Source organism: Uranotaenia lowii, chromosome 2 (genome assembly GCF_029784155.1).
Source record: "Uranotaenia lowii strain MFRU-FL chromosome 2, ASM2978415v1, whole genome shotgun sequence".
Classification (NCBI taxonomy): domain Eukaryota; kingdom Metazoa; phylum Arthropoda; class Insecta; order Diptera; family Culicidae; genus Uranotaenia; species Uranotaenia lowii.
The window spans coordinates 26010812-26118654 of NC_073692.1; the positions used below are offsets into that span (position 1 = coordinate 26010812).

General features: G+C 38.5%; 8 protein-coding genes across 11 annotated transcripts; 4 read left to right on the forward strand and 4 right to left on the reverse strand.

Annotated features, from left to right (window-relative positions):
• The first annotated feature begins 6333 nt into the window (after positions 1–6333).
• On the forward strand, positions 6334–12309 carry LOC129741164 (uncharacterized). Its single transcript, XM_055732871.1, has one exon. It carries the CDS (start codon positions 6334–6336, stop codon positions 12307–12309), a length of 5976 nt encoding a protein of 1991 aa, XP_055588846.1.
• An 8149-nt stretch (positions 12310–20458) lies between these two features.
• On the forward strand, positions 20459–22627 carry LOC129748069 (gastrulation defective protein 1 homolog). The gene is made up of 2 exons (XM_055742539.1): positions 20459–20637; positions 20697–22627. The coding sequence occupies exons 1-2, from the start codon at positions 20544–20546 to the stop codon at positions 22535–22537; spliced, it is 1935 nt and encodes a 644-aa protein (XP_055598514.1). The 5' UTR covers positions 20459–20543; the 3' UTR covers positions 22538–22627.
• On the reverse strand, positions 22618–23373 carry LOC129748070 (NTF2-related export protein). Its single transcript, XM_055742540.1, has 2 exons — positions 23176–23373; positions 22618–23062 (listed from the first exon to the last, which is right to left on the reverse strand). The coding sequence occupies exons 1-2, from the start codon at positions 23194–23196 to the stop codon at positions 22664–22666; spliced, it is 420 nt and encodes a 139-aa protein (XP_055598515.1). The 5' UTR covers positions 23197–23373; the 3' UTR covers positions 22618–22663.
• An 8341-nt stretch (positions 23374–31714) lies between these two features.
• LOC129743560 (THO complex subunit 2) lies at positions 31715–42094 on the forward strand. 3 transcript variants are annotated; one of them, XM_055735596.1, is made up of 14 exons: positions 31715–31846; positions 32182–32655; positions 32723–33104; positions 33436–34317; positions 34373–34644; positions 34712–34829; positions 34890–35234; positions 35294–36458; positions 36518–36892; positions 36966–37145; positions 38700–38737; positions 41019–41162; positions 41225–41353; positions 41412–42094. In XM_055735596.1, exons 1-14 carry the CDS (start codon positions 31794–31796, stop codon positions 41523–41525), a joined length of 4671 nt encoding a protein of 1556 aa, XP_055591571.1. In that variant the 5' UTR covers positions 31715–31793; the 3' UTR covers positions 41526–42094. The 3 variants fall into 3 exon arrangements, 2 of the variants coding, with proteins under 2 accessions (XP_055591571.1, XP_055591572.1); XM_055735597.1 differs by having other exon boundaries at positions 41225–41347; XR_008736615.1 differs by lacking the exons at positions 41225–41353; positions 41412–42094 and having other exon boundaries at positions 38700–40185; positions 41019–41158.
• On the reverse strand, positions 42077–72845 carry LOC129743561 (G-protein coupled receptor 143-like). The gene is made up of 5 exons (XM_055735598.1): positions 71573–72845; positions 56218–56642; positions 55833–56160; positions 42487–42594; positions 42077–42430 (listed from the first exon to the last, which is right to left on the reverse strand). Exons 1-5 carry the CDS (start codon positions 71720–71722, stop codon positions 42260–42262), a joined length of 1182 nt encoding a protein of 393 aa, XP_055591573.1. The 5' UTR covers positions 71723–72845; the 3' UTR covers positions 42077–42259.
• Positions 53659–55588, forward strand: LOC129743562 (uncharacterized). 2 transcript variants are annotated; one of them, XM_055735599.1, is made up of 2 exons: positions 53659–54413; positions 54472–55588. In XM_055735599.1, exons 1-2 carry the CDS (start codon positions 54331–54333, stop codon positions 55382–55384), a joined length of 996 nt encoding a protein of 331 aa, XP_055591574.1. In that variant the 5' UTR covers positions 53659–54330; the 3' UTR covers positions 55385–55588. The 2 variants fall into 2 exon arrangements, with proteins under 2 accessions (XP_055591574.1, XP_055591575.1); XM_055735600.1 differs by having other exon boundaries at positions 54517–55588.
• A 14951-nt stretch (positions 72846–87796) lies between the features above and the next one.
• On the reverse strand, positions 87797–96760 carry LOC129748627 (uncharacterized). The gene is made up of 5 exons (XM_055743289.1): positions 96501–96760; positions 88768–88902; positions 88532–88711; positions 88303–88456; positions 87797–88243 (listed from the first exon to the last, which is right to left on the reverse strand). The coding sequence occupies exons 1-5, from the start codon at positions 96709–96711 to the stop codon at positions 87859–87861; spliced, it is 1065 nt and encodes a 354-aa protein (XP_055599264.1). The 5' UTR covers positions 96712–96760; the 3' UTR covers positions 87797–87858.
• Positions 96761–100866: 4106 nt separating this feature from the next.
• LOC129744795 (ATP-dependent DNA/RNA helicase DHX36) lies at positions 100867–105334 on the reverse strand. The gene is made up of 6 exons (XM_055737500.1): positions 105181–105334; positions 102837–104748; positions 101928–102777; positions 101712–101861; positions 101521–101649; positions 100867–101454 (listed from the first exon to the last, which is right to left on the reverse strand). Exons 1-6 carry the CDS (start codon positions 105238–105240, stop codon positions 101178–101180), a joined length of 3378 nt encoding a protein of 1125 aa, XP_055593475.1. The 5' UTR covers positions 105241–105334; the 3' UTR covers positions 100867–101177.
• Positions 105335–107843: the final 2509 nt, after the last annotated feature.

The following is a 107843-nucleotide window of genomic DNA, read 5'->3' on the forward strand; positions in this document are numbered from 1 at the left end:
TATATGATTTCACCGATTTACACGCGTTTTCCCTTGACCAAATTTTGACCGTATCACCCTTAAATGGTAGCACATTTGATCGAGAAACATAAACTTTTTACAAACTGATTGATGACAGGCAAGTAGGTGCAACAACCCTAGGGGCCATAGTCTACTAGACTGGAGGTTGAGTTGTGCAACACTGGATCTATCAGCACATATCGCAAGCATGGAATACCATGCAGACAGGACGTCAGTGATAGATATCACCTTTGTGGGCCGCTCATTAAAAACTGACACGAATTGGAGAGTGAGTGACAATTATACGCACAGCGATCACCAGGCGATACGTTATAGCGTTGGAGACAGAAATCCGGTAGCAGTATAAGGTAACTGCCAGTCCATGAGCGGAGATGGAAGACAAAGTTTTCGATAAGGAAGTGTGCACCGAAGCTATAAACATGCAAGAAGCATCGCAGGTCCATAATGCTGAGCAGCTTATAAAAACGATGGTAACGGTGTCCGACATGACCATGCCCACAAGGAATACATCGAAGTGGTGGCGTCGACCAGCTTACTGGTGGACCTGCTGAGCTTCGTACTAGCTGCCTAAAAACCAGACGACGAGCTCAACGGGTGAGAAACGAAGCCGACAGAGAAACGAGAGGTGCCGATTACCGAGCAGCCAGGGTGGCATTTAACCGAGCTATTAAAACAAAGAGAACTGTTACAGAGCATTATACCAGAACGTAGATTTTAAGATTTTCAGATTATTTTTTTTGGTTCGATTATAGTCATTTTACAATCATTATGGCATTCGCGACTTTATGAACGTTACAGTTGGCGGATCGTTATTGAAAAACTTATCCGGTACAACTGTGTTCGATGTTTACTCTGCAATGCACAAAAAATACAAAAATCTTCAGGCAGGATTTGAATCCTCAATCTCCGATTCTGTCTTTCGATAATTTCCATGGACACTTATCTATTATAACGCAGAAAAATTTGCTTCAATAGCAGTAGAAGCCGCGTCCTTTCAGCAATAACTATGGTTGTTGGAACCACTTATAAGAAAACGGATTTTTATTTGCTTCTACTATTAATTTTTAAACTTAACTGAATAATAAACTCAATAAGCTTAATCAACTTTTCAATAACTGAGCCCGTTCTTATTTCCTCGAATCTAATTGATGTGTTTCCGCAATATCCAAAAAGGAAACGGGGCAACTAACCGGTCAATTACCAACGTGTATAGTTTCGAACAAACTATTCATATTTTTGGAACAGAAACTGGGTAAACATCGTGCGGGCATTTTTTATTTTTGCACAGGCTGACATCGACCTTGAAACAGTTCCTGTCGATCTGCCTCGAACGGCTTAGTTTCTCGAAAATAAATTATAAATTCCTCAATTGTTACACAAAACGTGATATACTCAAGGCAACATTCGATGCAGAAGATTAGATTTGAAGTGCACCCCGGCTGATTGTTGTGGAAAATTTGCATTTCCATAACATTGCAGCGCGATCCATCCAGAAAGCTGGTGGGGAGGTGACCTTCGGCTGGGTCAGTTTAATGACGACCAAGACGTACGGAACGGTTTTTTGCGTTGCAAACGTGTTGGCGTGATCCGTAATCCGACGGCTTCTGGAGATGACCTTTGAGCACGCATTCCGGGATAAAGCATCCGGAAAGGAGCAAATATACAGTTGAGATATGAATATGAGTCCCGATTAGCGTGCAACTTTGTATGTCACCTAACCAGAAACGCATCAGGACCTGCAGGCTTATTCTTAAGTCCATCAGAATTAACGACACTTGTTGCTCAACTGCAAGCATGGAATGTTACCGTTTTTGCTAATCATGCCACACGTAGAAAGAAACGTCGTCGCACCCCTCAAACTATTAACTTTTACAAACTTAATGCTAAAGGACTTTGTTTTGTTTCAATTATTTGTATCCTGAAAATTTATCACCATGAAATTGATGTGTTCGTGTTTTTAAAAATCGTAATAGATTTCTAAGCTATCTAAATATTATAAAATCATTTTTTCACGGTCGCCATGTATATCACAGAATTAAGGTGCTTTACGATTTCCTGTTAAAAAATCACTAACCCGTCGCCATACCGTTAAGAAACCGGTTAGGAATTTTTCATTTCTGGCCTGGTTTTCAGATCACATCGCTTGAAGATCCTTGAAATTGTTTTTAAAGGGATATTTGATTCGAGAAATCTTGAATAAACCTACTTGGTTTAAAATCCTTGAGAAAAAAAAGAGAACTCTACACGGAAAAAAAATGCATGGGCTTTAAATACAGAGTCATGATAATTTTACTATATCCATCATTAGTATTTTCAACCATGATTTAGTATTTTTTACCGAAAATCTGGGCGATAATACTATGACATAGTATTTTTACTATGCGAACTTTGACAGCTCATAGTAATTTTCTCGTGTCTTAATTACCATGCGCATGATATTTTGATATTACACAATTCGTGTTCTTGAAATTACTATCCCCATGGTAATGTTGAAACACCGTCATTTGTGTGGTCAAAAATACTATGCGCATTATAATTCATAGTAATTTTACTATGTGCTTCGTTCGAGTGTTTATTTTGTACGGGTCAGCCGTTCGCGATTTCGGAACGCGAACAAAAATTATCGGATTTTCGGTTTGTCGGATCGGGAAATGTATTCTCTCAGGTAAGTAAATTGTGTTTTTTTGTTACTTCTAATGAACTGCGTATGAAATATGCTAACAGAACAATTTTCCTATATTGTTGACGAAAGATTTCCCAGATTGTGTCGTCGACCAGCTGGAAAGGGCCTCAACGAGCCTTTGAACCCGCACCCGGAGCGGCACAGCAGATTAGTCTGTCGGCGAATGCGCTCGTGTTCCTCAACCTCCCTGGATTTCGGACATTGGACAACGTCGGAGGACATTGTGCCGATAGCTGCTAACCGGTGAGCTGGCGCACTGTTTGCGGAACGCAATTTCAGTACATCTGCCGGGCCGTTAAATTCAGGCTTTCAGGTGAGTGAAATTGTGTTTTTATTTTCTAATTATTTTACTGCTTGTTGAACAAGCAAACTGAACATTTATTGTACGTTTTCGTATTTCTTATAATTAATTGTTTCCCGTTTTTTTTTCATTTTCATTTCAGACGCTAAGTGTGAAGCAACCCCTGTGCCCCCTTCGTGGGTGGTGCACCATGAATTGAAGTATTAAAAAAATAATTTAAATAAATAAAAATTTTAATTTGTAACAAATGAATTTTATTTCGAGGTCTTTATACAATGCCGCATGGTAATTTTGTGATGTATATCATGATAGGGTACTCATTTTAATGTGTTATTACGATAATGGAAAATTGCAATTTTACAATGCTCGAAGTAAAAGAGCTCATTCTATCATTGACAATTTTACTATGAACGTAGTCAAAATTACTATGCGCAGCCAAAATTAACACAAAGTAAAATTACTATGTGCATGGTAATATCAAGTACAAAACATTATTGACTCAAAAATATGGTTGCGTGTTGTTCATTTAAACCACGGATCTAGTAATTTTACTATGCTTTTTTTTGTGTGTAGTAATTGAGCCTTGAATTTGTCTGTAGGCCCTAAGTCAATATTGACTTATAATATATATTGTATTTTCCCTAAAAAGAACTTTTCTGCCCAATTGTCTTAGTTGTTTCTAAAATTTTTGTCATTTTTGTAATTTTATTTATTTTTTCATTTTTGTTATCGTCATTTTGCAATTCTTGTAATTTTTTGTCATTTTTGTGTGGTCAATTATTTGAATCCCGTTAATTAACCACTCTTACTTTTACTAACACTCTAAGCTTACATTAAGAATTCCGACTATCCGAATCTCTAGCTTTCGGTAACTGAGTTCGTTCTCGAGACAAAAACTTATAAACAACCTAAACTACCGCACACGCAGTAGCAGTATCAATGATAGCCAGACAAGTTTTCCAATAAATTTCCGCAGAACAATAATTCAACTGGAAAATAAATTTCCCGATTTTTCCAATTTCCGGCTGCCTTTCTTTTGTCTTTACCAAGACACATGCAGGCGACATATGTTTTCTATTGCATTAGTTTCGGTTATGTAGCTTGACCTTTGCTTTTGCTTCGTATTTGGTGGGATGATGGTGCGTTTCCGCCCGCTGAAAGCAATCGGTGTGGATGAAGGAGGAAGGTAACACACATTCGTTTCTTAGGACCATACTTCGTCGAGTGTGTTTCCTCGATACGCCGATTTGTGATTTGTAGTGGAGGGAAAATCTTTTTCTATTAGCTGTGTCCAATCGACCATATGCGTCAGGCGGTGTGTTGTTCTTACTCAAGCTCAAGGATATAGCTTCCTAGTTTGGTACACCAATGTGAGTCGGTTTTTGGCCAAATCACGTGCACCTCTCTATCGGGAAAAACTACAAACGGACGCTTTTTATCTGAAACAATGTAGTCCAAATTTCCATTTGCAGCCTGGAAAAACCTTTTACAGATAGTAGGTATGTCGCCCCGGCTTAAGAATGAGCAATTTGTCTGGGTGAAAAGTTCGTGACAGCCAGATAACGGTGGCTGGCATTCGAGAATTTTATTCATCCACTCACTGCTCAAAAAAAGACACCCTAGACTGGACGACTTGCCTCGACTCGACGTCCACTATTAGACCGACGACAGTTTGCTCACTGTCTTATCATCTAATGTGTTTTTGATAGTGGCTGAATTTTCAAGTCCCCTGCTAAACCTTCATTTTGCACTTTGCTTTTGGGGTTAAGACCGCGTGACCGGTCGAAAAGTGATACCTGAGGCAAAAAGGACGAGAAAAATGTTTCAAATTATTTAGTAAGCGTTTACAGCACTAAGCTTTTAGCCATACTGTTTTATGGATAGTGACTAATGACAGCATCAAACGAAGCAAAAAAAACGGTAAGAGCTGGAAAACTTATGTAAAAGGCTAATGAAAAATAACAATTAACGGTGGCACCCTCCGTTTTAGGACTCTGATTGGGAATAATTTCCAGATAAGACTAGTCGGGGATGCTAGAGGCCAAACTTTGCATGTTGCGGCTAACCGTAAACTGTCTGTTAATTATCTCAATTTATCAAGAATAAATTATCCGGAGACTGAAAACTTAAAAAGAACCAACGAATGGTATCCTGGAATAATCGAAACGATTTTTGTTTATCAATTTTTCTAATAATGTATTTAGGGCTACATCTGAGCCTTCATTATCATTCCTTGTTCATATAAGTTGTCGGGAAACATCGCTTCAATCTTAGATCGTTAAATTCTTTTTGATATTGATGCATTCCTATTAGGTTTCTTCACAATTTAGATTGTCTCTGACACTGTTTTTATTTATTAAGGGGTGAATTTAATAACAACCTTCTTTTGACAAACTGACTGAAAAAAACTGACCAGTGTGACTAAAATTAGAAAAAGTACAAAAATGACAAAATAAAATAAAAGACAAAAATGTCTAAATTGGCGAAAATGACAAAAATTTTAAAAAAATTACAAGAATTACTGTTACTCGCACCGAGCCAACATTGAACCCATCGCTCCCCTATCAACTACGAAACGAAGTGAAAACAAGTTCGCCTACAGCAACACCCCTGACAGGTACAGCAACGGAACGTCAGTAATCTCGACACACGACAGCGAAGATTGAGAAACAAGCGTAGCAGAAAACGTGACACAGCATTTCTCGGTTTGGTGATTTATGCTCTTAAGTAGTTTACGAAGTGAACAGGTATAAGATACGATTTATAGCCGATACCTAAACTTATAAGCTTTATTATCTTTAGCCAGTTTACGAAGATTTATAAGCCGATTAATTAGCCAGTTTACGAAGATTTATTAGCCGATAATTAGCCCTTCCGCTATCAGTTTCGTCAGTGCCTTCCGCAGTAAGTGCTTGAATTCATGATAGGTAAGCAGATCTTACATTATCAGAAACTTTTCACTACAAGTAATTCTTAATTATTATAATCTAGTACCCAACATTGTAATTGAGAGGTACGCTTTGAGTAAGCAGACGACTGCTGAAATTCGAAATAACTACACGGTGAGGTTTCATATAATATGTTAAATGCAATAAGAGAACTTAACCTCAAAATGTTACAGGTTGTTACGACACTGAACCAACGGCTTAAGCCAAGTTTATATCGAGTTGCTAGACGGTCAATCACTGACTGTAAGTTCATTTCAACTAAATAACCAGACATAGTCTAACACTGAAATATATTTTCAGGAATTTTATATTCTTTCAAAAGGAATTAATAATAAAATTGACTGATTAAACCGTCGTGCAACATTATATAAAATTCAGTCATGGCAAGCATCGAAGTTGGAAATGACGAACAACTACCGAAAGAGGATACGGTTATGCCCATGAGTATCGCAGCAAATAAAGATGAGGACGTTAATACAAACCCGACATCCGTCCCAAATGAGAAGACGCTCGGAGCTAAACCCAGAAAACCTAGAGCTCCCAAAGTAACAGCAAAGCCGAAATCGAAACGCATTCCACTCCGAACGGCAAGGAAGCGTGCTAATTTTCACTGTGGGAGTTGCAACGAACGGGACAGCAGCAGAATGGTAATGTGTGACCAGTGCGAGGTCTGGTACCACTTCTCCTGCGTAGAGGTTACCTCCGGTGTGGCCAATCAAACCAATTGGGAGTGCCCGCGATGCGAGGCTACAATCAATCGACGAAAATCAATAAGGAATGAGCAAAAGACTCTAGTTCAGCGCCAAGAGCTCAAACTTAATCCAGATCCCGAGGTACAATCAATAAGTAGTAGAAAAAGCTCCCGTAGCGAGTCTATGAAGATTGCCGAGCTCCGTCTGCAGAAGCTTAAAGAACTTGCGGAACTAAAACAGCAATACATTGAGCAAAAATTTACGATTCTGGAGGAGGCAGTTATGGAAGGAAGTGAGGTCGATGTCGATAGTAAAATAGATAAAATGTCGGAAATTGAAGAATGGATAGGTAACATTAACTTGGGCGGAGAAGATTTTGGATTACGTGTCGAAGACGACCGAATTGAAGAAGGAAAACATAAACAAGGCAAACAAATTCCAAGCCGAAACAAAAGGGTTTCCGTACCACGTAATTTCAATCCGGAAAAGCGTTCGACTCCGTTAGCCAGACCTAATATGTTACAACCACTAATACAACCAACCGACTGTGGAGATAACGATATTTGCCTGCTAAATAAAAGTCAATTAGCAGCACGACAAGCGCTAGCGAAGGATTTACCTGAGTTCGACGGGAGCTCCGAGGACTGGCCCCTTTTTATTTCGACCTTTAACTCGTCAACTCAGATGTGCGGGTTCACAAACGAAGAAAATATGCTGAGACTCCGCAAATGTCTCCGAGGCAAGGCATTTGAGGCCGTTAGGAGCCGTTTGCTTCATCCAGATCACGTTACGAGTGTGATGTCAACACTGAAAATGGTCTTTGGACGACCCGAAGCAATTATCAATGCGATGATATCCAAAATAAGAATACATGCTCCGCCGATTCTCGAAAGGATGGAGTCCATCGTAAACTTCGCTCTAACGGTGGAAAATTTGCGTGCTAACATAGAAGCCTGTGGTGTACCGGATTTCGCCTACAATGCTACGCTGCGTTCCGAGTTAGTTAATAAACTCCCGCCTGCCCTGCAGCTTCAATGGGCTAGACATTCTAGAGAAATCATGAGCCCTTCATTGCTACACTTTAGTAGCTGGTTGTACACCGTAGCGGAGGATGCGAGTACAATTATGACGTCCAATCCTACCAGCAAGGCCCGGCGAGATAAAAAGGAAAGCTATCTGCACTATCATGAGGAACAAAGTGATGAAGAACCGTGTCAAAACAAAATCGTGGAGAGTGCAAGCCTAACTCATCAAGAAGTAAAACAAAAATCGTTGGAGCTCTGTCGGATATGCTCCGGGCGCTGCATCGCAGTATCCAAATGTGCAACTTTTTTGGCATTGGACTTCGAAACTAGATGGGAGTTAGTAAAGGAACGCAGACTGTGTCGCAAGTGTCTAAACAGGCATAATGGACCCTGCAGACAACGAAGAAAGTGCGGGACAGGGGGATGCAACTACTTGCATCACCACTTGTTGCATAATCCTAACAATCTTGGGACGAGTCCACCCACAACAGAAACTGAAGAACGAAGTTGTAATACTAATCAATTCGGCAAAAACGAAGTATTGTTCAGAATCATTCCAGTTATTCTCCAAAGTACTACTAAAACGCTGCATACCTTCGCCTTTATTGACGATGGTTCTGAAATTACTTTAATGGAGGATAAAATCGTCAAGGAACTTGAACTGGAAGGACCAGTACAAAGTTTATGCCTGAAATGGACCAGCGGAACAACGCGAACAGAAAACTCGAGGAAGGTGAATCTGACTATTTCTGGAGCCGGCGGACAGATGAAAAAATATTCGATCTCTAACGTTAGAACCGTTAAGTCCCTAGACATCAGACCTCAAACTCTGAATATGTTAGAACTAGGGAATCGCTTCAAGCATCTGCAAGACGTCCCGATAACATCCTACAAAGATGCGTGTCCCAGGATTCTAATAGGTCTAGATAACGCCCAACTAGGGAATCCCTTAAAGAGCAGGGAAGGGAAATTTGAAGAACCGATAGCCGTCAAGACACGTCTAGGGTGGGCGGTCTATGGTAATTGCTCCAATGAATCCAGTACAACTCCGTACATCAACCACCATTCCGTTAACCAATGCTCCTGCGAGAAAAGTTGCGATCAAGACCTTCACGCGGCCATGAAAAATTTCTTCGCCATTGAAAGCTTGGGACTGATTAAATCCACTTCTGCCTTTATGTCAAGAGAGGACCAAAGGGCAATTTCCCTACTCGAAACGCACACCCACACTAAGAATGGTCATTACGAAACTACACTTTTATGGAAGTACGACCACTGCCGTCTGCCCGATAGTAAGCCTATGGCGCTAAGCCGATGGGAATGCTTGGAAAAACGATTAAGGAAAGATGCAACTTTGGCTAAGGTACTGAACGATAAAATCAACGATTATGTTGAGAAAGGTTATGCACGTCGTTTATCCACTGAGGAACTAGCAGAGAGGCATCAGAAAATTTGGTATTTGCCAATTTTTCCAATCACCAACCCAAACAAACCTGGGAAGACGAGATTGGTCTGGGATGCCGCCGCCAAGGCTCACGGAATTTCGCTTAACTCTCTGTTATTAAAAGGACCCGACCAATTAACCTCTCTTTTTGCAGTACTGTTGAAGTTTCGAGAATACAAGGTTGCGGTGTGCGGAGACATCCGCGAAATGTATCACCAGGTCTTGATCCGGAAAGAGGACCAAAACTGCCAACGCTTCTTCTGGGGTAGAGACGAGGATACAAACCTACCATTCACTTACGTCATGCAAGTGATGACATTTGGAGCATGCTCGTCCCCATGTACAGCGCAATTCATAAAAAACCGAAACGCAGAGAAGTACATGCACCAATATCCGGCTGCAGCTAATGTCATAATCACCAATCATTACGTTGACGATATGTTGCTTAGCGTCGAAGGTGAAACGGAGGCAATCGAATTGACCAACCAGGTTAGAATGATTCACCGTAACGCAGGTTTCGAACTGAGGAACTTTAGATCAAACAAGACTTCTGTATCCGCCGCTCTGGAAGGCCGATCTGAATCCGTCGAATCGAGAGAAATCGACATGGATGTGGGGAGAGAAGGAAGCACCGACAAAGTACTTGGAATGTGGTGGGACACGTCTGCCGATTGTTTCACGTTTAAGGTGTCGCCAAGAATGGATCCTGCAATCTTATCCGGCAACCGTATACCAACAAAGCGTGAAGTTTTGCGAACTCTCATGCAAATATTCGACCCCTTGGGGTTGATAGGCCACTTTCTAATGTTCCTCAAATGTTTGCTTCAGGAAATTTGGAGATCGTCGGTTGGATGGGACGATCCCATAGGAGATAGCGAGTTTCAAAAATGGAAACGCTGGCTGGAAATTCTCCCAACCATGACTGAAGTCAAAATCCCTCGTTGCTACCGTTCGTTCGTGCCGATTACCACTCAAACAGACGTACAGCTTCACACTTTCGTTGATGCTAGCGAGAACGGCATGGCTGCTGTTGCTTATTTAAGATTCGAAAACAACGGAGCAGTGGAATGCGCATTGGTGAGCTCTAAAACTCGAGTCTCGCCTCTTAAATTTCTTTCAATACCTCGGTCTGAACTGCAGGCAAGCGTGATAGGAGCTAGACTCTCAAACGCTATTATAGGTTCATCTTCAATCAAAGTGAATAAGCGATATTTCTGGACAGACTCTAAAACAGTACTGTGTTGGCTATCGTCAGACCATCGGAAATATAGCCAATATGTTTCGCATCGAGTTAGCGACATCTTAGAGTCCACCGAGCTGTCTGAATGGTGTTGGATTCCGTCCAAATTAAATGTAGCTGACGATGGCACTAAATGGAAAGTTTACCCGGATTTCAATAGCAGCAGTAGGTGGTTTCGAGGCCCAGAGTTGTTATCACGTCCGACAGCTGAATGGCCCCTGCCGGAAAAAGCTTTCTTATCGACGGATATTGAACTGCGACCTCTTGTCCTCCATCATCACGTTTTATCATCTGCCCTTATTCCCGTGGAAAATTTTTCATCCTGGACTGTACTTCTTCGAAAAACGGCTTACGCTCTTCGATATATTTATAACCTGCAACGAACTGCAAAACAACGACCAATTCTTGTCGGGCCACTTGCTCGCGAAGACTTACTCAAGGGGGAGCAGTATCTATTTCGATTGGCCCAAAGTTCAGCATACTCAGCGGAAGTCGAGCTTCTCATCAATCAAAAATCCCATGGCTGGAAAAGTTGCATTCCACGGAAAAGCCCACTGTTCAAGCTTTGTGCCTTCGTAGACGAAGATAAGGTGTTAAGAATTCGTGGCCGTATATCTTTATGTGAGTTTGCTCAGCCAGACACGAAAAATCCTATTATTCTTCCGCGCAAACATCACATTACTCGGCTAATCGTTTTAAATATTCATTCTGTATATCATCATCAAAACCACGAAACCGCGATAAACGAAATCCGCCAGCGTTATTACATTTCGGGCCTACGATCATTATATAAAAATATTCGAAAAGACTGTCAGGTGTGTAAAAACCAGCGCGCGAAACCACAGGCTCCTTTGATGAGCGAACTACCACTCGGTCGACTATCGGCGTACACGCGCCCTTTTTCCTATATGGGCATCGACTACTTCGGACCTATGCTAGTGGTCAATGGTCGTAAACAAGAGAAAAGGTGGGGCGTGTTAGCCACCTGCCTCACTATAAGGGCTGTACATTTACAAGTGGTACATTCGTTAACGACAAGTTCGTGTATAATGGCCATACGCAACATCATGAGTAGAAGAGGAATTCCTATTTGCATCTATAGTGATCGAGGCACAAACTTCATTGGAGCGGATAGGGAACTTAAATCAGTTCTCAAAGACGTAAATCAGAACAGATTAATGGAAGAATTTACTTCGCCAGATACACAATGGAGCTTTAACCCACCGGCGTCCCCTCACATGGGAGGGGCATGGGAAAGACTCATCCGTTCAGTAAAACAGAACATGGCTAAACTGAACCCTAACCATCGTCCAAACGATGAAATTCTTGAGAATATGTTGGTAGAGATTGAGAATATAGTTAACTCGCGACCACTTACACATGTGCCTATTGAAGACAGCACTTCTTTGGTGTTAACCCCTAATCACTTTCTAGTGGGTTCGTCTAACGGTTTGAAACCATGGGTTCCTTTCGATGATAGTTCCACTGCAGTCCGTAGATCGTGGCAGCTGTCACAGATGATGGCAAACGTATTCTGGAGACATTGGGTCCACGATTACCTTCCAACTTTGACCCGAAGATCAAAATGGTTCGAGGATACCAAGCCTATTGAAGTCGATGATATTGCAATCATCGTAGACCCAAATCTACCGCGCAATTGTTGGCCAAAAGGACGCATTATCGCAACAAACGTTTCACCTGACGGCCGCCGAAGATGGGCAACCATACAAACATCAACTGGGGTTTATAATCGCCCAGTAGCGAAGCTTGCAATCTTGGACATCGGCGTTAGAGAAGCAGCGACACCAGTTGGGAACTCGTGCACTCCGGGGGGGACTGTTACTCGCACCGAGCCAACATTGAACCCATCGCTCCCCTATCAACTACGAAACGAAGTGAAAACAAGTTCGCCTACAGCAACACCCCTGACAGGTACAGCAACGGAACGTCAGTAATCTCGACACACGACAGCGAAGATTGAGAAACAAGCGTAGCAGAAAACGTGACACAGCATTTCTCGGTTTGGTGATTTATGCTCTTAAGTAGTTTACGAAGTGAACAGGTATAAGATACGATTTATAGCCGATACCTAAACTTATAAGCTTTATTATCTTTAGCCAGTTTACGAAGATTTATAAGCCGATTAATTAGCCAGTTTACGAAGATTTATTAGCCGATAATTAGCCCTTCCGCTATCAGTTTCGTCAGTGCCTTCCGCAGTAAGTGCTTGAATTCATGATAGGTAAGCAGATCTTACATTATCAGAAACTTTTCACTACAAGTAATTCTTAATTATTATAATCTAGTACCCAACATTGTAATTGAGAGGTACGCTTTGAGTAAGCAGACGACTGCTGAAATTCGAAATAACTACACGGTGAGGTTTCATATAATATGTTAAATGCAATAAGAGAACTTAACCTCAAAATGTTACAGGTTGTTACGACACTGAACCAACGGCTTAAGCCAAGTTTATATCGAGTTGCTAGACGGTCAATCACTGACTGTAAGTTCATTTCAACTAAATAACCAGACATAGTCTAACACTGAAATATATTTTCAGGAATTTTATATTCTTTCAAAAGGAATTAATAATAAAATTGACTGATTAAACCGTCGTGCAACAATTACCAAAATTACAGAATTTCAAGAATTGAGAACGTCAAAAAAACAAAAAAAAATACAAATATGACCAAAATGACCAAAAACTAACAGAAAAAACTAAAATGACCAAAATAATTATATAATTATAATATAATTATATAAATAAACCTTAGTAAATCATGTAATTTTTTTAATTTTCGATATTATGGTCATATTTTTTGGTTTTTGAAGTTTTTGTCATTCTGGTCATATTTATAGTTTTTGTAATTTTTGTTTTTTTTTTTCATTTTCAAATTTTTCAACAAAGAAAACAAACATAAGAAAAATTACGAAAAGGACAAAAATAACAAAATCAAAAAAAATTGTCATAAGGTTAAAATTACAAAAATTACAAAATTAATACAAATAATATAACAAAATTTTAAAAATGACTGCTATGACAGAAAAAGATGAAAACTACAAAAATTTTGAATAACAAAAAGAAAAAATTCACAAGAAGCATAAAAATGAAAAAAAAATGTTCAAAATGACAAATTAACAAAGAAATCAAAAATTACAAAAAGAACAAAAATGACTAACATAAAAAAAAATCACAAAAAAGGCAAAAACGACAAAAAAAGATTTAAAAAAAATATAAAACTCTCAAAATTGAAGAAGTTAAAAAAAAACAAAAACCCTTTTCAAATATAACCAAAATGCGAAAAACAACAAAAATTATAAATATAACAAAAATGATTAAGTATGAAAAAAATTTTTAATATTTTATATATCAAAAAGAACAAAGAAACGAAACAGTCAACAATGTCAAAAATGAGAAATATGTTAAAAATAACGAAAATCACAAAAAAATGACAAAACGAAAAAAAAACTACCTGGACCTTTTTTTGTATGACAAAAATCACAAGAACGACAAAAATGATAAAAACTACAAAAATGACAAAAAAAATACAAAAATGACACAAATTACAAAAGTGAAATATTTAAAAAAACACAAAAATGACTTAAACAACAAGAATAACAAAAATCACAAAAATAACAAACGTGGAAAAAAAATTACAAAACCCAAAAAAAATACTAAATGGCTTATATGTATTTTTAAATGACGAAAGTGTAAAAATGACAAAATGAAAAAAAAAACAAAAACGACAAAAATGGAAAAAATGACAAAAATTTAAAAAATGACAAAAAATACAAAAATAAAAAAACATAAAAAATGGCTGAAAAATTTATTTTTTTTAACATGTAATGAATGTGTAATATGTTATGATAATAATGACAAAAATAACAAAAAGGACTGAAATAACCATGACAAGGGCAAAAATTACAACAATACCTCAATAACAAAAATTACAAAGTTCGTTAGTTAGTTTATTAATAATGATGAAAAATTACTAAATAGACGAAAATGGCAAAATTGCCAAAATTTTAAAATAAAGTCCAGTTCAAATTTAAAAAAACAAAACGAAGTATTCGATTCAATTCAATAGTAGCCAGATTAAGGACTTTCAGTAGGTAATAAGAATTTCAGAATAAATTTTTTATCAAGTAAACTAGATTTTTTTAACATTGTTTTGTGCAACATTATTTTGAAACCTGTGGGGTATTTAAATAGCTTTTTTGAGATTGGTTTTTAATTTAAAGTCAAAGTTTAATGCCTTATACAGTTTTCAGTTTCTTTTTAATTTCATAATCGACGGTACTGGATACATTTCTCGTAATAGATTCTAAGAATCTTTTAATTTCATAATCGACGGTACTGGATACATTTCTCGTAATAGATTCTAAGAATCCGAAAAAATGATATATATTTTTCAGTTTTATCAAATAAATTTTGTTTTTAAATGAACGTTGGGTCACTTCCAATTTTGGACCGATTCTGAATCAATTTTCGATTTGGGAATAGAAAGCATCATAAAAGTACGCAGCCAAATGGACTCCATATAAGTATTTCTGAAGGGCACAGTTCTGTTTACCAAAATTTTATTGATTAACATGGAGTTTTTCAATCTTTAAATTGGAGAACTGGCAACACTTCTTAGGAAGAACCACGCGGTTTTAATTCTCCGGAAAAAAATATTATTTTACGAGTTTAAAAGCGGATTTAACTAGCTAAGTTTAATATCAACACAAAGGACTTGAATTCGAAGATACGAGAAAAACATTTCATGCAGTGAAAATCATTAAAAGTGGAGAAATTAAGACCTTAAATCCAACAAAGAAGGAACCAGGAGAAAAAGAAAACAAGAAAAATCAGATTTAAACAAAAAGCCAAGAGAAAATTAGTGTTAAGAAAAAGAAGCCAAGAAGAAAGAATAGTGTTAAGAATTAAAATAAGAAGAGAGAAATACAAATTTTATAGTAATAAGTTATAGAGAAAAATACTAAAAAACCTTTTATCATTTTAGTGCTAAATAATACTTTGAACCAAAGATGAGCGCAAATAGAATTACGCGCTCGCAAGGAAGCAAAGCCTCATTTTCACAGGCCACGACGAGCAAACCAAAAAATCCTCCTAAGAAAACCGTGACATCCAATAACCATTCCAAAGCAGAAGGAAGTGGAACAGCTTCATATAGCGCCGAAACGGCTTACCTAGAGCCACTCGACTACGACAAACCGGTGACACCAAAACATGCACTGGACCTAGGAAAATGGTTAGCAGGGAAAGGATTCGAGGCTAAGGAAATATGCAAAATAGGCAAGTTCAGGTTCAAGCTTGATCTAAAAACCGTCGAGTGTTATCAAAACCTGAAACGCTTAGATCTGAGTAGCGTGAATTTAAAGCTTTATGAACCAATAATGAGAAACCAAACGACGCTTTTTGTTCGAAACGTCCCACTGGACTTCGACGTCAAGGAGACAGCACAAATTTGCACCGGCTCTGGGGCCGTTAAAAAAGTTGAGAGGATACAAAGGAGAGACGAAGACGGAAATTTGCAAATCACGAAGAACTTGAAAATAACGATCGAGGGAACGGAGAAGCCGCCCTCAATCAAAATATACGGCTGCAGCTTCAAAGCTGAGCTTTATGTTTTCCCAGTGAAGCAATGCAAGAAATGCTGGCGCTTCGGGCATCTCCAAAAGTTCTGCAAGGGTACTGCAAGATGCAAAAATTGCAGTAAAAAACACAATGGTACAGAATGTCCAGACAATGCAAGGTGTGCCAACTGTCAAGGAGACCACGACGCAGGACATAAAGACTGCCCTGAGAGACGCAAACGACAGGCGGTTTTGCGAGAGATGGCGCGGAAAAACGTCTCGTACAACGAGGCAGAAAGAGGAATCTTTACTCAGGAAAATCCATTCAGTATTCTGGACCAGGACGAAGACTTCCCCGAATTAGAAAGTACAGCAAGTTTGAGGTCAGTTCAGACGAGAACGAATCCCTGGCACAAGAGAAAATCTCACACCAGACTCCCAAAGACGAACCTCACGAGAATCGACGAACACCCTGTGCCATCAGCAGGGGACTTTAAAGCGACAGTGTTCGAACAATTTATGGCACAGCTGAGACAGGACATTTTAAAAGAGTTACGCTCAAAGCTGTGGGTTGAAGCGATTAGGAAGCTACGTGACCGAATAAACGAGCAAATTCAGACGGCTAATGACGAATTACAGTACGACCAGTTGATCATCAATGTAACAACGGAACTATCAAACATTTTAGAGAGATTCTCGAACGAACAAGAGAATTCCCCCAGAATCGAAATTCAACACAATGGCCAATAAAACGCTAAAAATATTACAACATAACATTCAAACATTAAGACCAACTGAAAAACGAGAAGAATTATTTGTTACATTGATGAAAAACAATATTGACATCGCACTATTACAGGAAATAAGGCTAAAAGAGGGGGAGCATTTCAATATTAAAAACTTTCGACACGTCTCCTGGCGCAGACCGGAAGGCCATGGAGGAGTGGCTATCATAATCAAAAACGGATATAATTACCAAAACTTAAAGGTGCCCAACATATTGCCAATTGAAATTATAGGAATCAGAATTACATCAGGGTTCGATCCTCTAAATCTGATATCGTTATACTTCCCCCCTGGAGGTTGCAACATGACAGAAACGAAGGACAAGATTGAGAAATTCTTTGACTTCGTGAACACCTTAGATGGAGAAACCATCATAGGGGCAGATTGGAATGCCCATCACCAAAACTGGAGCCCAGAGTTCGAATCATGCAGTCGAGGTAGAATTTTAAATGGGCTTGCTGAAAGCTCGAATTTTGTGATCCTCAACGATGGCTCTCCAACAATGATTGCGTTACCAGAAAACAGAGAATCAGCTATAGATTTAACTTTAACTACCCCAGGAGTAGCAGCGAAATGTAAATGGACGCCCCAGGACGAAGCCTTAGGGAGCGATCACAGAACAATATTGGTAGAGATTGATAGCAACATCCCCATATACAATCAAACGACCAGAAGGGTAAATAAAGATAAAGTGATTATGCAACTGAACAATATACGGCCACAATTTCTCTACAACCCCGCGGAGATGATTGAGATCTTTGAAGAGGTTACAGATAACGCATCCTTTACTGTACGGAATAAAAAAGCTAATTTCTTGAAGACGTGGTGGACAGATGAATTGGGAGAGCTGTACGATGAAAAAAGAAGTGCGCTAAGGAAGTATAATCGAGAGAAATCCATGACCAATTACATCAAGCTACAAAGGGCGAGAGCAATCTTTAAAAGGCAGATTAGATCGACAAAGAGGCGACATGTGGAGGAGATATCAAGTATGATAGACGAATCAACACCGAGTCGCCAAATTTGGAATATTGTCAAAGGTATAGATACAGCATTGACAGGGAAGACTCGTGGTTCAACAGAACTTAACACGGAGGAAGGAACAGTTTTCATGGAACACTTTTTCGGTGGAAAACTGAATCCTATTATCGAACCAAAATGCCCTACTGAAGATGAGTTGATTGGTTTCGAGAAACCACTAACAGTTGAAGAATTTTATTTTGCACTAAGGAAGAAAAAGGACTATTCAACTCCAGGAAAAAGTAAAATATCATACTACATGCTGCGTAGATTAAACCCCGAAATGCAGATGAAAATATTCGAAATGCTAAGCATCGTCTTCCAAAGTGGAAAAATCCCAGAAAAATGGCAGGATATCTTGATAAAGCCAATTCCAAAAAATAACGAAAGCTCCGGTGCTCCGATCGCAAGAAGGCCCATAGCATTGATGAGTGTGGAACTCAAATTAATAAACGCGGTTCTCAAAAATAGATTAACGGACATTGCAGAGATACGGCAGCTAATTCCACACAGGTCCTTCGGTTTCAGAAAACACGTCTCAGCAATTTCGTGTGTAAACTACGTCGTAAATTACATACACGACGCGTGGGACGAAAAAAAGGAATGCATGGTTGCATTCTTGGATATAAGCAAGGCATACGATTCGGTTCTCTCACAAAAGCTTATTAACACCGTGAGCGAAATGAAGGTTCCACAAAAAATAGTATCTTGGCTGTACAACTATCTCAAAGATCGAAAGGTTTGCCTACAAACTACCGAAAACATGATCGAGAAAGCGATCAGTGATGGACTCCCACAAGGCTGCCCACTCTCACCGATCTTGTTCAACTTGTATACTGCAAGTCTACACGAGCTCTCAAAAGAAGATTGCATATTAGTCCAATTCGCGGATGATTTCGCAGTACTGGCCAAAGATAACAATCCAACAGAAACTGCGGCAACCTTAAACAGATTTCTTACCAGTTTATCGCAAAGACTCATAGAACTTAATCTAAACCCGAATCCTCAAAAATCAGCAGCAATATGGTTCTCCAAAAAAAACGCCGCGAACATAAACATTCTTTTGAATGGGCAACGCATGAATATTGCCAATACTCACCGTTACTTAGGATATACGCTCGACCGCACATTAAGACATAGGAAACACATAGAGGACATAAAGGAAAAAGCAAGCAAAAAGATCGGATTGATAAAACTATTGGCACGCAAGCAAAGCCTAGCACATCCACTGACGGTCCTGAAGATAGGAAATGCACTCGTCAGGAGCAGGCTTGAATACGGAAATCTAATATACGGAAATGCGGCTAGCACGAATCTGAAAAAGTTACAAGTGGTCCAAAACAACTACATAAGGAGTTCCTTTGGTTATCTGAAAAGTACCCCGATTCAAGTTGTCCTGGCAGAGTCAGGGCAAGTACCAATTCACGTAAGAACAGAAATGCTAACTAAAAAGGAACTGATCAGGATAATGTATTACAAAACACCTCTACACGAGTTCCTAACAAACACCCTAGCTAAAAAAATTTCGAATGGATCCTTTTTGACATTTTTGGCACTTAAAAACGAAGATCTTTTATTTCAAATTCATCCGAAGGACAAACAGTTGACCAACCAAATCTGCCCCTTTTATACTGAGCGGTACATAAGGATGGAACTGATTGTAAAATCGCATTTGGGAAAAGAAAAAGCTAAAAAAGAAAATCAAAACCCGGCTGTTTGGAGAGGGGTTTACAAAGAAGTAATGCAACAACAATACAACACTTTTAAGAAGATCTTTACGGATGCATCGAAATCTAACAGGGGCACATCGGTGGCCTACTACAATGCAGATTCCGGAGAAGTACGTGCCGAAAGTATCACCGAAAATTACTCCATCACAAATGCTGAATTGCTGGCAATTCTGCTGGCCATAGAACATGGTAAATTAAAAGAATACAACAAAATGGTTATATTGACCGATTCGAAAAGCGCTTGCGAAAGCTTAAAGAATATAGAAATTCTCCAGCAAAATTTTCTTGTATGGGAAATACTCAAAGAAATTAAATCGTCAAGCAGCGACATCAAAATACAGTGGATACCCAGCCACATGGGGATTCAGGGTAACGAGATCGCTGACAAAGCCGCGGTTGATAAAACTCGAGAAGAAATAAGCCTCCCTATGGGAATAACCCTCGGAGATGCGATGGTTATAAGCAAAGAAGGCTGCTGGAATAACTGGACAGAGGAATACAAGCAACTGTCAGAAACAAAAGGCAGATGGCACTTTACCTTAATGAACATACCTGGAAGGGCAGCATGGTTTAAAGATCTAGTCCTAAAACCCAATCAAATCAAAATTCTTAATCGTATCCGAAGTGGGCATGCTCTCACCAAAGAAAGAAGAGCCAAGTGGGGCCTAGAAAGCAACGACGAATGTGAAACCTGCGGAGAGACAGAAGATCTAAATCACGTATTGTACAATTGCCATAAATACAACACCACTAGAAGCAACTATCTAATAATAGAACACATGAAACCTCTACCGGAAATTTTAAAAGAACTTCACGAAGATAGCCTACTACAAATAGTCCAATTTTTAAAAGAAACCAAAACGCAAGTTTGATTTGGAGAATACGAAGAGCCAGACAACAACATAACTGAAGTTGACAGTTGCATGTCAACACAAATAACAGAACCACAGTGGCGAGATGGGCTCACTGGCCCCAGCCAACAAACAGCAAAGAAAAAAAAAAAAAAAAAATCTTTAAATTAAAAAAAATTTCTCCATGGAAAACCATTGATTTAATCACCAGAAACAAACATGAATAAAGGAAAAATCACCTTCGGCAAGATCCAATTGAAATCTGTTACCAGTGCTGCGCCAGAGCCTACATCTAGCACGGAGAGCACCTCAGGTTAGTTTATCAAAACAAGGCAATCGTTTCAAAGTTACCAACAGTTACCAACGTTTTAGGTTTCGGATCCTTTGGCCGACGAGATGAAGCCGAATCTGGTCCCTCGAAAGTTGGATCGGATGCGGTCGATAAAATAGCAACCGACTTGGAAAACAGCCGGATGCAGGAACTGATGGGTATCAGTGGTTTTGGTCGGAAGGCCAGGCAATTTGATATCGAGGAGATGGTACAAAAGGCACGAAAAAACGCTCCACCCGTTGAGGTGGATGCGAATGTTGTTGAAAAGAAGGATTCTGATAGCGAAGATTCTTTGGAAGATGATACTATTGGACCTCTCCCTTCAATGATGTCCGGTGGCAGTGAGGGAGGAACGGATGGAAGGGCTAAGAAGGATGGCGATGAGGACAGCGACGACGATAGCGATGATGATTTTGACGAGGATCTTCCTATTAATAAAATTCCAAATTCCCATGAGGTGGAGATGCGACATGGGTCCAAGGCAGTCATAGCATTAACGGCTGACCCTTCCGGGACGAGATTGGCTTCCGGTTCGGTGGATTATAATTTGAATTTCTGGGATTTTTCCGGTATGGACAAATCAATGAAAAGTTTCCGTAGCTTGCAACCGTGTGAGAACCACCCGATCAGAGATTTGCACTATTCTGCTACCGGTGATATGATTCTGGTAATTTCTGGCAGCTCGCAGGCGAAGGTTCTCGATCGTGATGGTTTCGAAAAGCTTGAATGCGTCAAGGGAGATCAGTACATTACAGATATGACGAAGACAAAGGGTCATGTGGCAGGTTTGACTGGTGGCTGTTGGAATTTCGTTAAGAAAGATGAATTTCTCACCAGTGCAATGGATTCCACTCTCAGAACTTGGTCGTTTCCGAAATCGAAAGAGCAGAAAAATGTCATCAAGACGCGAGCTCAAGGAGGTTTAAAAACAATTCCCACGACTTGCACCTACAATCGGGATGCTACCTTGATTGCAGCCGGATGTAGTGATGGATCGATACAGACGTGGGACACCAGAAAAATGTTTGTAAATACTACACACTGTGTGCGTGACGCTCATGCAAAGGGAAGTGACATTTCATCAGTTTTGTTTTCCTATGCAGGACAGATTTTAGCAACTCGAGCAACTGATGAAACTTTGAAGCTATGGGACCTCAGAGCGTTTAAGAAACCCCTCCATGTGTTTGATAATCTGTTCTCCCGCTACGATACAACAGATTGCTGTTTCAGTCCTGACGATACGATGGTTCTTACCGGAGAATCCCTCCCTAAGGGGAAAAAGCAAGCTAATTTGTGCTTCTTCGATACGAAAACATTTGAAACTGTAACGGCCATTCCAATAACCGATTCTCATATAATTCGCTGCCACTGGCATCCTAAGTTGAATCAGGTGTTCATCGGGTGTGGCAATGGAATAATCCGTGGCCTGTACGATGAAAAGCGCAGTATGAGAGGAGCCAAACTGTGCGTCGTTCGAACCCATCGCAAAAAGAAAGAAATGGAAGTGGTTGGAGTTACCCAGGTCATTACTCCCCACGCCCTGCCGATGTTCCGGCAAGAGAAATCACGTTCTCATCGCAAAAAGCAGGAGAAAGATCGAATGGATCCGGTCAAGTCACAGCGACCGGATCTTCCAATTACCAGCGGTCAGGGTGGACGTGTGGCAAGTTCCGGTGGGACGCTTTCCTCGTATGTTATACGAAATTTGGGTCTTAGCAAACGTGTTGAAGACGATCAGGACCCTCGTGAAGCTATTCTGAAGTACGCCAAGGAAGCGGCTGAAAATCCTTACTGGATTTCGCCTGCTTACACCAAAACGCAACCCAAGCCGATTTTCAACAGTGAAGATGAACCCGATAGTAAGAAACCGAAAACCGAATAAGTTGTTACATTGACAAAGTAGAAGACATCGCGTTTTTCATTTCAATATTTCGAAGAATGCTATATACAAAAATCGAAATATTAATGTTCATCATTCGTCATTATTTCCTTATTCATACCTTAAAGCCTAGAAGATTCCATCCTGCAGCCGGAAGCAATCGCTAGCGATCTTCCACTTATCCCCCTGGGCAGTGATCATAAACGTCTGCTGGAACGGTTTCGTTGGGTTGTCCTGGAATTTGACTGTCCCAGAAACCTGAATCAGGAACGTCAATTGGGAAGCCACAGCATCATCAATAATTGGTTGAGCATCCAGGGTGTTCATTATATGCTCAGATCGTGGCAACTCCTGGAAGTATTTCTGGATGTTGTCCTTTCCGCTGGCACCGTTTCCGTTCCACACCAGCAGCCCATTATCCATGTATAGCCGGGACATTTGATGTCGCTTTTTGTCCACGCTTTCATAGTATAGTTTGGTGAACTCCTCCGCTGTACGACAGGCGGTGTCGATTTTGGTACGCAGATCCTGAAAGAGAACCGGCGGTTTTTAGTTTTTTAAACCGATTTATCTTGGATCGGCGGTCAACGAAAACAAAACAAATACCTAACCTACAAAATGAAGCGGCTTGTAATACTCACCGAATCAATTGCAGCGGACATTTTTGTAGAGAATCTAATATCTGTATTTTTGCACTGTTTTTGGAATGAAACAATTCTTGAGAAGTTGAACTATATTGTAAAACACTACTTTCTCGCAGAGCGATTTAATTTATAAGCTTGAATTTCGGTCGTGAAATTTTTATGCGATGCGCGAATGGATGCAATCCCTTCAGAAACAAGTTGTTGAGAAATCTGAAACAAATCTAAAACAGTAGAGGCTCTAGGACCCAGCGATGCCACAAAATAATCTGCATTGCACCCCATGAGCTTTACATAAGGTGCGGAGATATTTTGATGCTGTCACAAATACATCAGTATCTTCAGACTGGTGTGCATGCAATGCGGTCTGATTCGCATCAATGACGTCATAACAGTTGTTTGGGTTGCAATTACGGAAGAGTTTTTGATTTAGATAAATTTTTTTAAATGAAAAAATGACCAAGTGCTGAATAAAATCCTGCAAAATTTCGCAGGTCGATGCTAAGAAGCAAAATAGAGCAGTGAGTTTTCATCAGCTACCGAAGGAACCCGCGGTACGCAAAAAATGGCTCGCGTTCTGTGGCCGTAAGGATGGATCCGGCATATACGTGTGCTCCCAGCATTTCGAATTGACGGAGTTGGTCAATGTTTATATGAAAAACGCAAGGAGGGTTCTTATAAAATCTGGTAAGTATTTCTAACTTAGGCCATTATCGCAATATTCTTTATGTTTCGTTTTTTCTCTCAGCTTTGCTATCCGTTCGTTGCCCTCCAACTGAGTCTGCTCGATCCATCAGAGCTAAAGTGAGGAACCGGAAGCAAGTAGTCGAAGAATTTCTACAGAGAAATGCAAACTTGGGGATCAGTTGAAGTCATCGCCCTCGATTACAATATCTTCTAAGATGGTTATTCCACGACGAGGGAACAATCCACGGAAAAACGCGTTCTGTAACAACCGAATCACGCTGAAAAAAGCCATTCAATACTCATTTTGAGATGGGAAATTCACTCAACAAGAATATATGTTTCACCTTTTATACGAGCGTTCACTATTTTCAGTATTATAGTACTTTAATCATGTTAATTTGACAACTTTTCTAGTAAACTGTATTACGCACTGCAGCCCCGATGATGTTATGACGTCATCACTGTAATACACACAATGTTTACGTTTTTTCGATCACCTATACCACGGCAAACCGAGTTCCTTCACACCTCTACATCTAGCTCATGGCATTGCACCTGCAAAAAGTGTAAATCACATTGGGATAAACACCTTTTTAAAAAATAGCCTTTTCAATAATTCGTTTTCAGGGATTTCAGCTAATTCTAATTAAACTTTTTCCAATTTCCATAAGTTTTTATTATTTCCAAAATCACATTCAACGAATTGGATACTTGGGGCTATATAGTTTTGTCATCTCTGATTTTATTTTAAACTCGTATAATTTCACATGACACATTTCATGGAAGGTGAACCAACGCAAATTGTCAAATTTGTTTGAATTGTCAAAATGGTAAAAAGCAAGAATTTTGAAAAATTTATTGTGTAAATTAGTTTGTCAAAATTTGTATGAATTAAAATTAAAATAAAAAAATTTAAATTAAAATTAAAAAACTCAAAAATTTGTAAAATTTTTAAATAAAAATGGTTAAAATTGTAAAAATTGTTAAAATTTTAAAAATTGTTGAAATTTTAAAAAAATGTTGAAATTGTTAAAATTTTTAAATTAATAGTTAAAATTTTGAAAAAAATTGGTAAAACAGTAAAAAAAAATTTAATTGTAAAAATTGTTGAATTTTTAAACTTATGATTTTTTTTATAATTTGCTTAAATCATAAAAATGGTAAAAATTGAAAAAATCGTTGATGAAATTAATAAATTATTAAAATTGTGGTTGGAATTTTTAAAAATGTGAGTTGTTGAAATGTTTAAAACTTATAAATAGTTAAAATTGCTAAAATTGTTGAAATTGTTGAAAAAAAGTTAAAATTGTTTAAATGTAAGAAAAATTTAAATTTTCAAAACATTTAGTTGTAAAACTTATATTGAAATTGTAAAAATTGCTAAAATATTTAAATTGTTAAAATTGTTCAAACTGTTTAAATTGTTGAGATGTAAAATAATGTTAAAAAGTTTTAAAGATTACCAAAATTGTAAAAATGGAGCAATTTGTTAAAATTGTTAAATTGATCGACTTGAATTTCTTTAAAATTGACTGTGCAATGGCACATATGTTTTCGATACCTTTTAATTTTTTTTGCCATTGATTTACGGCGTGTTCGTAAACTGATTTGTTTGGGTCTGGGGGAGGAAGACTGAAATTTGCTGTATCGTTTTCTGTATCGTTTTTTTACTGTTCGGCAAAAAGCCAGCAACTATTGAAAAGATTTGTAATCGTTCAAATTTTAACTTTAGATGATCAGTTTCGTGTAGCGAGTCATGTAACTCAGCTGTTTAGGTGCTAAATTTAGATTTAGCTATTTTTAGAACAACAATTAATCCAACCATTTTTATTTATCAGCTTCTAAACTTTGACGAAATTTGAGCGACTCAATACGCCTGATCATGCAAGAATTTGCCTGAACAAAACAAAGCCTTATTAAATCATTGTTTTATGCAAAACAAGTGCTTTTCAGCATCAAACAAGTTTTATTAAAAATCACTAAATAAGAAAGTAAAATTTTGAACCTTCGCACTGGTCGGTAGATTGATGAGAGAAATTTGACGTTTGAAAGATTTTTTTCTTTTTTTATTCAGTTTTCCTCTCCCAGGTTTGGGTGATGCATCGATTTGTATGGTAGATGTCAAATCACCTCCCAATGCTTTTGCATACAGTTTGTTTACGGCGCGTTCGTAAATTGTTTTTTTTTTGGGTGATACATCAGTCGATTGATTTGTTTGGTAGATGTCAAATCACTTTCCATATGTCGAAGTACAATGATTACGCCCTTCGCATACGTTAGTCCAGCTGGTGGTTTATCCCTCGCTGTAAAGTGACTAGAATACATTAAGAGTGTGTATCTTTTCCAACCGCGTTTTTCACACGACAAGTCGCCATCGTTTTGCGTCTTTATAATAAAGTTCTTTTATATTAAACTAACGCGAGTGTTTTCCCCGTATTAATCCGGAATATCCTTTTCACCAACTTATCCCGCTGATAGTTGATGTGCGTGCGCTCTGCTAGTCGTTCCGCCCATCAGGTTATGGGCCCAGCAGATAGACTCGTGAAAAGTTGTTCGTTTTCGGAAAGTGTCCGGGAGTAACCGATTGAGGTTAAGTTTTCCGCGTGGTTTGCGTGTTCCGCTTTCGGGAGATAGCGAAGAAAAGAACTGTCCGTTTTCGAGTGTTTGGACAAACGGAAAGTGTGTGAAAATGGCAGAGGGGAAGTTTGCCATTCCGAAATTGAATGGGCAAAACTGGCAGACGTGGAAATTGCGTCTGGAGGCATTGTTATGCCGGGAAGATTTGTGGCATACAATCGAAAATCCCCTGCCAGAAGAAAAAGATCGTTCTGCCGATTGGTTGGCTGATGACAGGAGAGCTAAAGCTACGCTCATTCTGTTGCTGGAAGATAGCCAGTTACCGCTAGTTAAGCGAAGTGTTTTTGCGAGTGATGCCTTTAATGCCTTGAAGGATTATCACCAGAAGAGCAGTCGATCGGTGCGCGTTTCTTTATTGAAGAAACTGTGCGCGAAGAATCTTCCGGAACACGGTGAACTTGAGAGGCACCTGAGTGAAGTTGACGAACTTTTCGATCGCCTCGAAGCAGCTGGTACGGAGTTGGGGGCTGACACGAAAGTGTGTTTGTTGTTAAGAAGCCTGCCTCCGTCGTATGATGCCCTCGTTTCGGCCCTGGATAGTCGGTCGGAAGAGGAAGTTACCATGGATGTGGTAAAGTCGAAGCTCATGGATGAGCACAATCGACGGCTCGAGCGTGATGGTGCAAGTGGAAAGCAGGAAAATGCTATGCGCTCTTCTGAGAGCAAGTCAAGTTCGAAAAAGTGTTTCCGATGTGGCAAAAATGGCCATCTGATTCGAAATTGCCGAGTGAAGAAATATGCTACCAAAGAAGAAGAGTTTGATCCGAAGAAAAGTGTAAATGCCAAAGTGGCTAGCAGTGATGAGAGAGCTTCTGCTTTCGTCACGGGTTGTAGTGGATCCTCCTGGATCATTGATAGTGGTGCAACTGCACATATGACCAACGATCGGTCGTTTTTTACGTCATTGGTGGAGAGTGAGGGTGGATTTATTACCCTTGCCGATGGCAACAAGATCAAAATCCAGGGTGAAGGTAGCGGTGTTTTGTATTGTGTTAACGGCAAAGAAAAAGTTATTCGAATCGATGTAAGCGGAGTGAAATTTGTGCCTGGTTTGGCTGCCAATCTTGTTTCGGTTGGACGATTAGCCATGATGAATTTGAAAGTGAATTTTGGCAGTGATGGCTGTAATATTATCGATCGTGATGGAACCGTTCTGGCAACGGGCTGTCGCAATGGTGGATTGTACGAACTGCGACAAGGATATCCATCAATGAGAGCGACGATCGGACAGCATCTGGAGAACTGCCAGCACCAGTGGCACAGGCGTCTAGGCCACCGCGATTGGAAGGCATTGGAGCGTATCGAGAAGGAGAACCTTGCAACTGGGATGAAGGTGAGTTCATGTGGGTTGAAAATTGTTTGCGAATGTTGTTTGGAGGGCAAGTCTGCCCGTGCCCCGTTTCCCCCTGTACTCGATCGGAAGTCATCCAGAGTTCTCGATATTGTGCACACAGATTTGTGCGGCCCAATGAGCGTGGCAACTCCTAGTGGCAATCGGTATATTATGCACATAATCGATGATTACAGTCGCTTTACTGTAACGTACTTGCTCAAGTTGAAATCCGAGGCTGCCGAGTGCCTCAAGGATTATGTGCGGTGGGTCCACAATATTTTCGTACGGAAGCCCGCCGTCGTGCGTTCCGACGGTGGCGGCGAATTTGATAATACCGAGTTGCGAAAATTCTACAAGGAGCAAGGAATTAAGCCACAGTTTACGACGCCTTATTCCCCGCAATCGAACGGTGTAGCGGAACGGAAAAACCGTTCAATTATCGAAATGGCTACGTGTATGTTGCTCGACGCAAGAATGGAGAAGCGGTACTGGGGCGAAGCGACGCTAACGGCAACGTATCTTCAAAACCGTTTGCCATCGAGATCGCTAGAGAAAACCCCATACGAGCTCTGGTGGGAGCGAAAACCGGATTTGGGACACCTGCGGGTGTTTGGCAGTGAAGCCTATGTTCACGTGCCGGCCTCCAAGAGAAGCAAGATGGAGAGCAAGGCCAAGAAGTTGACGCTCGTCGGATACTCGATGGAGCACAAGGCGTACCGGTTTGTGGATCGAGCAACGGGATACATCACGGTTAGCCGAGACGCTCGGTTTATCGAGCTCGAGAATGGATCGTCGTCCGTGGAGGAGGTTCCAGTGGAAGCAGAAAATCGTCGAATTGAAAAAGTGAGTGTACAAAAGAAAGAAGAAGAAGACGATTTAGTGAGTGAAAATGATCCATTGGCTGCTGAAGACAGCGAAAACAATACAAGTGAAGCTGACTATGAATCAGCAAGTGAGAATGAAACAGTGCAACCACGTCGTTCGTTTCGTAGAACTCAGGGTGTAGCTCCAAAACGTCTTGATGATTTTGTTTTGGATTTCGCCGCTGGTGTTGCGGCATGTGCTGTAGAGGAGCCCACTGATGTTCACGAAGCGCGACGGAAGAAGGAATGGTGCGACGCAATGGAGGAGGAGCTCCAATCGCATCAACGGAACGGGACGTGGGACCTGGTTCCACTGCCGGAAGGAAGAAAAGTAATTGGGTCAAAGTGGGTGTATAAAGTTAAAAAGAACGAGCTAGGCCATGTAGTGAAGTGTAAGGCCAGAGTAGTGGCGCAGGGTTTTACCCAGCAGCTCGGAGTTGACTTTGACCAAGTGTTTGCTCCAGTATCTCAGCAGGCAACCTTCCGTGCATTTCTAGCAGTGGCTGCGAAGCAAGGTCTCACCGTTCGACACGTCGACGTCAAGACGGCCTATTTGAATGGGGAGCTAGACGAAGAGCTTTTCATGCGGCAACCTCCTGGCTACGCATCACCGGGAAAGGAGGAGCTGGTGTGCCGCTTGCGGCGCAGTATTTATGGCCTGCGACAGTCGGCGAGGTGTTGGAGTAAGAAGTTGAACGAAGTACTCTCGAAGTTGGGTTTTGCTCGGTGCAACGCAGATCAGTGTTTGTTTGTGAAACAGAATAAGAGTAGCAAAGTGGTACTACTAGTGTACGTCGACGATATGCTTGTAGCATCAGCAAACGATCGTGAAGTGATAAGTGTCTTGGACAAACTCAAGGACGAATTTGAGTTGACATGCTTGGGAAAAGTTAGACATTTTCTAGGCATGGAAGTGCAACAAGAGAAGAAAACTTTCAAAATTCGTTTGCTACCGTATATCGACCAGATGATAGTGAAGTTTGGGATGGAAGAAGCTAAGACTATTAATTCTCCCATGGATCCTGGTTATGTGAAGACTGTAGACACTAGTGAAAAGTTGAGTAATGCCACTTTGTATCGTAGTTTAGTTGGTGGACTGCTTTATCTGGCCGTAGCTGCCAGACCGGATTTGAGCGTTTGCACCGCTATTTTGGGTCGTAAGTTTGCCGAACCTTCGGAACGTGACTGGACCGCAGCCAAGAGGGTGTTGCGTTATGTGAAGATGACCCGAGAGTATTTCTTGCACCTTGGTGGAGAATCCGACCTTGTATTGTCTGGTTATTCGGATTCCGATTGGGGTGATGACATCGAAACGAGGCGTTCGACGTCTGGTTTTGTGTTTAAGTTTGGCGTCGGAGCTATATCTTGGGCTAGTCGACGTCAATCATGTGTTACCCTATCCTCGATGGAGGCTGAGTACGTGGCACTCAGCGAAGCCTGCCAAGAAGCGCTGTGGCTCCGGCAGCTGCTCAAAGATTTGGACGAGATTCAGCAGCAGCCGACCGTTATCGCCGAGGACAACCAAGGATGCATATCCTTCGTGAAGACGGGCCGAACTAGTCGTCGATCGAAACATATCGACACCAGAGAGAGGTTTGTTGAGGAGTTGTGCGTAAACAAACAATTGGACCTGGTGTACTGCCCGACTGATATGATGGTAGCCGATGCACTGACCAAACCCCTTGGTCCGTGCAAGCTTGAGCGATTCCGCGAGATTATGGGAGTCCGTAAGTAGAGGCGAAGAGGCGCGACATTGAGGAGGAGTGTCGAAGTACAATGATTACGCCCTTCGCATACGTTAGTCCAGCTGGTGGTTTATCCCTCGCTGTAAAGTGACTAGAATACATTAAGAGTGTGTATCTTTTCCAACCGCGTTTTTCACACGACAAGTCGCCATCGTTTTGCGTCTTTATAATAAAGTTCTTTTATATTAAACTAACGCGAGTGTTTTCCCCGTATTAATCCGGAATATCCTTTTCACCAACTTATCCCGCTGATAGTTGATGTGCGTGCGCTCTGCTAGTCGTTCCGCCCATCACCATATGCTTTTGCATACGTTTGTTTGGAATTTACGAACGCCAGCATCGTTAAAAAAATCATTTCGATAAAAAAATCAATTTACGAACACGCCGTTAATTTACGAACGCCAACGTCGCCAACATCGATAGAAAAAATCACTTCGAAAGAAAAATCAATTTACGAACACGCCGTTAGAAGCGTAGAATTCAGAGACATAGGCCGATGACATAGTGAGTGCGATGCGATGCGAATTGGCGGAAAATTTACGGACGCAGCCTACGCGAACTCGAGCGGCGGAACAAATTGACATCTGCTTCGCCGCGTTGAGTATGTCAGGTTTAAGCGATTCACATACATTTTCATCAAATGTGGTTCACCGCATTGAATCGCATTCACCGCATCGCATCGCATCGTATTCACTATGTCATCGGCCATACCCCCTTAGGCCGATGACATAGTGAGTGCGATGCGATGCGAATTGGCGGAAAATTTACGGACGCAGCCTACGCGAACTCGAGCGGCGGAACAAATTGACATCTGCTTCGCCGCGTTGAGTATGTCAGGTTTAAGCGATTCACATACATTTTCATCAAATGTGGTTCACCGCATTGAATCGCATTCACCGCATCGCATCGCATCGTATTCACTATGTCATCGGCCATACTCAAGCGCGGCGAAGCAGATGTCAATTTGTTCCGCCGCCTGAGTTCGCGTAGGCTGCGTCCGTAAATTTTCCGCCAATTCGCATCGCATCGCACTCACTATGTCATCGGCCTATCTCACCGGCCTAAGGGGGATAATAAATTCAAAATTGTTTCAACCCCGCCAAAGAACTTAGAACTAATTTGATTAAATTTTATCCATATTTATTTATTTTGTTCCATTTTTAAAATAAGTACAAAATTTGAGTAAAATCGTAAAATGCACGCACTCATGACGCAGCCATTTTAGATCGCTTTGGAAAACATGCAACAAGCTTCCCGCGGGACGCGTCTTTTCATTCGGAAACCTGTGCCCCAACGCTAGAAAAAAAAAACGAACAAACGTCAAAACGCATAAATTTTTAAAGAGTCGCGAAAATGCTGAACGCTGATATCGTGAAATCGTGGGACAGAACTGGAAAATCGGAATTGTAATTGGACCCCGTTCCGGACAAAAATATCACCAAAGTGTACTTCCGGTTCCAAGCTTCCGTTTGATGTTAAATGTGGTCGGATTGGGTTCCGATTTGCGGGATAAAAGTTGATTCTAAAAATCGATCCTTCCGGCGGCTGTGAAGCAAAACGCAAAATGTGTGTGTTGGTTCTTTTTCCCGGTGCTGTCTTGTTTTCTTTGGGGGCAAAAGAAGGAAAATGGATGCGATTTGGATCAACAGTTTTGGGATGTTTTGACGAGTTCGGAAGCTTGTAATTGGGAGGACACTGGATGCTGCAGGTATTAACATTGTTTTTTTTCGTTTATTTCTAGCTTGAAACTATGCAAGGCACAGTTGAAGGAGGACATCAGTCCTCTGTTCAACAAGGCCGATCGGAAGTCGGGAATTTCCCGGGCAATCTACGACTTGCTCTCCCATGGAATACGAGGACAAATTAAGAAGGAAAGCACCTTGGCCACCCTGGGGGAACTGGCCCACATGCACAGTGACATTCCGTCCATAATGCTGGACATTTTCGGTGTCCTGGATGCGGAAACGGCTGCCGCCAGCAGTGTAGCTAACGCTTCCGGAACAGCCGGAGCTCCTGGTGCAGGCACCACAGGGATCGGGGACGCCAGCTCGAGCGAAGAACGAATCATATTCTGCTATCTGGTTAAGGAAAGTGAACGATTTTTGTCGGAAAAGCTGCTCAAAGAACGATTGGAAATAGACACTCTCCAGGATGTTGGAACCATAAAAAATCGTAGCTTTTACACAAAGTTTATCAAAGTTAAAACCAAGCTATAGTAAGTTAAACGGTAAATTTTGTTGAAGGGTGGATTAACTTAACTTTTTTTATTTATTTATTTTCAGCTACAAACAGCGTCGTTTTAATTTGTTCCGGGAGGAAAGCGAAGGTTACGCCAAACTGATCACGGAACTGAACCAAGACTTCACCGATACTATCACAGTGCAAGGCATCCTGGAGATAATCAAATCGCTCATCGGATGCTTCAATCTGGATCCCAATCGGGTGCTCGATATCATGTTGGAATCTTTCGAAACCCGTCCGGATCAAGATAAAATCTTTGTGCCGTTGCTTCAGGGCTACATCAACGACGGGAACATCATCTGCGAGGTACTCGGGTACAAGTATAGGCATTTTGCCGATAGCAAGACTCCGTGCACGCTGTTTACGGTGACGGCACTTTTGCTGCAGCACGGCGTAATCAAGCTGGACGATATCTATGCGTGGGTAAGTTACATCCCGTTTGTACGAATACTGGGCATTTAAACGGGAATCGAAAAGGTCACCGGGTAAGTTGGGAATTTCGAAAACAAACCAGGAAAAAATTGCAGACTTTCCCGATTTAAAATAACATAATTGAAATTAAAAACTCAAAGCTAAGAATGTACATCTAACTCTAAGAATTTCAATTTTTTTATTTCGGCTAAATCGATGCGAATTATTTCTTTTATGTATTTTAGATTCGAATTCATTCACAAAACCTCAGTTTAAAGTTAAAAATAAACCCAGTTTTGATAAGTAGATTACCTAATCATTTTATTTCCAATAATTCCAACAGTTAAGTCCAATCGATAAAACCATTATCGAAGAATGGGAATCGGAAGTGTCGGATGCAAAGGAATTCGTCCGGAAGCTGAACGTCGTTTCGACCAACAAAGACAAGGAACAGGAGCCGGAACAGGAGAAAGAGATGACCCCGGAACGTTACGCCAGCAACCAGAAGTGGGGATTATGCGAAGCTCTGCTGGCCGTTGGTGATTGGAACACGGCCCAGCAATTGTTGAAAAAATTGCCGGAACAATCCATCATGGTCCATCAACCGATTGCCAAAGCTCTCAGTAAACTGCTGCACATGATCATTGAACCGGTGTATCGCTTGAAGTGTGCCCTGCCGTGCAATATTAAAGGTCATCCCATTAGCAATGGACTTAGCAAAATGGCTCCTCCACCGGTGACCACCATTTCCAAACTACGTAATCACGCTTTTCCGATGTTTGTGGCTTTAGGGCCATCGTTGCATTACGATTCGGTTTTGCTATACAAGCTGCTTCGTCTAGTACGAGTTATTTTAACCGAGATGAATGTCGATCCGATGAATCCACCGACGCAGGGAGCGGAAAATGAAGCCCTTTATTATGATATTTTAACTCTTTTGGATGCAGCTATTCTGCCCGCACTGTCCTATATGGATTGCAATTGTTGTGTGGCCGAGGAAATTTGGTCTATCGTCAAGTTATACCCCTATCAATACCGATATTGTTTGTACGCCAGATGGAAAAACGATACTTACCTGTTGCAACCGAAACTGATTCGACGTCGAGGAAACGCGCAGAAACAAATCAAAGCGTTGATGAAACGGGTTAGCAAAGAAAACAGCAAACCGGTCGGACGTTTGATCGGAAAATTGAGCCACTGTTCACCGGGCTTTCTTTTTGACTACGTAAGTTCTTTTGTACATTTCTTGTTTTCATACATTCATCTTGAAAATCTTACAGATCCTTCTTCAAATCCAAATCTACGACAATCTGATTACGCCGGTAGTGGATTCGCTCAAATATCTAACGTCCCTGTCGTACGACGTGCTCGGGTATTGTTTGATCGAATCGCTGGAGCAGGTCGATCGTAATCCAATGCAAAACGATGGCACCTCAATCTCGCTATGGCTTCAAAGCTTGGCCAATTTTTGCGGTGCTATCTACAAGAAGTACAACATCGAGCTGAGCGGGTTGCTCCAGTACGTGGCCAATCAATTGAAGGCACACAAGAGGTACTTTTTATCTACTCGTTAAGAAGACAATACAGAATGAAGTTAACAATTTTCTTTCCGTTTACAGCTTAGACCTTTTAATTTTGAAGGAGGTGGTCCAGAAGATGACCGGGATCGAAGCGGCCGAGGAAATGACAGCCGAACAGATTGGTGCAATGTGCGGTGGAGAACTGCTTAGGGGAGAGGTGAGTTATTTTCAATTTAAAAACAATTAACAGATCATTGAATCAATTGGTTCATTTCAGGCGGGATATTTCAGTCAGGTCCGCAACACTAAAAAGTCATCGCAACGACTGAAGGATGCCTTGGCCAGTAACGATCTGTCGGTGGCCCTTTGTTTGTTGATCGCTCAACAGAAGCACTGCGTAATCTACCGGGAAACGGCTTCCAGTCATTTGAAGCTGGTGGGCAAACTTTACGATCAGTGTCAGGACACCCTGGTTCAGTTCGGCACGTTCCTTGGATCCAACTACAGCGTCGAGGAGTATGTCGAGCGCCTGCCGAGTATCCATAATATGTTGCAAGAGTACCATATCCACTCGGATGTTGCCTTTTTCCTGGCCAGACCGATGTTCTCCCATGCCATTAGCGTAAGTTTAATCTTGTTTAAATGAGAGAGACAAAATTCACAATTCTTGTTTTCCAACAGCAAAAGTACGATCAGCTCCGGAAGGCGGATCAAAACTCGAAGAAACTTTCCACCTCCCAGAAAATGGCAAAATATCTGGAAGCCACCTGTTTCGTAATGAATCCGGTAATCGAATCTGTGCGACCGCTGCACCCGCCCAAGATTTGGGAAGACATAAGCCCCCAGTTTTTGGTTACCTTCTGGTCCCTGAGTATGTATGATCTGCAAGTTCCTATCGAGAGTTATCAGAAGGAAATAAACAAGCTAAAGCAGCTGGCCCTATCATCCATGGATTCCAAAGAACAAAATGCATCGAAGAACAAGAAGGAACAGGAGCGCCACAACGCTTTGATCGATAAGCTACAGGACGAGCGAAAGAAACAGCAGGAACACGTGGACAAGATCATGCATCGACTGACGAGCGAGAAGGATTCCTGGTTCCTATCCCGATCGGCCAAATCTGCCAAAAACGAGACAATCACACAGTTCCTGCAGCTTTGTCTGTTCCCGCGGTGCACATTCACAGCCCTGGATGCGTTGTACTGTGCCAAATTCGTCCATACCATTCACAGCCTGAAGACGGCCAATTTCTCTACCCTCCTTTGCTACGATCGAATATTCTGCGACATCACTTACTCGGTAACTTCATGTACCGAAAACGAAGCCACACGTTACGGGAGATTCCTGTGCGCCATGCTGGAGACGGTTATGCGCTGGCATGCCGATCAGAGCACATTCAATCGCGAGTGCTGCAATTATCCGGGCTTTGTAACGAAATTCCGCGTGAGCAATCAATTCTCCGAAGCAAACGATCATGTCAACTATGAAAACTACCGCCACGTTTGCCACAAGTGGCATTATAAAATTACCAAAGCAATGGTGTTTTGCTTAGATTCCAAGGATTACATGCAGATACGCAATTCGCTAATTATTCTGATGCGAATTTTGCCACACTTCCCGGTACTCGCCAAGCTGGCTCAGATAATTGAGAAAAAAGTTGAAAAGGTTCGCGAAGAGGAAAAAAATCAGCGGCAGGATTTGTTTGTCCTGGCGTCCAGTTACATAGGGCAGCTAAAGGCCCGCTCCGGGCAGATGATGCGGGAAAGCGATTTCCACCAGGTTTCCGAGAAGCCGGTCAAGGTCGAGTCACAAGAATCGAAGGCAGTAAACGGTGATAGCAAGAACGGTAATGTTTTAAACATTGCTTTAAGATTTCAAATGTTAAAGGTAAATTTTTCTTTCCAGAACGTAAAGAAATTAAGGCCGAGAAAAAGGTTATCGTTTCCAGCAACTCTTCTACGAGTTTGTCGACTACAAAGCAAACGTTGAATTCAAATTCTCAGGCCTCAAATAGTAACACCAGCAGCGGTAGCAGTTCCAGCACCAACTCCGATGTCAAAATCATCGAGCGTGAAATCAAGAAAGAAACACCGGCTCGGGAATCGTCCACTCGGGAGACTTCCGTCGTTAGCAGTAGCGGTACCGCGACGAAGGAAAAATCGTCCAAGGAAATCAAACGGGAGGAACGGGCCCGGGAGAAGGAACGGGAACGGGAAGAAGCAGCCGCCGAAAAGAAGCGCGAAAAGGAAAAGGAGAAACGGCGTGAAAAATCTACTAGAGGTAGTCTTTTATTTTCTGTCCGTTAGTAAGAGCTGTTCGATAACTTGTTATTTTTTTTTTTTTAATATTTCAGCTGCTCTAGCTGCAGCAGCGGCCGCCGAGTACGAGCTTCAACTGCAGCAGCAGGCCGCCACGGAGCGCGAGTCGCGGGCCTTGGAGAGGGAACGGGATCGCAGCGAACGGGACCTCAGCTCGGTTTCCAACTCCAGCAACGAGCATCGCCGAAGCCAGGACCCGCCGGATAATGATAGAGGTAATAATTGTTGACGCTCAAACTTGTTACTATTTCCCCTCATCAAGGGGGACATTTCTGTTTCGGACAAGCAGGGTTAAAAGCGGAAGCTCTCGACTAGGGCCATTTCTTAAAACGAACTCTTTCCGGAGTCAAAAACCAAGGTCATGTTAGTCATTTACCTCTGGTTTTAATTTATGGTTTTGATGAATTGCCAACTTCTAGGCAAAATTGTGTCTTCTTCTTCTTCTTCTTCTTCTTCTTCTTCTAACACCAACATGGCCAAAACTTGTATGCATCCTGGAAAATGAAAAACTTGCGTTTCACATTTTTCTTTTCAACATGGTATCTGATACATAGAACATGCATTGCAGATACCACTACGGCCAGGCCAACCATGTGATGAAAACGCAAAAGATACAGGAACAAGGGAGGGATGAAGCGTGGAGATCCCTGCCAAACGCTTCTTATGATTATGAAGGTTAGGTTATAAAGTGCAATGTTTGATGTATACAGTTAAAATAAGAAAAATAGGATAGATCTCACCCGAAACTTCCTAAGTTTGGCGCTTGTTCTCTATCAGTTTCTTGATTTCACATTCTACGGTCGTTATGTGCAGACGCTTGATGCTCTGATGACATAGTTCTTCGTCCTAGAAAGCTGATTTACAGAAATATAAACACCCCGCGAAAATATGTGAAAAGTGGAAATGTCTTCAATAAATAAAAATAACTCTTTCTAGAGAAATACCTTACGATTTGAACTGCAAACTTATTAAAATTTGGCACAAACTTAACAAGTTATCACTGTTTATTGAAAAAAAAAAAGAAAAAAAAAAAAAAAAAAAAACATCAGAAAAGTATGGAAATAACAATTTGGATCTAGATACATCATCGACTTTCACATTAAAGTTCAATGTAATGAAATAAATATATACCTTCTTTTGACATCAGCATTCTTTTTTTTTTTAAATCTAAACATAGTTTTGAGCTTTAATCTTGTTAAAGTACCAGATTATGAAAAATGAGCTATAAATTAAAAATACTTAGCTTCGGTTTTCTGCAAACAATTATTTTTTCCCGTGTAGATATTCCAGGAATAAAATCGTTGTAGAAAGCCTTTCAAAATTTCTCGAAATTGTCCAGTTGACCAGGGAAAACGCCAAACAAAGCCGAAAACTATGGACCTCCTTCAAACTCACACACATACACTTCCGGTTGTCCACTTAAAGAACTTTCTTGCACTTGTTTCTTGAGTAAAAACTATAAATTTATTTAAATTTCCAAATAGAAAATTTTCAGCTCTGAAAAAACGCGTCTGACAGTTTCAACCGACGCCTACTGTTCAACTTCTAGGCAAAATTGTGTCCATGACAAATTCGGCAAGGGAAATTTATGACACGAGAGTTGTCCAAAGTCCATAATATGTCAGATATGTCGAAAAATGTGCTTCGTTTTGCTGTAGATCTTAGTACTACATTGCTTCTATTTTATATTCTTCTTGTATAAGTTTCTATAATTTGAAGGGCTATTTTCTGGAACTAACAAATTCTAACATCTCTTTCTTCTATTCCAGAAATCAAACGTCGCAAATTGGAAAGTGCCAGCTCCAAGGTTAGTATTCTGGTGTAGACAACACTTGTTGACAAAAAAAGAAAGAACAGTGCTCTCTGTGTAAGAAAGTGGGAGGAACAGAATCGAAAGAAAAAAACAAATAGCAGTTAGAGAAAAGCAATGAGCAAAACGTTCCGAAACTTGAACCGTAGAGAAAACCGTTTGCGTGTGTGTGAGATGGTGGCCATGGTCTGGTTTTCGAGCGGCGTGACGAGGTGCCGTCGTGATGTGGTGTTGCTGGGCTGACTGACTTGCCGGTTGACTGCTATTTGGGTGCTAGCTGAAGATGGACGGAGGTGGACCGAAACTTTCATGGAGATAAACCAATTTTACGGGTCGAGGCTGGAAGATGGTAAACTGGTAGACATGGAAACCCCTTAGTGACGAATCAGGATAGATTTGCTGCTGTTTGAACATATCAAAAGATGATCAGAATTACGACCAACAGTTCGATGCCAAAGGATAAGCGAGTTTGACTAACGTTCCAAGGAATGAAAAACAAAATAAATGGAAATCATTTTTCACCCTTGATTCCATTTGATAGCACATTTGAAAATCGATCATCTTACATATGTTAAGAAATGCAGAATTATTAAATAAAAAGCCTGGAGGCCAACTCGCATCATTTAAAAAAATCATCGTGAAAAACGGATTTGTTTCCGTCATCGAGGGAATGTTTCGAGCAGAGGAGAAACGAAACCATGGCAGGCGATTTTATTGGAAGTAAAAGTAAATTACATTGCTACCAAATGTAATTTTAATCTGGATCCAGTTGATACATTAAGTATGTGGAACAATTCATCGTTCTTGATTATAAACGGATATAAGCAAGTCCAATGCTTAGGCACTATGTTGAATCTAAAAAAATGTCAAAATCTTCGGACGGTTTCCTAAACTTTTTATTGATGTTCACGAAGTTCAATCGTGAAGACGCCTTGCCAAGAAAAATCTATATTGAAGGAATCGAATAGCCCTGGATATTGGACAGGAAGCAATCGTCACCCCAATTGCACCGTTTGGAAGGAAGCGCCAACAAAGCATCACCGGATACCCGTGCAGTGACCTAGGAAGTGTACTAGTGGAAGCTTTCAGCAGTGATATATTTTTTCCGATTTTCTTTAAGAACTTTTGCAATTAAATTAACGACGCTCAAAGAACAATTATTTTAACATTTCTCTTGAAAGTGAATTACTTGATTAGAGCTTAACTCAAATCGAAATATCAGCGTATCATTTTTCTCAAATTAAATTTTATTGGCAATGAAATACAAAAGCGTCAAATTAGTGCTACAAATGAAAAAAAATGGCAGACATCCGACGTTGGCATCCGGAAAACTTTGAAGAGTGCATCAGCAACGACAGATTTCCAAGACACAGTGCCACCTCACACGTTATACCCCCTCTCCATTTGCTCACGTTGTAAATTCTTACCGGTTCAACGGGTGCAAGGTACGTATCATTCAGCCGAGGGACGGAATGTGGGGCTTAAAGGGAACTATCCGAACGGGAGAAATAAATAATGGATGGGAATCTTTGGTACTGGGTTTACAATATTTAAAGAAAAACTGTTACTGGTCACAGATTAGGAAACTGATACACAATTGGATGACATATTTTTTTTAGACCGAACAACTTGAACATCTTATTTTAATGATTGTTAAGTTTTAATGTAACCAAAGTTTAAGTATACTATCAGATAGACACGATTGAAACAGAGATGGTAAAGTGTGTCAAATACATAAAAAAAATACTATCAGGTATCAGAAAATAGGGGAATTGTGCCAAGCAGAATTACTTGCATTCCTCACTTTCTTTTTTTTCTATATTTTAATTGTCCACAATATGAAGTTTCTGTTGCAAGTGTTTTATGTGATGAGTTGAGGTCTCTAAAGTAGGTAAATTTTTACAATATAGAGAACTTCTCTACTGAATTCAAAGTCTGCTAAAGTTATTGACAAATCTTTCATTAAAATTTCATTCATGTGTTTTGTCAGTGTTATCATATTCGGCTTACACTTCAATTAATATCGTTTCTTGAAGTTCAACTCACTCCAAATTAAGTTAACTATGGTTTCGAATTAATGCCTAAATAACGTAGAAAAGAGTTTGAATTCATCTAGCATAGAGTCAAATGTCCCTTCGAGCGATTCTAACCTTTGAGCAAAACACTTTCAAAGAAAGAATCTCATAAATAGTAACGAAGCACGACGAGGAATCCGTACTTCTACCGGCATCTACCTGTTCCAACGACAAACCGCGTTTTTCCTTTACACTACTTTTAGAGCAAGCACGACGACGGAGTTCAGCTGCAATCGTCCTCATCGAACGAAAGCAAAAAGGAGCGCAGCAGCAAGACCCGGGACAAGCGGGACAAAACCGAAGAAGAGAAGGAACTGCGCAAGGAGCGGAAGCTCAGTCGAAAAAGGGTAAGACAAATGAGTGTCAAAGATTCATCGTTGAGATTATGAATTTTCAATATTTTTTACAGGATCGCGCTGAAGAAATCATGCTGGCGGAAAAGCGACGCCGAGAGGAAGAGAAAAATGCTAAATTGCATCTGCAGAATGGCGAAGATGAACTTACACCCTCCCATAGAGATAAGCATCATCATGTAAGGGTATGTTAAAATTAATTTTTAATAAAATACAGTCTAACATATTTAATTCTTAATTTAGGAGAAAACGCCACCCTACAGTAGCCGTGATCATCGGGAACGGTCCCACGATCGTGTTGATCGCAGCGAAAAACAGTACATTAGTAAATCCTCACGAACCAGATCTGGTTACTAAAACAGGAAAATTCGATTTACCGGCATTTGAGAAAAGTAATCGTTAGTTTAAATTTAGATTAACGTATTCTGAACAACACACACCTTGAGTTATATACCGTGAACTTTTTTCTTCATTTATTTTTTTTTCCATTAGGATCAATTCATCATTATTTTGACCATTTCAGTACAAATTTCTGTCGGACAAGTTTATTTTTAATGTTTACCGAACCTTAACTTTCAAACATATAAAGAAATAGAATCTTAAGTAAAGTCGATTAAAATCTGCAAATCCAAAAGTCTTCAACTGTTCTCGAGATTGGATGTTAAAATTTATCATGATTTTGTTGGGAACTTAAATGTGATTTGCCAGTTTCACATTTGACTTAGGATTCTTTGCACATAACAACAATAAGAACTTTTTACACACAACCGGCATGGCAGTTTTAACAAACTTCATCAGAAATGGAATTTTAGAGCTTCATTTTTCTCCAATGAACATCTTTTCCCAGTAGTTTTCTATTGCTGTGCGATGTATTAAACAAACACATGAATCAAGAAGACGACATAATATACACGTAATAAATCGAACGGATAATTTATTGACTGGGAACTAAAAGAAACAAAAATCCATTACAAGCTACCGGGTGTCATAAATAGAATCAGACCTTGAACGATGGTGGTGAACAGAACTCTTATCTTCTAATTCGATTCGGCATCAAATGATGCCTACATGCAACTGCACCGAGGCCGCTTTCACACAAAGGTGCACGAATTGATACTTCTGGTTGGCTTGGGAAACAGATCGGCCGCTGAGTCCTGGAGTAGCACCGACGAAGTTGACGGAGAACCGCCGCCACCACGAAAAACTTGCGACTGTAACAGAGGACTGGTCTCCGAAGCACCCAGCGAGTGTCTATTGCGATGCTGAAATTAAAAACGTCAATAGATATTTGTTCTGAAGTTGCTGCTAGTTTTGTTACCCTAACGTCTGCCTCTTCTTCGCGCTGCCGTCTCCGTATTCTCCAGCTGCAGTTCCATCTTTGGTACACCAACGTGTTCAGGAAAGCTTGTAGAGGATTCGTTATAGCCTAGGGAAAAATAATATTATTTAAATTAAAATGACAATTGAGGCACTTAGGATCAGAGGGGTGCAAGTGATTTTTTATCAAAACTGAGATAAACTGTTTTTTGGATAGTTAAAGTATAGATTAACATTCTGTAGAAGACACAGGTCAAAAGAAAAATTATTTCGATATTTTTAAGCTATTTATAAAAAAACGGGTCAATGAAAATCCTGTTTCGTTTGGTGTCAGAAGGGTGCAAGTGCACTTGCACCCTTCTGACACCAAAGGATTATACTTTTAGGCTAATTTCATTAGAACGTATACATTTTTGTCAGTTGAAAACAACATCATCTAGCTCCTACTAGGATTTTCTACTGGTTCTGACAAGGATAATCCAAAGTCCTCAGATAGAGAAGTGATGAAAATAGATTCAGGTGTAACTTCGTCGGCATGAAAATCTCATTGTTATGTAAGGTACACCGGGGTAAGTGGGGACGCGGGGTAAGTGGGGATGGTGGCTATTAAAACAATACTGTGAACTATTTTTTTCAAACTTTTAATGTAGAATGTTAAATTAACTTGTAATCTATCCAATAACTGTAAAAGAGATACGGTTCCGACAGTTGCGGATGTTTTCGGTGACTTTTTGTAAATTTTCTATTTTTAACTACGATGTGGAGTTGATGTGCATCCTTTTCAATAGCCAATTTCTCGTAAACTAGCTGGCTCTTGACGAAAAGTTCTACATTGAAACAATCCTTACATTCGGAACACCCAGTTAGGAGAAGCGACGATTAAAAACTGCGAAAAAAGGGTTTATTTGCAAAAATCTAAAATTGTGTCTCCAAACCCTACCTGGGGTAAGTGGGGACGGCTTTATACATACTTGATGTTTACACATTTTTTCAATTTTCTCACCTTCATTCAATACAATTTAGCTTTATTTAGCATTCAGATCATGAAAAGTTGGGAAAAGTACTTGTTTTTCTTAAAATAAGTTTATATTTTCGATAATATCAGATTACACACAATAATCTTTGAAAGATGCCTTATTAATAGTACCATGATTTTTTTTCAAAATTTCGGACGGTTCGAGCAATAAAGTAACGTATTAAACCAAGAAAACACAAATTTGTTGAAAATTTCCTGAGGAATCAAAGGGAAAATCTACCGTCCCCACTTACCCCATAAAGCGGGGTAAGTGAAGACACCAGCCGTCCATAACAATTTACGTGATAACTTTTTTCGCTTTGCGTCTATCAAGCTCATCTCTTCAGCATTTGTGAACAACATGTTCTGCATGCCATTGAACGCAATTTTATCAAAATTGACCCACTGCTGATTTTTTAATGATTTTTGAAAGTTGAACTATATGAAAAACCGTCCCCACTTACCCCGGTGTACCTTATACAAAAAATTCAAAAATATTTTTTATGGCAAATTTAGCCAATGCTAAGAGGGATAAAAGGCAAACACAAAACGTACTTAACAATAATTTTTTGGCAAATATATCTAAGAAAAATCTCACGGATGAAAGCTCAGAGGATTCAGAGTTTTCGACAGGCTCTGATCATGATGTCACATACTATCCCACGGAACAAAATGAAACTTCGAAAAGTTCAGATGGGTCGTTGTGACAGGTTATTTATAAAAAATTACATGAGGTCTTTTAAGGAATATTTACATAACTGTTTAGGAAAGAGGCCTGGTATAATTAGACCAAAAAAAGAAAAATTAAACATCCACGGTTCTTCTGGAGAATCAGAAGTTGCTGCTGCTGCAGTTGCTAGCGAGAATGAGTCCATTCCTGGAGAGTCAACTGGCCATTCATCAAGACCCCAAAAACGCCAACGAAATCAGGCAGTCTGGAAACTCATCTTGCGAAAAAAAGCTACGAAACCAAGGGGAAGCGTACGTTGGTTCTACCGGAAAAAGCGACCAGCTAAACAGTTAATTTCAATGAAGGAACACATATGCAGGTATCCATAAAGGAAAAAGAGGAATTGAAAGTTTTCAACAAATTCTGGGAATTAGGATAGTGGAACTTGCAAACCTCGTTCATTATAAGTTGCATAGAAATTTGAAGCCCGAAAATGCAGAGAATTAAATGGGTGAACAAAAACAAAACATCTAGTATCGTACTGAAAATACTCGTTACATACAGGTTCCAAAAGGATGCTATCATATTGTTTGGAGTCAGAGGGGTGCAAGTGTCATTCTTGGGATCAAAAGGGTGCAAGTGAAAAATATCAATAAAAGTGGTTCGCCGTTTGTAACATATAAGATTATACTTGGTTTATTTTGTCTTCAATAAACCAATTCGGATAAATAACATGTCATCAAACAAAATAATTGTCACCGAATGAGAAAAACTTCGAAGGATTTCGCTCCGTGTATACAAAAAGTGTGAACCGACCTGAAGAAAACTGAAACCGTACTGTTGTCATCCGCAAGAAAACTGGGCAAGGAAGAAAAAGCATCAAGAAAACACCAGCACCGGCTCAACTTCACGCACTTCCGTGGGATTGTCATTCGACAAAAGAAAAAGTGCGGGATAGATGCAGTGTGCCTCGTTGTCGCGATTTCGGAAACCAAAGCCCCTGAATCTACCTAAACGGGAAACGCACCAAATAGAGAGAAGGCAAGCGATCAAAATAGAGTGAATTTAGCACTGATTGCAAACATCCAATTTGCCACAGAACTCGTCCTAACGACTCCTTCTCTGCCTTTTCTTCTCGTGTCAGGAGCGGAGGAAGAAAGCCGAGAACGGCTGTTTGCCGAATCGTGCTGCTGTTCCGTGACGAAAACAACCTGCGAAGGTTTCCCAAGCCGTTGGAAAGACGGTCACAAAGAGTTTGGCTACTTTGGGAACCCGCAGAGTTGGAGACGAAAGCACGGAAAATAACCAACAAACGAGCACCCGGAGAAGAGGAAAAGTGCCAAGTAATCCCGGCAACTGAACCGGCAAACGGAAGGGAAAAAGTTCCCGAGAGCCCCTTCACAAAAGGGGCTCTCTTTTTCCCCTTCTTTTCTTCCTCTTTTTCTCCCAGGAGTTGGTCAACGGTGTGCGAGCGGACAACAGTACGCGTGCGGAAACAAGCGGGAACCGAAGAGCATCAGAAAGCAGTTCGACAGTGGTCGATGGTCATCAAGGAATCGCAGGACTTCCGGAGAAGCCGGAATTCATCGCTACAAGGTACCAGACGGAGATTCGACAGTGGTCGAGGAGTTCGAGGGAACCGGAAACAGATTCCGGAAGAATCCGGATTGCACGGAGGAGAATTTCACCAGAAAAGTGCTCGACAGTGGTCGAGAGTATCAGAGGAACGGTTCGTGGTTTTCCGGAACAATCCGGGTAGAAGCTGCACGGAATCGAAGCCGACGGCTGCCGGTGGAGAACGATTCGGCCTTGACGCAGGCCAGAGAATCGTCGTCGACCGAAGAAGGCAATCTACCGCAACCGCAAGTATGCTGTCAGGACATCCAAATGCGAATTGTTGCTGCGTTCGCCACCCGAGCGATTTCTGCGATTTCTGGGTCAACGATGACCGACCAATTGATCGTCATTCTTGGGACGAATCGAGTCCGGAACATCCAGTGAAATGCACGTAAGTCAGCTGTTTATTCATTGCTTTCACACACCATAAATAATCAGATGAATGAGCCTGAGGGCAAAATAAAAAGGATGGCTTGACCATCAATAATTTGTTTGAGAAATGTAATGACATGTTTAAATTTATTGCTTTTGCTTAGAACAACCTGAGCTAGCCTGGCAAAGAGGAAGAAACAATTCTCTTCTTCTTTTCCTTAAGCCAAAACCCCTTTTCTTCTTACATTGGCACCCAACGTTAAAAACCCACACAGCACAACAGAATTTCATGGTTTTTCGATGGTTTTTCCTCCTTATCGTTAATTTTCGAAATCTTGTTAAGATTTCATTGTTTGGTTCGTCTTTGGATTCATATTTCGTTTTTGCTGCTTTAAAGTAAGTAGCATTTAGAGCTATCATCATAACAAGTACAATACAAAGTAAGTAAATTATAGTTAAGATGGATTTTTCGTTGCTATCAGAAGAGGAGATCGCTTACGAATTAGCGTTGCGACACATTTTGAATGTGAATTCACTTACACATCGCAGCAAAGTGTTGCGTTTAAAAGCACTTTTTCAAGAAGAACAAATTAAGGACTTTTTTCACAATAGTTCAATTCATGTGATGAGTCCTACAATCAATATTGAGAATTGCACAGTTGGCATTAAAGATCTGCAAACTTTTGCCGATTTAGCTTGCAAAACAAACAACAATCAGGATCTTAAAGTAGCTAGAGCTAGATTGCTTCATTATGACCAAAGATTGAAAATCATAGATCCACCAAACTATCTTATTGATGTTCTCACGTCCCTTCAGTCAATCGTAAGCGAGTTGCTCAAAAAAGTGCGTGCGCATATTGAAAACGGTGCTAGTGCAAACTCTAGTTTAGTGGCAGCGGAAGAGGAAGGAGTCGGAGGAGAAAGCAGTCTTGCTGAGATTTTTAACGCTTCAGCAAGTATTCAAAACACCACGATTCAGGCAGGTTCACCAATCAACACAAGCCGAGGACGAGGGCGAGGAGTTTCGCCACATCAACAGACAGGAGCCGTTCCAAAGCAACGAGTGTTGAACAACGACTTCGAAACCAACAACCCTCCACACCTTCTCCCCAATCCTCATGCGCAACCACAACGGGTTTTGAACAACAATGCATCTGCAATCAACCGTGATCAACAACTACAGCAATCAACTGAAGACAACAACGAAGGTAATCGACGTAACTTCAGATCAGCACAGGCAGGAAACAGCAGCACGGAAAGAGAGCGTTTCAACGATCTTAGAAACGAGCTCTTGAACAACCTGTTGCAGCTACAACTTCAGCCACGCAGAAATGACGAGAATAGCAGGATGCAGAAGGCGATACACCACTGGCGTTTCTTCTTCAAGGGGCGCGAAGACGTCGAGAATCTCAACACGTTCCTGGATCGAGTTGAAAGCTTTGCGGTTTCGGACGATATTTCCGATGAGGTGTTGCTGTCAGGCGTCAAGCATTTACTTATGAACGATGCGCTAGAGTGGTATGCAGATAACCAACGTCAACTGGTGTCGTGGGACGCGTTCAAGCGTATCATTCGACGTGACTATCTAGGTGAAGAGCATGGTCAGTTGCTGAGAGCTGAGGCGTTTTTCCGTTACCAAGGTGAAGCAGAATCGTTCGATCAATACTTCAAAGACATTTCTACGTTGTTCCGGTTTGCCGATCCACCGATGTCCAACGCAGAAAAGCTGTTCCTGGTAAAAAAGAACATGCGCATGGATTACCTATCAGCAGTCACAGCAGCGAACCCTACAACGCTCGAGCAGCTAGTTCGGACGTGCAAGACCCAAGACAACATGAAGCTTTTGCTGGATAGACAACAACGCATGTCTATTCCAAGGGAATCGCTATTAGCACCGAGGTTGGCTACTCCGAAGAACCAGCAGAAACCGTCATACAACCAGCGTTTCTCGAAGGTGAATTTAGTGGAAAAGAACAAAGCGGGAGAATCTGTAGCAACAACTCGACTACAAGAAGCGGCAGAAGCAGACGACGAAGAATATTGGCACCTGAAAATGGAAGAGCTGACGGAGCAGATCAACGCCATCAAGACTTTTGTAGATCGTAGACATCCCAGGACCACAAATAGGCAGAATCAACCGTCGACACTCAACCAACAACAACAATCACCTTATCCGAAGTACACGCAACAGCAACAGCTGCAGGCTACACAACATCAGTGGCAGAGCTCTCGGTATCCGGTAGAACAGCAACAGTTTGAAGGAACGCAGCAGTATTCGGGGAATCAAAATCAACAATTTCAGCATTCGCAGCAACCGTGGCAAGGTCATCAGCAACGATCTGCGAATTACAATCAACAGTATCAGCCCAACCAACCAAATCAACAGTACCTGACTACTCAACAACAATTTCAGCAGAACAGACAACCCTGGCAAACACAAGAGGCACGGCAACTCAAACAGTACTCACAGGACCAGCGGAGAACTCTGACAATTTGTTGGAATTGTGAAGAAGCAGGACACCGATTCGTCGATTGTGAGAAGGAGCAGACTTTCTATTTCTGTCATGGCTGCGGCAAAAAGGGTTTCACTCTGCGCAACTGCACATCATGTCGTTCTAGCACGGGAAACTACGAAGTGGGGAATCGTCAGTAGAGAGGGATGATTCAACCAACCCAAGCGACACTCTCAATGAAAACCTGATATTGACACACCTAAATTCAATCATTATTAATCCCGGATATGACAACAGGCCGCATGCAATCATCGGAGTATTAGGTAGAAGGATGAAGGCACTATTAGACAGCGGAGCCAATTGCTCATTGCTAGGCGGCAAGCATACACGAATAGTTGACGATCTAGGATTACGGAAAGGAACGGTGCAAGGTGGAATAAAGACAGCAGATGGTACGAGCCACATGATATCAAACTTCGTTCGCCTGCCTATTGCCTACAACAATCGTAACGAAACACTCCCTGTTTTATTAGTTCCGTCAATCCCAGACTGTATCATTTTGGGGATGGACTTCTGGAACACCTTTGGTGTTAAGGCCGTGTGTTGTACGCTGGAATCCATGACGACAGAAGCAGATGTAGAAGATCCTCCAGAAGAACAGATTACGAAGACACTATCGGATGAAGAGCAGAACCGGTTAGAGATGGTTGTACAGCAATTTCCCAAAGCAGAAGATGGCGAATTAGGCAGAACACAGCTATATGAGCACCGTATCGACGTTGGAAACGCACCACCGAAGAAACAAAGGCATTATCCGATGTCAAAATACGTGCTGGAGGAGGTAAATAAGGAGATCGACAGGATGTTGGCCATGGATGTCATCGAGGAGGCCATGTTCTCCCCTTGGAACAACCCACTCGTCGCTGTGAAGAAGAAAAACGGAAAATGTCGTGTCTGCCTAGACGCCCGGCACCTGAACAGTGTGATGATCAACGAAGGTTACCCGATTCCACAAATTTCGTCAATCATCAACAACTTAAGCGGTTGCACATACATCTCGACCATCGATTTAAAGGACGCATTTTGGCAACTTCCATTACATCCAGATTCTCGTCCGCTAACTGCATTCACAGTACCTTCTCGGGGTCATTTCCAGTTTCGCGTTGTTCCTTTCGGTTTATGCACGGCTAGTCAAGCACTGGCGAGAGTAATGACGCACATCTTCGCCGACATGGAGCCGCACGTGTTTCACTACCTCGACGATATCGTGGTTTGTTCAAAAGACTTCGAGGAGCATCTGAAGACATTGGAGGAGGTCGCTCGAAGACTGAGAATCGCGAACCTAACAATATCCAAGGAAAAGTCGATGTTTTGCCGGAAGGAGATCAAATACTTAGGATACGTCTTGAACGAGCAGGGTTGGAAAGTCGACGATGAAAAGGTAGCATGCATAGTAAAGTTCCCGGTTCCGACTCAACGAAAGGAGTTGCAGCGTTTTTTGGGCCTCTGCAATTGGTACCGTCGCTTCATCCATAACTTTGCCAAGCTTGCAGCACCACTTACGGAACTCACCAGAACCAAGGTCAAATTTCGCTGGACCAAAGAAGCAGAAGAGGCATTTTTAAAGCTGAAGTCCATGTTAGTGTCCGCACCAATTCTTGCCATGCCGGACTATTCCAAGCCGTTCGCGATCGCATGTGATGCCAGCGATGTCGCCATTGGAGCTGTGCTCACCCAAGAGATTGACGACGAGGAACACCCGATATGCTACTTCTCCCAAAAATTGTCAGCATCGGAGAGGAAGTATTCGACTACAGAACGGGAATGTTTAGCGGTGATAAGGTCAATAGAAAAGTTTCGCTGTTACGTGGAAGGAGTTAAGTTCATCGTGCATTGCGATCACGCTGCATTGAGCTATTTAAAATCGATGAAAAACCCAACAGCACTATTAAGTCGCTGGATTCTTCGTCTGAACGCCTTCGACTTTGAAATCCGATATCGAAAGGGCACAATCAACGTCGTTACGGATGCCTTGTCGAGAGCAGTCGCCACAATCACACTCTCCAAGGACGACACGAAGGACACTTGGTACATCAAGCTTGTTCAGCATGTGGAAAAAGAGCCGGATAAGTATCCAGATTTCCGGACGATCGACGATGAACTGTATAAGAACTGTCGCTGTCGTGACGAAGCGGGACTGGTGACACACAAATGGAAGAAAGTTATTCCACTTGAAAATCGGCAGGAGGTAATCAAAAGGTTCCACGATTCTACAACAGGAGCTCACCTGGGATTCTACAAGACGCTGAAGAAAATCCAAACCCACTTCTATTGGCCCAAGATGCAAGATGATGTTAGTCGCCTTGTTCGAAGCTGTGACACCTGCAAAGCTAGCAAGGCGCCGAACACAAAGATGATGCCGCAAATGGGGAACGCCAAACCAGCCAAGGTTCCATGGGAGCTGATATCGGTGGACTTCGTGGGTCCTCTGACGCGCTCAAAGCAGGGAAACACTGTCATGTTTGTCGTGGTAGATTGGATAACGAAGTACGTTATAGTGCAACCGATGAGAGCAGCAGATTCAGTCCGTATGGTACGCTTCTTGGAAGAACAGGTGTTTCTAAAGTTTTCACGACCCAGGATCATACTTTCCGACAATGGCAAGCAGTTCGAATCAGCCGCATTCAAATCGTTACTGGCGCGCCACAAGATCATCAACATGCGAACTGCCTTCTACTGTCCTCAAGTGAACAACGCCGAACGCACCAACCGCGTATTGATCACATGCATCCGCTCACTAATAGACGAAGATCATCGCTGCTGGGATGAGAATCTACCGGCGATCACCGCAGCGATCAACAGCGCGAAGCACGAAGTCACTGGAGTCAGCCCGCACTTCGCGAATTTCGGCCGTGATTTGATTCTTCACACGGATCTCTACGCACAACAGCACTTGAACGCCGCGGATGATCCAAAGATCACACAGGATCTACGACTGTCAGGAATCAAGCGAATCCAAGAGTTCATCACGAAGAGGATCAAGAAAGGTCACGAAGACTCCAAGCAGCGATACAACTTAAGGAAGCGGACGGTAGATTTCAAAGTTGGTGATGTAGTATGGAGAAGAAAGTTCAACCTGTCATCGAAAGCAGATCACGTCAACCAAAAGCTGAATCCGAAGTTCATGCCAGCAGTTATTCGAAATGTGCTAGGTGCGAATCTGTATGAGTTAGAAGATGTCTCGAGCGGGAAACGCGGACGCTATCACGCGAAAGACATCAAAGCAGATTAAGTTTCAAGCTATGTAAGCAACAACGCTGACCACAAGCTCACTTAGAGCACAAAACACGAAATGGAGAAGGCTGAAGGACCTACATCATCTACGAAACCTCGCCCCCAACAACTCGGAACAAATTTGCAGAATTCTTCAATTCAAACAATTTAACGGAACACAGCTGATGCTAAGTCGTCGCTAGCACACCGATGAACACAACGAAGTAGGCGTTTATGAAGGAGACAACGGCCTTGCGTGGGACCAGCGTCGGCTGAATGGACTCTAAGAACTCTGCCAGGAAGTTCGTCAGAATTTGGAGAGGGCCGGCAACCTTGCGTGGGATTGCCGCCACTTATTGTCCAGAAGGCAATCCTGTCATCGTGAAGCAGCGTAGCAGCGCTGGGGATAGTAGCACTGGTAAGCCACCGTAGTCAGGCGCTACACACCATCGCAGAGAACCCATCCAGGTTCGGGATATTGGAATGTTCGGAAAGTCAAGTACAGCAGCTCCAAATACCACGTCGCTGCAATTGAAAGGATTGTCAGGACATCAGAAAAAGGATTCAGCGAAGAAGTTGTGAGGAGTAGACATCATGACGGCCGCTACTACCATATCGACTCTCTATCGCTAACTACCGAAAGCCACACGCCCATATAATCAAGCTACGTACACAAGGCAAAGCCTGTCAACAACGAGCAACGCTCCTAACACAACATCCAAGGTGTGACGAGCAACAATAATCTCTCAACTAACTCTCCACCTGAAAATGTTCAAGAATACTACAATCATGTTAACGCAGCAACCAACCAAGCTTGATAGAACGAAGCACAAGAATCAAGAACACACATCCGTTTTCAGAACGTGATAAACTGACAACAACCAACACCCAACCATCAACCTATACGAACTGAAGGAAACCTCGAAGGCAAAACCAGCCCCTTCAGGCTCGGGATATTGGAATACGGGAAATTCAAGTACAGTAGCTCCAAACACCAAGTCGCTGCTGCCGATACGATAATCAGGACTTCAAAACGGGCGAAAGAGTTAAGCACCTACGGAGTTTTGCGCAGAAGTTGTGAGGGGTAGACATTATGACGGTCGCTACTTCCATATCGACTCTCGCAAACTGCCGAAAGCACCACGCACTAGGAAATCAAGCTATGTAAACACGGCCATGCCGGTCAACAACGAGAAATCTCCGAAAACAACATAAATGATGTGATGAGCAACAAAATTCTCTGCAACTACCTCTCCACCAGAAAATGTTTATAAGTACCACAACCATCATTGATACAGCAAAGAACCAAGCTTGAGAACAGGAAAACAAGAGCAACAAAACCTAGCCGTTCTCAGATCGTGAAAAACTGACACATAGCTATGAAGGCTACAAACTGATGTCGAACTGAAAGAAATACTGAAGGAGAAGAAACCGTTCGCCGGACGAGACAAACCGTGCACACCGAAAGCGACAACCATCACTATCTATTTGTATTTGTACTACGTAAAGGATTTGAAGCTACTTTCTCTACTAATAACTCTTATTATCCAAGAAATCCAAATACAAACATTCGTAGAAATTTTCGGGGGTCAGTAAGAAAATTCAAAAGGAACGCGAATTGGAGGCGCGGTAAAACCTCTATTCTGGGCTCTTTCTGATTTAGGAGACTAAATCCTCCTTTTCCTGGAACTCTACGAATCACCACGAACCTGTAAATAAAACCATCATGTTTCTCTGTAAATACTTGTAAATAGTATCGTTAAGTTTCGTTATCATTGTTCGATCTAAATCCTTTTGCTCAGTAAAGATTTTTGATCGTTTCTGCGTGTTTGCTGCAGCAGAAATTCGTTATGAGAAGCAAGTTTAAGATATTGGTCGGTGACTTTGTCACATTTAGGTGACGCAATTTTGATCACCATTTGCCAGAATTCGCTGGTGTTACTATTGGTTAGAATAAGTATCTTCGTCTTGTACTATGTGCACTACATCTGGTGTGCCTATAGGGCCACGCAACTAAGCTAGTTAATAAGCATTTTGAGTTTAGCTCAATCCTTCTGATCAATATTATCTCCGACCAAATTTCGGATGAATTTGTAATTTTTTTCATGAGCCGACTCACATCGTCTCATGAAAAAAATTTTCTGTTGTGGCAATGCTGTGTAACATATAAGATTATACTTGGTTTATTTTGTCTTCAATAAACCAATTCGGATAAATAACATGTCATCAAACAAAATAATTGTCACCGAATGAGAAAAACTTCGAAGGATTTCGCTCCGTGTATACAAAAAGTGTGAACCGACCTGAAGAAAACTGAAACCGTACTGTTGTCATCCGCAAGAAAACTGGGCAAGGAAGAAAAAGCATCAAGAAAACACCAGCACCGGCTCAACTTCACGCACTTCCGTGGGATTGTCATTCGACAAAAGAAAAAGTGCGGGATAGATGCAGTGTGCCTCGTTGTCGCGATTTCGGAAACCAAAGCCCCTGAATCTACCTAAACGGGAAACGCACCAAATAGAGAGAAGGTAAGCGATCAAAATAGAGTGAATTTAGCACTGATTGCAAACATCCAATTTGCCACAGAACTCGTCCTAACGACTCCTTCTCTGCCTTTTCTTCTCGTGTCAGGAGCGGAGGAAGAAAGCCGAGAACGGCTGTTTGCCGAATCGTGCTGCTGTTCCGTGACGAAAACAACCTGCGAAGGTTTCCCAAGCCGTTGGAAAGACGGTCACAAAGAGTTTGGCTACTTTGGGAACCCGCAGAGTTGGAGACGAAAGCACGGAAAATAACCAACAAACGAGCACCCGGAGAAGAGGAAAAGTGCCAAGTAATCCCGGCAACTGAACCGGCAAACGGAAGGGAAAAAGTTCCCGAGAGCCCCTTCACAAAAGGGGCTCTCTTTTTCCCCTTCTTTTCTTCCTCTTTTTCTCCCAGGAGTTGGTCAACGGTGTGCGAGCGGACAACAGTACGCGTGCGGAAACAAGCGGGAACCGAAGAGCATCAGAAAGCAGTTCGACAGTGGTCGATGGTCATCAAGGAATCGCAGGACTTCCGGAGAAGCCGGAATTCATCGCTACAAGGTACCAGACGGAGATTCGACAGTGGTCGAGGAGTTCGAGGGAACCGGAAACAGATTCCGGAAGAATCCGGATTGCACGGAGGAGAATTTCACCAGAAAAGTGCTCGACAGTGGTCGAGAGTATCAGAGGAACGGTTCGTGGTTTTCCGGAACAATCCGGGTAGAAGCTGCACGGAATCGAAGCCGACGGCTGCCGGTGGAGAACGATTCGGCCTTGACGCAGGCCAGAGAATCGTCGTCGACCGAAGAAGGCAATCTACCGCAACCGCAAGTATGCTGTCAGGACATCCAAATGCGAATTGTTGCTGCGTTCGCCACCCGAGCGATTTCTGCGATTTCTGGGTCAACGATGACCGACCAATTGATCGTCATTCTTGGGACGAATCGAGTCCGGAACATCCAGTGAAATGCACGTAAGTCAGCTGTTTATTCATTGCTTTCACACACCATAAATAATCAGATGAATGAGCCTGAGGGCAAAATAAAAAGGATGGCTTGACCATCAATAATTTGTTTGAGAAATGTAATGACATGTTTAAATTTATTGCTTTTGCTTAGAACAACCTGAGCTAGCCTGGCAAAGAGGAAGAAACAATTCTCTTCTTCTTTTCCTTAAGCCAAAACCCCTTTTCTTCTTACACGTTTTAACATAAATATCGCAAAAACTTCGGTTTTTCCTTCAGAATCGTTCATTTTAGACCTCATGAGACACACTCCATCGAAAATTTAGTAGAAAAATTGATTTGATAATTTTGATTTAGAAAAAAAACTTTGAGGCCCGTTTTCTCGAAATCATCATTTCGGCACTTGCACCCCTCTGATCCTAAGCGCCTCAATTGTAGTAAAAAAGGTTGAACAAACTCACCATCACATACCACACAGTGACGATAGTTTTAAACGGCAAACAGAACCACATGGTCCACAGGATGATACCGTTGATCAGATTCGGCAACCAACAAATGTAGAACACAAAGTTGATCAGTGAAAATTTCATCTTAAACTTGGTCATCAGCTCCCGCTCGTTCGATGTCATCTGACTGAATCGAGCCACCAGCTGACGATCAACTTCTCTGGAAGCGGTAAAGTATAGCACCGGATTAGCCACCATAACCGCAATCATTGGACCGTACGTGGTAATATAGTTCGGTAGAATCCTCAAATAGGCTGTAGAAATATCGTGAATGTTGTGACAACTAAAAAATAAATCCAACATAGGTTAACCTTCCCAAAATTTCAAATTCCAATCATACTCAGCATCCGGGATGTACAGCACAGTCAGTCCCAAAGCCGTCAAAACGGCCGACAAGCTCCACACATAGGTATGGTAGGTCCTAAGAGCAACCCCATAACCTCCAAGCTGGCGTCGCACGTTTATGGCGTAACACAGCGTCCACATCCAGGTGCACATGTAAAAGTACTGGATCCAGGCCGAAGAAACGGCACAGAAAATCACGTTTGTAGTGTCATCCTGGTCCGAATCCGGCGGAATAACGTTCTGGATATACTTCCACAAAGCCGACCGCAGGAAAACTCCCAACGATGCGCACAAATCCGCAACGGCCAGCCACACGATGATGCTCCGTCCGGTGCTGTAGCTGGTCACCGGCGAGCGGGATCCGGGTCGAGAACGACGAATACCATGCAGGTTTGGCGCGTCCTCGTCGCGGATCCAAATCTGGAATGGATAACGAACGGTAAGTAAGATTAATGACCATTGGCAATCATTTGTTACAAAATCCTTAAATGTCTATTCTTGATAATTTCAACTGTAATCGACATACAGAATTTGTAATATCTTGTTCACAATATCGCCTTTTACCTAATGGTAATCATGGAACAATATCTAACTACTCATAAAAAATATAAACCAAAGTAAGGGAATATTTGTATAAAATTCATGTTCCATGTTTGTAATATCCGTCATGATTAATAATATCTAAACCACTCTGAATACCTTGATAAATAATCAATTATCCATAAGACATAAAATGTTCATGGTACTGTCCCCGGCTGTCAATTTTTTTTCATTTAAATCACATTAAACTCAAAGAAGTCATTTTTAAGTCCATCTAATCTCGTATGAGATTTTTATAGAATAACATAGTTTTAAATGTGTTCACAGTCTCTTCATTTCTCATGAATAAAATAAATCGTTCTATTTGGATTTTTTATTAAATTTCAATTTACCTTCTGATTTTTTTCTCCAAAATATTTGAACTTTTACACTACTTATACGTTTTAAAATGTGATTTACAACATTAGCTCCAATTCTAATTCGAATTTTGAATGATGTCAGCAACAACTTTTGGGAAGCAGGTTGCTGTTAAATTCCTCAAAAAACAAATTTTTGCTAGTTCCAGAGGTCTTAAGCTATAAAGCTGGTACCGAGGAAATGAGACAGGTGATTTCTGAAGGACGACAAAACTTGCGAAAAATTATATATCAAACAAATTCCAGAGTTTGAATACATGTCTGCTCGCGGTAAGGTCCCTAGCATATAATGTACAGTGAGGGGCAAAATAAAGTGTCCAAGTTATTTTTTTATCATTTCTTTTATTTTTCTGGTAAAAATTCACCGAAAACACATCGTTATCATTTTTAAAATATTGTTTATTATGTTCTATTTAATTTTTCTTAATGTTGCGCTGGTAAAAAAAGAATGTTTTTTTGATAGAAAAAAACAATTAATATTCCAAAAAAAAATGGGCAAAATAAAGTGTCCAACTCAAAAATCAATATAATTTCGATAAGTTTCCATCGCGAGGCCCCTCGAATTTGTTTGTTTTGTGTATTTTGACGTTTCATAAACAACTGGCTTGGCTCTGGAGTATTCAAACAGGTGTCTACATTCGAATAAGTTGTAAAATATGGAGAACGCATAAATTTCTGGTTCCATTCCGTTGTCCATCCGGAAACTGGTTGTTCGTGATGTGAATAACGGTCAAACGCACCGGGAAGTGGCCAAGCACTACGAAATCAGCAAGACAGCGGTATCAAAAATCATGAAGGAGATGAAAACGTTCGGATCGGAGATGGATCGCCCAGGAAGAGGACTGAAGCCCAAGACAGATGCCAGAACGGACAAGAAAATCATTCTTGAAGTGAAGAAAAACGCAATAATAACGATCCGGCAGATACAGGATGAGCTCCGATTTACGGTATTGCGTTGTACTGTCCGTCGCCGCATCCATGCAAAGGAGTACCATAGAAAGATCGCAGTAAAAAGGCCTTTCATCAGCCAGGTGAACAAGGCTAAGCGGCTCAAGTTCGTCAAGGAACACGCCGATAAACGGCTCGAGTACTGGAAAACATTGTTGTGGGCCGACGAATCCAAATTCGAGCTATTCAACTTGAAGAAGCAGGATCATATGTGGCGCAAGTCGGGTGAGGAGCTCCAAGATCGCCATATCCAAGGAACAGTCAAGCACGGAGGAGGTAACGTGATGGTGTGGGGGTGCTTTTCTTGGGGTGGGGGTGGCAATTTGGTAAAAATTAACGGAATCATGACAGCTGAGTCATATTCCGATATCCTGCGGGAAAACCTCGAGGTATCCCTCATCAAGACGGGCCTCGAAGAGCGCTTCGTTTTACAACAGAATAACGATCCAAAGCATACGGCCAATCTGATGAAGTCATTTTCCCGTTCCTGCCGCATCAAACCCCTTGAATGGCCCCCACAAAGTCCTGATCTGAACCCCATCGAAAATCTGTGGGCCATCCTCGATGCTCTGATTGATAAGACTGGTGTGGCAAGTTAAAAATACTTATTTTGATGCCATGGAGCATGCGTGGGAGGAACTCGACCCACAACACTTGCACAACCTTGTTGAAAGTATACCGAAGCACTTGTAGGAGGTGTTGAAGGCCGAAGGAGGTCATACCCATTATTAAATCGTTCTTGTTTGCCTTCAGTTTGAATCAATTTGAAGCTGTACCGATCTGGACACTTTATTTTGCCCCTGTTTTTTTTTTTTGAATATTAACTGTTTTTTTCTATCAGAAAAACTTTTTTTTTAACAGCGCAACATTAATAAAAATTGAAAAGAACATAATAAACAATATTTAAAAAATGATTACGATGCGTTTTCGTTGAATTTTAACCAGAAAAATAAAAGAAATTGAAAAAAAATTATTTGGACACTTTATTTTGCCCCTCACTGTATGTATTTGCTGGTTGTTTTGTATAAATTATAATGATTTGCCAAGATTCTGCTCCTACAAAAAAAACAACAATTTTCAAAACGAAAACATTGATTTTTGCTGTTTTTAAATGCCTGGAAAGAGTAATCTTGTATGTACCCTTCACAACCTACGATCTATACTAACCGATTATACATTAATATTAATCTCATGATGGTTTTACTTCGTTATTGTCAGATTTCGCCAGCAGAAATTCCATTAAAAACGCTTTTAAGTGGCTCAAAAGTAATCAAGTTTAGTTAATTTTGAAACAGCTGTCTCCACTAAATTACCCTTAGTTTTTTTAAAGAGTATTTGACCAAAAAGTAGTAGAAATTGAAGGAGAAGGATGCAGTCACCTAGAATACAGATTGGACGAAGTAAAAGTTAAAAAAACTGAACAATATTATAACTGAAAAAAGTGTGCGCCGGCCGATGGGAGATACCAACAATAATGTAGAGATTTTTCTTACAAAAATCGATTTTTCATGAATTATCATAAGATTACCTTTATTTCATCCATAGAAAGTATTTCGATCAAACGAATGGTTTTTGAGATACACGCATTCGTAACTGTCCCATTTCTAAAAGAACTAAGCTTTAATTGAATGATTAATGGCATTTCGGTGAACTATACATTCTAATAGGAAGAATATGAATCAAAGCTATCGAACGATTCCTTTTAATTCAACCACGGTAAATGAAAGGTTCATATATCGGTATTTCGATAGCAACTTACTACCTACTTCAGTGAGCGTTTTCGGAAACGGAAATATTTCAACAATCACTTTGCAAAATTTCAATAGAAAGTGTAGCGTAGTTTCTGAGATATTGAATTGTGAATGGTAAGAGTCCAAAAAGTCCGATTTTCGTAGAATTAATGTATCTCAGGCAACACAAACTCCAGAAAGATCAAATTTGGTGATATAATAGTGTGATAGTTGATCTATCTTACGCAGAAAATGAGATCAAAAAATATTATCAGAGTATAAAGTTATGGAAGTTCAAAGTCGAAGTGACAGTGCGCGTGCTTCCAATTTCTATACAATTATTAAAGGTACTGTATACCTGTAAATATGGTTGACTGAATGAATTCCGCGAAATGGAACAATACTTTACAATACAGAAAAATGACAGAAAATGATGTAAAATGACAATAAAAAACTAACATGATAAACAAAACAGAAGTGCTAAAAGTGTCTCAAATATGGTAGAAAATACTAAAAGTTGTAAAAAATTTACCAAATTGACACTTTTGATAAAAAATTGGTTAATTTTTTACTTACCCGTTAAAGAAGTTTAAGAACCCGTTCGAATTCGCAAATGTTCGGGCGTGTTGCCAAAAACGAAAAGGGCCGGTATTGATAATTTCAATAGTTTTTCGTATTTTAGTTTCTTTTTGGCCAAAGTTATTTTAATTTTTTGAAGGATTAATCACCGTTAATTTATCGGCCTATCGGTGGAAAGTGATGTCCTTTTTAGTGGGACATTTAAAGATTATGATTTTTTTTTATATACACACAAAACTTTCGAGGCCAGAAATTAGCAAAATTTTGCTCAAATTTGACCAGCTAAGTACTTAGCAATCGATTTAGCAATTTTTTATTACTCAAATTTTAACAAAATAGTCAAAAGTGTCTGGACTTAATTTTTACCAAATTTATAGTAACAAAAATAATTGTTTGCTGAAGTTTAAGCAATAAAATTTTTACTCCCAAAAATTACTAAAATTTTAGTAAAATTGATTTTTTTAAATAATCCGGTGCCTCACCAAAAACGAATGTAAGTGGGTGTAATTTTCAATTCACATACAAATAAAAATTGCCTCTCACTTGGATTTGTTTTATTTATTTTCTAAACACTGTAGTGAATAAAGTAATTGGGATTAATTGTTCCAACAACGTCATGATACCAATCGGGAATAAGCACCATTAGACATCTCTGGGATGATGATGCTTCCTGAAACAGCGTCGTTGTAGCGTACCTGTGAATTGAAAAACAAATTTAAAAAAAATAATTCACATATGTTTCCGAATCAATATTTAAATTGAGGCCTGATTAAAAATTCGATTTCGATGTCGTGCTATTAATTTTCGTTAACAGAATTCAAAAATCTTTAACATTATAGCATTATATTCTGGTATTCCAAATAAGTTTAAAATAAAAAAAAAGTTAAAGCAGCGTTCATATCAATCAGCTAATTTAAATATTGTAATCAATAATTTTATTGTAAGCAATAACATTAAAAAAAACTATTGTTGAATTCGACCAAATATTTTGTAATCATGCGACCTTTATGATAGTGCAAAATACGCAGTATTTTACCGGGAACTCGATGATCAAATTTGCTAAACGAACAGCTGATAAAAAAAATTAAACGAACATCTGATTCAAACATGATAAATATTGCAATAATTGTCAAAGTTAGACAAACTTATGATGCTTGGAACACTAATAAAGCAATCCTTATTTAAAACCAACCTACCATTGTTTCGTGAATACAAACTCCTTGGCCGGAATCATCACCGAACAATACCCGGAAATTATCAGGAATTTCTCCCGAAATCTTCCTTCTTAACGTCACCACAATGCTCAGAGAGTGTCGTTCCCTGAGCGTTTATTGGAGCACTAAAAGTTCATAGAAATAAATAGTTTCATTAGAATATAATTATTCTTTAATATTTGATCAGGGAAAAAAAATAGCATAAATTATAAAACTTACAGAGTTTCACTAGCGCTCATTTTGAAACATGTCCTATGTCCATTCTCGTTTATCGGAAGTTTGCAGTAACCGTCATCAAGGTTACCAAAGGAAGAATTGATGTTTCTGAGCGATCATTCAAGGAGGCGATATAAAATGCCAGGCCCCTACATCCAGCACCGCCTTTTCCCACGTTCCAACGGTCAACAAATTTGCAGCTAACTCCCGAAAAAGAAAACAAATAGAAACACGGAAAAACTTTTAAGGATACCCGAGCAGACTTGTATGGCAAAACTAGCTGATCCCGTACGAACTTTGTTTCGCTTTAAATCATTGGTACGTCAAAATGAGTTTAGAAAATGAATTCGAAACATTCTTTCGAAATTTTGGGGAAAAAAATTCAACAGTGTTTAAAGTCGCTACTGTTACTATTACTTGAAATTCAAATTAAACGGTTGATTGGCTTTTTATTAAAATTTATGTGAGAGTGTTTTCTTCTCGATCGGTTGCAAAATCTAGACATTATGGCAGAAACATGTACTATTTGTTTATGTGCACGACTCTTTTGCTTGACCTTCACACTTAAATTGGTATCAATTAACTGCCTCCAACAAAATTATTGCACAAAACACTGAACTTTCAATGAAACCCTCTTTTTCTGTCCCATGGCCCGAAATTCGATAATTGAAACCAATTTTACGTTCCTCAAAACTCCCTTTTGCCATGGACGGCCTTTTTTTGACCACGATTCAAAACTTGACACCTGAAATCAATTATCTTTTCTGTTAACCTCCCATGTGTCAATTTTCATTGCAATTCTATGCTCAATCAATAGAATATCGAAAAATCAGTGAACAGATAATAACCCCTTTTGCCGACCCCTGAGTCAAGATTTGAAACCTGAAAGCAAAAGAACGTCCCTCAAAACTCCTATGCGGAAATTTTCATCTCAATCCAATGTAGAATAACGTCAAAATCGCAAAAACATTAAAGTTGGGTATGGACGACTCCTTCAGCCAACTTCTGATCCGCAATTCGAAACTTGAAATCGATTGCTGGTCCCTCAAAACACTCATGTGCTAATTTTCATCACAATACGATCTATAATAACGCCAATATCGCAAAAACATTAATCAGTGGATATGGACGACCCCTTTGGCCGACCCCTGACCCTAAATTTGATAACTGTAATCGATTGCTCGTCTCTCAAAACAATCATGTGCAAATTTTCATCACAATCCGATGTATAATAACGCCGATATCGCAAAAACCTTTATCAGTGGATATGGACGACCCCTTTGGCCGACCCCTGACCCTAAATTTGATAACTGTAATCGATTGCTCGTCTCTCAAAACAATCATGTGCAAATTTTCATCACAATCCGGTGTATAATAACGCCAATATCGCAAAAACATTAATCAGTAAATATGGACGACCCCTTTGGCCGACCCCTGACCCTAAATTTGATAACTGTAACTGATTGTTCGTCTCTTAAAACACTCATGTGCAAATTTTCATCACAATCCGGTGTATAATAACGCCAATATCGCAAAATCATTAATCAGTGGATATGGACGACCCCTTTTGCCGACCCCTAACTCTAAATTTGATAACTGTTATCGATTGTTCGTCTCTCAAATCACTCATGTGCAAATTTTCATCACAATCCGATGTTTAATAACGCCAATATCGCAAAAACATTAATCAATGGACATGGACGACCCCTTTGGCCGACCCCTAACCCTAAATTTGATAACTGTAATCGATTGCTCGTCTCTCAAAACACTCATGTGCAAATTTTCATCACAATCCAATGTAAGATAAAGCCAATATCGCAAAAACATTAATCAGTGGATATGGACGACCCCTTTGGCCAACCCCTGACCCTAAATTTGATAACTGTAATCGATTGCTCGTCCCTCAAAACACTCATGTGCAAATTTTCATCACAATCCGACGGAAAATAACGTCAATAACGTGAAAACAATATTTGTCTGGTATGGACGACCCCCTTCAGAAGGGGTCGTCCAAAAATCTAAAAACATTTTTCATCATTCCTGGTCCTAATGAGCATCCATGCCAAATTTCAGATCTCTAGCTCTTAAGACGGCTGAGTCTATAGAGGACAAACAAACAAACAAACAAACAAACAAACATACAGATAATTGCTTTTTATATATATAGATTAAACCTAATTTTGCTATCATGCCTTGAGAGTAAGAGTTGGTATCATTTTGCCCGAATAAAGGTGGTACAATGCCAAAATTTGGGTCTCAATTTTCATATGTGGATACCAAAATTATGCCAACTGTAGGTTTCAATGAAACCTCAATAATACCTAGTTTAGCCACCGATTCAAAATGAGTTTTGAGAGCATAATGATGCCACTTTTTGGTTCAAAATACAACCAAAATAAGGCATCGTTCAGCTTTCAAAAATTATGTTGAAAAGTGGCTAAATGAGGTATCCAAAGACTATCAATACAACCAAAAGTTGGCATAGCTATGCTATCGACATATGTAAATTGAGATTAAAATTTAATTATTTTAACACTTCTATTCGGGAATGTTAAAACCAAATTTTACCCTCAAGCCATGATAGCAAAATAAGATAATAATATGTTATAAAGGTTTGCTCACGGGGCAAATTTTTGTATCAAAAATTTGCTGAGGAAAATTTTCATTATTTTTGATTTAATCAACTTTAACGTCGTCATATTGTTCCCGATCAGACTTTCATGCCTTCACCTTCAAAAATAATTGCATACGTGAAGGCGATTTTCACTATGCACAGTAATGTATCTGCCGTGTTAAACTTTGGATAATGAAAATCGCCTTCACTTATGCAATAATGAGTTGTGGCAATATTCATAGTACCCTGTTCATAATAAGGAAAATTTGCGCTAGCAGATTGTAGATGAAAAAAACATAAATTTCAAATAATTCAACAACACATTATCTGACGAGATTCGACGTTTATTGAATGTTTGAGACTTAAAATATAGCACTTCTACGAAAATTTGTCTTATCATATGACTAAACAAATGTCGCTAAAATTTAGCTGAAATATTCTTGAAAATAATGAAATCATTGTGAAGATTTCAGAGAATTGTATCGCGAAGTCAAAGTTGCGCGTTAAGTCCAAAATCTCAAATTTACGTAGAAATGCTGTGTTTCAAATCTTAGACATTCAAGAAACGTCAGAGCTCGTTAGATATTATGAGATAGTTGCTCTAACAGTACTTGAAACTTGAAAGTTTGGAGGAAAAATCAAAGCTTTTTAAGCGCAATTTAGAAGATCTGTGAGCATGCACATCGGTACAATGAATTTTGTGACCAATCGTATGTACTAACATTTAAACAAACTTTAAACGTATTTGATTAGCTAAAACATGTATCAAAGAAAGTGTTTTTTCATCCAATTATTTCGTTTTCCGATATTATGAACAGGGTTCTATGAATATTGCTCCCACTTATAATTGCATAAGTGAAGGCGATTTCCATTACCTGAAGCTTAACATGGTAGGGTCATTACTGTGCATGGGGAAAATCGCTTTTAAGTATGCAATGACCATTGAACATTAGAATGTCTCTCAATTTCATTTGCCCTGTGATAAAACCAGAACAGGAACATTATACTAGTAGCAACCATACTTACGATTAAATCATTTGTATCCATCTTAACGGCCTCTACAACTTTGATGAGTTATCCAGTTCGATTGATTAGACCTTCTTCATTGCATGGTAGTCTATAAAGAATCACTTTTTCTCCCCACGTCTCTTTCATTTAGGTTGCTCTACGAAAAAAAACTCTAATTTTACATCAGTTCATTCTAACCAAAAAACTACATACCTACCTTTCTAAAAAAAAATATTTTCATTTTATCAGCTTCCATTCTTTTTGTTGTTCAGGATTTTGAAAAAGATAATTAGCATTCTTCCGTCGACTTTTAACCTGAGCATACAAGTCGATCATAGAACCAAGGATGGTGTTGATCAGCAAGCGTTCAATGCCACCAAGAGTACTGTGCAGACACGAACGTTTGCACGAAAGCAAGGGCAACCTTTTAGCACACTTCATTCGGACTAACTTCCGAAAAACAGATAGCCGATAGCTCCAGTAATTAGTTTAAGTTTATTATTCGTCCACACTTTTATTACTGGGAAGGTGTCCACTTCGCCAACTTCCCCGACATGCTTGCACCGCCCGTACCAACTAAGCCGTCGAGGGAGACTTCTTTTCCGATTCAATTTTTCGGTAAACAACAGGAACAAAACGCACAACAGTTTGTTTACTTTCTGAGAGTATTTATTGATGGACCAGTGACATTATGTATATGTCCAATGCGTTTGTTTTTGCGTTGCTGTTAGGGAAAATTCCACATCGTATAATGGTACATTTAAAAAAGTAAAATTCACAAATACTTGATGATTTTTAATATAACAAGGGGGAATTCAAACCGTAAAAAAAGCTATGTTAGTTCCTGGACCTAGTTGCATGTGAATATGTCCTAATTTGGCCCGATAGCTTTTTTCTGAGAAACAAAACTTAGTACAGCAAACAAAACATCGCAATCGTTGCTGAAGTTGCCCGTGAGCATCGAAAACAGTTGTACCGTTCATGTTTTCCCTGAAGTGTCTGCCGACTGCAACATTAGTATAAAGTCACGAATGGTAGATGTTGTAGATGATAGAAAGAATAATCGAAAAAAATTTCGCTGAAAGTTTCACAATTTCTGTTATAAGAAATTTGATGTTCAGTGCTTTCAATATAACTGATATCAAATTGTACGTTCAATGATCAATTTAACCAATCACTAAAAGTTCCTGCAGCTGAAATATACTTAAGTGACTTCAAAGATATTTTTAGTACGGAACTGATTTTTTTATAATTGCTGGAACGCTCCACATAAAGTTAAGAAGCAAATTTAAAATCGGCAAAATTTCTATTAAAAGGCGTTACTTTCCAGTTACTTTTAGCGTTTTCAAATTAAATTTAAAAAAAGTGGTACTTTATTAGTTCAGAAAGATTTATCCTCCTTATTTTGAAAACGTCATGAATTTTTTAAAACTAGAAAAACGGAATTCCGTACATCAATAATTGTATATAAAAATAGAATAATAATAAATCTCGTTTTTTTTTACAAATTTCAATTCTTCATGTTTATATTGATGCAATTATTATCATGTTATTGAAAAGTTATAATCTATAGATTGTAATGTAAGTTATATCTTTATGTACTAAAAATAACAAAAAAATCTGAATGTTGATAATATTTCACAGTTTAAAAACACGTGTTAAGTATTTGCTTTCTTACCGTATTTTACCAGACAACATATTTTAACATCTTTGTGAGTTTTTACACCGTGTTTTCATCCCATTTGGTATTGCATGGAATTCAATTATAAGGATTTTTCATTGGGTATAATTTTTAAAGTTAATTCGTATCCGGCATGCGTCGAAAAAAACTAACTAACAGTATAGTCCTGTTTGCCGCTAGTAGTATTCGTATTATAATTCAGGGCATTTCACTAACACTTTTAATTTTGGAGCATAAACCTCAAAAACGACCTTGCTCGTCGGTTGCCCGATTTTTGCACTGAAATTTTTGGAGGTTGATTTTTCCGTTCTCGTACCTATACGCCAGTACGACGCCAGGTAATGAGCGTGAGAAATGTCAAAAACAATTCTATATGAGAATGCTACCTTGGTGATACCTAGTTAAGCTATGACAGAGAAATCAAACTGAGTAACTTGGGAACTATGCTAAGTAGTTTTATCACAAAACTAAATACCATCGTAGTGACTTATCGTAGTGATCTCAATATTCTGGTAAATAAGGATATTCTAAAGATGCCTAATTTTGCTATCGCCGCTTCCATTACAAAATAATAGACTCGCGCAGTTTGCTGGTAAAGATTGAATTCGTTGTTAAGTTTTAATTTTAACACCTTGAAAAAATGTCTTTTTTCTCAACAGAAAATAACATACCAAATCATGCTATCATTTTGATCTCACTTTTTTGCACTATGAAAATAACTGAAACCTAAATGATACCTCATTCAGCTCTCCTGGACGAATCAATACCTAACAGTGCTATAATTATGCTATCAATGCTTTATTTTGGTGGTGGTTTGCTATCTAATTTCAACATATTGATACTTTAATGAAACCTAATTTTGCCATCGGGAAAAATAAAACACCAAATAGTGCTATCATTTTGGCATTGATAGCTGATTTTGGCTACAGTATGCTATCGGTTTTGGCATCAAAGTCTGCTCGGGATATGTTTTAATTGTATCTGTTTCTTCTTGATTAACTAGTCTGGAACAGTGAGAAAAACGGTTCGCAGTTCGAATTAGAAACTGAAATTTTTAACAGCTGGTCACACACTTTACGAACGGTAACTTTTTATAATTCTAGAATGAATGAAAATCTGAGTCCCGAATACATAAGGAGAGCTTAACAGTTTTTTGTTGTTCCGGATAAGCTATTCCGGAAAGCAGCCAATTGAAAATTTGGTTTTCCGAGCGCGAACGAAGCACTGCGAACAGTTTTTCCATTTTGGGTCACTACTAAAAAAGAATTCACTTACCTTGGGGAACAATTGTTTCCCATATTGCCTGAAAAACTTGAAAACGACATCACCAAATCCCCAATGCAAAAAATAAACACGCCATGGCACGAAAAACTGATCTGACATCAGGTGCTAACACTGCTGGAATTGAGCAAATTTCGACCGCGGTTCGAGTCCATGCTACTGTTATAAACTAAAATAAATAGCAAAGTGTTTTTTTTACTCAATTTGAGCTAAGCTCATGACAATTTGGGTAAGTGCTAATCCAATAGTAAAAAAATATTTTTGCTAACGGAAAGCAACTGCGATTTTTTGCTAAGTGGAGCCCCGAAAGTTTTGTGTGTATAGGTGGAGAAGGATAGATGCAATGTTCGGAAAATCGCTTAAGAAAAGCAATCAGGATGGGTTTCTAGCTAGAATACTGATATCTCTGAGTGCTGTGATACGCACGTGGTAAAAGTACCCGTTTAAAGTTTGTCGAAAATCAACACTAACTTGATACAAGAAAATATACCATGCCCCATCGGAGGCTACCGTTGCTATTCGTCACGTGGCTAATCGATGGTGATCGACATACTAGGTGATACATTTTGAACGTCGCTCCCTCAATCATTCCTGAACGTCTTGCCTCGCATAATTGTTGATTATGTTCGTTTTTGATAGACGATCATGAATATTTCAGAAGGAAAAATCTGAAAAAATACCAGGACCACATGTTCAAAAAAGCCGTAGCACATGCTGGACAGTTCATTGCGGTTACCTAGTCATGATTTTTTCCTTCTACGCAAAGCGAAAAATAAAAATTCATCTGATAGCCTACATAGATCGCTCAAAACTGATACCTATCAGTAATGATCCTAAAGGTTGAAAGTCGTCAAGGAAGGAAATCAGCATTGATACGTTCGATAGCTGATAGTCTGCGTCCTTCTTTACTACACCATGTATCGCAAAAGTGTTTCAAATACAAAAGCGTCGTTGCCATGCATGATTGTTTATATGATTTGTTTGAAGAAGGAAAATTTGACTGCTTTGATTTTTTGGCTCTGAATGTATTCAAGCATGGCTCAGTGAAAATGATTGATTTTCGGAGCATTGGTTAGATGAAATGAAAAATGTTGACTGCAAGTTTTCCCTTGTGGGGCGGATCACGCTTGGCCTACTTATGTGTAGTGGTAGATCTATCTGTATCGACCTCTTCATAGTAGTAGGCCCGTGAGGATCAAAAATTTGATATGTGATGATATACTTCTAAATAAATTCTACCCACTCATTTTCAACATCTTTCATTTCATCTAACCTTCTCCACCTATATAAAAAAATTTTCATAATCTTTAGATGTCCCTACTAAAAAGGACATCACTTTTCACCGCTAGGCCGATAAATTAAATCTACAAATATAAATTACGGTGATAAATCCTTCAAAAATTAAAATAACTCTGGCCAAAAAGAAATATAAAAAACACGACATCTTTGTATTTTAGGTTTTTATTTTTTAGTTAACTTTTAGTCAACTTCTAGCTTACCCGATTTGGTATCTACGAGATACCTTGCAAGATCTACCCTGCAGTCTTCATATACCTATTGGTCAAACAAGACGCATATTTAAAACAAAGGTAAAGGAGCATAAAAATCCCTAGACAACAACAGATCCAACGAATCCACGCATCAGAATCCAACCATTCTATAAATTGGAAAAAGGTGAAATTCAAAAAATTTGTTCTCAAAGCGTTGCATGGGAATTTTTTATCGTTTTCATCATTTGTTCGTTTTTGTTATTTTTGCATTTTCGTCATTTTTACCTCTAAATCAAGTCCGATTTAGGCGAAAGTTTTCACACGTCAGGTTTTTAAGTCTATCTACAAAATGTATAATAGTCCGTTCTAACTTTATCATTTTTTTTAAAATGAATTCGATTTTTAAACACGAACACAAACCCATGCAGGATCTCAATGAAACTTGATGTTTCCTCGAAGAGATTCCTTTTTCTTAACTCTAAGCGTTAACCTTCAAGGATATGATGGGTAGCATCTTACAAATCAGCACCAACACGAGAAAAGGGTCTATGTTCATTTATGACGTTTCGAGAAAAACGCGTTTGAAAATTTTGCAATCTTTTTTAAATCGCTAATTAAAATTCACGAGGAATCTCCCAAGTCTTTGTGGTCAAAACGGTGCGTTGGATCATTCTAAATAAGTTTTTATCGATACGACGGTTTTATCATGTAAAAATAGCTCGCAATTGTTTATAGACCCTAGCTGGAGTATGAAATTCGTCTAAATGTTTTATACACCCTTCGCTTTGTACTGTATGTCTCATATGTGTGAGTGAGATGGAGATAAAATTTCCCCTATTTTTTGACAAAGGCTTATGGTTCTCGCAATGGGAGTGAGTGAATAGCTTTCCGCATTCTTCCCCTTTTAATGTTTTGCATCTAGACCGTTTGCTTTGTTGTGGAGTAAAGGGTGTATAAAACAATCTGTGTGAGGATAATGTCATTTTATGGTTCTAAATTTTATAGATCCTTTACTCAAACTGCTATATAAATCTTACGAAAACTGGAAATCTAAAAACGGTTTTTGTGTTAAGTAGAGCTTATATTGGGCTATTTGAATCCACTGAAAACCGGTTTTGTTTACTTTGTCTTTTATACCCTTTTCACATGTTGCTGCTGAAATGCTAAAACCACCAACCCACAGAAAGTGTACTATGTTTGCCGTGACCGGGATTCGATCTCATGCTCGCTGACTTAGAAGACTTGAAGGCTATCCTCTAGGCCGCGGGCTGCGGCTTTTTCTTCAATTCATCTAAAATCTTTGAAAATGTCCTTTTTTTTTATTAAAAGAATTTAAATCTAATTAACTAAAATTTTTTGCAACTACTCTGTAAGATGAGGAAATTCTTGAATTAAACTGCTTCAAATTACTATGAATTGTTTCTTCATTAGTTAGCTGCCCTGATCAAAAATCACCGGAAAACCACTGTATCGAGCCAGAGCATTTAATAAACTTCCCTCCCTCAGGAATCGTAACATGATACACCTTTTCGATTAAAGCTCCACACACACGTGCTTTACAGGTTTCCCGCGACCGCCGACAACATCGAACTGCATTCAGGTAGGTACATATGTTTGGTAGGTTCTCACTCACCTGATAAATGGCACCGGCTATTCCGAAGAATGACGACACTATGCACACCGTAATGTATCCATCGGTATTGAATTCGGACATCAGTTTGACGGCCGGGGGCGACCGAATCCGGTTGTGGCAGCAGAAAGTTTGTATCGTGGGATCGGCCATGCTCCCTGATTAACTCGCCGATCACCGGAAGAAAATTGATCAACCTTGAATAGTGGTTACTTTCTTCAATTGTACACCGATCTCATGGTTGCACCTCTTAAATCTTAATCGTTCTAACTCTACCCGAGAACTAAATTCGATGATAGGTTACCAAGTAATGAGTCTTTTGATTCAAAAGCATCTTCCGCTGGCTTATCACAAACGAATTCTTCTCATGATGATGCTTCTTGCTTCTGTTTCCCGTGCACGTTATCACCTTGGGTAATTTTTTGTCACTTTTCGGGGAAAGATTAGCGTTTATTATGTGACTATAGCTAGGCAAGCTTTCGCTTCTCATACTTTGTTCTTTCACTGTTCATCAGAAGCCATACTTATGTTGACGGGAGTAGCTCTCATTTTTCCGTTCCCTTATCAGTGACTCAATGTAAACATCGTTTTATTCTCTGTTGTTCTAGGCTATGGGGAATCTATGACGACTTCAGGCCTTCAGGTCTTCAATTCCAGCAGCAGATGCAGGCTTCCCGAAGCTCTTACGTAGTCGGCGAGACGTTTTGATACTGCAGAATCAATGAGGCAAATTGATCACAACACTACGTTTTCAGGGCCACTTTCCCACAGGATTGGATTGGATCGTTCTCAATTTCACGAAGGTAAGTGCACTATCATCAACTGAGGCCTGTCTCTGTTTGCCGGACCGGGAACAATTTGTGATAAGAACATTTGTTTACTCCGAGCACCTTCTCTTTACTCACTTTTTTCGGTAATTACATTTCATTAACGTGACATTCAGAAAAGTTCAACAATGCTAACGGATTTGGTTGGTTGTGAATAATCTCGCCGATCGGATCATTTTAATCAACTCAATCGAACTTTTAGACTCAACAGTATTGACAGAAATGTGATGAGAGTAAAATAAAAATTGTGAAAGGGCCCCAACTGCTTTACTTTGAGATAACAATCTATAATGTGAGACTGTTATTTTCAGGCAACCACGTTATACCTATAACTATTCTATTGGATATTTTCATAAAATATCATAGAAATGTATTAAATTGAAATGCACTTAAACTTCGCGTTCACCCTAAAGTAGCGGCCTATCAGTCGACCCAGTCATACCGCGTGAGAGATCCTCGGAAGACTAACCACAACACAGGACATGTGTAGTTGGAGAGATTGGATGACTACTCATGCATGTTAGTATGTCTCCTCGATTATTGCTGTTCAATGTTTCTCTCCAGCCAGTCGGCACCTTCGAACACGTGAAGCCGCAAAAATGTGGTTCGTTTGAAAAGTATACGTTGTTACGGCCACGGGTACTGTGGTGCTTCTCCCAGTAATGCTGTGGGTGGGAGTTGATTGATCAAACGGAACAGGTATTTCTGGACGGTGCATCGTTAAATTGTATTCAAACATTTCATTAGGATAGCTAAAGGTTTCAGACTTCTTGAAATATGTATACTAAAATATCTGGAACACAGCTTGACAAGGGCTGTACGACAAGAACCTTAGCCTCATCACCGAAATTCCGGACATGAGAGTGCAGCCGATGGCACGATTTCTCACTCCAGATAATGAAGACTTTTGCAGCAAATCTCCAATTCTATTCTCCGGGTTCGGTAACGTTCAACTTGTTTTTTTTTTTATCATTTTAATCTTATTTTGACTTCAAAGGAAATATCCAAATATGTTTACTGTTTCTAAAAACTGATACTCATAATTTTGTGCAAATTGTTTTATGCACTTATGTTTGTTCCAGATCGTGATCGCCATATGTTTACACGGATTTACACAAAAAGAATGTTCAAATTTAATTTTTTTCGAACCGTATATTAACAGGAGTTGCCAAAATCATAAACAAAATTTAAAATTTAATAGATTTTTTGTTTTGAAATAAACTTTTAAAAATCACAAAAGTGGGTAAAAATATTGAAAAGCTATTTTGTTAAAGATTATTTGAAAAAAAAAACAAATTGAATAATTTTCAAATTTTGCTTTATTCCAATAATTGCCAAAACGGGGTTTGGTCGAGGCCATCAATTTTGTCCAGAGGTCAAATGAATGGTATCTGGGATTGACAGCACATCCACAATGAACAAAACCGATGCTCTCTCTTTAGACATCAATAACGGCGCCGGCCACGTCCTAGTAGTCAATGAATAGAAGGAAAATAGAGAAAAAGGATTGAAAGAATAACAATTCATGCTTTAGAACCGAGGTCACCTCTGCATCCTAGCAAAACAATTCTTTTGTGTGGATTGGGTAAAAAGGATATGATCAGGAGACACTTTTGACTAGTGTTATGCGATCTTGGTTAAAATTCTATTCACCTAAGCTCATGGGATTTCATATTGAAACTTTCAGATTATGTTTTTAAATAGCTACTCAATTAAAATTTGATCAGAAATCATAAGGGATACCACTACAAGTTCTCTTATACTTCACTCCCTAAAACAATTTTGTTTTAACTAAGACCAAAAAAAAAATTTTTCATGTTTTTAAACTTGTACTAGGTAACCGTTTTTAAAGATGTTATAATAAATCTGAAATAGTTTACTGAGAATTGAAAAACAACAATATGCACACACCTCGTTATGTATTAAACTTTATGCTTATCATTCAATGAGAAATGGGTGTCAGTTTGTAATACCGGAAAACTCCTAAACATATGTAATTAATTTCGTAGAACCAGAAAAGTTTTCTTGTGAATAGACTTGAACAAGTTTTATTCTAGAAATTTTTCTATCGTTAAAATATTGCATGGCTTGCGATGAAAGATATTAAGTACTTTGATTTGCCCTGTTTTGTTTGACGATTTATGTTTTGATTAAATATATAGAATGATGCGAAAAATAGGTATGTTAATAATGAAAACTGATTACTTATCTTTGATTCAAACAGGGCATCGCGATTCCAATGCAACACTCGGCTGGTAGAAAAAAAGCTCGTTTGAACCTGAAGGCGAAGCACTAGCCCCAGCAATTTTGTCACTTTGAATAATATGCAGATATTTGTTTTTGAATGTTTTGCACCTAACTCCTATCTCTCACGCACAACTTATTGCAATAAAAACAATTTGAAAACCTTTTTCTGGAATCAATTTTCGGAAAATTCTTTACGAAAACTCAAGAGTCATGGCTTACACTCCCATAAATAGAGGTCGTCACAAAGTGTACCTCAAAGACAACGTATTCAAAATATAGCAAAAACTAGCAGTTGATTTTAAGATATAATTTTGATGAGCCTTTCACCTATCCAACGGTATATAATTTATCACGGCGATCGACAGCGCAAGCTTTATTATTGCTTCCAAAAAATAGATAGAGTAAATCGAAAAATGTTCAGCATCTAATTTTGGGTTTTCAATCAAGCGAAACTTTATTGGTTCATGATATTGAAGGCGTTTTTTATCTCCAAACTGTGAATAAGACCATACTGCCCCTATTCGCATATGAGTCCCATGTGTAAAAACTGCAAACCGAGAAAAACGCTTGTAAAGTTTGAAACTTGTTTTCATTGAAACAATCGTATGCATCATTTGTTGGCAAAACCTATTAATAGTTCGGATAGAAAACACTTCAAAGAATACTTTTGTTTACTTTTGGGTTAATACTGACTAATAACTACGGAGATATTTTAATACACGCAGAAAAATAGAAATTAGTTTCAAAGGAAAGTGCCGCAAAAACAAAGGATTTTTTCCTTTGATTTTGGGACAAATAAAAATTCCTTTTATTCAAATGCATTTTCTTTTGTTTCGAAGAAATGCTTTCCTTTGAATCAAAACTTTTTCTCTGTTTCAAATAATTAAATGCTTTTGATTCAAAAACCTTTTCGTTTAATTTTATGAAATTTTCCTTTATTCCAACGGTATTTGGGTTTCAATTTAAAAGCATTTGTTTTTCGATTCTATTTTTTGTTCCTAAAAATTCTAGTACTACATATTAATTTTCATCCTATTGGAAATTAAAAGAAAGCAATTATGGTTAAAACATTTTATTTATCTTTAAGTGCATGTTCATCATTTAGATCACCGATTTTCCACAGGATAAGAGTTCTTGAACCGGTACATCTGTAAATAAAGAGGAGAACAGATAATACGGCTTGTTGTGAAGCTTCAAAAAACGACATTAAACTAAATAATGCAATTAAAAAAAATTAAAATTATTTGCATATATTGCATGACAATGTACTTACTAGACGATGTTTGTTGACGGACAGTTCCATCCGAACATCCGATGAAGGGTTTCGGCGCCAGATGTTGAGTCTCCTTGGACCGGACCAGAAGCGATTGCAACGTCTTAAGTCGGAGGACCGGAACAGTCGGTACAGTTACCTCTTCAAATTATTTCGATGAATGGTTGCCCTGAAAAATGTTTTTAAGTTGACGTTTTATTTGAAATTAAATTGATTTTTAATGACCTACCTAAGAGTCCACTATCGTTTGTCCTCTCAAAGCTGTCGCCGGGTACGTCTCGTGATTCCAGTGCTGTCTGGCGGTTGCGCGGCAGGAAGATTCCGCAGAAAATAAATAGGTCTGACTGGTTGTCGGAAAAGCTTCTCGCCGACCCGTCCATCAAACAGAAGCTAATGGAAATGTGTCGATTGTTTGACGAAAAAATACTTTGGTTCAAAATAAAATTCTTCTGAATCAATGAATTTTTACTTTGATTTTGAGATGAATAAAAAATTCTTTGAATTCAAATCAAATATTTTGATTTGAAAATTTGGAACATTGGTTTTATGGGAAAAAAGTTCGGTTCAATATAAAATTTACTTGAATCAAGGAATTTGGATTTTGTTTCAATGTACATAAGGTTTTTGAATCAAAGATGTATTTTTTTTAGTTCAATGCTACTACTTTTCGCTGCGTGTAAAACACTCATGTGTCTCATATGCGAATATTCTTAACCCACGAACAGAGATTATTCGCAAATGAGTCTCTGGTGCTAAAGTTATCGACAAGTGGCAAGTACTTTTCTTACATATTTTTTTATTTGTTTACCATTCTTTTTTATGACAGAAGAAAGTTATCGAAAGATCTTGATTCCAAACTGATTTCAATTAAGGTTTTTTCGCCAAGTGGGATGTGTTTTCCAGTGTTTTTTCCAAAACTTTGTTTTCATTCGTGTGAAACTGCTGCGAATTTATCAGACATCATCATCATCATCATTTAATTCAATGTGTGTTACGGATACGTAGATAACACCGACCAAAAGTCTGCTGGATTCAAAACAAAGAAGGAGATTTCTTCCGAGATCATCTTCCTAGGTTATAAACGAAAACAGTGATATTTCTCTATGCATATAGAAAAAAGTAATGAAAAAAGTTTACTATTTTGTTACCGAAACAACACTTCAAGTACCACCCACCCGATCACACATTAGATCGTCGAAATTACCAACGAAGGAACCATCCTAAACAGAGACTGATCTATTGAGCGTTGTTCATAGGTTGATTTTTGTCTTATTAATGTTTTTTGTGACTAAGAACCAGCCCAAGTAACCAAAAGTCGCATAGATACTTAATTTTGTGCATCAAAAGTTCACATTTGGCTGGATAAAAGGTACTCGAGAGAAATGAAAATAAGTGCTTGTTTTGGGATTCTGAACGAACAAAAAAAGTCTAAACAAGTAGCATAGAACATTTTTGTGCGTTGCAAGTACCTTAAATAATCCAGGATCCATTTTGGCTTATCGTGCTTCGTTACGAAAAGTTAACGAATTTTTTGGTTCCATACAGAACTTCTTACGAACTTTTTGGTCCCTTGCAGAACTTGATACGAACTTTTTGGTTCCATGAGGAACTTCTATAGAATTTCATTGCAAACGTTAGCGTTAAGATTTTACCCAAGAGTGAATAACAAAATATCAGAGCTACGAATATACGAACAACGAATTAATCTTTCAAATAAATCCACTGTTGTAATCAAAATGGATAGATGGCATAAATCTAACATATATTTCACTTTTATTTTGTTTTCACAATATTCATATCTAACAAACAGAAAAAAACACATCTCCTTGTTTACAATCCGATGTCCTTTATTTATCCATTGCGAAGTTATTATAACAGCTGAAGCTGGAAAACCTCCAGCACCTAGAGCATTTATTACCGGCTAGTACCGACGGTAGCTTTTCGCAGCTGTTAGCAATATTCCTCAAAAGGTTCAACTTGAATCTAACTTTATCTATTCCTTTTCTATATTTGGAACAGTTCCGCAAATCTTGATTGTCATGATTGGGAAAAACCTTGATGAGCAATCACATGAAAGCCCTCTCCATTTTTAAACTAAAATTGGAAACAGATAGTTAGAAAATTAATCAAAAAAAAAACAAAAATAAAAAATAAATTACTCACGTTTAATTTCTATTCCTCTTAGTTTGTTTTGGAAAAAAATTATACATCCTTTGGTAAATAGATACGAATGTTTACATTTTTACAATATCGCCTGCTTTGAAAAAGCGATAATTCTAAGTTTCTTTTATATTGATGTTTAAAATAACAGCTATCTACACTGTAAATTTTTGCGTCGATTTCCAGCAAAAATTTTTGCAGGAAATGTTCAGCAATCAATTTTTTTGCTGGAAACCAGCAAACATGATTCGTTTTGTTGACTTTTCCAGCAATTGCTCTGGTTTGCTGGAAATTTCAGCAATCGAATCGTATTGCTGGAAAATCAGTATCCGATCTGCCAGATTTGGACTTAGTTTATTTCCGTGATATTAAATTCAGGTCAGTCTAGAAAGTGCGGAAGTTAGGTGAGGACCGTGAGGATAAATAAAAAAAACTCTATTCCAAAGAATCATTCTGTAAGTAGATCGTTCCGCTCAAAATAATGCAACAAAGCTGACGAAATTTTATAAGTTTACAGGTTTAGTTCATCAATTGGCAATTCCGGCTGGAGGATGTCTTCGTGCGCGCAGCTGCTGGTAGACCACGAAATCATTTAGGGCCATGTGTTTAGCCGCCTCAAAGGGCAGTGATGATTGCAGTTCAACCTTTGTGTTTGGCATGAATAAAATAAATTATGTTGAACAAAAGCATTTCATTTCTTTTTATTTCTGGAAAAGCAATCATATAACATTATAAACACATACTAATATAAACCAAACATTTGTAGGTTTCTCTAAATGACTTTTTAAATTTTGCTGATTTTCCAGCAATTGTGTTTGCTGACTTTTCCAGCAATTCAAATTGCTGGAAATTTTGCTGGAAAGTCAGCGGGACAAAAACCAGCAAAATTTTGCTGGTTTCCAGCAATAAAAAATTTGCTGTGTAAGTATTGCCCATGGTACGGAGGTAGCGTGTTCAGTTCTCACCTCGTTGGTTCAGGTTCAAATCTTCAAGCATGCAACCCAAGTAACCAAAAGTCGCATAGATACTTAATCTTGTGCATTAAAAGTTCACATTTGGCTGAGTAAAAGGTCCTGGAGAGAATTGAAAATAAGTGCTTGAATCGGACTTCTGAACGAACATAAAAAGTCTAAAAAAGTAGCATAGAACATTTTTGTGCGTTCTAAGTACCTTTAAAAATCCAGGATTAAATTTGGACTATCGTGCTTCGTTACGAACTTCTTACGAATTTTTTGGTTCCATGAAGAACTTCTTACGAACTTTTCGGTTCCATGCAGCACTTGTTACGAACGTTTTGGTTCCATGAGGAACTTCTAAAGAACTTCAATGCAAACGTATAAATTATTTATAAAATATAAAAGAATGGTTTGTTTTACGTTAATTTTCTTCATGGAGTTTTGTCGAAGTTTTCCATTTAATTTTTTCACATGGCTTGGATTTTTTTTTTTCAAAATCGTTTTAACTAGTAACAGTTCAATCAATCATGTTTATCTAGATATTTCACTCAAACAAAGCTTTTTTTCTCGGTCAATGGTGAATATGACAAAAATGGGTGAAGGGAGGAACATAAAACAGTATAAATAATTTAGGATATGTATACCCAAGCAACCAGAATTCCCTTAAAAAGGTTCCACAGAAGCTTAATCAGCTCTCGTTTGTGTCTGAAGGGAATGCTAATCAGCCCAAAATTTAAGTTCTTAAAGCTACTTTCAAGTTCGTTTAGGTGGCTGAAGAGAACGCTATTCAGCTTCTAAGAGAATGTCAGAAACTTCTACGCGCCGAAAAAAAATCCGATTGACAGATTGTTCTGACAATCAGATGTCAGATTGCTAGGTTGCCGGTCTATCATGGTCTATCTCATTGGTTTTAATTATATTGTTTTGATTACAAAATCTGCTTACACGCCTAGGGAATTGAACCGCTGCTCTCTAGATTGCGATGAAACTCACCAGCCTCTCGACCAATCCAGCAATAGATCATTGCCATTGTAATAATTAGTATTTAAACTCAATATCATTTGAGATGATTGAATAGGTTGGTCAATAGTTTGTTCCTTATGTCGTTTGAAGGACTTTCAGTACACAATATGAATAATAACAATAATTCGCATCATCAAAAATTTATTCGAATATCTTAAAATTTATAAGAAAAATTCGAAAAAATCTTGAATTCCTTTGGTAAATATCAGTACAGATATAAACAAAACAAATACCATGACAAGAAATTGACAGCCATTTTTGACATGTCGCTTAGAATTCCCATATAGGTTCTTTAAAACACCTTCAAGTATCTTAATGGTGCGTTTTAGGATGTTACGCGAACGTTATCGACCTTCTTGAAAGACATTTTTGACATGTCGCTTAGTATTCCCATATAGGTTCTTCAAAACACCTTCAAGTATCTTAATGGTACGTTTTAGAATGTTACGCGAACGTTATCGACCTTCTTGAAAGTAGTTCTATTGAATGCGCTTAGAAGTTCCGTTATCGATAGTTTATCCTTTCAAAGGGCGATAGAAGTTCCTGAGTAACTTTTACGCGACAAGAGTCACCTGAAGTTCCCGTAAAACATTTTTTCAGCCAAATGTGAACTTCGGAGTTCGGAGTTAAGTAAAAACGCGACTTTTGGTTGCTTGGGTATTCATCAGCAATATTCATAACTTATAAATTTAATTTATATTCACAATCTTACTACTTTCAAACCCAAGTAACCAAAAGTCGCAAAGATACTTAATTTTGTGCATCAAAAGTTCACATTTGGCTGTATAAAAGGTACTCGAGAGAAATGAAAAAAAGTGCTTGATTTGGACTTCTGAACGAACATAAAAAGTCTAAAAAAGTAGCATGGAACATTTTTGTGCGTTCCAAGTACCTTAAAAAATCCAGGATTCAATTTGGCGTATTGTGCTTCGTTACGAACTTTTAACGAATTTTTTGGTTCCATGCAGGACTTCTTACGAACTTTTTGGTTTCATGCAGAACTTGATACGAACTTTTTGGTTCCATGAGGAACTTCTAAAGAACTTCAATGCAAACGTAAGCGTTAAGATTTTGCACAAGAAAGAATAACAGAAAATCAGAGCTACGAATATACGAACAACGAAATAAACCCACAAATAAATCAATTGTTTTGATCCAAATGGAAAGATGTCATAAATCTTAAAGATTGTCTTAAAAATTCATCTCACGTTTTAAATTTGAATAATATTTATATCTAATAAACCGAACCAAAAAATCACATCTCTTCGTTGACAATCCGATTTTTCGTTTAATTTTCCTTCGCGAAGTTATTATTACATCCTTATTACTCCTCTGTCAAAGGAATTATTTATAGGTTTTAAATTATATAGGAATAAAACTTTAAACTCCAGATGAGTTTAGAAAGATGCTGAAAGCTTAAAATGAAGAAAATGGTTAATTTTCAAAAATAAATGAAAACCCATAACATTTTATTAAGAGAAACCGTTTTTATTAATGAATTCAATTTAATGTTTCAAACCTCAAATCAGACGTCGTTTTTGGATTTTAGTTATTTTTCTCCTCTACTTGAGCATTGTGATAATCATTTCATTGAGAGACTCATCTTGCAAATTACTTTAACAATAAGGTCGAATCAAGCAGGATAGTGACCAAGCACAGGGTTATCAGTTGATAGCATAGGTTTTCCGTCTAGGTCAACGGACCGTTCCGATTAGTTGAACCGTTTTATAAATTTATTTCCAAAACTGTCCAAAACTTCGAAAGCATCCTGAAAATCATAAAACATAATAGACACTCTGAAGGAACAAAAATATTTATCAAAACTTACGATTTTCTGTTGGTTGCCTCCTTTTTCAGTTTGCTTTTAATCCTCACTAAATTTTCCATTTTCTTCTGATTAGTCCTTCTGTAACTCTTCTTGGTTTGATAGTTTAAGAAGTTTTCTTTCTAAACTGTCGAAACAAGTAGAAGAAAGAATGTGGTGCAAAAAAGATTTCACAAAAATAACATCAAACTTTATACTAACGTTAGCTCAATTCCAAATCTTGCTGAATCTAATTCCGTGATTGTTTGTTTATCTTTTGGTAAAAAGCCTACTTTGAGAAGGGATAGTCCTTAATTTGTTTAAATTGATGTTCTGAACATCGATACCATATGAATCGCCCATGGTACAAAGGTAACATGCTCAGCTTTCATCAGGAGGGTTCAGGTTCAAATCCCCAAGCAAGAAGCAAGTTTTAGAGTAAGTATGATATTCATTTAGAGAAAAGGATTTAAAAAAAAACAGATTTCATTGGTAATTGTAAGATTAATAACAAAAAAAAATGTGAACGCTTTATTTTGTCCTTTTTCTGTTTTTTTTTTCAAAGTTCATGCAAAGGCTGAATAGCCTTCTACTCAGCTTTGGATATGGAACTTGAAAGTGTGGATATGAACTTAAATTTCTAGCTGAATAGAATGCTATACAGCCCTTGAGCAGGGCTGAGTAAGCTTTTAAGAGAATGTTTTACGGAACTTTTGGTTACTTGGGAAGTTTATACGTTTTCCACAGCGATTCCGACTCTTCTTATTTTCATCCTCGATGAAAGCAACTCTCACATCAACCGCAACGACACATACAGCAACTAAAAAATTGAATACAACAAACAGCTGGTTTCAAAGGGGAACTCATCGATGGACACTGTGGAAATGTGGGCCGATGAAATTAATATTTTGCCCAATATTTAATGCGAAAATTTTCTGCCGTGAAAAGCGTCCCATTCTGTTTTTGATTTTCTCCTTGGACGAAAAGCTGACACAGTAGAAGCAGAGCGGCTCCCCCAGAACCTAGAGTAAGGTCGTCACTAGTTGGCACCGAAGGTAGTTTCTTGCGACCGGAAGCACTTATATCATCAATCTCTTCGTGCATTTGTGTTTCCGCTAAGAGCAACCGAAAATAATGCGTCCTTCAAATTTTTTATCCTGATACATTTTGAAGAATTGCGATTGTTTTCTTCCATCAAGAATCTAAAATTTACAAAATTATCGTTAGTGAAGCAGTACAAAATAAAACTCCTTAAAAAATCGTACTTTTTCACCAGCTCAATTTGGCTTTCATTTTCTCTTGTTGAAGATTCAGCAGCACTTCATTGTAGGATGTTTCTTATAAGAACTCGCGATTCACCGCTTGGAGTTATTTTTTTTTTTCAATTAGAATTTTAAAGAAAAAGTAAGGCACACATATCACAAAAAAACAAAACCTAACTTTGAAAACTTACGTTTGTTCTTGAATCGTGCGAGTCTGGTTTGGAAGAAATTGATTGATCATTAATGAATACAAATGTTTATGTTTTTTAAATATTTAGCCGACTTTGAAAACGTGATAACCTGAATCAACTTTAAATTGATGTTTAAAATTAGTTCAATATAAGCATTGCCCATGGTACAGAGGTAGCGTGTTCAGTTCTCACCACGAAGGTCCAGGTTCAAATCTACAAGCATACACGTTGTTAAAGTAAGTTTGAAATTCATTTAAAGAGGAGGTATGTAATAGTCCTACACAGATTTGAGAACATGGTAGATTCCAAATTAAGTAAAAATACATGATAGCGTTATTTTTTTCCTTTTCTGTTTTATTGATGGTTTCCTGCAAAGGCTGAGTAGCCTTCTACTCAGCTTTGATTAAAGAACTTAAAAGTGTGGATAAGAACTTAAATTTTCAGCTGAATAGAATGTTATACAGCGCTCGAGCAGGGCTGAGTAAGCTTTTAAGAGACTGTTTTATGGAACTTTTGGTTGCTTGGGAAGTTTTTCAAGTATGTGTAAAACTCATTCACAGTTAAAGCAACATTAAATTAGAATAAATAGGTATTATTGGTATATCAATATGGATTAAAGCAAGGAAAAGTATGATTCTTTTTTCATTAATTTTTATTTTTCGAGGTCTCGTGTGGAGGCTGAATAGCCTTCTACTCAGCTTCAACTATGGACTTTGAAAGTATCGATAAGAACTTAAATTTAAGGCTGAGTAGAATGCTATTCATTCGTTAAACAAAGCTGAGTAAGCTTGTAAGAGCCTGTTTTATGGAACTTTTGGTTACTTGGGAGGTTTCTTCGGAATCATTTTGCTACTGTACGTTCAATTTTTACGTAAATTAATGTTTTAGGCATTAACTTATTGATTTAATTCATTTGCTACCTATCCTTTCCTTCAATTGTAAGCTCTTGCGCTAAATTTTGGTCATGGGACTCATATGCGAATGTTTTTCACATGGGACACATCAGGGGTTATATTTTTTTCAAAATTTCGGGAACAAACTTCGAACAAAAACTTGCGAATAGAGGCAGCATATACATCACTTCGGTATAAACATTTATAAATTTTAAAATGTTCATATGCTTTTTTTAAATTGTTTTGGGTTGATAATAAAAAATCCTATTTTTAAGTTCAATTCGATATAGATATAGCTCAAATAAAATTTTTTTGATCCTCTTCAAATTCGACGAGAAATCTGGTAGTGGCAGCAAAAATAACCATGTCGTTTTTAAAAATCCATCCTGTAAATTTTGTTACTTAACCCAAAAAAACTGACCGGGGCGGGATGAATGATCCCATAGATGTTAAAATTCCAATGATCAAATAAATAATTAAAAAAAGACCAGCTAGCTTTATCGATTTTGTTTAGGGTTACCTTAACTTTTAAAGTGTTCAATAATACCTTTTAAATAATAACTTTTAAAGTGTTCCGAATATTTAGATACACTTTAAAATCACCAAGGGCACTCAAGGAAATTGTATTTTTTTTCCGGTGCCAAATGACCCAAAACTGCTTAAAACGTAGAAATCTGTTTTTCTTTAAGTTTGACCTGTAACTAGTGCTCGGTTAATGGTAAATGTACCAAGAAGAAGTTTTGTTTGTGGAGAAGTCGACCTGCGTCGAAGTTCGGCCCACAACCTCTAGGCACCAACCTGCACGGCAACGCTGAACAACAGGAGTTGGGAACTTCAATACCAAATGGAAGTGGAGTAAATACTTAAAATGGCATGCAATACTCAAATATGATGAAAGTTATCTGCCACTGCTTCCGGAGCGGCCATATTCACCGGAGCGCTACGCCGCCTAAATCCACCTTCGGTTAGCAACCGGTGCTTCCCAAGATCGTCAGTCCGTCTAAAACGCAGCTGAGGCTACCGCCCTACAACCAACCTGGTCCGGTATTGGGGGAGCCAACAACTCACAGCAATCTTAGTGTTGTGTCGGAAGTTGCCTGAACCCGACGACCACTAATTCAGCAGGTTTGCGAAGCAGTAAGGCCGTTTAACCGACGCACCCGTGGTGCCATTGCAGAAACGCGATAGGAAGAAGCCATAAAGGGGGGGGGGGGGGACGTTGTCCCAAGTGTGCGCATAACCAAAACCTAAAGTCAAGAGGTCGAAATAAACGTGGGAGGTTTCAAAGCTCATTAAAGTGTTTTCTTGGCTAGCCGGATCGCTGAGCCTGAGGCATATACTTACTTTGGTATTAGCCGTCCACAACATGGTTATTCTGTGGTTATTCCTCGAGTTCCTTCACTTCGGGCTCTCCTGTGAGTCAATTCTTATTTATTTATTTTTTTTTAATTAAAATATTTATTAAGGCCTTAAACTTCTTAAAGTATTTATGTGCCGGGGAATCCAATTTACAATAATTAAAATAAAGGAAGGGGGAAAGGAAGTGGGAAAAGGAAGGAAGAAAAAATCACTTATTTGTGTCGATGCGTGATCGACTTCGTGATGATCGAGTTCCTCCTGGGGGCATACAATTGGGCTCAGTAACTACCTCAACATCACTCGCTCCTTCACGGGTTGAAGGCGCGGGAGGTGGGGTCTGAGCGATGGGGTTTCGTTTCCTGGGGGGCGATTCTAGATCCACATTTTGTTTCGGCTTTGAAACTTCAGCTGATGGTCGTTGAGGTGGTGTGATGTTTTCCAATCTTGTACGTTTTTGTTGGCTAGTCTGCTGTTGGTTTTCTCGGTGTTGTTGTTGTTGTTGTTGCTTCTGCTGCGGTTGCTTCTGCTCCTGTTGTTTCTGATGGTGCGTTGGTTGAATTTCGTTTCGGTTTTGATCATTCAGTTGGGATGTGTTTTGTTTAGCTACGTTTGCGTAGCTCGAGCTGCTGGTGTTTGTTTGGATCATTCTTCGGGCTGTAGCAATCGGTAAATTTTGGTCTGTGCTGATTTTTATCGCCGCTGTCTCTGCCATCCATAAAGGGCAGCATCTATCGATGGGTGCGTGCTTTCCTGAGCAATTGTGGCAATAGCTAGGTAGAGTACAATTTTCTTCTTCGCTTTCATGTGTTTTCGAGCAATTTCTACACGTACGTGTCTGTTGCTGGCATTTTATTTTGGGATGACCATATTTTAAACATTGCCGACAAAGAAGAGGCTGTGAATAATATGGACGGGTGCGGACTCTCAATAAACCAAAATTTAAAAATTCTGGAATAGTAGTGCTGTTGATAGTTAGCACAAGAGTCGATGTGCCTACTACTCCTGAAGTTATTTTTTTCGTTATACGCCTGACATCTATTATTTTTTGCGGTTTCAATTCATTTAGTAGTTCTGTATCCGACATACCGTCAACGTCTCTACAGGTGACAACGAACTTCCGTTGGTTTAGATGGGGATGACGGCCAATAACTATAGGAGTTGCATTACCGAGTTGAGTTAGCTTAGCGAGCAACCTCACTTGATCCTTGCTTCTAACTTTCAACACGTACCAATTGTTCTTGCGTTCTATAAAACCTCCTTCGATAGTCCCGACATGGTCCGCAATAAATCGCGATATCACGAAGGGGTTTTTTGGCAGCTCGTATCCGTCTTTAGCTTTCAGGGTTAGATAATATAAACGACCGCATAAGTTCTCTCGGTCCAGCCATTCCGGAACAGTCCTGCCGGGGAAATCCCCGGGCGATGGGCTCATTGCGAGCACTTTGGTATTCTTACACCACTTTAGAAAAAACGATCATTTGCCTTTTGTCACAATAACGATATAGAAAACACATCTGCTATCGACGGAGGCAGAGGACAAACTGATGCAATTCTTATTTAGTTTTATTTAATTTGTTACTTTGATTTACCGGCTTAGCGGTGAAAACTGATGTCCTTTTTAGTAGGGACATCTTAAGATTATGAAATTTTTTTAAATTTTATTTTATTTTTTAATAGATGGATAGAGGGTTAGAAGAAATGAAAGATGGTGCAAATGAACGGGTAGAATTTGTTTAGAAGCATTACCATCACATATCAAATTTTTAGATTACAGATAGAGTTGCATCTACCACCACACATTAGTAGGCTCTAACCGCTCATTTTCACCATCTTTCATTTCTTCTAACCTTCTATCCATCTATATAAAAAAATCATAATCTTAAGATGTCCCTACTAAAAAGGACATCACTTTTCACCGCTAGGCCGATAAATCAAAGTAACAAACTAAAAATACGGTGGTTAATCTCTTCATAAAAATAAAGTTTCATTTAATATTTAAAAAAAAACGCTGATTCTGTACTCATGATAGGACTCAGTATGACAGTAAAAATGAAAAAATCCCCTATATTGCGACAACGGTAAGCACTTTGGACATTTAACATACGTTTGTGCTTATCTTGGACAGACGGAAGATTTACAAAAGTACTGGCTAGAAAATTACAGGAGCACATGATTTGAAATTATCTGTACCCATTTTGAATAGGCTTTCGTGTTCCAAATAAAAACCAAATCTAGAGCTTAAAAACACAACTTTATCGAACATCGATGGCAGCAGATTCATTCATCAAACAGATTCAAACCACTAGCTGAAGCTTCGCAAACAGTCCCAAAACTGCAGCCCCAACTCCGGTCATATGGGTCGAGCAAACTCCACCCAAATTGTTGGAACCATCTTGCAGCGGATCTCGATGGTAAAGGTAGCGGAAGCACCCATTGGAACTTTGCCAACCAACGATCTGCACCAACCAGGATGGGTTCCGAAATTCGCCGAAGCCTGCGTAGGCGCACAGGAAAATTTGTTCCATGAAAAGATCTCGTAGCATCTCCGGGTAGTTCAGATCCGTAATGAAGTTGGCTTCGCGCAGCATCTGGCCACAGAGCTGCCGCTGAGTTTCAACGACGAAATCCAGCTCAACATTGGCGAACCGTTGCTTAGCCAGAATGATATAGAACAGTAATCTGAAAGCAAAAAAATATAGTTAGAACAACCATAAATTTTATTAGCTAATTAAACTTACTTATGAGTCAGATGATAACCGTAAGATCGCCGTCTCACGGACATGGCCGCATTACATTCCTGGCTCAGGTGCAACATTTTGCCGAACTTTGCTCCTGCTGACGCATTATACTCATTTTCCGACTCATTAACGAGCAGTTCCGATAAGCATTGATCTGTTTGTAAAACAAATTGCAAACAATTATTTCACACTGATTGATGAAATGCTTTGTAAATAGGAAAATTTCTACCCGATTGCAGCTCGCTGGGTGCCGCGTCCACATCTAGAACTTGTAGATAGTTCCTTAAAGCCTTCCGAGAGAACTTTGGCTTTGGCCCGCTTTCCGACAGATGCAAATCATTTGATGCCGGACTACCGTCATCGCCGGGTGACTCACGCCAGAAATGTGAATCGATCAGAAGTTTACTCACTTGAAAGATTGAATTTCATGATTAAAAAAAATGTTGAAAAAGCAATTAGTCTTACCAACAGCATTGGCTCCACTAGGAAACGAAAAAATGCTGTCCAAGCGGCTCTCAACGTATGCACATTTTCGTTGCAACGCTTCGATAAACGGCCGATTGGGAAGCTCGGATTCAGCCAGTATTGTTTGGAGTTGTCCTGTTGATGAAAAAAGAAAAGTGAATGAATTGTTGTTCATTACCGTTTTGCATATGAGATGTTGGTCTATTCAAGATATGTATGTAAGGATATCAGGAAGGAAATCAAACTAAATGGGAAACATTTCAGATCGATTTTGAAAACCGACCAAATACATTTTGTAGATTGTCCCAAAAAACTGCCCTGTGCCAAATTTCAACTCAATTGGTTTAGGTGTGCCTCAAATCGCTCAAGGGGACTAAAGGAAATCGGAAAAATCACAATTTGAATGTTGATGCCAAATGACACATTCCACACGCTTGTAACGCTCAAAAGTGTTTTTTATCCGTTCGCGTATCAAAAAATTTCAAACTTGTATATAGTTTTGATAATTCAAATCACACAGAACCATCGGAAAAAAGAGAAGAAAAAAAAATTGAAGTTTTGAAGCCAAAAACACTGCTTCATTTTGTAGAAAAAATAATTTGTTTATATTCAATGTGGTTGTTTTGAAAAGGGAACAAAAACAATCGCAAATGAGTGAATTCACGTCACCAAAAAAGGGAACTTTTTAATTTTGCTAGAAAACTGACATTTTCTTACATAAAAAATGAGATCTTTTTTGAAAATGATAGGACGATTCTAAAGCACGAAATTTTATAGAAATCGGTTGAGTGTCACGTCACGAAATTAAATTTTTGTAAATTAAATGGAAAATATGCTCTGAAGGCTGTTTCGACACTCCAGATGGTCGGATTTTTACAAATCTAATATAATTGAGTGGATTTTTCAACAAGTTCGTTATTTTTAAATAAAAATACAAAAAGATTGTAAAAAAATATTTTTTTGTTTGGTGAATCTTTGAATGAAGTAGTAATTTTAACGTATGATCCCTCAATATGTTGCTATTCAAGTGCCAATAAAAATAAGGAAAAATGTAGGTGAAAATACAGACCCCGTTCGATTTTGGCAACACGCCCGTACATTTTGTGTTGCCAAAATCGAACAGTTTTTTTCTCAACTTTTTTTTCAGTTATTTTTCAAAATAACTAGGGGAGAGTGGGGAAACGTGGGCCACTTTTAATATCTCAGATGTGTGTTGAGATAAAAATTTCAAACCAACTGTCATCGTCGTCGCTTTGCGTGAGCATATATTCCTATATGTTGTTGACCGAAATACGCATCATATGCTTCTTTTATTTATCAAGCTAAAAAAAGTTAGAAAAATTTAGTTACATAATTAAAAAAACACCCGCTAATTTCATCGATGGGGAACCTAAAGTGCATAACAAAAATATGCTCATACGCTTATGATCTTAGTTTTGTCATGATCTTTCACGTGGAAAAGGAATTTTTGATGAAACATCAATAAGTCACCCAAACGCAACCAATTTGCAAATCATAGCTTGTGGGGAATCGTGGGCCACACATCTTGAATCACCTATATTTTTATGTTTTTATACACATTCAGTACTTAAAATACGTTTTTCCTATCTGTAAAGTTTTCTTATGCCAAATGAAGAGTTATGAAAAATATTTTGTCTATCCTATATAAGAAATTCGTTCGCGAGCCAGGTTTTGGAATCTATGCGATCATACACAGCTCTCTTTTTTATTTCACTATCTGAAATTGCTTTTAAATAACGAAATGAATTAGGAAATCACAGTGTTGCATACACTCATAAACTTTGCATGTTATTTGGTCAATTTGGATTTGGTGGCCCACGATTCCCTACCATTTTTCAAAATCCAAAAAATATTGCTTTTTTTTCAAACAGTCAGAATTTGGGGAAAATAACTTTTTAAAATTTTTAAAAAAATACCTTATGATACCATGAAAATGTAGAAAACCATACCATTTTTAATTTTTAATTTATTTTTTATAATATAGAAGTTATGAAACAACGAAAAAAAGTGGCCCATGATTCCCCACTCTCCTATATTATTATTATCATAAACGTTATTCTTAGTCAATTTCCGACCATTTGTAGTAATTTCTTATATTTTTCATCATGTTTTTAATGCATTTTGCACTATTCTTGTTTTATTTTATAATGTTTGTTTTCATTTGTCATATTTGCTGTTTTTGTCATTCTTCATCATTTTTTAGTTGTTTTTTGTCATTTTCAGTCTTTTGTTTGAATTTATTTTTAAACTTTTTGACTTTTCATCTTTTTGTCATTTTTGAGTACTTTATAAAGTTTAAAAAAAATTGTTAATACTGTTGCATTTGATCACCATTTAAGAACATAAAAACGTATTTTTGGGGTTTGTCTAAATTAAATTGGTACTGTTATAACGAAAACTAAAAGGTATTGTTTCTAAAACCGTTCGATCTTGGCACATGTTCTAAAATCGAATGTTGCCAAAAACGAACGGGGTCTGTACTGAAAATTTATTATTGGAAAAGTCGGAACAACAAAATATCGTTTTTGGAAGTGCACATAAAATTTGAAGGCTTTAAAGAATGGTTCAGTATAATTTTATATTTCGTGACGTGAATTCAGTTGATTACCCTTCTGTTTAAACTGAGTGAATTCACGTCACAACTTCAAATAAGCATTTCATCGTTCGTTGTTGTTCAATCGAAAAGGTAATCAAATTGTAGACAATTGTTTTTCTACAACTCATTCGAAGACACAGATATTCTATTCCCACAGAGAGAACAAGAAATCAAAGTAGTGTGTACTGAAGTCAAAAATGGTCAATTCGAGCGTGAGTTCACGTCACAAAAGTAATCGATCACAACAAAAATAACTTAAATTTTTAAATAACAAAATAATATTATTTTAATGGAAATTCAATTTGCGACCATTACCTAAAATTTTCTTCATTTTCAAGTAAATTGGTTGACTTCTAGAAAGATAACAGTGCAGAAAAGTCCGGAAAAGCGGTTTCGGGATGGAATGTGTCAAATGACTTAGAAATGCATGAAACTTCAAGATCTGGTGTTATTTCGAGTAAAAAAAATTGGTCAAAAATCCACTTTATATGACTTTTTTCGGAAAACCATTCGTTTTTCGAAAAACGACTAAGTACCGGAAAGTCGATATTTAACAAAAAAAAAGCAAGATAACACCAGATCTCAACGTTTTATGCATTTCTAAGTCATTTGGCATCCAAATTCAAATTTCGATTTTTCCGATTTGCCTTGGTTCCCACTTTGGTGATTTTTTGAGGGTATAAAAATCGTGACTTTGAGCGAGCGTTTTGAGGCACCCCAAAATCAAGTCCGATTGAGCTGAAACCTAACCTAACCATGCCTAACATAACCTAACCTAACAATGCCTGCATAAACCTACATGAAAACTAAAAGTGACTTTGGATCAATTTATTACCATTCATTCAATCCAGGATTCAGCTTTGCCTAGGTATTTTTCTTTTAAAAGATACAACGCTTTGAAAAAATAAATTTTACAATTTTAAGAAACTTGAATAGATAAGATTACAACTATTTCTGACATCATTCAAGAAAGCCTTTGTGTAGTTGATAGTTGATAATATCAACTGGATATTAAAGATTTTAACTTATTTAACAACTTCGTGAAAGACAGCGAAACGATTTGACTTATAGGTTTAAAAAATATCATAAATTTAATTCGGTGTAAATTTTCTTGAAAATTTAATTATAATTCCCATATTTTGCTCAATTGGAAAAAATTAGCAAAAAGCAAACTTCTGTTACTTTTTTCTTATAAGTTAAAATTGCTCGTGGTCTTCGGAAAAGTTTATCAGTGTATAAAACCTTATAACTTAGGCGAAAAAGTGCAGAAATTTGTTTGATGAATTTTTAGCCATTTTCAAAAGTTATCTAGAAAACTAGAGATGATAGGAAAAATAATTTATCACATTTTTTAAATGAACTTCCCAAAATTAGTAAATATTAGATTTTAATTTTTTTGTACTTTGTTCCGAAAATCGCTCAAGAAAAGCAATCAGGATTCGTTTCAAGCTAGAAAATTTATACTTCGAGTGCTGTGATACGCGCATGGTTAAATTTTCAGTTGAACATATGTCGAACATCAACACTAACTAGACACAAAAATATATATACTATGCCCCATCGCTAGCTACCGTTGCTTTTCGTCACGTGGCAAATCGAAGGAAAAATCGACTGCTATGATTCTTTTGCCGCTGATTGTAGTAAAGCATGGCTCTGTGAATATGAGTGATTTTCGGAACATTACTTTGGTAAAATGTAAATTTTGTAGCCTCGTGTAATCATGCAACTGATTAAATTGTGGTTCGGAACGAGATGTGATTCTTTCAATAAAAGTCAATTATATTTGAGCGTTTGAGTGGATGCTGATTTTAGGAAAGTCTCTTTATGGCAACCAATGTAAACCTCTCTGGAGCCACATTTATCGTGTTTTAATTCCAATCGATTGAAAATCTCATTTTAGGACGGGCATGTCAAACTCTAGATCGGATCCATAATGAGGTGAACATAAATTACAAACTAAGCAAAAAAAATGTTTTTGTCTAGTTTAAATAAGTCAACAAATTTAGTGGCTTTTCATAGTGATTTTTTATTTTCATCCTTCGGTTAATCAGCTTTTAATTGAGCAGTCAAAAACGCTAAAATTTAAAAAATATATATTGAAATTATTCTTTATCGTTTTTCTTTTCTGGGATAAAAGTTAGGTTTAAGGTTTGTTTACATGAAATGTAGTGCAAGAATCAAAAAATATTTAGAATTCCAAAGATATATCTTTTTGAACTTTCAGGTGATTTTTGAAAGAAAAATTTGGTTTTCCCATAGAAATTTCCATATAAAATTAAAACTCGTTGTGCTAAATCAAGACTGAATGAATCACCTCCAAAATTCGTAATGTTGTTTGTGGCAGTAAAAACATCTTAAAAAAAGTTATGGGAGGTTTAAAAAAGTATAAACTTGAAATTTTCGTACAAAGCTTGCAGCGGTCTATTGGTCAGTCATTGGAAATCTTATCCGGTACAACAGTGTTCGAAGTTAAATCTTCGACTCGAACTCATGAAGATCGACTCAGCAGACAAGTGAATTTTATTCATGCATTTTTTTGTATACATTCTAGATATCTCACAACTTCATTCAAATATAATAACATAAATACCATGGATCAATTTCTCTTAATCTTTTAAATATTTTTTGTGAATATGTAACTCAAACGTGTTTACCCGTTTCTGAGATATTTGGATTTCAATTAGGCCGGAACAAATTTCAAATCCTTATTTTGTCACTCGGAGTTGGAGCATCGCAAGAGGGGGATAATAAAAAATAATGTGAACACAAATAAATTGGAATAAATTGCACGAAAGCTTGTATACAACAAAATTGCATACTATGTAATTGCACAAAACCGATAAATCAAGTTATTTTTTTAACGAAAAATTCAATAAAATCATGAATACAAAAAATGAAATAACACACAACTGCCACTATTATAAGTTTTCTATTGTTGTTATCGTTGGGATGTTTGAATTTTTTTTCCAAATTTACATAAAATACTTTAAACTTTATTTATTCCCCCCTTCGTGGTTTTGGAAAATTTCGAAGGGGGGGGTGACAAAAGAAGAAATTTATATTTTACCAGCCTTAGAGCAAGTTCACTGGTGTTGGGAAAAGTGGTAGAAATTGTGACATTATGAAAATTTTACCATACAAAGAAATGTTTTGAAGAACTTGAGGCGTTGTATTTTTTTACAAAACTGTTTCTATTTCAGTCGTATGTGATAGAAATATTGTTATTTCTGCATCACAGCATGCGAAACTACAACACGTGTTGTTAAAAAACTTGAAAGCCACAGATCTTGAAAATGTTTTTGCATGGTAAAGTGCATGTGCAAGTGCATGGTAAGAGCAAGTTCACTGGTGTTGAGAAAAAGTGATAGAAGTTTTGACACTTACGGCCCATTTTGAAAATTTTTCCATGCAAAAACATTTTCAAGATCTGTGGACTTCTAGTTTTTTTTTCAACACGTGTTGTATTTTCGCATGCTGTGATGCAAAAATAGCAATTTTTCTATCACATACGACTGAAATAGAAACAGTGTTGTAAAAAATACAACGCCCCAAGATCTTGAAAACATTTTTGCATGGTAAAATTTTCAAAATGTCAAAATTTCTACCACTTTTTCCCAACACCAGTGAACTTGCTCAAAGTGACAAAATTTCTCCCCCTTTTCCCAACACCAGTGAACTTGTTCTTAGTGTTTTTTAACCTACAGTTTGCATCAAAAGGTTAAACCAACTTTATTTATTTTTGCAAGGTGAAGCAATTTTCCCGTATGTTTGGATAACGTGACAATTTTTTGCCAGTATCGAGAAAGATCCAAGAAAGTCCCAGTGGGAGTCCAAAAAACAGCTGTAAATAAACTATTCGACCAAAGTTCATAAGGTTAATCATTGAAGGAGTCCTAGAGGATCTAAAAGTGAGCTAAAATTTAAATAAAGGTGAAGATGCTTGATTTCAAGAAGTTTAGGAATATGAGAGGTTTTATCTAACGCATTTCGTAAACTTTCTTTTAGGAATTGACAAAAAGATAATTTTTTTCTGAATTGTCTAGCTGACTTATAAACAGGCCTGACATAACATTTACAAGGTAAAAAATACTACCCACCGGTAAAATAAACGAAATACGGTTGTCAAATCTTGCGCAAAATATTCGGACCGCTAGCGAAGAATAATTATGAAATATATCGTAATGGATAGTAAAAGGAACTCGTTTGTGAGCAACTGGATGGAGGTTTCCAGCCAAAAACTTTTCGTTAACAAGTAACGTCTGGATGGATTGACACGATGAATGGCTAAATATACAAAGAAATACCGGTTAAATATACAAATGCGACCGTTTTCCCTGCATAGCAATTGAAAAGGTCCCACAAAAGGTCCATTGAATTCAAAATTTTGAGCTATTTGAAGGTCAAGTTTCAGGAAACAGAAAACGTTATCAAAAATACCCTATATTTAGAAAAAGGTTGGTTTAAAGTATACATTATAGATGGCGCACGTAGTGCCCAAAAATTGAAGTCGAAATACACACAACGTCACAATAATTTCCAAATGTAAACATTATTAGAGCAAGTTCACTGGTGTTGGGGGAAAGTGGTAGAAATTTAGTCACTTTTAGCACATTTTGAAAATTTTGCCATGCAAAACCATTTTCAAGATCTGTGGCCTTCAAGTTTTTTAACAACACGTGTAGTAGTTTCGCATGCTGTGATGCAAAAATAGCAATATTTCTATCACATACGGCTGACTGCCAAAGATCTTGAAAGCATTTTTGCTTTGTAAAATTTTCAAAATGTCAAAATTTCTATCACTTTTACCCAACACCAGTGAACTTGCTCTTACTAAGCAGCTTTTCTGAAAATTTCCTCAATTTCCTTTTTGTACTTTTTCGAATACACTCCTTAATATGCTGAATCAAAGCAATCGGGAGATTTCCTTTACGGTACCGTGGTCTAATTAAAGGGAATCTTTCGATTGCTTTCATTCAGTAGAATTATTCAACCAAGAAGGTTCACAACACATATTGGAATATTAATATAAACGTTCCGAAAAGGTGGCTCCAGAGAGTGAAACAAACGTTCCGGCGTTAAACACTTCTCGTTTTCTTAACGTATATCCTTTATTCACCGTTTGCAATCGCTATCCCCAGCAGCAAATCCGTGGTCAGATCTTCATAATTAACTATACAGGCATCCAGCAGCCTATCCAAACGGGCCAGCAGAGCATCCGGACCGATCAGTTCCTGCGGATCCGGACGACCGTTGGCAATAATCCCATCGAAGGATCTCCCGCCGAACACAACACGCGCCACCAGCAGCAGTTTCAAAATCAGAAACATACTTCCGAAAGTTCACTACTTCTCCACGCAAACGACCACATCGGAAGCGACCCGAACTGGAAGTGAACCTGTCTCACTGACCATGGACACTTCTTATAAGGAAGTTTCAACAGCTCTCTTGAAGTCGAAATGTCAGCATAACGGAAGACGTTAAATAATTGCTATGATTTGTCTTGCCGGAGGTTCCTGTTTTCGGCAGGTTCTCAAGCTTACATTTCTGAACCAAGATTTCAGATTTGAATATTTTGAGCCAGATTCATCCATAATACGGAAATCAATCTTCCCCGTAATATTTTTTTTCTACCCAAATTTATAAATCAAAAAATAAACTTGTAGACTTCAGTCCGTATTGTTGCTCTTCACAAAAATTTTCAAATTTTGAGACACTGAACACCGCTGTTAATTTTGAAAATCTGCCTTCAACGTGTTTGCCGCAGGAACGGTTTCCGTTTTCCCCAAAAAATTTCCCCACACCGACTGAACGCATGCGTTTGATCAAGATATGCCGCATTTCACACGCTGGCTCCACCAGGCAAGTGAAGATTCCATCAGCAGAAGCAGCGTGTAGAATTTAGATGGAAGCCACCCTGGAAGGGAAATAAAAATTTATTTCTCCCCTGGATTAAGCTAATCCACGGCTAATAGAAAAACAATTGAAGAATCCAGTGGCTGCCACTGATGCTTCTTCTTACTCTGCCCGGTCTGAAGAGCAGATTGGATAGGAGCTCAGTCTCATTGCCTGCGATGCCCACCGCGTGGCTTGGTTCAGTCGGTGTAATACGTATGTTTGAAGACGTCCGTCGTCTTGGGCTTTCTTTTTGAGCTTTTACATTAGGTCTCACTGATGAAATTGAAGGCTCAAAGCGCTGCCTGGATGGGTGGCAGGCAGATGGGTGGATTTTAAGCTTCCGCAAGCAATTCACTAAGTTGTCTCCTCGGATGTTGACGAACTGTTGTGAAATTATTTCCCGGCTTTCCGCCAAATCCTCCAGCTTCCGGTTATTGTCATTGTGCGAGGATTAGATTGGATTTCAGCTGGATGTGTTTAAAACAAAAATTCAAATCAGATGAAAATTAACATCTTTAATTAATGCGTACAAAACCAAACGACAATCAAAAACACACAAGATAAACTATTATAAAACAAACCCTAAAAAAATGACCAAATTCTACAAAAAGGACAAAAATAACGGAATTCCTCGATATTGACAAAAACAACAAAATGATAAAAATGTCAAAATTTAACAAAATCAAAAAAAAAAATCGTAAAATAATAACAGTTAGAAAATCAGAATTAGACCAAATTGACGAAAATTATGTAGGTACGAAATCAAAAAAAAAAAAAAGAATGGAATGAACACAAAAAATATCAAAGAGAGAAAATCGATAAAAATATCAAAAATGACAAAAAAATAACAAAAATAGCATTAATGATAAAACATTTAAAATATTTAAAAAAAAAAAAAATTATAAAAATAACAAAATTTACAAAATGCTAAAATTAGGTTCGAACCTAATGACAAAAATTATAAAAATGACAACAATGTCGTTATTCAATACTTGTCAATAAAGCCAAATTAAAAAAATAGAGCAGAAATGACAAAAATAAAGAAAAAATCAAAAACAAAAATGACAAAAGTGGATAAATGATGAAAACGACAAAAAATTGTAAAAACTACAAAAAAGGTAAAACGACAAAAACTACAGAAATTACAAAAAATTACTAATTTACCAAACAAAAACTAATGAATGCCAAAAATTACAAAATTTTCAAGAAAAAAAGGAAAAAATTGAGAAAATTGCAATAACAACAAAAAATATCAAAATCACTAAAATGATAAATAGACATGAATGATAAAAATGACAAACAGGATTAAAATGCAAACATAGTCAAAGCAGACAAAATTGACTATATGAAAAATGGTCAAAATTACCAAAACGAAAAAACCTGAAAAAAACAAAATTAGCAAACATGACAAAACTAACAAAAATGGTCGAAATAACAAAACTGACAAAATTAACATAAGTATGACAAAATGAGAAAAAAAAAGTCAGTAAAGCCAAATTCGACTAATATAAAAATGATAGAAATGACAAATATGAAAAAAAAAAACAATAAGGGGAAAACTACAATTTCAAACAAATGGTAAAATTAAAAAAATTAAGAAATTGTTAGTCTTGCAATTTTTATCAATTTGGTTATATTGTAATTTTGGTCATTTTGTCATTTTTGCTTTTTTTTTTAAGTTTGTTGTTTTTCATTTTTGTTTTGTTTTTTTTTTTTAAGTTCTAGTTGTTTTTCTTATTTTTGTAACAATAATTCTCGCGTGAGCTTACATTACGTCGCATGAAACATCTTACGAATTCACAGAAAACTGCTGCAAAAATTATCAAATCAACTTTAAAATTTGTATTTCACATAAAGAATATGTGGTCCAGGCTACAAATATTCTAAATGGAAAAAAGCTGCGACAAGTATATGTCAGTTTTTGTATTTTTTCGTAATAAAACTTTTGTTTACATTTTGTTTCATACGACGGAATGAAAGCATACGCGAGAGTTAAAATTTTAATGCTCTGTTTCAGTTTAAATTTTTTGTATTTGCGTCATTTTTGTTTTGTTTAATACAAGAAAAAAATTGTCAAAATGGCCAAAACGACAAAAATAAAAAAAATAAGCAAATATGGCAAAAATGACTTGACAAAATTTACAAAAATGACCGAAATAACAAAACTAACAAAATTACCAAAAATATATGACAAAATGAGAAAAAAAAAGTTCTGTAAAGACAAAATCGACTAAGGTACACCGGGGCAAGTGCAAACGATTTTCACCATAGTTCAACTTTCACATGTCCTAGAAAAATATGTATATGTTCAAAAATTATCAATTATCGTTCGTTGCATCACTAAAATAGTTCTCAACAAATTCCCGTTGGCAGTGAAAAATTAAAAAATGTTGGTAAAAAGTAACGGTGCTTTTGTGAAAAAATTTCAAAATTTCAAACGCAGTTATTTTTCCAAACTAATTCACAGATGAGTCAGTGTATCGGTCTTAAAATGAATTGAATACATGTTCCGGTATGTTTTATCAACTTTGATTAATATGTTTGCTGTTTTCTTGCAATATTGATAACTTTTTGGAACTCCATTTTTGGTGACTGTTGTTTTAAGCAAAAGACCTTCATTTACTAATGCATTAAGGAATTTCGAACATCCGCTTGCGATACAACACTCTGGATACCCCTTCTGACCATTTTAATATAATGCTGAACCATTTTGGTGATGAATTTTCTGAAATGACTGATGTTGCATGGCTTAAAGGTGCGTTTGCACTTACCCCGGTAGTGTCGTTTGCACTTGCCCCACAGTGTGGGTTGACAAGAGCGAATATTATTCTCACAACTTTCGGGGTGTAATGAAAATTTATCATACATTTTCTGCTTTCACTTGAATATCGGTCTCAAACACTCACCTTTTAACGAAAATTCGGATTTGATTGCCCTTTTTTGTAGCCAAAATATGCAAAACATAAACACACTGTTCATGTCTAGTACGTACTTGAATTCGTGTGTGATCAAACAGTGCCGTGTTTTTAGTGAAAAATTTAAAGAAAGTTTAGTTTATCTATGTCAGATTGTTTGTTTGGGTCTAAACAACAATTTCTAGAAGAAGAAATATTTTTTACTTTTTTTGTAACAGAGAAAAGATGAACGTTTGCACTTGCCCCGGTGTACCTTACTTATAAAAATGACAGAATTGACAAATATGGAAAAAAAAATCAATGAAGGCTAAATCTACAAATTTGAAATTGCAGAATTTTATTGTCTTATTGCACTTCTATTGTTGCAATTTTATCAATTTGGTTAGCATTGTGATTTTGACAATTTTTCAAGTTTGTTATTTTTTTTCATTTTTGTTTTTTATTTTTGAGTTCAAGCTGTATTTTGTTATTTTTGTAACAATAATTAAATTTTGAATGCTCTGTTTCAATTTCAATGTAGAGTATTTGTTTTTTTGTGAAGGTTTTTCAGTTCAATTCGCCTTATTATTTCAGGGAATAATGTTAGTTTTCTTTTTAATTTCAAAGTCTTGTCATTAGTTTTTTCGAACTCTGTACATGGTTTTCGCTGTTTGAGACTTCTTCATGTCGTTAGGAATACAAAACTTCAAATATTTAATTCACAAAAGGTTCTATTTATTCGTAAAAATGTGCAATTATCATGTTAAGGTGCGGATTTAAACCACCATAAATTCAAAACGACTAGCTATGACAATTCCGATGAGTTTAGTTCAATAATAGTATTAATATAAATGGGAAACAATATTTTCTAGTTTGTTGAAAATATTTTAAAAAAAAATGAAAAATTAACTTATTGGAATACTTTAGATTTTTACCACCTAACTGATATCGCATTCAAGAATTAAACAATAAAAAAATATCAACCAAAAACCAACAACATCTTATCATCGCCAACTGGTGCCAGCACGTGAGGATCCAGCCCCGCCGCCGCTGCTGCTACTGGTGGATGCTGTCGGTAGATCATCATTATTGAAATAATCGAACCCTTCGTCTTCGTCAAATAGTTGAATCTCCTCGGGATTATAGCTTCTGGAGTTCGGACCACCCCTGTTGTAGGAACCCGGTTCATCGAAATCTTCATCAAACCCTTCCCGGGCGTTGTCATCATCGTCGAACCCATCTTCGTACATTCCGTCAATCGTAATCAGCTGGATTATTGCTCTGAAAAGGTTGAGGACGGTTCTCAGTAACCCATTTGGATGTGTGTATACCAAAATCGAAACTTACCTCAACAGCTTTCCTTCCTCGCCGTTCCAATCTACCGGGGATGGTTGACAAATTTTCTTCTGCAAAAACAAATTGAATCCTTCCCGGAGGTCCTGTATCAGTCGGTAGGTTTCCTTGTTACATTTCAGACTTAAAATACAAAATAAAGTCATTTCAATTTTCAGTTAATACCTTAAGATTTATCTTCTTACCAGTAATGCCCGGCTATGGAAATCAACTCGTAATCACCTTCGGTTTCCACGTGGTTGTCCCCGAAAAAGAACAGTGGAAACGGATTGACAACGGTGGTGTCAAAAATGGTTAGAGAAGAAATTTTTTGCTTATCATAATACACTACAAAACTGGAAAGAGAATAAAAGAAAATCAAAGTTAATTATAAATATGTTAAAACCGATCAAGGACCATACTTAGATTCGAAATCTGCAAGCGTTCCGTTCACCGAAGATGGATGGATTGTTGCCCTACCCAAACCGGAAATAGCCAGAATGGAACGACCATCCGGGGAATTTCGCTTTCGAATAACTTTCCTTACAAATGCTACATTAGGATAAAGTCCTGCTCCAATGATTGCCGTAACCAGTTTGTCATTCGTCGAGTTACGATTGTTTTCTTTGGCCTCGATCTGTGCAGTTTCAAGGAACTTAGCTGAATGTAGGTACTCACAAAACTGACCCTTCATGCTGTACAACTGGTTCAACGTAGCGAGGTTGAGGAAATTTCTATAGGCAAAGCTCTGCGCGTCTTTGTACTGTAAAGTCCTCCACTGACTTATCACGTTAGCCATCATCATGTGGTCGCTATGATATCTGCCGGCGAATCTTTTCTTAGCGGCATGCACCTGTAGCTCTTTGCCAAAGGGTTTGTAGAATGCGTCCTTGAAGGACAAACTGGCAGCGATCGAACTTATCGGATCAGTGCAACTGAAAATGCTGGACAACAGAACCATTTTGCCGGTCCTCGGGTCCATGGGAAGCCGAGCCAAATGATACCCTAACGGGGTCAGCGTTTCATTGTTGTCCAGCGCATTTATCTGATTCAGAAATGTGAGCGACTTCTGTATGACATCTTCATCTGGACAGTCGATCAAACGTTCCATGAAACGTCGCGCATCACCAAGACCCAGGATTTTGATGTTGAGGATAACTTCTTCGAGTGCAACCCGAAGCACTTCCGGTGGAGTGTTGGGCTGTAGAACGTTTCGTCGTGCTCGGGTATACAAATGATAGCAAATGCCCGGTTGCACACGACCAGCACGACCTAGAGATGAGGAAATCAGTTAAAAAGGTATTTTATAAGAAAATTTAAAATTCTCTCACCTTTCCTCTGAATCTCGTTCGATATGGAAATCCATTCGTCACGTAACGTCGAAACGCCATCCTCGTACATGTTGATTTTATGACGACCGGCGTTTATCACGTAAACCACATCGTCTATGGTTATCGATGTTTCGGCAATGTTGGTAGCGAGAATGATTTTCCGTACTCCTCGGGCTGGGCGACTGAACACTGCCTTCTGATCAAGCTGAGGAACTTTTGAGTGCAGCGGGTAGATGAGTGTGCTTTCTTGAGATAGCTGTCGATCAGCGGTTAAAAGTTTGTGTACGTCGGAAATTTGCGCCAAGCTTGGTAGGAACACTAGAATCGCACCTTCTGGCTTTGAAACTGTTATGTGATGTATCAGTGCTACGATGAGATCATTTTGAGACAGCTCACTCTGAGGATTGCTGATGGTTTGAAGTACACGTGGAGGATACTGGCCCCGCAGACTGGCTACATAACGATCAATAAAATCGAAGAATGTTAAAGCTTGTCGACTGTTAAGATAGCATCTTCTCGACTGATCAGTAAACTCGTGAAAGTTAAGTTCTCGGATTATATCCTCCAAGTAGATTTCCTCAACAGGGAAGGTTATTCCAGGAATTTCTACAGTTGGGCAATCGAAAAAGTATTTCGAAAACGTACCAGCCGTTAGAGTTGCACTCATTAGTATCACCTTCAAATCTTTTCGGTAAGGTAGAATGAGTTTCACAATCGCCAGTAAAAGATCTGTAATGACATCTCTTTCGTGAATTTCATCCAAGATTAAATGGGAGTAACCTTTCAGACATGGATCGCTCTGCAGAATGGTCAAAACGATTCCCGTGGTACAGAACATTATGGAAGCTCCATCATCACGTGGTCTTTTGGAGTCCAAACGAATTTGATAGCCGACAGATCGTCCAAGAGACTCGCCTCTTTCGGCTGCCACACGTTCAGCGAGTGTTATTGCCGAAATTCTCCTCGGTTGAGTACAAATAATTCTACAATCTACGCCTTTCTTGGCCGCAGTTGCTTGCTCTAAGATATATTGTGGAATTTGTGTGGTTTTCCCACTTCCAGTTTCTCCTTTCACGAGAATAACTTGATTCTTATCAATCATTTCTAAAATTTCCCTCCGAGAATTGAATGCCGGCAACCGTTCTCGGAATTTTGTCAGCTCGTTGACATTGTCATTGTCCATATATTCCTCATACAACTGTTCGTTTCGTGTTTCCTTCCAAATTGGTTCATCAATAGTCGTATTCCCATCTTCATGCGCAGTTTGTTCGGCTATAACTTGACATAGCGATTTTTCAATGACTCTCAAATATTCATTCTTGAACACCGAATCGATTTCATTATTTTCAACAAAGTGCTTGAAAAAATCTACTTTCTCTTGACCTTTTTCCAGATTCAAATGCCTTCGTATTTCATCAATTTGCCATTGTGGAATTGTAATATCGACTGCCTTCCGTTTTTCGGCCTCTTTCTTTCGTTTAGTCTGTCGATCCCTGTAAAATAATCCTAGCGCTCTACCCTTCAATCCAGGTGGTGGTCTTTCTATTTCTCCACCCGTAATTACATCGTCGTCTCGGCTGTCCCCTGCTTGACGGAATCGTGCTGCATCTCGGCCACCGTCCCCGTTTTCATAGGCCATTCGTTCCCGATTTTTGCGACGTTGTAGATTCCGCCCTCCTCTCCACGGGCCACCCTCACCACCATGATCCCCTTGGCTAAAGTTATTCCCTCGGCCACGACCTCGACCACGCCGATTCGCATAGAACATTCCGATATCTTTGCCCCGTAGATTTTTGGGCCGATCGTTCCTTCGACCCGGCTCACCGCCTCCATAACCACCGTAAGGATGGCGGCTGTCCATCCGTTCTTCCTCAGCTTCGTGCTGGACAATAGCTGAGGTTGATTGATCCCGCTAAAATTCAAATTGTTGATGATAAGTAACGTGAATTGAACGCTATAAGAAAATCTGTGGTTATTTTTAAGTTGAAAAAATGTGACTAAACAGTACAAAGAATATTGAAATTGTAGACTTAAAAAAATTCAGAATCTTATTTCAAAATTGTACCTAATCCTTTTTAAATAAGTTTTTGAAATTTCTGATAAAAAGAAATAACAAGGATTTCTCAGCTATTATTAGTTTGCTCGATACAAAAAGTCATAGAAAGTTCAATAAAAATAGACTAAACATTAAAAAAATTTTAATTTAAAAAAAACATGGATATGGATAGCTTTTTAATTAACCATCTTGAATGAAACAATTCACCCCACAATCCCCTATTCAGAACAAAATTTTATGTTGCCGACAGCCGCCTTACCGTCAGATTATTTTAAAACTGAATCTTACCTCCCTAGCGAGTCGAAATGATCGTAATTTTTCTTCCAGGGAGTTCTCACCGGTGGACATTACCGTTCCAGGACGTTTCTGGACTGGGAAAACGCAATAATCTCCCAAATTTCTGAAAAACTTTTCGCTGCGTTGTGTTCAGATCAAACCATAATCCCCCTTATTCTGCGCTGCGCGTGAGGTGACGATAGTCGAGCCGAGTCGGAGTCACGTGAGTCTTGTCACCTTAGTCCCGAAGCCGATGAGACAGAGCATATGGTTTGTCACTCACGGTGACTAATAGATTAGGACAAGAACTCAAAAAGTTCATTCTAAAAGATTTTTCTCACCTAAAGCGACTACTGGAATCGGGTGACTCGACTATCGTCACCTCACGCGCGGCGCAGAATAAGGGGGAATGTTTTCTTCTGATTTTTTGACGTTCTGTCCCATCCCAACATATAACGGAATGGACGCATAAACATATCGAGAAATGCACTGAACAAAAACTTTACATCGGTTTTCTGTGAACGATTCTATGATTAATTAATTTACATTGATTTTTTTTTTTAAATACCAGCAAGAGCAGGTACAATTTATTGTCGGGTTAAAATATTAAAAAAAACACAAAATTCAGCACAATTCGTAGAAAATTTGCATATGTTCGGAAAATTGTAAAAATGAATTGTCAATCTTTCCTAAAAATTTCAACTAGAAATTGATTTTGTTAGATAAAAAATTGTACAAATTGGCAAAATTCTTGAATAACCAAAATTTTCAAAGTTTTCAAGAGGAACACTATTCAAAATTTTACTTAAATTACAAATTGTCAAAATTGTCAAAAATTGTCAAATTTTTCAAAATTCGGCACCACTGTAAAAAAAAATTAAAATTTGCAAAATTGTTAAATTTCCTTAAATTCTCAAAATTGTCAAATTGTTCTTAAGAGAACATTTTTGACAAAATTGTCGGAATTGAAAAATTTTCCAATTTGTCAAAATAATCGAAATTGACAGAATTTTGATTATCTCAAAAATTATTAAAACTGTCATAGGTAACCAAAATGTCAAAATTATCGAAATGGTCAAAATTGTGATAAATGTAAAAATTGTCAATATTGTTAAAACGGCAAAAAATGTTGAAAATGTTGAAATTTAACAAAATTTCAAAATTAAAACAACTGTAAAATTTTTTCTTATTGTCATAATTTTCATGATTGTGATAATTGACATTGCAGGGATTAGGATTCCCAAGTAACATTTTAAACTCTTCTTGGTTTTATACAAAAATCGCAAGGTTTTTTAATTGCATTGAGAATGCGTTGATGGCTGTGAAGCGTATTTTGGGAAGAGCACAATATAAATTCCCTTCAGGATAGCTACAGAACCCTAACACAACCCTCTCCCAAAACTCAACGCGAATTCCGATCGATTTTTATAATTCATTTTAATTTCGGTTTGAAAAGCAGCTACACAACCTTTACAAAACCTTTTCATAAAACCACTTGAAAACGTCAAGACTGCATTGGAAAAGCCTATAATATCCCAGAAAAAAAAAACTTTGACGAATAAAAAGCCTATCTAGGGATAGCAGCGTTGTCATAATAAATTATGTATTTTCATTCAAAAAAATTCTTTTAGTTTTCGTACCTTTTATTGATTATGTCTTTAAATAGTCATCCGATTTGACTCGACCATACTTCAAATCAAGCTTTAGGAAAACGATGAAAATCTGTACCAGATTACAAAAATTTGTTACCTACACGTACAGAATCTATACCCGAAATCAGCTCAAAAATCTGTAGTTTTCTCGATAAATTTGTCATGTGGCAACCATAGTCAGAACCAATCCAAGCATCAATAATGGCAGCAAGTTGATTTGTTTTCTCATCCACTGCAGCAATAAAAAGGTAAATATTCATCGTTTGATCGCGTTGCATCGTTCAATTGCGGAATAATAATTGTTGTAAACTTCCATAGGTTCAAATCATGATGGAAAACTGTATCCTACTTAGCCAGGCCTGCCGCTATTATGATGATTCGTTCAATCTAATGTCATATTCGTTTTCATCCTGGTGGTGCACCGGTAGTGCACCAAGTGCTGTCAAAACGTTTTTTTTATATGAAGATGACAGCAGTTGGTGCACAACCATCTTTCCACCAGATGAAAACGAATATGGCATAAATCATAACCCAAATATCCGGATGTACATGATGTGCCGTCGCCGAAAGATAATTCTTCAAGCAACGGAGCAGCAAGAACGGCCAAACGGGTATGACTGTCGGAATTGCCATTACCGAAGAGTTTCCGTAGCATTGGAAAGGAAAGCGGGTAGATCGATCCTCGAAAGCACTGCATAAATGCAATGCCAGACTACACCATAATGTTAAGAAGTGACTAACCGAATAGTGATAGTGACTCAAATAATAGAACTGAGAAAATTAAATATTGTGTACAAAAAAGTGCTCGAAATAATGTGTTGTCAGTTAATGGAATTATTCAGTCAGCTGTTCTGAAAAATGTCGCTTACAGCAGATGAAACGCCATTTTTTTAGTAATATTTATTTAAAATAAAAATCACAAAATGTAGCAATGTTTTTATTAAATGCTTGAAATATCTTTATTTTACCAAATATGTTTTTAAAAATAATGACAAATGAGAGTAAAATGCCATTTGCAAAAAC

What these genes read in the sequence shown, in the direction of transcription:
- LOC129741164 (XM_055732871.1), top strand. Translation starts at nt 6,334, where the DNA reads ATGGCAAGCATCGAAGTTGGAAATGACGAACAACTACCGAAAGAGGAT.
- LOC129748069 (XM_055742539.1), top strand. Translation starts at nt 20,544, where the DNA reads ATGAATAAAGGAAAAATCACCTTCGGCAAGATCCAATTGAAATCTGTT. An exon ending in TAGCACGGAGAGCACCTCAG is followed by an intron (nt 20,638 to 20,696) that starts GTTAGTTTATCA and finishes CCAACGTTTTAG; the next exon opens with GTTTCGGATCCTTTGGCCGA.
- LOC129748070 (XM_055742540.1), bottom strand. Translation starts at nt 23,196, where the DNA reads ATGTCCGCTGCAATTGATTCG. An exon ending in TGTCCGCTGCAATTGATTCG is followed by an intron (nt 23,063 to 23,175) that starts GTGAGTATTACA and finishes GTTCTCTTTCAG; the next exon opens with GATCTGCGTACCAAAATCGA.
- LOC129743560 (XM_055735596.1), top strand. Translation starts at nt 31,794, where the DNA reads ATGCTGAACGCTGATATCGTGAAATCGTGGGACAGAACTGGAAAATCG. An exon ending in AAAGTTAAAACCAAGCTATA is followed by an intron (nt 32,656 to 32,722) that starts GTAAGTTAAACG and finishes ATTTATTTTCAG; the next exon opens with CTACAAACAGCGTCGTTTTA. An exon ending in TGTTCTCCCATGCCATTAGC is followed by an intron (nt 35,235 to 35,293) that starts GTAAGTTTAATC and finishes GTTTTCCAACAG; the next exon opens with CAAAAGTACGATCAGCTCCG.
- LOC129743562 (XM_055735599.1), top strand. Translation starts at nt 54,331, where the DNA reads ATGCAGTGTGCCTCGTTGTCGCGATTTCGGAAACCAAAGCCCCTGAAT. An exon ending in ACGCACCAAATAGAGAGAAG is followed by an intron (nt 54,414 to 54,471) that starts GTAAGCGATCAA and finishes AATTTGCCACAG; the next exon opens with AACTCGTCCTAACGACTCCT.
- LOC129743561 (XM_055735598.1), bottom strand. Translation starts at nt 71,722, where the DNA reads ATGGCCGATCCCACGATACAAACTTTCTGCTGCCACAACCGGATTCGG. An exon ending in TAGCCGGTGCCATTTATCAG is followed by an intron (nt 56,643 to 71,572) that starts GTGAGTGAGAAC and finishes TATCCATTCCAG; the next exon opens with ATTTGGATCCGCGACGAGGA. An exon ending in CTGTACATCCCGGATGCTGA is followed by an intron (nt 56,161 to 56,217) that starts GTATGATTGGAA and finishes TTTATTTTTTAG; the next exon opens with TTGTCACAACATTCACGATA.
- LOC129748627 (XM_055743289.1), bottom strand. Translation starts at nt 96,711, where the DNA reads ATGTTTCTGATTTTGAAACTGCTGCTGGTGGCGCGTGTTGTGTTCGGC. An exon ending in TAGTGGAGCCAATGCTGTTG is followed by an intron (nt 88,712 to 88,767) that starts GTAAGACTAATT and finishes CAATCTTTCAAG; the next exon opens with TGAGTAAACTTCTGATCGAT. An exon ending in ACCCAGCGAGCTGCAATCGG is followed by an intron (nt 88,457 to 88,531) that starts GTAGAAATTTTC and finishes TTTTACAAACAG; the next exon opens with ATCAATGCTTATCGGAACTG.
- LOC129744795 (XM_055737500.1), bottom strand. Translation starts at nt 105,240, where the DNA reads ATGTCCACCGGTGAGAACTCCCTGGAAGAAAAATTACGATCATTTCGA. An exon ending in CATTTCGACTCGCTAGGGAG is followed by an intron (nt 104,749 to 105,180) that starts GTAAGATTCAGT and finishes TTTGAATTTTAG; the next exon opens with CGGGATCAATCAACCTCAGC. An exon ending in GAGGAAGGAAAGCTGTTGAG is followed by an intron (nt 101,455 to 101,520) that starts GTAAGTTTCGAT and finishes CAACCTTTTCAG; the next exon opens with AGCAATAATCCAGCTGATTA.